We start from the raw sequence: 144,179 nt of genomic DNA, 5'->3' as shown, positions 1-144,179 counted from the left end.
AATCAAATAGATTCAAGCCAAAGTTTTGAGATAATTAGCCATAAAATGCTATAATCCAATAGTAATCAAAGGCTGTAGTTAAATGGTAAGAAAAAAAAGGGCCATCTCAAAGCATTGTGCTGAAGTGGAAAGAAGGAGCCTTAACATTTTGCATTTCATAGAAAGGGAACAGAGAACCAAAAGGTTGGAGACATTGGTTCAGAGATATTTGGCTGATTCACCAAATCCCAGTCTCCTGGCTCACAGCCTGCTGCTCTCATTTTCCTCCCTTCACCCAAAGCAGCCAAGCCATCTCTCTAGGGCCCAGCAGGGGAGTACAAGGAGGGTGTTTTCAGAATGCTGCACACCATGGTCATCGTCTCTCCCATCCTCGCACTTTCTGGATGCTCTATTCATGGGGAAGCCTAATCCTGAGGAATGAAGTGGCTGTCTATGGACTGAGACCTCTGAAACTGTGAGGCCTGAAACAAACTTTTCCTCCTCTAAGTTTGTTCTTGATGGGTCTTTTGGTCACAGCAGTGAGAAAGCTGAGTAAAACAAGCATCTAACACAGGGTCTAATTCATAAGTGGTACATAAAAAAATATCCGTTGAATAAATGATTGACTGAGCATTTGCAAATAAGTTCTCAATAGCCTTCAGACTATCTATTACCCTATTAATCCAGATCATTAGGCTTCCACAAAAAAAAATCACATCACTTAGTCTTTGACATGAAATGCAAGGATGATGGTGATGACTGCTTGAGTTCCTTTTCTAGGTCCACATACTGATCTCAATGCTTTGCTCATGCTCAGTCATTTGATCTTCTGTACAACCCTATAAAATGAGTACCATTATTAAACTCATTCTACAGATCAGTAAAATGAGGCACAAAGAACTTGAAGAAGGTATTCCCTAAGCCCCAAACAATGCACTGTCCCTGACCCATTCAGCTTCCATGTTCAGTTCTAAGATGGGGACAGCCCAGGCTCCTTGTTGCCCCCATAACCTCTACTCCACCCTTCCCACATCACCTATTGTATGTAGTGATATCTTCTTTTTCAGATACAAGCCAGAAAGGTTTTGTTCTTTTCCCCCCTGTGGGTGATTATCTGAGAATAAAGTCTTTATGTAAGTAAACGCTGCCTTGCAGGATATGAAAGACATAACTTTCAGACAGCCAGAGAACCCAGGAGGCTGCTTGTAATCACTAGATTTCATTGTCTCCAGAAGTAATTATGGACTTCAGCCACCAATCACCATCTCAACTGGTCTACACACTTTACCTGCTTCCCAAAATTATAATGGCAAAGATTAAGGAAGATAAAGATTAAGGAAGGTGGGGGAAGACAACTGTCATTTTGCTTCCCTGCTGGGGGCTTCTTGTCAGAGCATAGAGCAAGTGCGATTGCCCTGGGGAATCACTGCTATAGTCTAATCACAACCCTCTGAATCATAAGACATGACTCAGGACACATGACTGAGAGGGACCTTACAGTCTCCACCAAGGTCCTTTTGGTGACATATAACAGAAGCCCTCTTCAACTCATCCAAAGCAGAAGAAAGTGTAGGAATACTTATGGCCCCAAGAAAAGAAGTGCAAGCCAGCAGGCTGCTCAAGTAAGATTCATGCCTGAAACTGAAACTCATCCCCTCTCCTCTTATTTGCCCAAATTTCAGTGGTGAACACACAGATAACAGAAAATCTGCAAGGTATATGCATAGATGCCCCACAGAGCCCACACTGCCCCACCATGCCCTCTACTCCCTCACTATCTGCACTACAACCACTACCACTCTTCAAGAAGGAGAGGACTCCAGTAATCTATTGCTGTGTAATTACTACAGCAAATGTTAATGGCTTAAACACCAATCCTTTTATAATGTTTTGTGTTTTGGAAGGGTCAGGAATCTAGGCAGGACTCAGATGGGTGATCCTTCTGTGTCATGTGGCTTCAATAGAGGTCACTGGTAGAACTCAGTTGCTGATGGATATATGCAGGGGCCTAAGACAACTTCACTCACTTGTCTAGAGCCTTGAGGGGTTCAGGTGAAAGGCTAGGCACAGCTTGGACTGTCTGCTGAGCATTTAGACATGGCCTCCCCAGCATGGCCATCTGAGGGTGGGCCACACTTCTAACATGGAAGCTCAGCACACCCATAAACCCGGGAGGAAGCTACAAGATTTCTTTTATTTAGCTTCAGAAGTCTCTAAACAATACTTTTATCCCATTGTATTAGTGAAACAAGTCACTAAAGCCAGCTCAGATTCAAGGGGAGGAGTATCGATTGATTTGTGGCCCTCTTTAATCTATCACAGACAGGTTGCTAGACAAGCGTCCGCACTACTTAAATATTTACTGCTTGCTTAGATCCAAGGGAGAGATAAATGAGAAATGGAAACAAACATCTAATTGAATGATTCAGGGTACACAGAGGACACAGCTTCAGAACAGGCAGCTGTGGGACTCTTCTCTGGGTGACTCAGGAAATCTGGCTCCCTGTTCATTTCACAGGTGAGAGCTACAGAAAGTGACGAAAAAAAAAGGGTTATAAAGGAAAATTGTTAAAATCTGTAAAAGGAGGATAGGATTAGCATATTGTGTACTTACTTCAAAGGGTTGTGAGGACTGAATAGATCTTATATATATAAATGCTTAGAACAGTGCTAGGCACATAGTAATTGCCTTATAGAAAGTCTTCTCTTTCTCCTGATCCTTCTTCATCATCATGCCTCATGGACCACAATGCCTAACCTTAGCTAGGCATCAAACGTTAACTCCTCAGAGGCTGATTTTCAGGACTATGAAGGGAAGGAGAAGTGTGGTTTACAACCACTTGACTCCATTTTTAGCAAAGTACCAACAGTAATTCATTCAGGATTCTCAAGGTGAATAACTTCCATTTCAGTGTGTTATCCAATAAAAACAATAATGTCAGATGCTTGTCTACATGAGTTCACAGTAATGATCATATTAAATAAAGAGTTGATGATTAAGGTGACCATTTTGTGACACTGACTATTTTCCCTGCAATTTCCAGAGTCCTAAGGAGAGTTGGTACAAGTCCCTCTAGCAAGAACATTGGCTTCCTCTCCACTAGCCATCAACTGCTGGGGTTAACCTGATGTCAAACCTTACCCTCTAGGTAAATTGGAAGAAGTTTCTACTTCTTAAGAAATGAGATTCTAGCTGGCCACAAAGACACACAACTATAATTCCAGCAGGTTAGGAGGCTGAAGCAGGAGGATCAAGAGTTCACAGCAAACCTCAGAAACTTAGCAAGGACCTAAGCAACTGAGAGAAACCCTGTCTCTAGATAAAATACAGAAAAAGGGCTGGGGATATGGCTCAGTGGTTATGCAACCCTGGGTTCAATCCCTGGTACAAAAAAAAAAAAAAAGAAAGAAAGAAAAGTGAAATTCTAGATTCCGTCATTAGGTTTTCAAGACCCCACAAACTCCCAGATGTCCTGGCATCATTCTTCATTTCTACACAGAAAGGCCACTGGTTTGAAAAGCATGCAATACTTACCTATGACTCAGGGGGTGCCATTCTGGCAGGACACCTGGAGCTGGTTCTAATACCCTGCTGGGATGGTGCCTGAAGACTGGATACAACAATGACTTCCAGTAAGTGGGATGCAGATGTTGGAACAGCCTTGACAGAGTGTTGAGGACGGAATTGAAAGGTTCAGAAAAGTGGGAATGGTAGAACAGACAAACCATGTGAGACCCGAAAACCTATCAAATGAACATAACCCAGGAGGGTCCAGAGAGCACTCCCTTCATGAAGATAATAAAAAGCACTTTGCTGAGAGGGGCCCTGAAATATTTGAGAAGCTTTCAGTTAGCTATCATCTGCAGATAAGTGTTGGAAATGAGAGAATCTGTCATGGAGCTAGGCTCCACAGAATAAGTGAAACTAATAGGATTCCAGAATGGCAGGTGGTAGTGATTATTTGTCGAAGGCAAGATGGATGCAGCTATCCTATGGATCAACAATACTTGCAATGGTAAATGGCCTGCCCTGAACAGCAGGGATCCACAGCCGTCACAGTGTTACAAGGAAGGAAATTGATGCAGAACAGACCACAGCATTACTGGACTTGTACAACCAACAAGATGAAAGAGTTGAAGAGTAGAAGCCTACTACTAAAGCTTCACTAAGAGGAAACTGTGGTTGCTCACTTCCTCTACAAACCTGAGTCAGTACAGAGACCTAGAACCCATTGGACTTGATTTAAGGGAAGGTGAGGCCTGCTTAAAGAAGGAGCCTATAACCACATTGTAAATATAGTGAGTATTCTTGTTAACCCTTCCCCCAAAGGTACGTGTGTCCATTTCTAGGGTATCCATATACTGGAAAAAGAGAAACGTCCAGATCTGCCCTTCCTGAATGTCGTCACGTTGCTTGCACTCTTTGGATGGGGGAGGAGGGTTGTGTATAGAGGCTAGATGATAAACGGGATTCTGTTTGTAGTGTATGATCTGGGTAGACATTCTTAATAGCTGGTAGATATTCTTCATATTGATTCCCTGACCCATGAAGTAAGAGCCACTATAATAAGAAGAGTTCAGTGGATATCACCTAGCCAAGATAATAAACCAGAAGCAATGTCACATCCCAGGTGGCACTGCAGAACTCAGAGCCATCATCAAAGACCCAAAGCATGTAGGGGTGGCAATCTCCATCAAGTCATCTTTCCTGTCCTCTTCAAAACTCAGATGGATCTTGGCAGAGGACAGCGGACTACCATAAATTTAAGTAAATGATGACCCAAATTTCAGCAGCTGTGTCAGATATAGTATCTTCACTAGAACAGATCATCACAGCCTCTGGCACTTGGTATATGGCCATTGATCAAGCAAGCCCATTCTTTTCAGTAAGAAAGATCAGTAAGGGAGATCAAAGATCATTTTTCACACAGGAAGGAGAGTAGTATGCATTCACTGTTACTTGTCTCAGGGCTATCTTTCACAATACGGTCTGCAGAGGCTGTTATTGTCTTGACATTCTACAGAGATCCCATTTATCCACCATATAAACAATACCAGTGCCAATTAAATGTAGGGAGCAAGAAATAAACACTCGAGATGCCCTAGTAAGAACCATATATGCTATGGGGTAGGAAAAAACTCCCACAAAAATTAAGAAACCTACCACATAGGTGAAGTATTTAGCGTGAAATAACCTGGGGTCTACTGGCTAAATCTACCTAAGGTGAAGGACAAGTTGTAGTCCACTTTAACACCTGACACTAATAAAAATATATAGTGTTTAGCAGCTTTCTTTGGGTTTTAGAGGCAAAAAAAATAGGGCACTTGGAAATAGGGCTCCAACTCATTCATCAAGTATTTTAAAAGTTGCCGGTTTAGATTGAGTTCTAGAGAAGAAGAGGACAAATCAACAGCATAGCAAAGTCTCCCTGGCTACATAGGCCACGGGACTCAATGGACCCAAGGGCTAAAGATATCCATAAGAGGTTAAGATGGCGTCTGCAGTCTGACAAGACCCAGTAGGAGAATCTGGGGTCTTGGAGTAATGCCTTCCTTCGACAACAAGAGAAATATTTGAAGAAAAAGAAAAAGAAAAATTCCTGGAGAGCTACTGGGAACTTGAGTATATGACCAGGAGTAGCCATAATGATCCACCAAATCATATGGTGATCTGGGTACAGCACAATCTATTGCTATTGACACTGTACATTCAGAAACAGGCTCAAGCATGTTCTAAAGGTAAAAATACTTTATATGAAGAGTTGAGCCAGACTCTCATGGTGCTCAATCTTTGTTGTATTGATATCTCTTCCTTTATTTGCACCAATGGAAGAAGATTTTCAGGCCCAGTTCACAGATGGCTCTGTTCAGTATATGGGTACCAGCTCCAAATGGGCTACTTCTGCCTTAAACCCCCATGCAGTAGTGGCCCTGAATGACAGCAGTGAAAGGAAGTCTTCTCAATGGACAAACCTTGGAATAAAATATTTGATGGTTGGAATGAAGGTCAATGAATATGCGTGTGCTTTAGGCAAAGGAAAATGGCTTGACTGGTTGGTCAGGATCCAGAACGGAGCAAGAGAAAAAGATTAGAGAAAAGGGACGTGTTAAACCATAAAGCATACAAATATTTGCATTTCATAATAATCCCCATAGAGAATACTACTGCTGAGGAGACAGTCTGTGTTGACAGGGATAGAAGTTCTCTGTGGGCCTGCTGTGGTTTGGATGTGGTTTGTCTCCCAAAGTTCTTGTGCTGGAAGCCCGGGTTCCAGTATGATGGTGTTAAGTGGTGGAAACCTTAAAAGGTGCAGCCTAACTAGAAGGTAATTAGGTCATGGATTAATAAATTAGTTAATGAATTAATTCTGGAAATAGCAGATTGTTACAAGTCAGCCTGACTCCTCCCCTGAATTCCTCTCACTTCCTATCTCATCGCGCGATCTTCTGCATGTGCTCCCATCATTGTGACACCATCATCCATGAGGCTTTCACCAGAGCCAAGCAGACACTGGTGCCATGCTCTTGTATCTCCAGAACTATAAGCTTTTATAAATATCTTTTAATAAGATACTTACCAGTACCAGGTATTTTGTTATAGCAACACAAAACAGACTAAGACATAGCCCAACAAGATGGCTTTCCTCACCAAGGCTGATCTACCCATTTTGTTATTAAAATCCAAACAATAAGAAAAGAAAGAAGAAATTCTACTCCAGAAGGAGTAATTAATCCTGATTACCAGAGAGAACGATGGGAACATGGAGAATAATACTACCATACAACAGGAACATGGAGTATTCTGAAACCTAGATTTCCTGGGCCATCTCTTGCTTTGGTTAACTGTGATATTGTGAATGGACAATTGTGAAAAACATGGCTGGAAAGGGTAAATCAGATAAGGGCTTGATCTCTCAGAGATGAACATCTGGGTCATTCCACCAGACCAGCAACCTATACTACCTGAAGGCTGATTGAAAGTGAGAGACTTCTAGAACAGATCATAGCAGACAGAAGTGATAGATATTGATTATAACCTCTTAGATAATTGCAGCATCAGAGACCATACTTTTCTCTCCACCCCAATTCTTACACCAGCTGCTGTCACGGTAACTGGTTCCACCTAAGCATCAACCAAATTCATGCAGGAACAACCTGGTAGTGCCTTGTCTTGAGCCACAAACTTTTCCTATCTTTTCATGCTTCAGGACTTCTTCAATGCTGCTGGAACATGCAAAGGAATCTACTCAGCATTCATGCATGTTTATCCTAGAAGCACAGGAAGTTAATGTACATGGGGCCATCTTTGCCCAATGCTGAAGGAAGACTCATAGATAAATGCTTCTTTCTTTTACCCCAAGAAGCCACTTCTAAGATGAATTTCTCAAGGCTCCTCAGAAGTGCTTACAGGATTGAGCAACAATCACCAGTAGCCAATTTGTTGCTGTATCTTTGTCTTTGTATTGGCTTCCGTTCCATGATGTGTTAAAGCCAACTCATACTGACCCATGAGATCCCATTGTGCACAACTCTTAACTCCATGTTGGTGATGTCATATTGAAATTTGCCATAGTAGGAAAATTTAGACCATGAAAAGTAGTAAACATCACAAATCAGAGTTACTGGTTTTTCCAGAGAACTACTGATAAACATTTACCAATACAGCACTGCTTGATTCTTTTCTTCTTCACTATCTGTTTCTTACACCTGTTTTCTCCAATTCTAATACCAAATAAACTACCTATACATAGCCTTTGTCTCAGACTCTGCTTCCATGAGAGTTCAGGGTAAGACAAACATCCACTCATAGTGTTGCTATTAGGTTTAAACCAGATCATATTATAATAACATGACAATGGCCAAGACTGAACAGCCTAGATTTAGAAAAATATATTCACCTCAGATGGCTTCATTTTTCTTACTGTCTTTTAAGGGCCATGAGATCAAAACACTTAGAATTTTGCCTGCCAGGTAACCTCAGGCATGTTAGGATGATGGAAAAAGGGACTTCCTCCTGTCTTGGTGCCTGGACAGGATAAGGTTGAGAGAAAATGTCCCACTGGTATTCTGCAGAGGCAGGCTAGGGTTGCAGCATCTCTGATCTGTTTCCCCTCCTTGGTCTTCTCTCATTTTGTGAAACCTGAATGCCAGCTTCAGCAAGGAGTAGCACAAAAAACCTGAGCTAATTCCTTGGTAGTGGTAGAAAGATAATTTAAAGCAAGACATGTTGCTGGCTTTGAAATCCCTTCTGACCTTTCCACCAAGTGGGCACATGCCTCAGGAAAATGATTAGGGGTATGTAGTGTGGTGGTGGTGCCAAAATGGTAGCCACTAACTACATGTGGACGTTTAAATATAAAGCTAACTAAAATGAAATAAAATCTTAAATTCAGTTCCGAAGTGAACTAGCCACATTTCAAGTGCTCAACAGTCACATGTGGCTAGTGGCTACCATATTAGTCCACATACGTGTAGAATACTTCTATCTTCACACAAAGCTCTTTTGAACTGTTCTTGGAATCCCAGGCCCGGAGTGGCATAGAACAACCACAGCTGGCTGGGAAAAGGAATTCTCTACTTTCTACACCTAGAAAGTTGTTTCCATCCTCTGAGCTCCCTTTCACACTGAAGCCAGGAAGAACAGCACTAACCCTTGGAACCACCAGCGACACCTAGTGGCAGGAAAAAAAAGCAATTTAAAGATCCCTCTGAAACAAAAGACCCCAGCTGTTTCTGGTGGTCTGTCCTCTGAGCACATGTAGCCAGGATTTCCCCACTATACTTCAGAGCTGTAACAGTTGACCAGCTCCTGTGCAGCAGGGATTATGTTAAGTTTATCACATATATTTTCTCACCTAACCAGAACAACTTTAGGAGGCGGATGCTATGGATAAGGACCCCCATTTCAGAGATGAAGAAACTGAGGCTCAGGGAGACTAGTCTAAGCTCATATGTGATGAGATTGCACAAAAAGGGGGCCCTTGTGGTGCAAAATGGGATTTCACAGCTATGTAACTTAAATATTAAAGGAATATGACCTCATTCTTACCCACAAAAGTTAAGAATGGTGAAACTGGATAGAGGGTACACAAATACAGAGCCCAGGAGGGAAGCCTGGGTGCTTTAACTTGCTTTCTCCTTTCCTTCATCTTTTTGGGGGCTGCTTTCCTGTCAAACTTTATTATCCTCAGCAGTAAATCAGACTTCCTTCTTTACAGATTCCTAACCTCAAAGGAATATATCCAAAGACTGTACTTCAGCAAGATTGCACAGTATAGAAAACAAATTCCATTAAATTTGAAATAATGAACTTTTGCACCAAGTTATATTATACCCCATTTAAGATAGTCAAAGAATGTCAATTCTGGGATTATTGGCAACCATTTTAGAGCCTTTTTTTTAAGTGTTAAGCTAAGGAACAAAATTATAGTATTACCTGCAAAGGTTTTTCAAGGTCTCCAATTGCCAATATTTTTTTACAACACAGGCACTGACTTCTGCTTCATGTCAAGTGTGCTTTCTCAAGATTCTACCACCTGTCAATCATTCTGAGTCCTTAATTAGGACTCTTCCAAGGAGACTCTGACATCCCAGGGAGAGTGATGCTTCCACATAGCTCCTCACCCTCTTTCCCAGATCAGAAATCCATGTCAGCAGACACGGTCAAAAGAGGCACATTTCTTGGGGAGATGTTTTAAAGGACAGATTGTTAAAGTGAGGGAGGGTATAGAGTGTGCTGTGGGAGTACTGAGTTGTCAGAAGCCAGGGCAGCAGAAACTCCTGCACCTGTCAAATGGCTTCCAGAGCCCCATTCCAGCCAATGGCAGCTAAATGTTGTTCTGATGATTTTCTGGAGCTAAAAGGTTGTAGGTATTGCCTTCTGAAAAGTATGTACTCATCAAAAACAGAGCTGGATGGCACCAAAAGGGCTTCTAGACACCAGCTGTGTCCACAGCTGCTCAGCCTCCCATCCTCCCTGATGAACCAGCCTTCTTGTGAATTGTTCTGCACCCCCTCTGATCCAGAAAAGCCAAGGAGCGCCAAGGGGAGCCCCATGAGTAGAAGTCATGGGGAGCTGGGGCTAGCCGGAGGAGAACTGGGAAGCCAGATCCCGAGAGGTCAGTTTGCAGTTGGAAGAAAATGGTGTTCGGACCCAGAAGACAGGTGCTAGGGTCTTGGTGGGGGTGCTCAGCCTGCTTTCTTATTTGAATGACACCTTGTTTCTGGAGACACACTGGCTACTAGAAAAGTCAAGGCAGTCCCCAGAACTGTGTGGTCCTCACCCCCATCAAGTCTTTTAGGAATCCTAAATCAAACAACTCCCTTTCTCTCTCCATATATGGGGACTAGGTGGATGTGACCCCTTGGGCCCTGCTGCTCCAGTTCCACAATTCAGCTTCCTGCTGTGTCTCTGCCCCACCCCCACCCCTGCCACGCTGTGTGCTCCTGACACTCAGGCGCTACCAAGGCAGGATGGGAGGGAGAGCAGCCTTCCTGTCTTGGCGTCGCTGTGGCGACCTCTTTGCCACTTCCTCTGCTCTAAAGTCTTTAGACTCTACTCCAAACAGGTTTCTTTTTCCCTTAATCTTAGATGTTGCAGTCTCAAACTAGGGTCCTCAAAAATGAGGGTGACCATATCATTACACTTCTGGGAGTGAGGGAGAACTGTTAATAAGTATGTGGGGACAACAGGCATAAACTAGGACTGTCTCAGACAAGCTAGACCTATGTCCACCCTTTCAAAAAAGCTCAGACACTCTGAGCATTGAGGTTTATAAACACTTCTATGGGAAAGCCAGCTTCTCTGGAATGGGCAGGAGCTATGTGAAGGGTGCCATCCTTGGAAATGCACTTGGTCTACTCTCCTGGGCTTTGCTCAGGGTCTAGAAACTTGTCTTCATAATGAAGGTGGACGGGAGCAGCAGTGGGAAGGGGGCAGAGTTTAGCAGGGGACAGCTCTCAATGCAACAATGACTACTTTGTGAATCACTAATCCAGTTTAAGAAAAGCCCTGCTGCTCCTGAAACACCCACAGTTTGTCTCCAGCTCCCACCATAGCAGAAGGATCCAGGACAGAACTACCCAGGCACTTGCTGGAGCCTCTCCACATACTCTCCAAAACAAGGTCAACCCACCAAACCAAGATAAGACAGCTTACACATTTTCCTTAACATGGAAAATACAAAGTCAATAGCATTGTTCTTAAACCTTTACAAAGCAAAATATCAAAATGGAATTTCTGAAATGGTTTTAATTTATATAAAAACTCATTTCTAGTCATCTGAGCAAAGACCAGAAAGGAAAAAGAAAAAATGAAATATTCAGTTTATAGGAATAGTGAGGTGGTAAAGATGGCTTGCTATATTTCTTCTTTTCCTATTATAGTAGCTACAACCTTAAGAATAACTCAACTGAATGGAGCTTTAACACTAGGCATTTCAAAGGAGCAGAATTCCACTTATGCCGTGGGCGAAGGCCTTGCAGCAAGTGCTCAGGGCTCCTCTTAGGCCAAGGCTCCACCATGGAAGCAGCATTTTTCCAATCGTACCAAGAGCCAGAAGGTAGGATTGAGTCTCGGAATGACCTATTGACAGTTGTAAATATATCATGACCACAATATCCCCTAGTATGTGACCAGATGCAGATCCCACCCAACTCCTGCCACCAGAGCTGTTCCCATCCTGACCATCACACCCAGAGGAGTCCTGAGTTCTCATTGACTCCTTCCTCCTAGGACCCTGGCAGAACACCTGCTTCCTCCTGTATCAGGAGACTTCTTTAATCAATCAAAATCATCTCTGACTTAATTCTACTGATCATGACAAATACATTTCTTGATCAAGCTGCGTTTTTTGAGTCAATCTCAAAACACTGGCTTTGGTTTTACTTGGGGGCAAAAAAATAGCAGCTGAAAACCCTGTGACCTTTTCCACATAGGACATTCTGGGCTGGGAGAGGGTATGTGCACTTCCACAGACTTTGTGGATTTTAGGCTTTTAAAAATACAGATAACAAATAATAGCAAACATGTTTAAGTGCTTATCATGTATCAGGGCTCATACTAGGCAATTCTGTATGTGGCATATTTAATCTCTCCCTAGACATCCATGCCATGCCCCCAACCCTTCCACCTGCCTTCTCCTCCAGTCCTCACACAGGTACCAACTGCTAAGCTCCGGAAGAGAAAGAACAATCATTATTTCCACATTGCGGATGAGGAAAGAGGACCTTAGATTTAAAAACTCGCCCAGTGTCTCATTAAATGACAAGACAGGATTAGAAACCAGGCCTTTGAACTTCAAAGCCTACTCTCTGAACCACAATGCTCTACTGCCTCAAGTGAAATAAAAGAACTGTAGTTGGTCTATGGGGAGTTTAAAGTTTTCTTTGTTGGTTGTTTGTTTTAATTTTCTGATTCTCTAGATCTGCAAGGAACCAAGAGAATATGTTGCACATCTCCTTTCTTTAAAAAAGGAATTAGTCATCCCTGGGCCCCTGAATGAATCGAAGATCAAAGAGAATAAGGCATTATGATTGGCCAGGCCAGGTTATGGGTGCAGCCTGGGGCAGGCCCTTTGCTTACCTCATCAACTCAAAGAGAACATGAGAAAGACTGTTCTGGAAAGCTCAAAGCCATCACTGTCTGAATCTATGACTTTGGCAAGTCCCAGACTCTCCATGAACACACCAACTTGTCATTACCCAGGGAAGGAAAATAGTTACCTATCACAACCCCTGAGGGACTGCTTACCTCAGAAAAATAAAACTTGAGTCTATAAATAAAACCGGTCATCTCCAGCAGACAGGCTAAGCTTTCATTTGTCTTGACATATTGAATATCAACAAGAGTGGAGAAGAAGAGAGAGGGCCACTGCCACCTCCTCTGACTTAGCATACTACTGAGTGACTAGGAGTTACCAGGAGATGACATGAGTGACCAGACACAAGCCTAACTGGATTAGTGAATAACAAGGCACATTCTCATCCTTGATGGAGGAGCCACACTCTGTGCCTAGACCTTCCTATGGTTATCCTTTAGTGTAACAGTAATAGCTAATTACAGTGGAGCATGTACCATGACCAGATGCTGTCATGTAGAACACTACATGCACCGTCTCATTTAACATCTACAATCACAAGAAGCAAATACCATTACTATTAGCATCCCCATTTCACAGATGAGAACATGCAAGACTATTAAAGTTGGGCTGAAAATTCTGAGTTTTCTGTTTTCAATACCTCTTTGTGTCCCTGGAAGACTGGCATCTGTGATTAAATCAACAAGGCCTTTTTCTCACTGTGGTTCCAGTTCAGTTAAGTCAATGGAAGGCACTGTCAGGAGAATAGAAGTTGAGGCGTTTGTCCTCTCCACCTTCCCAGCTGGACCTGTGGTGCCAGTGGCTGATCCTTCCTCCTCTATTCACAGCTCCAGTCCAGTGGGCCCCTCCCACCTCACTGCTCTCTCCGGGTTCAGGTAACTGTTTCTGCCCCATCCCTTCCTGAGAAAGGTGACTATAGCTCCCCCTGCTGTTCAACCCTGGGAACTTCACCACCCCACAGTAGCTTCCTTCACCTTCCCACAACTTTTCCCACATTGCTTCCTTAAACTCTCTTCAGTTAAATTATTTGACTATACCCTCTCCTTCCTGCCAGGATCCTTGATGAGACAGGAATATAATTTCTTGCTCAAGTTATCACAGTTTGGATTAGGAATCTTGGCAGTGTGACTCCAGAACCCACATTTTAGATCATCAACTACATTGGTTAAGGTATCAAATGTCAGGGAAAAAGCGTCTGTCTCCTAATTTCAAACTCTCTGTCCTCTCTCAGGTGCGGCTATTTAGGTAAATACAACACTTTCTCTTCAGACAGACAAGAACACCCCCAATTCCTGGCGTAATCAGGGGTACTATGAGATTGACCTGTCCAGAGGCAGAAGAGTTTAGCATGGGAGATACTGTCTCCAGCCTGGGCTAGGCCCATTCTCTGGCTTGCCACCCAGAAGTTAGCTGTACACAGTCACCCTTATGATGGGATCTAGATAAGATCACTGCCCACTGCCTGCTCCACACCTGTGCTGACCTCCCCTATTCGCAGCCTGCAGAAGTCCAGAGCACCCCCATAGCAGGTTCCCATTGTTTCCCCAGCTCCGATCCATTTCAACTGAAATATCTCAATGCCTCAACACTCTGCCCCACATCCTAGTGAGTGTCCTGGGTCCCCTTAACCCAAACACAAAACTTAGCCCTGAGCTTGACTTCCACACTTTCTCACAGTTATGTGTATATTTAATAGATTTTAGGGAAGAAGAGGTGAGGTTTCTACTGCAACAATACATATAACTTCAATTAAACATTAAACATCCTTAAGACCTTTGGACGCTCTGGCACTATGGATTTGTTCCTAGATGCTTCTCTACACACAAAACCCAATTTCATCCTGATTGCTCTGTATCTTCTCATCTTCTCATCTTTTCAAGAATAAAAAGGAGCATTGGCTTCTTATTCTCTAGCAGGACAGTTTGTTTATTTCTTTGTTGCCTTAGTTCATGCACCTTCTTAAACACAGAGCAGTTTTTTATTGCATTTCCTTTAGGAAATCTCCCTCCATAAGAAAAATTCTGGGAGTAGCTGCTGAATCAGTTGTCACAATGTCACACATCCAGGTAGATGATCACCTCTATAATGCAATTAGAAGCCCTTTTCCTTGACCTGTATATAGACTAGGAATCTGGGGCTGGGGGGAGAGAATGCTTGTGATTGGACTGAAAGCAGAGATGGAGAAATGTGAATTATCCAAAGGTGCAAGCACCACTGAACCTGGTAAAGAGCAAAGAACAGGGCTCAGCCTGATGATCGATGTTGGGACCTATCTTTTCTACTAACTAGCTGTGGGACTCAGGGTAGCAAGGTAATTGTTATGGTTTGGATGTGAGGTGTCCCCCAAAAGCTCACATGTGAGACAATACAAGAAGGTTCAGAGGAGAAATGATTGGGTTTTAAGAGTCTTAACCCGATCAGTGATTTAATCCCCTGATAGGGATTAACTGAGTGGTAACTGAAGTGGTAGGGTGTGGCTGGAGGAGGTAGGATTTAGGGTGCAGCTTTGGGGTATATATTTGTATCTAGAGAGTAGAGTCTCTCTCTCTCTATGCTTCCTGATCACCAGGATGTGAGCTGTTTCTCTTTCCAGCCATGATGTTCAGCCTCACCTGAGCCCTGGGTGAGTGGAGCCAGCCTTCTATGGACTAAGACCTCTGAAACCGTGAGCCCTCAAGTAAACTTTTCCTCCTTACTGTTGTTCTGGTCAGATCCTTTAGTCACAGCAGACAAAAAGCTAAATAAAACATTCATCTTCCTGAACTTTCATTTGTGCATCAACTGAATGGTTCTCAGAACATCAGTATCACTTGGGAGCTTGTTACAAATGCAGATTCAGGCCTCACTCAAACCTATTAAATGAGAAATTCTAGGGTGACACTTTTCTCTCTGTGCTTAAGAAGCTCTTAGGTGCCGCAGTCTGGCTGGGCACAAAATAACCGAGCCGCCACAAAGTCTTGTAGGTTCAAACAGCAACTCTTTATTCCCGAACTCTCACCGGCACTCTACACACACTTCCCGGGAAATACAACTCCAAAGTAGCAGGCGCCCCCGAGGCAGCAGGATCTGCCCTAATCCCGGAGCAGGGTCACCTTTCAACCATTCCCTCTAGCAAAATGCCAGGCGTCATTCCGACTAAACTGTGGCTCTCAACACTTAGGTAGTTCTGATGCATGCTCAAGTTTGAGACTTATTCTCTTTAATCAACTTTCTGCTGTCTGCCCCTACAGAGAGAGCAGATGTAAAAGTATTTTATAGACCAAGCATACATGGTTCTGGATGCTCTTAGCATATCCTGGGAAGTTTCAAAAATACTGGTGTAGGGCTTCCAACTGAGACCGATGAAAGCAGAACTTCCAGGTCAGGGCTTGGACAGGTTAGCTCTACAAGCTCCTCAGGTAGGTCGCTGGGCCATGCTAAACTGCAGGTGACTACCATATGTGAATTACCATCATTGTGACATTTTCCTCCCCACTCTATAAACAACTACCACTGCCTTTCCTTCTCATCAGGAAAAGGAATGGGGAGAGAAGAGACCACTCATGTTTAAAGTGTTGAAATATTTGGATGCTGATCAATGAATACATCTGAGGCATGTTACCTTACTGTGCAGCATGGGATGTTTTTTATATGATAAGGGTAAAGAAACATGCAGATGTCTAAAGTCATTTGAGTCAATCACAGACTGCTTGATTCCAAATACATATGAAGGATAAAAAGTTCCACTGAATGATCCATATTAAAACAAACAAGTATCCTTAAACGTCATACAAAGATGAGCCTCTACTTTTCTGCCATTAGATCCATGTCAAAAGTCCCTTGATGTGCATCTACCACTCGTCCCCTCTCAGTGAAGGCCAATAAGATGTGTGTTTGAGAACTATATCAAATTTTGCACTGTCTTGCTTTCTTCTCTCTTCTCATTTCTGCCTTTTCTGTCTCTTTCTCTAACCAGTTATGAAACTAAGGCTAGGGATGTCATCTCTCTGAACTTTCGTTTTTTCATTGACTACATTAGTAATTCTCAAAGCGTGGTCCCTGGATTAGCAGCATCAGCATCACCCAAGAGCATGTTAGAAATTCAGATTCTCAAGCCCCACCCAGACCCCAGGTTCAGAAACCTGAGGGGCAGGGTTCAGCAATCTGTGTTTTCAGCAGCATTCCAGGTGATTTTAGTGCACACTAAGTTCCAGAACTGGTTCTCAAATATTGTTGTGAAGTATTCTCTCACATAGTTTCTCATATGGTATATTTTGATGGCAAATTTTCTCTTCCAGGTGCCTGAAGCCTTCAGACTCTCTTTACTCCCTTTCCCTAAAACATAAAAAGTTTTAAGAGTTTTCCTCCTTATGTTCCCTCTGTCCTGAATGCTCTTCCCATGTTCACAAATTTCAACTGACCTCATTGTATAAAGTTGGTGCCTCCTGACAGTCTTTACCCCAGCATGCTGTGTATTGCCTTTATAACACTAATTACCATCTATTATCATTTTATTTGTATTTTTGTCTTTGTTCTCCCTAAAATGTAAGTGTATAAAACAGGGACCATATCTATTTCCTGATGCATCCTCAGAACTTAACAGTGTGCCCAGCATGGCCAGAATCATCCACTAGAACTTTCTGTGCTGATGGAAATATTCTATATCCACTTTGTCCAATATGGTAGCTGCTAGCCATATGTGGTGCCTATTTGGGCTCTAAAAACGAGGCTAGTATGACTAAGAAACTAAATTTTAAATTTTGATTTAATTTTAAGTCATTTAAATTTAAATAGCTATGTGTGGCTATTTCCTACTGTACTGAACACCACAGCTCTAGACACTTAAAACAAAATAAAAGTATATTGAACAAATGAATGAATCCCTTATCAAAAGCACTAGGGTGTGATTTTTGAAATCTGTCCCTGATTGGCAAATAATACTTTCATGACCCTCATTCATACAGAGTCATGAAAGTATTGCCTGATACTTAGACTTTTTTACTCTAAGTAGAAACTGGCCTCTTTTTTTTTTTCAGTGAAATGATTTTCAAGTTATAACTAGCACTATGGTAGAAATTTTTAGCTGGAAGATGGGAAGGAAAAAGTAGAAATAAAAACTTACTAACTTGGCCTTGGAGGTAAAATTGAGTTATTCCTTTTACAGGAGGTTTGGGATGAAGGGACCACAGAATGATCTACTTCTCTTCCTGGTGGACTTTGCTTGTAGCCCAGGCAAGGTTGCCAATAAACTCTGAAGCCGCTGGGAATGGAAAGAACTTGCTCTCTGCTTTGGCAGAGAAAATATGGTGAAGAAAACAGAAGAACACAGTCAAAGTTCTTAGATTACAAGTCATCTTGGAAATTAACTAACTCTCTGAACCTCAACTTCTTAATCTATAGTTGGAGATCACAGTACCCAGTTCTCATGGCTAAATATGTCAATACTTTGAATGCAGAATGTTTTCGTTTCCTTCTTTTATGTCTAAAAACTTAATAAGTCCCAGGAGAAATTTGTCCTAGAAAAATTTATTTCTCTCTCTAAAATATCCCCACCTCTGAAGTAGGGATATGGCTCAGTGGTAGAGTGCTTGCCCAGCATGTGTGAGGCCTTAGATTCAATTCCCCACACTGAAAATTTCTTTAATTTAAAATATCCTATCCCTAAACTTTTGGATACAAGTCAACCTTCACTTCACTTAACTTTATCTTAATCCTACCCTGCCTGTTCCTCTGTCTTCAAGACTTTTAGGGACATAACTTTACACTTTGGGGAATAGTTATTATTTTTGTTCGCATTAGATGATTTGACATACTGTAAACCCTTTTATCAGATGTGCTATAATATATTCCCAGCCCAAACTTCCTTTTCTTTAAAATAAAAGATGGGCTAAAAATGAGAATCAAGGATCCTTCCAGCTCTAAAATTGCTATCTCCTCTGGTTAAGGAGTTTCTAACAAGGAAGCATGTGGCCTAAATGTGTCATATTCGTTATTAGAAATATCATAGTACAAAATTGGATTCTCATGTCCCAAAATATTCTTCCAGTTTACCAGATCACAATTTCTCCCCTTGCTTTGTATCCCCAACTGAGTGGTCCTGCATTCTCTCCCTCTTTCTCCTCTACCCCCTACTAACAACTGTCTTAACCTGGATTCTCCCAAAACTAGAAACCAAAACAAAGCTTCAAACATAGTAGTTCATTTGAAAATGTGATTCTAGGGAACAGCAGTATAGGACGGATGCATGAACCGCGCAGGAGGTCATCTAGATCACCAAGGATGCAGGACTGGGGATGTGGCTCAGTGTTCAAGCACTTGCAAGTCATGCCTAAGGTCTTGAGTTCAGTCCTCAGCACTACAAAAAAATAAATAAATAAAACCATTGATTAAAGACTTAAAAGTCAAGAGTAGAATGTTTTATCTCCTAAGCAAAATGAACAAAAAAAAAAGAAAAGAGGGAATCTTGAGAAAATAGAAGAGAAATCAGTAGAATAAAAGTAGGCGACCAAGAGAAAAGGAGAAGGGGAGGGAAAGGAGAAGAACAGGGGAATGAAGTTGACCAAATTATGCTATGTGCAGTTTGGATATATCACAATTCACTCCAAAGTTCATCAAGGCTTTGTTTTCAAGTTAGCCACTGTTGCAGGTGGCTGGATCCCACAGGATTTCTGAGAAACTTATAAATTGCAACTCAAAACTGTCTAAGAAAGGAAAAACCCTCATCCCCGGAGGTGAAGGATGTCCTCACAGATGTCAATTTCATCATAATTCTTAGTTGTGCCTACCTGAGAACTGATCTGGTCCCCCTGTGTGGTGCCAGAACACTCCAGCATCAGAGGTTAGAGGGCCACAGCACAAGGCCAATGTCTGTCAGGATGCTCCTGTGCACAGCTGATTGACACTGCACAGACCTGCTTACCACAGTATTGTCATGAGAAGAGGACTTGAAGAGGTGCACAGTAGGTGAATCCATTTCCTGTATTTGTGCCCTTCTGTAAATTCAATCTATCCCAGAATCCCTTTCAAGATGTCATAATTGCTGAAAAGACTTAATTCAAGAGGGTTAGTGGATCAAGTTCCAGTTGCTGCTATTGCAGATGATCCTAAGACCACAATAATATTCTTCATCTCCCTCCTCAACAGCCCATTTTAGGCTTCTTTAACCCTTGAGGAGTATCTTGATTTGTCTAGGTTGCTTGCATGGAGGGTAACCATAAATATCGGAATTTTAGCAGTATCTGCCAAAGAGAGCCTTCTAAAAACACTTCCAAACAGATACTCTGGCTTTTACAACATTCCCTGTGTTGATAATTGACTAACCCAACTCTGTCGTTGTCTTTTTTCAAAGTCCAAACACACCAGCCCACTCAATCCTAATCACCATTCCTCCCATACTACTTAAGGACCACTGATATCAGCTTTTAGTCAGTTTTTTCTGCTGTGACTAAGATTTTTCTGACCTGACCAGAACAATTGTAGAGGAGGAAAAATTTATTTGGGGGCTCACAGTTTCAGAGGTCTCAGTCCATAGACAGCCAGCTCCATTCCTCGGGACTCAAGATGAGGCAGAACATCGTGGCTAAAGAGTGTGGCAGAGGGAAGCAGCTCACATGATGATCAGGCAGCAGAGAGAGAGAGACTCCACTGGCCAGATACAAAGTATATACCCCAAAGGTATGTCCCCCAATGCCCACTTTCTCCAACCACACCCTATCCACCTTCAGTTACCACTCAGTTAATCCCATCAGTGGACTGATTCACTTATGGGTTAAGGTTCTCAGAATCCAATCTTTTCTCCTCTAAACCTTTGTGCATTGTCTCACACATGAGCTTTTAGGGGATACCTCACATCCAAACCATAACAATCACACACGCCAATGCTTTGTCTTTTGCCTGCCTCCCATCCCAATCCATCACGTCTTACTGAGACACTGCTGGACACATATCACCACTCCACCTACTACCAACAATGGAGTTCCTGTTATGGCTGACCATTGATCTTGCTACAAAATTCCAATTATGGTAGCCTTGGTTCCTCTAAAAACAGAGCCTACGATGAAGTCTTTCATGCAGAGAGCATTGAAACAGGGAAGGAGACAAAGTCAATAGAAAGATAAATTTTCAAGGTGACACCACAAGGGACAAACAGTGCTTGATCTTAAAGAATATCCTGAGGAGCTTCCTGAAATGTATCTGAGAAGCGGCTGCATAAGCAACCAGTGGTGGAAGCATTTATCTGTCAGTTTTAATCCCCATTGGTTAAGGACCACCATGGGTTGCATAAATGTGCAAGTGAAGTCATAGTAGCCCATACCATAGCAAACTGGTGGAAGTCTTCGCAGAACTGATAGCTACTGCAGTGACCAGAATCGAAGAGGATTTGGAGTGGTGGAAGGTGCCCAATACACTCCTTCCAGGATGTCCCTAGGTTCCAGTTTGCCTAGGGTCATTCCAGATAATAGCACGTCCCCTGTTTTCCCCTTTTGCTCTCAATTGCATCCTAGTTTAGACCATACGAATATTGTTATTTAGGGCTCTTTCTCTCTACCCTGCCATATCCTCCCTCTCCCACATACACAAATACTTTGAGAAGCACAAAAAATTATTTATGATCGAATTGGTTTTTTCATAGTTGTTTTTCATCTTCATTGTTATATTTTCCAGATTTTCTACTGCTTTCTGCAGAAATGTCTCTGGATTCAATGTATGTCTTCATTCAGGCAAAGAAACCACCTCTTACTAAGCCTTAATCCAAGATCCTGTGCCACCCACATTTTATTTCATTATACTTAATTTAATTAAGTATTTCATTCTGCAAGTACAGTCTTGACAATAATTCTCTGGGATAGAAAAGAAAACACCTCAAGCAATACAGTTTACCAGGAACTGTATATGGAAGCCCTGTGGATCTAGAAATCAATGAACACAGGATATTCTCAGCTTTTAAAATGTGGCCATGATAATAGTACAGGCTGTCTTGTGATGTTACATAAATATCATATCAACTACACCCTTCTTGTTTTTATTTAAGAACCAAACAAAAAGTACTGTGAAATTATTTTAAATCACTGTGATAAACCTGAATTAACTGCTAAGTAATTGCAAACTACTACTTTACTGAATGTCAAAAGTTAACTACAAATTTAATCCAGAAACCATTGGATTGACTGTTGCACACTGACTGTTGAAGCAGAGTGTATATGGCCACAGGTATTCAATTCCCAATGTGACTCAGTAGGCAGCATTCTGCTCTGTGACTCCTCTCCTTAGACCATTTGGGAGATGAATTATCTGCCCCCAAATCAAGGTTCAATATGCTACAACAAAAATTAAATCCCTTTAAAATTGAATCAAAATCAAGGTTAAAGACCAATGCTATCTAATTCCTGTAGCTTGTAAAAAAAAAAAAAAAAAAAAAAAAAAAAAGCCCACAAATCATTTAGAACAGATCTTGTTCCTTGTTTCTTCTGTCAAGGATAATTGTTTATTACAAATGAGATGTCTGCCATCAGTAGAGTTGTCAGTGACCTAGAGCAACTACCTCATTGGGTCTGGGGTTAAAGGAAGAGAGCTTATTAAGCGGTAGGTAGAGCAGTTTGGTAAACAAGAGTTTGGTAAGCATTCGTGATTTTATTATCACTAATCAAAATAAATTTGATTTTCACTAAGATTTCTGGAATTCACATTTTATTTATATGACATAAAACTAGACCATTCAACAATTCCCCGAAACTAATTTAAAAGGCCCTCAATCATTTATAGTGGGAAATAAATAAGATTGAATTCTTACATTTGCAATTTTTACCAGCTGCCTTTGATTGACTTGAGACCCAACCTTGAAGGGACACGTGCCCCAGAGTGTGGTTTTTCTCTGCAAAGATTCCATCAAGCAGTTTGCCAAATGCTTGCTACATGCTATTTCAATCTAATACACTCTATGAATAAGAATTTATTTTTATACCCAAAGACAAATTTTTAGAATAAATTCCCCTGGGATTTATCAAGTGCTTTATCTAATTTCACCTCCTATTACATGCAAGAAATTTGAAAGAGTGTGGTCTAGTGGAGATGCTTACGAAGATTTTGGTCAAAAGGACCGCACGGTTTCATTAACTTGTGTTTTAAAGACACAATTTTTCTGAAAATACATGAAATTAAAATAATAAAACATTATTTAGGAAGACATAAATCCAATTAAGTCAGATTGGACCCACTTTTATTTGCAAACTCTTCCAACCTAAAAGGGACAAAGAGGATTTGGATCAAGAGAGGCTCATGGAAGAAACAGGACATAAAAAGCTACATCTCCTCTTTTTAACAAGGACAGAAGAAAGCAATGGACAAAACGGTGAACATCTGCCTACTTAACTTCAGCCAGACGAAATCAGATGCAGAAAATATGTGCGCATTAAAATAATAAATGACACAAAAATACAAATTAGATGCAAGAGAATTCAACCAAGCAAGTCTTTAATCAATTTAGGTCACTACAGTAAGTATCCTTTTTTTCCAATATTTCTCACAATGTTACATATTACCTACCCTTGGGTTATTCAGTCTTACTGTCTAATTATAAAAGTTTACAATGTTTGCTTGGAGGGCAAAGCAAAAAGAGAAAAGTATTCTCTGATCCCTCAGGGCACAAGAATATATCATTTGCCCATGGATGGTCTGTTCACAGAGACTTCTCGTTTCAACTGTTATCATACAGAAGCGTCTTGAAGGAAGTGGTCAGCCGTGGCTCATCAAATGCCAAACAAATCTTGTTAGTGATGAAATCGTTTGCTCATTCAAATACAACTGCAGGATTTCCATCAGCTCTTTTTCTTTTATTTATTCCTTTTGAAACAACCATGGGAAATCATAGCTACAGGGAGGTAACAAAATAGTGTATAAATTGTAATACCTATTCTCTGTGAAATTAAAAGTGTCTACAAACAACATATCATAAATACCTAGGGGGAAAAAAAGATTAGAAAAATACAGACCAAACTGTTAACAATGGTTATTTCTGGAGCTGGGACTGAAGTGATAATTATTCCTTCTTAAGCTTTTCCTCAATTCCACAGTTATCACTGAGGATCTCCAGAATCCAGCCCTGTGTTGCTATTGCAGCTGAGAAAAAATTGCTTTATTTTTCATATACTAAGGAAGATGAGCTACTTGATGGTTGTCCAGGACAACTGCCCTCATCCTAGGCCCCAGAAACCACTCAGCGCTGGGACATGGGGTCTGTATGGCTCAAGAGATTCTCCAACCTGCACCTCCAAACATTGACATCATCCTCATATGGAACGACCTTGAGAGAGAAGCTTTTTGAAATTTTTTTCAAGAAAAATGAGATACTGTTTCTCATGTGAAAAAAATAAGAAACTCTTATATTAGTCTTTGTAAATCAAGAGAATCACTCAGATCCTAGACAGTAACTCATACCTAGGACTCAACCAGAGATGTTCAATATAAGTTTCATTAAATTTAAAGCCATTCTTTGACACCTGCTATTGCAAGTCTCAGAATAAGCATACACACAAGCATGACTTCTGTAGAAAGTTAAAGCTGTCTATACAATTTTTGGCATATTTGTGGTTTATCTTTCTGAGGTCTGAATATGCAGAGAGAACACAGGGTCAGTTCCACCAAAAGTCAGGTTACTGGACTCCATAATACCTGAAAGACCTCAGAAGGCCCATGACCCTGGTTAGCTTTGACCATTGTCTTTTTCCCTCATCTTGACATCCAACCAATAACCAAGTCCCATTCTTCACTGCTCCTCCTGAACACCTCCAGAATCCACTCTTCCCTACACATTCACTCCTACCCCTTGGTCCAGACCAACATTCATCTCTCATTTGCATCACCTTGCCCACCCTGGCCTTGACTGGTGCCCCTAACTCTACACTTTAACCTTCCCAATCCAGTCTTCCCATGACTTCAAGCCTGAGCATACCACTTCTCAGCACGTTACCCTTCGTGATTTCTAACTACCTTTAAACTAAAGTCCTGATTCCTTGACAGGACCTAGAAAACCCATCAGGATCTGCCTCATATTCCATACCATACATCCCCCCACCACCACCCCAATCTTCATTTCCCTGGCAGACCTGGGCTCTGCCATGCTCAGCTGTTTGACTTCTTGTTGCTGAATTTTCCATGATCTCTCCCTGTGTTTCTCATGGTTAGAATTTACATCCCATAGTCCCCTTTGCCTGACTAACCCCTACTAATCCTTTGGGCCTCAGGTTTGATGTTACCTGCTCAAGAGAAACCTCCCTAATGTTCTTGGCAGGGTTGGATACTCCTTTTCTGAATCCCATAGTGACCCTGGGATGAAACTGTCCATTTACTCTCTCTATAACTTCTTCATGCCCACAGACTGTCTTGTTACTCTTATTCTCTCAACACTTCACACAAAGGCAGGCGTTTGATGAATACTGATTTGGGAAGAAACAATATTAATCAAGTACTCTTGGTTTCTCAGGTTACTAAATTTAGACTATCTAGACTTCAACCCTTGACATGGACATTTGGGATTTTTCTTTTATCTCTCTTCTCTATTCACTATTCTCTCTTCTTTCCTCCTCCTCCTCCTCCTCTTTATTCTCATTCTCTCTCTCTCTCTCTCTCTCTCTCTCTCTCTCTCTCTCTCTCTCTCTCTCTCTCCCCACCTCCCCTCCCTTCCCCTTTTTTTTTTTTTTTTTTTTTTTGCAGTTCTGGGGTTAGGACCCAGGCATCATGCATGATAGGCAAACACTCTACCACTGAGCAATACTCTCCAATCTTAGATCTTTGGGATTTTATTAGTTCAATCATAAAACTATTTGGAATTCTCCCTCCTTTCCTTTTTCTCTTACCTAAAGAAAAAAAATAAGGGGGGAATAATTATTGAAGGTTTTGTATCAAAACTTCTTCTTGGAATACTGTTCTTACACTTTCCTGAGATTATATTTTAGTCATTCCAGTCATGAAGAAGTCTGAAACTGCACAAATGCTGTGGCCATACTGTGAGACATAAAATAGAAGAAACACTTCAAAGGCTTTTGGTTTCCTTCTTTATCCAACTGCTAATTAGGGAGAAAATATTGAGATGTACAGGGTACTGGTCATTAAAAAAAAAACCCTCAATTTTTTGACCCAATACCCAGTTTATTCTTTTGAGACCAGAACAGATGGCCTCTCCACCTTCCAGGTAATAAAGTAACCCAGTGGGCACCTCCCTTGTCATTTGCTTGCACTATTTTTCTACCCATGAACTTTGAGAAGAAAGACAAGATAGTACTTCTTCCCAACAGACAATTCTTCTGTTTCTACTCCTCTCCATTCCTCCATCTTCTCACACAAAAGGTTACACCTTTCAGCAACAACTGTCTTTTATCTCAGGTCTGGAGACTGCAGTCTTAGGTGTGGTGAGAATTCGCACTCTGTGTTACAAACTATTAGTGATTATTGTTGTATTGCTGCTCCTTTTGCTTTTTAAGAAGGGAGAGTAGGATCTTTGCTTTCCTGTGGAAAATTTGAGAGTTTGCACCAATATTTGTGCTTTTAAGAAAACTAGAACAAGCGAAGAGACGATTTCTTTCTTTGTACTTTTGCTGCCATTTCGTAGGGGACATTTCTCCCCTCCTCTTTGCTCCTCCATCCCTCCCACCTCCCTTCTTTTCTTTCTTTCTTTCTCTCTTTATCCTCTATGCTCATAATAAAAATTTGGGTTAATTAATAGGGATTTACATAGACCTATTGCTTCAAATATCATACTCCCAGTGAATTTATGTAACATCAGCTTACAAAACAAATGGTGATTTTGATGTTGTTCTTCTCTGCATGTAGAAATCAAGCATCAGGATTAGATTTCCAGCCATTTTGATGGCTGAAGTTTATAATTATCAGAGCAATGTATTTAGATGTCTATTCTTAGTCCATCCACATCTTACCAGTCTAATAGCTACTTCAAAAAGGAGGTGTGTGTCTTATAGGGATGCCAAATGTTCAAATATGGAACCTTTATGAAGTTAATAAAATTGCTTTGTTTTCAAATTATTTCCTATTCCTTGAAGTTTATATTCAGTTATTTGAAGTCTGTGTAATTAAGGAAGTTATTAACTGAGCTTAAGCTCATTTAAAGTAACCACACACTTTTCATCTTCTCATTCATCTTGGACTTCAATTTCTTCCCAACCATACTCAATTCCACCCAGTTGTAAGGTAATTTTCTTTGATGGAAGGGATGGAAGCAAAAATAGATTTGTGTAGCTCTATGGCCCCTTTCCCTGCTAATTAATTTCCTCATTTGCATTCTTCTCTTTGCTTATCATTTTTCTATTCAGAACTTCAGCCTCCTCTAGGACAGTCTCATGTTTCTGTGCCATATTTATATCTGCTTTGTATTTTCATTTTTCTTCCATCTTCTTTTCCTCATATGTCTTTTCTTGTCACCTAAATCTCACATACCCGAAGAAGGACAGACCCTTTCTTCAATTGTAATCCTGCCTCTTCAGGAGTCTCTGTGCTCAAAACAAAGCCTGTCTTACCAAAAGGCCATACAACTTGAAGCTCAAGCTAAGTAATATATCTTGTTCCCAAAAACTGTTTTTGTTTTCATTTTTGGAAGCTAGTAGGAGCATTGATTATTCACATCCACAGAAATCAGGATGTCTGGATGCTTGGATTCTTGTCCCCCAAGTTATGAATGTGATTCCAAATAAGATGTCTTGTTTGAATTTCCACAAGAAGGAGATATTTGGAAGCACAGAGACAGGAAGCACTAGGCATTCAGAGTGCATTATATTGTTCCATATTGCTTTCATCTCCATAACATTTTAAATTTTAAGTTGAAGCCTTTAAAAATATATATATATGAGGGCTGGGTATGTAACTCAGTGGTTGGTCCAGCACCTGTCTAGCATGCACAAGTTCTTGGGTTCAATCCTCACAGCACACAAAAATAAAATAATGAGATGAAAAACCAATTTGGGTTGACTATACCACAAGACAACGCACAATGCCCTTAACTTTTTTCTAAAACTTTGCTTTAATTTTTCCTCACGTTTTTTTTTTTTTACCCACAAAAGAGATGCAGGTACTTTAAGAGTGTATTTCTGGAAAACTACATTTGAGCTGCAGCCAAGACGAAGGCATTGCTAAGGGACTCCGTTACCCTGGGATACTAATTAACTCCAAATATTGCATATAAATTAAGCCAGCAGCTACTGAAAGAAACAGCTTACAGAAGAGAAAAAAAAATTAAAGATGTTTAAAAGACTAATATTGTCTTTGACTATAGAAAAAGACATCAGGGGTAAGGAAGAATCACTTTTCTCTTCACCCCAGCCTTCTATTCTTTTTCTAGTAGCTTCCATCTTTTCTCTTGACATTGGTTTTCCTTTCACCACTACGGCAGGTGTTACATATTGGATAGCATGACTAAGAAAAGGTCTCTTGCCACAGGGCCCTTCTTTCTCTTGTCTCTCTTTCTTATGGTAAAAATGATTAATGTGAGCTCTGCCTCTTAAAATTTTAAGTGCACAACACAGTATTGTTAACTATAGGCACTATGTTGCAGGTCTCTAGAAGCTATTTATTTTGCACAATTTAAACTTTATACCACTTGACTAACACCTCCCCATTTTTCCCTCCCCCAGTTCCTGGCTACCGCTGTTCTACCTCTGCTTCTATGAGTTTGAATATTTTAGACATTTCATATAATTAGAATCATGCAGTATTTACCCTGTGACTAGCTTATTTCACCTAGCATGCTGTTCTCTAAGTTCATCCACATTATTAATAGTTTTCCTTCCTTTAAGACTAAATCATAGTCAATTTATATCTATACCACCTTTCATTTATCCAAATGTTTAAACCAGTTGGTACATAAATCTACTATAAGTCAGCTCTTATTTTAATAGATGGGTGTCCCAAAAAAGGCTGCAGAGACACTTCTGCTTCTGCCTACACTCGCATGAATGTCATCCTCATGGAAAAACAAAACTAGGTGTCTATTATTGTGACTTCATTATACTAGAGTTTGAACTTTACAACAAGTTAACGCTACAGATTGAGTAAGTAGTCCCAGACATTAGTGACCATCAGTGTCACCCATGTGTTGTTGCTAAATTAAGTAAAACTATTACATATTTGCTATAAACAAGAATACAGACAGCAATGCCCCCCATGCCTACTTACTTAACCTGAGGAACACTTATAATAAGAGGCTGCTTTCAGAAAAAGAGAACATCCTTTCTGCAATATCAGGATGGCTCTGCTCATGAAATTACAAATCACTTTTAAGTGTCATGGTTCTGAATGATATTTTTTAAAATCCAACCTTTAGCCACCCTGTCAATGGCTAACTTCTATTTGTTTCTACAAAACTTTTCATTTCTATCAGTTTCACACATTGGTTTACCTCTCTGGACAAAAAGTTGAAATTACTGAATGAAGCCTTCTTGTGAACCATTTATCATTCAAGAATGGATTCTAGGAAATTTTTTGCTATTAGTTCCTTAGTGATGATACTTAAATTTATATGGAAGGAAAGAACTTGTGTGAAAGAGAAATTAGTAAGGCATCATTCATCATTCATTCAACAAAGACAGAAGCACAAATGCTCCTTCACCAAGCAGCTATTTCCTTACACTCTTGGTTTTAAAGAAGGATTCTGCAATGTTACTGTTCCCTCTGAAGTATGTGAAAAGGGCACATGTCACATGGTTTTAAGTCCAAGAAAGTTCTCATGCTGATTCTTCCTGGATATAACTTTGGATAACTGGTTCACATCTCTGCTTCAGTTCCATCTTTGGTCAAATGAAAACAGTAGCTATGTGGAATGCCTGTAACTAGCTTGACATAGTAGAACAGGCTCATTGAATACAACCAAGTTCTCCATAGTAATATTATTGTTACTAACCTTTATCCTTCCATGGAAATGAGTCAATCTCTACCCCCAAAATTCAACTAACTACAAGTCCCAAATGCCCAGATTCAAATAGGGTAATTTTAATATCCTATTTTGGTATAGGGCAGGGAATCATATTCCAAAGGAAATGAAAAATGATCTGAACAGTTATTTTATCATTCCCATGATGAGATGTCCTGAGAGAAGCTGGTTTCCCATGAGTTCCACTGTGTACAAGGGATCTGGGTGCTGAGCCTGCTTCTACCACAGAATGTATGTTTTTATAATAAAGCCAAAAAAGTACCAATGGTGGTCCACTCTCTCCATAGCCAATACCACAGATGTGGAAAATAAATACTCTGAATTATTCATAGTAGTAGTCATGCAAGCACAAAGCCAAATGGGCAGAGATTTCTTCCTCATTTCTTTTTGGCAAAGTCAAATAGTACACAAAAAGAATATCTCATAATGATAAACATGTAAGACGTTCTTGGACTTAATGACACTATTCTACATGTACTCCTAATGGGCTGAGATCTTTCTTATTCATTCTCAGCTGACGCTGGTTTTGATACAAATGCAGGATGTACCATAGCCCCCAAGCCTACAATCTCAGGTAGGTAGAGTGTGATTATGAGAAGTTATTTTTTGTTAAGATTTCAATTTCAAAGTCGAGCATGCCTTGGTGGCTACAATCATCACACTTAATGCAAGTAATCCAAGTCAAGGAAAAGACAGTGGAAAAATACAAAATATTTACCCTACCTAATCCAGCTATTTCTACTGAACAACATTATGCTGTGTATTTATAAATTGTAGCCCATTGTTACAGGAAGTTCACTACAGAATAACCAAACACTGTGTGTTACATTTAGTTTACAGCATGCCTTTTCTGCTCAGTGCAAGAAAAATCTACTACCCAACAGGTCTAGAACTGACGGCCTGATAGCAGCAATGCAATAGAAGTTGTTGTTTTTCCTTCTTCTTTCTTCTTCTTCTTCTTCTTTTCCCCCAAAATAAAAACAAAATTACAACATCATTGAATGTCCCAATTAAACCCAAGTCCAATTCAAAATTCATCTTCGGAACTGTCAGCTAAGAGCATTACTCGATCTTGCATGCTGTTGAATTCTCTCTGCTAGAGAAAGAAAACAGAAACACATTAAACTCTTTCTGCCACAGAACAAAGCTGAGAAACAGGCCCACTTTAAAAGACACACTAACCAATGAAGCGAGGCAGCAGCTGCAGCAGCTAATCCAAACCACTGGGCACGTCAACACCATTCGTGCACCATTAAACCCTATGTGCTTTATTAAGGAAATTAGATAAGCAAAGAATGTTCTGAAACTGATTAGGTTTTGCTCTCGTTGGTTCCATACCTTTCTTTTATGCCTTTTGAAGCCATTTCTCCTTTGGCGATTCATAACCTTAATGCTGTAGAGTGCCCCCAAGATGAACAAGGCTCCAGCTATCCCCACTCCTACAGGAACCAGCATCCCAGACATGTAGCCAGCCTGCATAGAAAAGGAAACACACATTAGGATGCTGAACAGACCACAGCCCTGGGTTCCTCATTTCTGCTGATGGCAGCAGGATTTTATAGGCTTTGAGTTCTCTGCTCTGTTATCAAATAAGACAGAATCTAAGGGAAAAAAAAGTGCTTTCTAAAGAGAAGGCAACAGAGAGAGGTATGACTATTTTGGGATATTTCAAATACTTAGAAGTGAAGTACTGAAATCAGTCGGCCAGATCTAGTGGCCCCTCCAGCCACGTGCTTATGCACATTTGTCAACATCAATGACAGAAATATAATTTGTATTAAAGATGGATAAAGGGAGCTTCTGAGAATGCCAGGACTATTAAAATGCTATAAATTGGAAACAGCCTGAGTGGAGCTTCAAGGAGGTTGGAGTCCTCTGGAATACTGTGTTCCTTGGAGGGTAAAAGAAGAGCCTTGGCAGCAACGATATTCTTTCTCTCTCTCTCTCTCCCTCCCTCCCTCCCTCCCTCCCTTCTGCATTACAGCAAGAAAGGAAAGCTCAAAGTGCTTGTAAGTGAGCAGAATGTGAGAGTGGCTGGAAACAACAGGGAAGAAAAGAGCCTGCAGAGATAGGAGGGGTGTGAGATGTTACAGAAAAGGCAAAAAGGGACGAGGAGAAAGCATGTACATAAGATGGATGGATTCACTTCTATGAATGGGATAATCTGCTCAGTGGACAAGACTGATGCCAAGGGTGGGGGGAGAATTCTGAGTGTTCCCAGCCCCAGAGAAAGGCAGTGGCAGAAGGGGCACAAAGATCCCTACCAACAGCCTTGACACCTCCAAAAGATCCTGGAGGTATCAAACCTATGCATGTCCCAAGACCATCAAGAGTTACTCTAGACACTTTGGTTCTAAAAGAGCAGAGAGATCCCCATATATCCCTGGGCTCGAGTAAATAGCTCAGGATCCACCCACGCTCAGGGAAAGCCCATCATAATACATAGGACCCCTGCATGATGGCAAATAAAACGCCCACGGGCTACGGGTATGTACTAACCTAGAGAGCCTTCAGGGGAAAACCCAGATGTGGGGTTGTCTCCCTAGAAACTTATCTAAACAAAATATATAAATTTTTTAGCAGGGCACAGTGGAATATGCCTATAATCCCAACAGCTCCAGAGGCTAAGGCAAGAGATCTGGAGCTCAAAGCCAGCATCAGCAACTCAGCAAGGCATTAAATAACTCAGTGAGACCCTGTCTCTAAATAAAACACAATATAGGGCTGGGGATGAGGCTCAGTGATTGAGTGCCCCTGAGTTCAACCCATGGTACCCCCCCCAAAAAATTTTTTTTTAAACTAAAATAAGTACTTTAGGTAAGTCTTATGTGGAGGAGGGGGATCTATTCAATTATCTGACTATTTCTTTAATTTTTAATATAGCACAAACTATTTTTATTATCTTTCAGTATAAGCAAAAAACAGAGAGATGCACAGAATAAAATTTTCCTAAAGGACTGGTCTGTGCCATTGGGGCCCTTTCCTAACATTTCTAGCTACGAATCCAAGGTAGAAAAGCACCTCCTTGTGCTCAGCCAACTCCCTCACTGGTTCTGCCTTTCAAAGTCTTGAGTTAGGACAAAATATGGAAATTTTTCCATTAATTTGAGAACAATAGCATTTTTTCATCAGCATACTAAGTATCTTTCCTCAAGAAACAAAGCCCAGTCAGTTTTTCAACAAATTAATATGCTTTGTAGAAGCCCAAACTTTTTCCAAAATTCTTCCAGATCTGCTTAAGGCTTATTTAAAACACTCTGTAATTTTCCATGTAGGAAAACACTGGACAAAAGAAAAATTGGGGTGCTCTCACCAGAAATGTGAGAAACCCAGTCGACTAGACTTTTCAGAGCTATGAACAATATTCGGCCTTTTGGAAGGTCAACTTGAGCAACCCCTGCATGGGTCTCCACCAGCTATGGAACTTAACCCCACTCCACCAACCTGAACACTCCAAAACACACCACTCCTTATTCTTATTGACACATTTGGACTTCTTATTTCTAGAGTTTTAAATCATGCAGATTCCACAGGAATTCACTGAATCTCTCTTTTTTGTACTCCTTCCTTTCTTTTTCTTTTTTTTTTTTTTTTCTTTTCCGGTAACATCTGCCTTGCTTTCAAATGACAAGAAAATTACAAGATGGAAGCAAAGCAATCCATTGTCTTCAAATATAATTCTAATGTTTTTTGAAAACTGAGTAATAAGAGGAAGCAAGCTCTTCTTTTAGAATTGCCTCTTATTTCTTTAAAAAATGAAAATTAATAAGATGGCATATACACATGTTTTAAGTTATAAATTGTGACTAATACCTTCTGTTTGTTCAAAATTATTGGATGTGTATGTGACTCCAGAAATGACACCCTGAGAGGGATGCAATTCCACTGAAGGATTATTTCAACCAAGAAGGCATCACCTGAATCTAATCACAAGGAAACAGCCAACAAACCTAAAATGAAGAATATTCTATTATTTTTTTTAAAAAAAAGGACTGTTCTTTTAAAATACCAGAATCATGAAAGACAAAATATGTCTACAAAATGTTTCAGATGAAAGAAAACTAAAGAAACATGACAATGAAATATGTTATATAATCCAAGACTAAATCTTGTACTAGAGGAGAAAAAATGCTTTCATACAGGTATTTAGGATCTATTGAAAAAACTGAAATGTAGATGTCAGATGACATAAGAGTACTATATCACTGATACAGGGAATGAAGCTAATAACTGTGCTAAGATTGACTAACAAAATATTTCTATTCTTAGGAACTGAGGTATTTAATAGTAAATAGATCATGATATAAGTAACTTGTCCTTAAATGGTTCACAAAAAGGGTGTGGGTGCCACAGGTGACAAATCAAATGGGGAAAATATCAACAATAGGTGCACCTAAATAAACGGTGGTAGGGATGTTCTTTGTACTATTCTTCCTCTTATAGCTTGCCCACAAATTTTAAATTATTTCCAAATAAAGTTTAAAATTTTTTTAAGTAGATTATAGTCAAAATATGACTAGAAATACTTGTTTTTATTTATTTGGCTTTGGGATTTGGGGTTTCTATTTGAAGTTTATGAGAAAAGCATCCTCCCTTCTTAGGCAAATAGATTTGTTGGGGAATTTCCATTGTCAAGAAAGCTCTAAGAAAACCAGATGACACATGGTACTGTGTCTAGCCTGCTAGATTGGGACAGTGCCCTTAGGATTTGGATGCAACTGTGGTTCTCCAACTTGAGCATGCAGTAGCGTCACCTGTCAGACTTGCTAAAACACAGATTGTTGGGCCCTATTCCCAGGATTTCTGACGCAGAGGGTCTAGGGTGGGTCTGAGAATTTGCTTATCTAACAAGCTCCCACAGGATGCTGATGCCACTGGTCCAGACCACACGGGAGAATCACTGCTCTGAAGTCTCATCTGGGCCGTTCATCTTCTGAATGCCTTTCTAAAGCTAGAAGAAACAGAACTGTCTTGGTGACAGTCATCCACAACAGAGCTGATATTTATTACACAATTAAAACAGATACTGCAACTTCAGTTTGGAAAATGCCATTTATATGTTGAAAAGATACATCAATAGGTAGCCAAGGTAAGATTTGTCTAACAAACATCATTAACTTGGATATTTAACCCAAAAGGTTAAGGTTACTGAGTGTTATTGTCCCTCAATGTCCACTTTTCTTCTTCTATCCCTATAAGGTTTCCAATTTGGGACTTGGTACAAAATAAAGACACTGTTCCTTGGCTTCCATGAAGCTTGGTATGGCCAGGTGATAAACTTCACCAAGAAGATATGTTCATGGCTTGGGAAAATTCCAAGACATGTTCTTTTAAAAGGGAGCTGAATTCCATCTAGAGACAAGATGTTGCTGAAGGAAATAAAGACATTGGAAGGGTTGGCCTCAATTCCCGTGCAAATTTTTTAGCCTGATACACAAATAAATGTCAACCACTTCTTTCTATTATCAAGGGACATTTTTGGTGGTATTGTGGGAACTGGATTAGGGTTTCCCTCTTGACACCAGAAGCACTGGGGCTAGTGTTTTGTTTTGGTTTAGATAGCCTTGTATAGAAGTAACTCTTCTAAAGAGAACAATGCTTATTTGTACATTCTAGAATGTTCCAGATCCACTAAAAAAAAAAAAAGACTGATGTTCTGGTGAATTTAGACTCATTGAATTCTGGCCCTCAATGCTCATACCCTAATTTGTAACCATAGGGCTCTATTTTCCTGAAATGCTGAAAAATACAGCATTTACTTCACTGTCAGTGTTTCCTACTGAGACTGGTTACATCAACTGTGGCTCATTCTCACTGTGCAATAAAGCACATCTGTCACTAATGATGTAGTCAGAAATACTTGATTGCATGGGATATATACAATGAACTCATTGCAAGTTAAAACTATAAAGATTATGTATATGTATGTACAGCATGTTGTAAAAAGAACACACACACAAATGCATTTAAAAATGTCTGGAGGAATATAGCAAAATGTTAATAAATAATGATCATCTTAAAGTAGTATTCTCTTTTATTTTCCTTCTTGCTTTTTTACTTCTCTTAAAATTTCTAAAATAAGCATGTTATTTTTTAAATATTTTTGGATGTTGATGGAACTTTATTTTATTCATTTATTTATATGTGGTGCTGAGAATCGAACCCAGTGCCTCACACATGCTAGGCAAGCACTCTACCACTGAGCCACAACCCCAGTCCCATAAGCATGTTATTTTAATGTAAAAACTTTGTAATATAAATTTTTAAAGGGAGGAAGACCCTTTATCCACCATCCTTTAAGAATGACAGAGAGCCTTAATTTGTCCTTTTAAGAGGAAGAAGTAAGTTGGGTTCAGTGGTACCCACCTGTAATCCCAGCAGCTCAGGAGGATGAGGTAGGAGATCAAGAGTTCAAAGCCAGCCTCAGCAAAATCGAGGCATTAAGTAACTCAGTGAGACCTTATATCTAATAAAATACAAAACAAGGCTGGGGATATGGCTTAGTGGTCGAGTACGCCTGAGTTCAATCCCCGGTTCAAAAAAAAAGTAGTAGTATTGTTAACCTCCCTTTTTTCTTTTTATTTCTAGCTAGAATATATACATAGCCAAATTAGAACTGCCACCCAAGAACATAAGGTGACCTTGGGAATGAAGGTCAGAAACAGTGGAGCATCAGACAGCAGCAGCTTGAGTCCCTGTCGCTATGTCAATCCAAATTAACCTTTGATTATTATCTCCAGATTAATAAATAAGAAACAAACATCTATCTTGGCTAAGCTGTTGTCCTTGGGGGTTGTCCTCACTCATAGCTGATCTAAGTCCTAACTAATATTGAAAGACTAAACAACAACAAAAGGGGCAATTCAGAACTTTTGAAAACACCACCCTTTCTAGAGCCCAGTTAACTAATAGAGAATCTATACTGGAACAATTGATAAAGCTTAACCAAGAGGGTGTCCTGGCTTGGCTGAAGAGCCAAGTTAAATACGTAGTTTAGAATTCAGTTCTAAGGGATTCTGAGACTTTCATTAAAGAGACAATAGTTATGCCCTCAAATTCTGAAGATGATGACTAACAAGACTTTTATAGATGGTAGATGAAGAAGGGAGGAAGGAGATGCATACATTGTATATACATATGAATGGACACATCAGATGAGCAATGAATATTTCAAGTATGGAGGACAGAGGGATATGGGGAAGATCAGAATGAGTCCATCCAAAAAAGAAATAAAAAGACAAAGACATAGACATTAAATATGATCACCATTGTTGGAGGCTTAAGTTTTCTTCTTCCAATTTTTTTAAATTAAGACATAATAAATAAATGCTAGAGAAGAAATTGAAGAGGGCTGGAGAAACTTCAAAATAAGCCAGAAAACAAGGGGCCATATATCAGATTGTTTCTCTTGATGGAAAGGGTCAACAAGAAAGTGCCAGTCTTTTGAGTCAAGATAAGAATAAAGGGTTCATAGGAAGAAACAATAGAAACTTTCTCTAAAGTTGCACAGATTTTTAAAGGTAGTGTTAAATACACACATACACACACACACACACACACACGCAGGTATTAAATTTTGCAATATCAAATTTCATATGGGTCACATACCAAAATTAATTTCTTGGTTGTTTGTTTTGTTTTTGTTTTTGTTTGGTTGGTCCCTACCCCCGCCGCCATACTCAGGAATTGAATCTAGAGGTACTTAACACTAAGCCACATCCCCAGCCCTTTTTAAATTTTATTTTTATTTTTTTATTTTGAGACAGGGTCTCACTAACTCACTTAGAGCCTCGCTAAGTTGCTGAGACTGGCTATGAGCTTGCAATCCCCCTGCCTCATCTTCCTGAGTCACTGGATTACAGGCATACACCACTGCGCCCAGCCAAATTAATTTCTTAAGACAATTTTTTGTCCTTTTTTATAGCTCAGAGGGATATTTTCTATAGAAAAAAAAATGGTATTTGGATTCCTAGCCTGTTTACTAGTCTTTGAATCATATTTCCCCCTGAACAATAATAAGAAGTGCTACCAATATAAATATATCCAATTCTACACTTTTGAATTTTTCTTCACCCAAATCATGCTCAGTCTGTACAACTGGGATCCATTACAAATACCAAACTGGTCCCCCTGACCTCAGCAGCCTTAAAGTTTTCAACATCATTTTTAACATAAACAAACACGTAACAGTCTCAGCTATGTATATGTAAATTATACTGAAAAACAGAAACATAATAGTGAGAATTAACCTAGTTATATCATTTTAATCGCAACTGAATATTTTTTCTCCTTTAACATTGAGTATAGCAAAATAAATAGTATAATTTAAATATGGGAAAATGATCCAAATATATGAAATGCCACAAATGAAAATATATTGAGACTAGAGAACTGGAGGTAACTCAATATCTGATATTGTAAAGATTTCCATTTAACCAAAACCCCCAGTTAAGTCTGAGCTAGGCTATGATAATAGAATCTGACAGAGGCTACACCAAGGAATTCAAGACTCTATCAATATTTTTATGAGCAATTCCAGTTTAAAATTAAGAAGTAATCAAAAGTGAAAACTTAGCATTGAAAATCAAAAGAAAATGAAAATATGAACCTGGAAGGAAGTTAATATTGTCAATCTCCATGTCAGCAGAATTGATACAAGATAGGAAAATATTTTTCCATAGTTGGCCATCCAGACAGGTCAGCTTATTAACACTTGATGAGGAGCAGCACTATAATAAACTACACACACAGTGTAGATTCTTGTCACGTCACACTGGGACAGTAAAGGCCAAACCGAATTGGATTACACTGCTGAAACTCCCTAGAAGAAACTCTACCTGGATATGTCAAGAATATTTTTCAGCTGAACATACAAACTAAGGTATATTCTTATCCCTTATAAAGCCACCTTCAAAGACTAAGGTGTCTCCTGGGTTCTACAGGAAGGAAACTGAAGGAAGGGTCTTTCCTGCTGGGCACCTGGAGGAGGCCTTGTATCTCTGGAATCAAATAAGGAAGCTCTCAGATCTTTTGTTTCACAAAACCTTGTGCCCTTCAAGATAAGTCCAAAGAAAGAAGAGATTTTTCTTACCTTATCTTTTAGTTTCTCCATCCAGCTTCTCACTAGGAAAAAAATAAGAGAATAAAATGTTACTAACTGTCTTTTACTTAGATTTCATAGTATTCAGTTAATTGGACACACTGAAGGGATTTGGGGTCTAAAATACAATATGTCAACAATAGTAACATAATGACAATAATGGTCTTATTTTTATGCCTACTTATTCAGAAATACAGCAGAGAAAACAACCCTTCAGTCATTACTAAGTGAACAATGATTTTTGCTTGCTAAATAGTTTTTCTAATATTAATGACTACTTTGAGTTTGGGGATGTCTGGAGAAAGAGAAAGGAAGTCACCTTTACAGTATCACATTCACTTTTTTCTCTGACAATTTTCCTTTAGCCTTATTTCTTATCTTTCTTTGTTTTTAAGCTCTACGATAATGTGGCACTTGGATCAATGTCAGAGAACAGAAGATATGGGGCAACCAGGGTGGCCTGGCTGTGGCTCCAAAGAGTCAAAACTGCAGTTGCAGTTGAAGATGCAAGAATCTGATCAAAGGCAAGAACAAGAAGTATTTCTGAAACACATGCAGCTTGTGAACTGTACCATGCTATAGCAACATAACCACTATGACTAAGAAGAAGAATAATCAAGTAATATTTATAAAAGCCAACTGGAAAGGGCTGCATCAACTATGAAATTATTCATAGATCATAATTACGATATGGATCATAATTACAAAATATGCCAAGAGTAGAAAGAAGCACCGATAAAAATAAAGACGTGTTGAAACAGCCATGTTAAGGGTGGTTTGAGGTGGAAACCTTTTAAACTTAATTGCCTTCAATATTAAAATAATGTTCCAACACTGAATAAATATTCATTTTTTGAAATATTTTTATTAGTGAGGATTCATTTTTAAAGCATCAAAAAAAGAGGAAAAAGACAAACACATCTTCATTTTTACCTTTATTATCAAGAAAGAGAATTTAGTTTAAAATTTTTTCAGATTTCCTTGAACTTTCTTTCATCTCTGGGACCTTTCCTTATAGAACCAGATAGTAAATACCTTAGGTTTTATGTGCATATCATCTGTCACAACTACTCAGTTCTGTTGCTGTAGTATGAAAGCAGACATAGATGTTATATAAATAAATGGGTCTGGCTATGTTCCAGTAAACTTTATTTATAGATAATGAAATTCAAATTTCATGTAATTTTTATCTGTCATGAACATTTTTCTTTGGTTTTTCTCAACCATATTAAAATGTAAAAAGCTCTCTTTGCTCACCAACCATATAAAACAGTAGACAAGCTAGAGTTGCCCATGGATCATCATTTGCTGGCCCTGGCATAGATATACTCAACTGAAGAATCTGGCAACTCTATTTACAATGTGACTCCAGTAATAACACATCTGACACTACTTACGGCAGCTGACTCGTGTATATGGCTTTGTACCTTACAAAGCACGTCACGTATATCGCATCATTTGACCAGCAAACCGACAAGCATGAGAATCAGATAAGACTATGCTCAGGGAAAAGAAACTGAGGCTGAGAGAAGCTAAGAGATTCATCCACAGTTTTTCATTGCTGTGATTAAATACCTGACAAGAACAACTGAAAAGAGGAAAAATTTATTTCAACTCCTGGAATCAGAGGTCTCATTCTATATGCGGCAGACTCCATTGCTCTGGGCCCAAGGTGAGGCAGAACATCATGGGGGAAGGGCGTAGCAGAGAGAGCTGTCTTCTCAAGGCAGCAAGGAAGTAGAGAGAGAGAGGTGGGAAGGGGCCACAAGGAAGATGCACCCTCCTAGGGCACGCCCCCAGGGACCTACCTCCTCCAGCCATACCCACCTGCCTACAGTTACCCCAGTCAGACCATTCAAATTGATCAGGTTACAGCTTTCAATCTAATAATTTTACCTCTGAATAGTCCTGTATTAACACACGAGCTCTTGGGGGACACCTCATACCAAATCATAACAGTTACCCAGTGAATAGTCACTGAAATTCAAGCCTGACTTAACAATCCAAGAGCAAGACTTCTCTACTACCCATTTCTTTGGGTGCTAACATCACTCTTGCCCTCTCTCAGTTTGAAAATGTGGACGAACCTTTGGCTCTTCCCCTTCCCCCAGTTCTTGGCTTCAATCTCTCTGGTAAAGGTCCTTGTCAAGACCTCTCAGCCTTTTCCTTCCCTCACAACTCCACAGGTCACAACTGGGATTCAGACAAAGAGGATGGTGATCAATCAGGATAAGATCAGGGTCATGGGAAGGACAGAGGAGCAAGTCCCTGGAACTCGAGAATGAGTTCAGGGGTTAGTGATTCCTAGAGTGGGTCCATGAAGAAATGAAGCCCACCACTGATTCACTGAATGACTTTGGAGGAACCAGTGAACCTGTAGACCCTTAGCTTCCTCATATACGAAATGAAGATGGCAACAGATGTCTTGAAATATTGTTGTGAAAATCAAAAATAACGTGCAAACTTTAGTACAGAACTTGACACAGAATGATGGGAAAACAAAAATAAGAATTCTAGGGCAGGAAGGAAAGAAGAAAGACATATTAGTATTATGTTAATATACCTCAGTTATGCCCAAGACATATTTAAATTAAAACAAGAGAATATTTCCAATTCATTCAGCCATTCAACAAATACTTGTTATGCACAATGTGTTCGACCAGGCACTGTGTTGTATACTGGGTCAGTAGAAATTAAGGGACCTAATTCCAGGGAGGAAAGGGTTAGGCCATCAAGTCAGTGATGAGAGTGGATGACAAGAAGAAACAAAGGAACTGAAAGAGTGAGGGATAGAGCAAGAAAGACAACTATTGGGATTCAAGGCAGAACCCCAACTTCAAGAAAGATGTTTGGGATCAGGGAGTAGGGTGGTTATTATAAAGGGAAGGTGAGAGCAGGCTTGCTGGTGTGAGCATGTGCTGATGTGGAGGAGCCAAGCTGGGGCAGGCTGACTCACTACAGGGATAGAGTAGGACAAGGGTGCCCAGAGAAGAGCAAAAGAGGCACAGATAACTGGGCTCATCAAAACAGGCCTGCCCTGGAAACTGCCCATATTCAGCTTCTTAGAGTCAATTTCATGGAGTCTTGCTTTGGATGATTCTCTAAGGAAGTAATTCTCCACTGGGGACAAGAAGGCACATCAGAACAGGAAGTTCCTAGGTGTCCAGGTAATTTGAAAGAGGATGTTCAATGGATCTAATTCTGTAATTTGTAATAGAGAAAAGAAAACCAGGCAAAATCTTCTTGGCTGGTGAGAGGGGTAAAGCACAGAGGATAATGAGCAAGTATTTTCATAGGTATGGATCTAAAAAGATTGAGAAGCACAATTCTTAGAGTATGATTAGAGAAATGACTAATTCGAGATTAAAGATTGGTTGTATTTCCCCAACTAAGAATGTGAGGCCCCTGGGACCATGCCTTGCCCTTCTCAGGTATCTTCCAGGGTCCTCAGCATGGTATGGATACTCAAGTGCTTAATAAACATTTTTTCTTCTTTCAACAATATTAATCGCTTTTAAGTGAGTTCACAATATTTGTGTAATCATGATATCTTTCATAAGGATTCTGTAAACTGTCTCCAGCAAAATGTGCAAGGCAGAATAAAAATTAAGCTTAAAAAATGATCATTTTAAACTTAAGGAATATAAATTGATGAAGGAGTGCAAAGGCAAGGAGAGAGAAAGTTGGGGAAAAAAAGAAGAGAAAATCAGAAAGAAAAATGTTCAATTAAAAGACAATTATTTATAAAGAGGAGAACCAACAACCGTGTTTTTTTTTTTAAAAAAAAAAAAAGAGTAAAAAACATCACATGGGTGAAAAGAGTATAAATTGAAATAGCTTTTTAGAGATGTGAAAGTAAGGGGAAGATTTGCAATCAATATCATAAAAGACTTTTACAAAGTTTATATGTTTTATTTAAAGCTCCTGTTATAAAAGAAATGTATCTCAAACAATCAATCATGGGTATGCACAAAAATTTTGTTTAAATGATATTCACTGCAAGTTTTATAGTAGGAAAGAGAATATAAACAAATGATATCAATATCCAACAACAGAGGATTAGTTTAAAACACTCAAGGGGAAACAAAACCTTAGGCTATGAAATAGTCTAAGAGTGAAATAGTATATGAAAATAAAATTATTTTGAAGTTGATCATGGGGTTGGGAATGTAGCTCACTGACAGAGGGCTTATCTAGCATGTGGGAGACTTTGGGCTCAATCCCTAGCACAGAAAAAAAAAAAATGAAGAAGCTGATCAGGAATACTATAGATGTGATTCCCAAAAAATCAATTTCTATGACAAAACAAGAAAAGAAAACAAAATCATTTCAAAATAATTAAGAGCCCAAGTTTGTAGATAAAACTATGTGGGTTGGGGTGTGGCTCAGTGGTAGAGTATGTGCTTAGTACATGCACACACACACAAAAAAAAAGTTATGTGTATGATTAGAATGATGCACTTCAAACTATTAACTGAATTAAATAACAGTAGTAGAATTATGAGTGATTTTTCTTTCATCCCTTATATTTTTAGGATGTGCCAAATTACATATGATTTCTTATTATTTTTAAATTAAGAGGAACACATTTCTTTAAAACTCACAAAATTCTGTAAAATTCTGCAAACTGAAGTTAGTAGTAGATTGCTGATAGAGAGGAACACGAGAAATTGAGCCCTTTCCACTTGGCTAATTTCTTAGCCCGCAGCTATAGATTCTAATCCCACTGGTTCTGGCTTATTTTCTTTCTTGAAATTCTATCTAATGCAAATTCAAAAAGACCAATATAATGAGGTCTCTGGCCTTCTTCAAGTAGGGAGAGTTACACTGAAAAAAAGGTAGGCACCGATAAAGGTTACACTCAACAAGTCCAAAGCTAATATCACGCTCAGTGGTGAAGTGAAGGCTTTTCCTCTAAGATTAAGCAAGAGTAAGACGAGGGTGCCCACACTTGCCCTTTCTATTCTACATAGTACTGGAAGTCCTAGCCAGAATAATTAGGCAAAAAAAAAAAAAGAAATTAAAAATATGCATCTTGGAAAGAAATAAGTCAAATGGGAAAATAATAAGTTTAAAATACATTATCCTATCTATAGAAAATCCCAAAAATTCCACACCAAAAAAAAATCCTTAGAACTTATAAATGGATTCAGTAAAGTTACAAGATAAAAAAAAAAAATCAACATTTTAAAATCCATAGCATTGGGCTGGGGATGTGGCTCAAGCGGTAGCGCGCTCGCCTGGCATGCGTGCGGCCCGGGTTCGATCCTCAGCACCACATACAAACAAAGATGTTGTGTCCGCCGAAAACTGAAAAATAAATATTAAAAATTCTCTCTCTCTCTCTCTCTCTCTCTCTCTCTCTCTCTCTCTCTCTTTAAAAAAAAAAATCCATAGCATTGCTACATGGTAACAAAAAAACTACCTGAAAAAGAAATCAGAAGAACAATCCCATTTACAATAGCTATAAAAAAATTAAAAATACTTAGGAATAAATTTAACCTAGGAGGTAAAAGTTCTGTTTACTGAAAGAAATGAGAGAAGACACAAATAAATGGAAAGATATCCTGTATTAGTAGGTTGGAAGAATTTTAATATTGCTATAATGTTCAGACAGCCCAAAGTAATCCATAGATTCACTGCAATCACTATCAAAATTCCAATAACAATGTTCACAGACATAGAAAAAGAATCATAAAAGAATACAAAGACCCTGAATAACTAAAGCAATCTCGAGCAAAAATAACAAACCCAGAGGGATCACACTATCTGACTTCAAAATATACTACATTCATAGTGATCAGAACAGCATAGTAGTGACATTAAAACAGACCCATGGGACAACAGGATAAACAAGAGAGCACATAAAACAGTCCACACATATTTGGTCAACTGATTTTCAACAAAAGTGCCAAGAACACACAATGGGAGTAAGGATAGTCTCTTCAAAAAAAATGGCATTGGGAAAACAGTATATCCCCATGTAGAAAAATGAAATTAGACTCTCCTCTAACACTATATAAAAATTCAAAATGGGTTAAAGACTTAAACTTAATCATTTGACCCAGTTATCCCACTCCTTGGTTTATACCCAAAGGACTTAAAAATCAGCATACTGTAGCGATGCAGCCACATCTATGTTTATAGCAGCTCAATTCACAATAGCCAAGCTATGGAACCAATCTAGGTGCCCTTCAACAGATGAATGGACAAAGAATATGTGGTATATATACACAATGGACGATTACTCAGCTATAAAGAAGAATGAAATTATGGCACTTGCCAGTAAATGGATGGAAGTGGAAAGTATCAAGCTAAGTGAAATAAGCCAGTCCCCAAAAACCAAAGGCCAAATGTTCTCTCTGATACATGGATGCTAACCCACAACAAGGGAGGGTAGGAAGAGGAAGAATAGAAAGAAGTTTATTGGTTTAGACAAAGGGAAATGAAGGGAAAGGAGTGCGGATGGGAGTAGGAAAAATAGTAAAATGAATCAGACACAGATTTCCTATCCTCATATATGAATACACAACCAGTGTAATTCCACATCATGTACAACCACAAGAACGGGATCCTAAGTGGAATGGGTTTTACTCCATGTATGTTTTATGTGTCAAAATAAACTCTACTGTTATTTATATCTAAAAACATTAAATAATAAAAAAAATTTAAAGACTTAAATTGTAAAACTACTGGAATTAAAAACAAAGGGGGAAAGCTTAATGACATTGTGCTGGGCAATGAAAGATTTTTTAAAATATGACTCCAAAAAGCATAAGTAACAAAAGCAAAAACAGACCAATGAGATTATACCAAACCCAAAAGTTTCTGTACAACCACAGAAACAGCTAACAGAGTAAAAAAGACAATCTAGAGAAAGGGAGAAAACATTTGTAAAACATTTATCTAGTAAAGGGTAAATATCTAAAACATATAAGGAGCTCTACTCAAGAGCAAGAACATAAATAACCCAACCTAAAAATGGACAAAAGACCTGAATAGACATTTCTCAAAAGAAAACATACATAGGCCAACAGGTATATGGAAAAAAAATGTTCAACATCACTAATTTCATTAGTCCATTACGATACCAGTTTGTATAACAAAATGTCTGAGGCTGGTAGCTTATGTAGAGTAGAGAAGGGGGAAGCAGGGAGAGAAGGGAAGAGAGGGAGGACGTACTGGGGACTAAAATGAAACAAACTGTATTCAATGCATGTGTGATTATGTCAAAATGAACCCCACTATTATATGTAGCTTTAATGCTCCAGTTACAAAAGGGAAAAAAAAAAAAGAGGTTTATGTTGGTTCACAGTTCTGATCCCCGGTCAAGGGCATGTGTCTGGTGATGGCCTTCTTGCTTGCAGAGTCTTGAGGTTGTACAGGATGTCACATGTCAAGAAACACACAGCAAAAGACAAGGAATACACACGTATGTGACTCTTCTGATCTCTCTGTTCTTGTAAAGATACCAGTATGGGATCATCATGGAGACTCCACCCCAGTGACAGTGTTAGTCCTATTTACCGGCCAAAGGCCCCATCTCCAGACACCATCATGGGATTAAGTTTCCCCCTTTTGAAAACCTCACAATGGGGATTAAATTTCACCCCATGAACCCTTGTGGGACACACTCAAACCCTTCCAAACCATAGCATTCATCATCAGAGTAATACAAATTAAAACCATATGAGATATCACCTCACACCTATTAGGATGGCAGTCATGAACAAGACCCAGGATAAAAAGTGTTGGTGAAGACGTGGAGAAAAGGGAATCCTTGCACACTGTTGGTGGGGATATAAATCAATATGGCCACTGTGGAAAACAGTAGGGAGCATCCCCAAAGACTAAATATAGAACCACCACATGATCCAGCAGTTCCACTACTGGGTACATATCCAAGGGAAATAAAATCAGAACATCCAAGAGACACCAGCACTGCCCTGCTCATCACAGCATTCCTCACAGTAGCGAACACATGGAATTCACCTGCATCTCCCATGGAGGAATGGATAAAAAAAAAATGTGGTAAATATTCACAAAGGAAACCCATTCCACCTTAAAATAAAAGGAGGGGAAGAGGAAGAGGGGGAGGGAAGGAGGAAGAGGAGGGAAGGAGGGGGAGGAGGGGAGAGGAGGAAGACGAGGGGGAGGAGGGAGAGGAAGAGGAAGGGGAGGAGGGGGAGGAAGGGGAGGAAGGGGGAGGGGGAGGAAGGGGAGGAAGGGGGAGGAGGAAGAGGAGGGAGAAGAAGGGGGGAGGAGGAAGAAGAGGGGGAGGAGGAATTCCAGCTATTTGCAACAACATAAGAACCTGGCAGACATTATTTTGAGAAATAAGCCAGGCACAGAGAAAGAAATAAAGCATGACCTCACTTATACGTGGAATCTGAAAAAAACTGAACTCACAGATGCAGAGAGGAGCAAGTGGTTACCAGAGGCTGGAGAGGGGCGTGGCCAGAGTTAGGTGACATAGTGGTCTAAGGATATAAAATACCAGCTAGATAAAAGGAGAGAAAGCCCAAGAGATTTGTTATACAAGTATCCCAAACTGCTTATTAATAATATTTTTAATTTTCCTTTACTTTCAATAACAGAGTTTTATGGACTCTACTTATCCCAAACATGCATAAATTCCTTTTCACAAAAGGGGCAAGGGATAAGAGCCAGAGGAGATTCAGGATTTTTCTGAGCTAATAATTAAGATTTGTTGAGCACTTCACAAAATTTTTGCAAGTATTATTATACCCATTTGACAAAGAAAATGAAGCTGAAGTGCTGAAATCACCCAGCTAAAAAGTAGCTGGGCTAGAATAGGAAGTCAGTTGGGGGCACTGGCTAACCTGTTACTCTGACTTTTCATTATTTTCTCCCTCCTATCCCCTCTCTGTCTCTGGGTGTGTGTCATCTTCTGCCTATGTCTCCTGTCTTCTGTTTCTGTACAGTATCTTGCAAATTGTGTCTTTCTTTCTCTTCCTCCCTTTTTCTCAGGCTGTATGTGAGTGTCTATCTTGTTAGTTGGCTCTGTTGTTTCTCTCTCTCTCTCTCTCTCTCTCTCTCTCTCTGTGTGTGTGTGTGTGTGTGTGTGTGTGTGTGTGTGTGTGTGTGTCTTATATGTCTATCTCAATCAAAGAGAATAAACAGGATTTTTGAGGTCCATTTTAGCCCACAAATTTTTCTGACTCAGTCCTACTTGCCAGGGTTGCAGCACCAAGATCAGCACTGGGCACCAACCCATTGAATGGCAGAAATCCTTGGGGAGACTCAAAACTCAGGATGAACAACACTGAAGATACTGAGCATGGGGTCAGAGACATAGTGCTGCTGTCAACAAGAAGACAGTGCAAAAACAGGAACAGATTCCGAGGGAGATGATCGTAAGGTTTATTTCAAATATGTGGAGTTTAAAGAACCTGCACTATATAAGTGTGTTTGTTGGTGGCTTAGATGTGGATATGAAGAAACATAGGCTGAAGACTAAGGTTTAAGTTTCCATCAATCTCCCTAGTATGCAAAGTGTATATTAGCTAGGATTCTCCAGAGAAGCAAAACCAACAGGTTACACACAAACAAAGAGGGATGGAAAGTTGTGAGGGATTGGCTTACCTGATTCTGAAGGCAGAGACATCCCAAGATCTGTCATCTGCAAGCTGGAGACCCAGGAGAACCAATGGTTTAAATCCAGTCTTGTCCAAAGACCTAAGAACCAGGAGGTTCCATGGTATAGTTCAGTCTGAAAACCCCTACAGGTTTGGGTCCCAGGAAAAGCTTGCAGTCTGCTGGGCAGGAGAAATTCCCCCTTACTCAGCACTTTTGTGCTATCTGGGCTTTCAACAGATTGTATCAGAGCCACCTATTTTAGGGAGAGCAATCTGATTCACCCAGTTTATGATTTGAATATCAATCTTATCCAAAAACACCCTAACAGAAAGTCCCAGAATAATGCTTAATCAAATGTCTGAGTACTCTGTGGCCCAGTCAAGCTGACACATAAAATTAATCATCCATCACACAGTGAGACTGCAGACGGTCAAGGTCATGATCCTAAGGAATCTCTACATGTAAAGGCTAAGCAGAAGAGAAAGGGCCAGATGAGACCAGGAAGAAATAGAGAGATGCAGAACCCTGTATGTTTACATGAAATAACCCAGCAGAGTTCATTTCAAGTATTTATGAAGATGTTTTCATATCTCATTGATGAAATGAAATACAAGTAGGTTACAGGGAGCAGAAGCAGACATCTTTGAGGGTGCCATTACTCTGGCAACCCCATCAGGCAAACACACCAGCTTTCCTCACTCCCGAAGGGCATCCTCATTCTCAAGAGAATCTTCAGTCATACCGAGTCCCAGAAATAATCCACTCAATGGTGCCCCCTTTATTGGTTTTCCCAAATAATCCCTTGCAGCCAAACTCTGTCTCAGGAACTCCTTTTAGGGAGAACTTAAACCAAGACAATAGTCTAATTCTGCCAACATATAGGCAGGCTGGCCTATAGTGAATTTCATTCATTTGTGCATTAATACAAACTATTAAAGTGAAAAGAAGAACAGAGTTAAGGAAAGCAGGCATGCTGGCCAAGTTCAAGGTAGTGGCCATCTCCATGTATCTAAATTAATTCCAACTGAAAATCTTCAGGCTACTCATATTTTTTTTCTTTTTTTAATTAATTTTTTATTTGTTTTAATAAAATTATTAAATTTAATAAAATAATTTTATTAAAACAAATTATTTACTTGTTTTAATAAAATTATTTGTCATTCTACATGACAGTAGAATGTATTTATGCACTTTGATATATCATACATAGATAGCTACTCGTATTTTTTAAATATATCCTTTCCATGTAGCATTGCGTAAGATATACTTCATAGTTAGGTTCATTTAGCTCACGTTCAATTTTGCAAGGGTTATAAATATAGTCTTTTTAATCAAATTTTCAACATCACATCTTTCAATAATGTAGGAAACTTGATTTTTATCTTGGTCCATGGAAAGATGTATATTCTGCCTAAATAAAAAATGAAGTATCAGAAGTACTTCTTTGTTCAAAGCATATGTAACTAAATTCCAATTAGAGCTATTTCTACAGTGTCAAGAAATAAATGAAGACCAGCTCTTTTTCTTCCTTGTTATTTAACCGTAAGTGACCTTTTTAATGCAAGAAACAAATAAAGCTTTTTCCAACTTACATAACACACCAAAGAATAAAACTACCCAGTTTTAAGAGTACATGCATGTTTTTTAGAGAACATTGAGTTTATATAGCTGTGAGTTGTTCTCTAATGATGCTAAATATACCTGCTTTAAAAATCACACCAAACCCCTTTCTATAATCATTTGCTCTTCACATAATTACAGAACAGCAAAATGCCGATGAATAGAACGACCTATTTCTTTGCATAGGGCTAAGTGAGCACTAATTGTGCATCCAAGAAGCAATTAATTCTGAAGGCCCTGAACTGATATTTACAGGAAAGGTTGCAAAGAGCCCAGATACCCTAATCTCTGCTTTCAAGTAATATTAGGAATGTCTGTCTTTATTGCAAGCTGAAGAATGACACTGGGCACCTACAAGAAACAGGCAGAGAAAATGTCTTACAAGCAAAAGCATGTCCTGCCAGTATCACTTATTAATGCTACTGGTACTGACAAACTATAAGGCATATTGTCACAACTCTTATGATGAGAAGGCTGCCATAAACTTCATATGGAAATAACATGATACACAAATGAAAGAGGAAGTATCCCTTGGTGTGTCTTCCTATCTCTTCCCAAAAGAGAATCATACAACATTGCTTATTGCTTACTCTGTTTACCAGAGGATTCTGTCTTTTGGAGGAGGATGGGTGCTGGGAATTTAACCCAGTGGTGCTTTACCACTAAGCTACATCCCCAACCTTTTATGTATTCATTCATTCATTCATTCATTCATTTTTACTGCGAGACAGAGTCTTGTAAATTGCTGAGGCTAGCCTCAAACTTACAATCCTCCTGCCTCAGTCTTTAGCATCACTGAGATTATAGATATATGCCATCACATGCAACTTGCCTAAGATATTCTGAAAGCTCTACTGAGCATTGGGGTTTCAAATCTTTTCACCACGGAACAGAAGAGGGATATTCAAGAACCTGAAATTCTCCTTCTCAGGAGATCTCACTTCACATTTGCACTACCTGATCTTCAGTCCATTAGAAAAAAGAGAAAATACTCAGGCTTACATGTTTTTATTTATTCATTTATTTATTTGAATTGACATATAATAACTGTATATTGTTATGGTTTGGATGTAAGGTGTCCCCCAAAAGCTCCCATGTGAGACAAACACCCCATATCCATATTCAGATGAGGATTTAGCAACCATAAAGTCCATCAGCCCTACTGATAGTCCCTCTCATTCTCAATTTTATGTAAACTGATCAACCACTTTAGCTTCAAGACAGGGGCCCCAAACCCTTCTTCCCTATCTGGATTTTGGGGTTCCCACTGATAAAAGCCAGGGCTTATCACAGGACTGAGGTAAAGAAAAGACAGGCTAGTGACTCTATTTTTTTAATCATATATTTCTTATTCTAATTTGTTACATATGACAGCAGAATGCATCACAACTCGTATTATACATATAGAGCACAATTTTTCATATCTCTGGTTATACACAAAGTAGAGTCACACTATTCATGTCTTCATACATGTAATTAGGGTAATGATATCCATCTCATTCCACCATCCTTCCTACCCACATGGCCCCTTCCATTTCCCTCCCTCCCCTCTGCTCTACCTAGAGTTCATCTAATCCTTCCATGCTCCTCCCCACTAACCACATTATGAATCAGCATCCTTATATAAAAGAAAACATTTGGCACTTGGTTTTTTTGTTTGGCTAACTTCACTTAGCATTATATTCTCCAACTCCACTCATTTACCTACAAATACCATGATATTATGCTCTTTTAATGCTGTATAGAATTACATTGTGTATATATACCACATTTTCTCTATCCATTCATCAACTGAAGGACATCTAGGTTGGTTCCACAATTTAGCTATTGTGAATTGTGCGGCTATAAACATTGATATGGCTGTGTCCCTGTAGTATACTGTTTGTAAGTCCTTTGGATATAGACCAAGGAGGGGGATAGCTGGGTGGTTCTCCAAGGAATCTCCATACCACTTTCCATATTGGCAGCACCATTTTTCAGTCCCACCAACAATGTATGAGTGTGCCTTTTTCCCCACATTCTCGCCAATACTTATTGTTTGTATTCTCAATAACTGCCTTTCTGACTGGAGTGAGATGAACTTAGAGTAGTTTTGATTTGTATTTCTCTAATTGCTAGAGATGTTGAACACTTTTTCATATATTTGTTGATTGATTGTATATCCTCTTCTGAGAATGTCTGTTCAGTTCCTTGGCCTATTTATTGATTGGGTTATTTGATTTTTTGGTGTTAAGATTTTTTAGTTCTTCATATATCCTAGAGATTAGTGCTCTATCTGATGTGCCTGTGGTAAAAATGTGCTCCCAAAATGTAGACTCTCTATTTACCTTACTGATGTTTCTTTTGCTGAGAAGAGGCTTTTTAGTTTAAACCCATCCCATTTATTGACAAATCCTCTAAAAGGGAAATAAGGAAACTACCCCATTTACCATAGCCTCAAAAAAAATAATAAAATACTTGGGAATCAACTTAATGAAAGAGGTGAAAGACCTCTACAATGAAAACTACAGAACGCTAAAGAAAGAAATTAAAGAAGACCTTAGAAGATAGAAACTTCTCCCTTGTTCTTGGATAGGCAGAATAAATATTGTCCAAAGGTGACCTTGTTTTTGCCGGTGGCCCTTATTCAGAGTTTCTGACATTATTCTACTTAATCACATGAAGTTCCCACTTCCCTTGTGCTCTGACACAGTCAACAGATGAAATCAATTAGAAGTGGAGCACTGAATGAGTACTAAAGTGGTTTTCAAGGCAGCTTTGGAGTTTGTTTTCCAAAGTTCCACTTACCTGTTCAAAAGTCTTCACTCCCAAAATAATGGGCAAATATCAAGCTTACCCTTAAGAGAAATTAAAGTAAATCTTTGGCTAAGAACACCTGAGCATTGATGATTAGAGGGTAGAAAGTTTCAGTTACAAAAGACAAATAAGTTCTAAAGAACTTCCATTACAGCAGAGTGCTTCTAGCTAACAATATTAAACATTTAAAATTCATTAAAAAGTATATTTTTAGGTGTATGACTGCCATAAGCCAATTAATATGGCATTAACATACCTATACGATTACCATTGTGTATGCATGTGTGTTGAGAAGATTTAAGTTCTGTTCATTAAGAAAGCAGATCTTATATTCTTACCACAAAACATAATCATAATATTAAAGGGGATGGGAGAGAATTTTAGGAGGAGATGGATTTGTTTATATGATAGTCATTATGGCTTCATAGAGTTGTTTACATTAAATGTTTACAGATTTTTAATATGTCAAAAAAAAAAAAACAAACACCTGAGCATTACAGTCAATATACTTGTTATGGTGTGGATATAGAAAGGTCCCCCTGAAAAATCTCATATTTTGGAAACATGATCCTCATTACAAAAAGGTTCACAGGTTGGGCTTTCAAGCAATAATGAGATCTGTAACATCAGTGGATTAATCCATTTGGTGGATTAATAATTTGAATGGAGTACTGGGTGGTAACTGGAGACAGGTCAGGCACAGCTAGAGGAAGTAGCTCACTGCAGGTGTGTCCTAGGGGATTATATCTTGTCTCTGGCTCCTTGCATGTCCTTTCTTCTTTCTGTCTCTCTCCCCCTCTCTCCTCCCCAGCTTCCATGAGCTGAGCAGCTTTTCTCCACCATGCTCTTCCGCCATGATGTTCTGCCTCACTTCAGGCCCAGATTAATGGAGTTGGCCAGCCACAGACTGCACCTCTGAAACCATGAGCCCAAAATAAACTTTTCCTCTTCTAAGTTGTTCTGATCAGGTATTTAGGTCACCATGGTAAAAAGTTAACAAAATACTCAAGGGAAGAACTACTTCTGCCATCTAAACGGATTACCTGAAAGTTTGCTTGAGTGCTTGACCCTGAGGGAAAAGCCTGCCAGACTACTACAGAGAACAGGTGAATAATCCCACATTTTAATTCCTTAAACAAGTTTTCACATGTTCCCCAGCAGTAGCTGTTTTGATACTGGGGAGTAGAGACAATTTCAATTTCCTTATTTCTTGGTCACTTCAAGCATACTTCCACTTTGCCAGGTTCTTGAGAAGCCACCCTCCTGTTTCTTACGTTTATTTAGTTTCCCTTGTGCGGTAACATTTATTTTCTTGAGTGATCTGTAATTTTTCCTGAGAACTTATATTTTCAATGGAGGTGGGGTTTTTGCTTAGATATCTTGTAACACTCTGAATTACACAAGGGTCACTTCAAACCGAACAGTTACTAATTTGCTTGTGCTGAACCCACCAGGACTTTCACTGTCTGGAACAGGATCACATGCTCATTTCTGAGCAGGGAATTCTTGCATCATGAAGGAAAGCCTAGGGCTTCAGTGTCTCTTTTTCACTCCCACTCAGAAGGTATTTCCATTGATATTTCCATTCTCTTACGGTATTTCCATTGATATTTCTCTGGTTTTGTGCGTGTTGGGTGTTACTTTTCTAGACCCCCTTTCACTGAGGAGCAGTTTTTCCAGAATGCCTTCTTCATGCACGGGTTTCAGTTCCTGACTCTTGCCCTCCACCAGCCCAAGGCCATGTCTCTTGAGCCCATGTTGGTGTTAAACTTCACCCCTCATCCCAACATCTGTATTGGGTCCATTGTGCCCTCTCCCAGACACCATGCATCAGCTCAAGAGGCTACTGCCTGGGCTTCATGTTGCCTCTCTGGCAATAACAGACTTCCTTTCAAGATCATTTGTATATTTGAAAATTTTGTAATCATTTTCCAGCATTTCTCCATGTTTGTAGTGGGAGGTAGAAATGCATACTCAGTCCACCACTCTGCTGGAACTATAAACCCAAGTTAAACTTCTAACCAGCTATTTTTTATTTACTGAGGTAAAATTCATATAATATGAAGTTGACCATTTTAAAGTGTACAATCAATGACATTTAGCACATTCAAAACATTATGCAACCATTACTAACTAGTTCCAAAATATTTTTATCAAACCAAAAGGAAACACCATACCCACCAGCAATCACTCTCCACTCTCACCTTTCCCTAGTGCCTGGAAATCACTAACTTGCTTTCTGTCTCTATGGATGTATCTATCCTGAAAAGTCATATAAATGAAATTATAAAACATGTAACCTTTTATGTCTGGCTTCCTTCACTTAGCATAATATTTTCATGGTTCACCCACCTTGTTGCATTTAAACAAATGTCCAATGAGTATATAAAAACATGCTGAACATCATCTATTATTAGAGAAATGCAAATCAAACCAAAGTGACATACCATTTCACACCCACTAGGAGGGTCATTTTTTAAAAGAACAGAAAAACTACAAAGTGAGGATGTAGAGAAATTAGAACACTCATATGTGGCTGGTGGAAATGTAAATGAATACAACCACGGTGGAAAATAATTTGGCAGCTCCTCAAAAGTTCAACATAAAACTGGGCTGGGGGGCTGGGGATGTGGCTCAAGCGGTAGCGCGCTCGCCTGGCATGCGTGCGGCCCGGGTTCGATCCTCAGCACCACATACAAACAAAGATGTTGTGTCCGCCAAAAACTAAAAAATAAATATTAAAATTCTCTCTCTCTCTCTCTCTCTCTCTCTCTCTCTCCAAAAAAAAAAAAAAAAAAAAAACTATCATAACGTAGCAATTCTACTGTTAGGCATGTTCCCAAAAGAACTGAACAGGTCCTCAAATACTTATACCAAATATTTATATCAGTATTATTCACAGTAGCCAAAAGGAAGAAATAACCCAAATTTCCATCCATTGATGAAGAGAAAGATAGACATAGACATACAGCAGAGCACTAATCAGCCATAAAAAGAAATGAGCCACCAATTATGCCACAACATAGATGAACCTTGAAAATATTATCCTAAGTGAAAGAGTGCTAAGTGACATTAGATAGGATGAAGAATTACGTGGGCCCTCCTGGAAGCTGCATAGGTGTCACTGGGTGGGAAAGAGTAGACTCATATTCCATTTGCACACTCATATTCCAATTGCAAATGGAAAACTGAATTCCATACTCAACTGGTCATGCCTCACTCTCCACATCCCACCCACCTGCTGTGCTCCCTGTACAGCTAATCCCACTGCTCAACATCACAGCCAAGTCAGCCTGCTAGATGGCTGGAGAATGCAAGTGCTCTGATAAAGTGTTTCCTTTTCTGGAGCAATTGTAAAAAGTCAACTGCTAGTCAAAAATTAAAAAGAGGAACCAGAAGCCAAGTTATACATACATTCCTCTCTTTTTTTTTTCCAATTTGTTTTTTGTGATAAAACATACAAAACATAAAAGTTACCATCATAACAGCTTTAAAAAGTGTATGGTTCAGTGGAATTAACACATTCATAATGTTGTTAACCATGCCACCTTCCATCTCCAGAACTCTTTCCCATTTTGTAAAATGGAAACTCTTTACTCACTAAACAGCAACTCTCCATTCTCCCTTCTCCCATCCCTGGGAAAACACCATTCTGTTCTCTGCCGCAATGATTTTGACTACTCCAAGTATCTCATATTAGTGGAATCATACAGTGTTTCTCTTTTCATGACTGCCTTATTTCACTTAGCATAATATCTTCAAGACATATCCATGTTGTAGCGTATGTCAGTATCTCCTCCCCTTTTTAAAGTTGAATAATATTTTACTGTATGTATATACTCCATTTTGCTTATTCATTCATCCATCGATGGACACTGGGTTTGCTGCCACAAATTAATATATTGTGAATAATACCACCAGAAAGCACTAGCATCAAATATCTCTTCATGACCTGACTTTCAAATCTTTAGGGCATATACCCAGAAATGGAACTAGGTTTCATATCTGATATGTTTCCACTCAATTAGAAGAAAAATTCAACAATGCAACCAACGCTTACTGAGCCTCTAATAGGTTATCAGGTACTGTGCTAGAAAATATCTATAAAGCCTTAAATATTTATGAATTAAAATGAATACTACAGTTATGTTTGAAAGGAAGGAAGAGAAATTGAATTGTATTTTTTTCCAGCAGACATAATTAAATCCCAAAACTCTAAGCATCGATTAGACACTAGAAATAAAATCTGATTATCCCACAGACCTATTTTCATACAAACATTTTTATGAATTGCCCAACTGTGCATGTGGCCCTGAGGTAGCCGCCAACCGAAACAGATTTGTTTTTACCCAGTAACAAACAAACCTTGAACCTATTTATAAGTTTCCTGTGAAGAAGCAGCCAGAGATTTTTCATTTAGCTGGCAATATAACAACCTACATTATTGATGATAAGCTCATTTTCTTCTTAATGTAGAAGGCTAAAGGCCATTAGCACTGTAGTCGGGAGCCACTCTGGAAATACTTGCCCTTAAGTCCTGAGCAAGAGATACTGAACCATTATTGCACCCCTGCAATAACTTGGGCTTTACCTCCACTCGGATAGTGAGGTATGGCTCCAGGAGTAGGTGTCACCAGGTGGGGTTGAGTTACACTCATCACTTGTTCCTTTGTAATCCTATCCCTTGCCTCATTTGAATGGCTTCTCCCCAATAAAACCAGGTTCAAGGCATGTTCTTGCCTGTTTTGCCTCCTTTGTGGGAGCTGGGTCAGAGGAGATGTCACAGAACCCAAATAAAAAGGTATTTCTCTGTCTCTGTGCCAGCCCAGTTCACCTGGAGTGACCCTGACTGGTTTAGCTGTGTGTCAGGACACACTGTATCAAGTTACAAATGTACACTAAGAGAACCTAACCAAAAAGCCACTTCCTCCATGGTTCAACATTACAGAGAAATATTTTTCCAAGATTTGTGTGAGATTTTATGTTTATACAGGGGTATTTGAGGTAGACGTCAACAAACCACAGCTCCTACAAACATTTCAACTCTAAGAAAGAGGTTTGCAAAAGTTTAATGCAAATTATGACAGACTTATACACTGAAATGCAGGACTCACTCATTCACAGAGGGAGAGGAAAAACAAAAAACTACCTCCAATAGAAATCAGACAAAAATAACAAAGAGCCCCTGCTGTTGTTTTCTCCTACCTGGAGCTTCCTAACTAGGCTTCATCATTTTTCACCTTAGTACCATGTAGTGTCATGTTTATATTTAAAGGCAATCTGATCACATCACTTTCTGCTTAAAATCCCTTCAAAAGCTTCCCATTGGCCTTAGAGAAAGGTCTCAACTACTTCACTTGATTTGCAAGGAAGTCCCTGCATGCTTGCAGTTCTTAAAATGAGCTATGTCGGAGCTGGGGCTGTAGCTCAGTGGTAGAGGGCTTGCTTTGCACGAGTGAGGCACTGGGTTCAATCCTCAGCACCACATAAAAATAAGTAAAGATAATGTGTCCATCTACAACTAAAAAAAATTTTTTTAAAAAAATGAGCTATGTCTTACCTCTAAACCTTCACACTAATTCTATCTTCTGTCACCCACCCCTGTTCTCCCAACTCACTCCTACTTCTCCCCACCCACCTCCTAGATCCATCACTGTGTCTGTGCAATATCCACACCATGCTTCCCTGGGACTGTACCAGGCAGTGACTGAGCATGGCAGGGCACTGTGCAAGCCCATTCCCTTGACTGAAGAACTCAATCAACCCAGACAAGATGTTCTCAGAACTGAACTGTCGTCTGAGACTTTTCCAACTGTGTGAGAAATGGGCAAGTTGTCAGAAGCAAAATGGACTCATTCATGTCAACGGTGACAAAAAACAAAAAACCCACCAGGAGGATAAGTTGAGGAGGTTGTAAAGGAAGGGTTCTTGCGTATGATTGCCTGTTAGTAACAATCACAACAGAGACTGCCAGAGCCACAGGCTTGCACAAAGACCACCACAATCTTATGCAAGGACACAAGGACACCTTCCCAGAAACTATCCATTGGTCCCTGGACTGAGGTCACTCTTGTTATCTGTGGCCAAAGATTATTGTTTCAAAATAGCTGATGTAATCCTCCTTGGTTTTGTCTTGCTTCTCAGAGGAACGAATCTAATACAATCCCTTTTAATTAAAGACAGAGGGAAGCTTATTGACCTGATTATTCTGAAGATGCGTATAACATACCACATTTAGGTTACCAACATTCACCATCTGATTTCAGAAAAGGGCTTTGCAGTGTATTTTGCTGTGGTGGTGGTGGTCATGGCTGTTGTTGGGGGGTTGTTTGTTGTTTGTTTGTTTGTTTTTGAGACGGAGTCCTCAGTACATTTGCCCAGACCAGTCTCAAACTCATGAGGGATCCTTCTCACCTCAGCCTTCCAAGTAGCTGGGACGGCATATGTGCACCACCATGGCTTTTTAGAGAATTTTTTTTAAATCGTTCCCATTAACTCTTTGTTAACTAAAGGAAGGTCCAAAAATGGTTAAGGCCAAGGATTAGGCTCCCTGAACATATAACAATGGTTTGTAAAACTGAAAGAAGAGACGGAGACTCCAGCCAGCACAAAAACTGTTTAAGCAACATGATCTGAAGGATGCACAATCACCCTATCAGAATATCCTACTTCTCACTCCTTAGAGCCCCTCGGACTCATTGCCACCACAGCTTATGAAGTGAACATGTAAGAACCTGTCCTATACAACAGAGAAGGAGCAAAATACCAGGTGGCTAGGTGCAGCAGCCCTGCAGAGATGACACTGAGAGAATGGGGACTGTGACAAGCACAATTTAAGGCGGGGAGAGGGAAAAAGACTCTTTACAGCACAGAGCATTTCCCCTCCCCACCCTCCACTCTCCCCACAAGGGATTTCAGGTATAATAACAACATTTTCAAAAATTTTAAAGTAAGACTACAATCAAAATGGGGAATAAGAACAGCAATAATAGAAGTGTAAATAAGTACAGAAGAATCATATAAGAAATAAGCACCCACAGCAAAGTTTCTAAAGCTCACCAGAGTCAATAGGGCTAATGGGGAAAAATGTGCTCTTGTACCCCAAGTTGAAACTTGGAACACATTTTCCCACCAGGACCTCCTCTGGCACATTGGTTAGATTGCACAGAACCTTTTGTAGAAATTCTACTTAGGGTACTTTTTGAGCTAAATCAGTTGCTACGGGCTGCCCCAGAAACCTCACCATGATATATAACATAGTATCTAAGGGGTAATATCTTCTGTGTTTCAGATCAGTTTGGAGGGAAAAAAATATATTCAGAAATATAAAACCATTCTTGTTTTTTTCTAAAGTAAAAAGTAAATATGGTGAGGCTGGGGCAGGGGCTCAGTGGTAGCACACTTGCCTAGATGTGTGAGGCACTGGGCTCCATTCTCAGCACCACATATAAATAAATAAATAATAAAGGTCTATCAACAACTAAAAAGATTTTTAAAAAGAAGAAAGAATGAATGCCATGCCCAGCACTGGAATAACTTTTTCCACTCATTTGTTATAAAAGAAAGAAAGAAACATGGTAGTATGGGTTGGATTGTGTCCCCCAAAAGATACATTGATGTCCTGACCACCCGCACCTCAGAATGGGACTTAGTTGGAATTAGGGTGGTTTCAGTTGAATTAAAATGAAGTCATCCTGGGGTAGGATGGGTTCTTGATCCAATATGACTGATGTCCACATAAGAACAGAAAGACACAGAGAATACCACGTAAAACACAGACACACAGGGAAAAAACAGACATGTCGCGAGAAAGGTAGAGATAGGTGCCAGCCATCTACAAGGAGTACCAAGGACTGCCAGAAACAGCCAGAAGTTAAGAAAAAAAATCATGGAATATACACTTCCTCAGGGCCATAAGAGAACCAACTCTGCTGATTCCTTGACTTTTACTTTGGGCCACGAGAACTGTGAAGGAATAAATTTCTGATTTTAAGCCACCTAGGACTGGGGATGTGGCTCAGTGGTAAAGCACTTGTCTAGCCACCTAGCTTGTGATATTTGGTTATGGAAGCCCATGGAAGGTAATACAAAAAGCACAGGGCCCCTTACCATGGGACCCAGACTTCCTGCCTCTGTTAAAACCAAGTGCCTGGTTTATAAATTGCATGGCAATGTGCCAGGTTTCACAGGGCTTGACTCCATGCCAGAGATGGATGGACACCTTTGCTACCACATCCCTGGTCGCAGAAATCAACCTGCTGATGCACTGTAATGACCTGAGCCACCTCAATGTTCCTGTGGAACAATTTGTATGCTGAGATGGTCTAGTCCAATTCTGGCCTCATGTATTACATTTAAATTGCACTTTTCTTCCAAGAACACTTATGAAAATTGTCTCATTAATTCTCTCTCCTCCTTCGTGTAGCAAGAAATGGACAAGTACTATTAGCTCAATTTTGAAGATGAAGACATGAATCCTAAGATGCCAGGACTATGAAGAACATATCAAGAGTTTGTCTCCAAAGAGGCCCAAACCTGTAGCTTAGCAAGATCACTTTAGCAACTCAGTAAAAATAGATGCAAAGGCCTAGCTCAGTAGCTCCAGGGTAGAACCAAAGAGTCTACATTTTTAACAAAGTCCCACAAGGAATTTTTTTTATAAACTGAATAGCACATTCACAAACTGGCATTTGAGAACCACAGGATGGTTTAGTCTTTCTCAAGTTTGAGAAATACATAGACAGACCCTTTATACAAGCTACAAAGTCTTATGGCCCTCTACTACTAACAAATTATTTTTATTACAATGTTACCTAAATAAATACTACCCTAAGCCTAGATTTTTTTAAAACCACCAATCCTGATAGCTCTTTTATATGACAATAAAACAATTGCATAAATTAAGTAGAAGCCAAATAAACTTCAAATTTATTACAGGACACTGTCACTATGTGGCTCCTGTGCTGATGGCTGCAGAACTGGTCTCTGACAGTGTAGAGCCTCAGACCACAGGTGCTGGAGAAGACCCCACTCCTCTCTCCAAGAATCACAGCTAGGCCTGCCTCCACACTGCCTGCCTCGATGGCATGGCCTTCACTGCATAGGAATGCCATCATTAACACAATGTAAATGCAAGTTTGCTCATCACAAGGCACGCTCAGCTATAAAGAGCCAGCCAAATGATCTAAAATAAGCTTATCCTGATGTGTTCACATTTTCATCCAAATGTGAGCACAAGATCTAAAATTTCTCACAGTAAACTTGTGTATCCCCTTTTCATAAACATTGATCTCATCCATCTGCCTTATTTCAGACAGAGACAGAATTCAGCGGGTGTGGGTTTTAATTTCTTGTAATGGTTAACACAAATAATGCTACATAGAGTACTGTGTAGCAGACATACTGTCCTACACTCTTCACCTGGATGAACCTGTTTACCCTTCATATCAACCACATAAGGTAGATCTAACCGTTGCTTCCATCATATAGATCACAGCAATGGGGCAAGAGAGGTCAAGCAACTTACCCAAGATCACAGAACTTGTAAGGGGCAGATGTGGCCCTTGAACCTAGGAAGACTGACTCCAGAGCTTGTGCTCTTGACTACGTATAGTTTGGGGGTGGGGAGTTGTATGCATTAAGATTAATGGTCATGTCTGAGTTCCCTCTACTCCAGCAAGTAGGAATCTGAGGCAAAGGATCCAGGCTGCCATTAGCTGCAATGATTAGGACCTTGGGTGAACAGTGGAAGGTGGCACTACATACAAATAGGGAGAAAGATCCCTGGGGACTCACCAAGGACCCAAGTAAAAAAGCCAGGGGACACACCCAATCAGGCGTCCATCCAGAAAAGCTAAATAAAATGAAGAATCTAGATAGATGTCCAGAGAAGAAAACAAGGAATCTAGATGTGTGAGCAGGTCTGAAGCAGAGTGAGGCAGAACTTAGAAATATTCTCTAGGCAGAAAAGGAAAATTCCTGCAGGTTTCAGTCTGACAAGGAGGAAGCTATTAAAGTTACCAGTTTAGCTCCAGTAGAATCCTGCAAAAATGAACTCCAGTCAGCTGACTGTGAACTTGCCTGTGTTGCCCAAGAGGACCCCTCCCAAGAGAGATAAAGGTGACAGTAGGCTCTCTGCAGAGTTATAGTCACAAAAGCTCGTAACAGAAAAAAAACAAGGCTCTCTTCTCAAAGATAATTGCCACTTTCATCTTGTCATCTCCCAGGCATATAGTGAACTTTACTAACTTACATGTTCTTCTTCCATTCTAAAAATATGAAGGCATCAAGCTGCATCAAGTTGATCCAGACTCAATCACAGATGAAGCAGGAAGATTAAATGGCTGTGTTGCTTTGATGAATGGCATGTTTTTTTTTTTTTTTTAAAAAAAAAAAAAACCTATTTGGACATAATTATCAAGAGGCTGACAAAAATTAAAACTGGGTTTGTGTGGTGATAGGAGACAGTCCTGTAATACTAACCAGTATGGCTTCTTTTGCCCTTCAAATCACTGGATGTTCACCTTGGCAGTCAGCACTTAATGCCTGTCTGCTTCTGGAGAGAGCTGGGCACTTTTTCTAATAGAAAGGCAATTTTTTTTTAAGAGAACAACAACAAAATAACAACATCAATGAAGAAGAGAGAAAAACATTCAAATGCAGCTTGAAAATGCTTTGTGCCCATATCTAAACCTTTGATTTCATAAATAAGAAAATCAACCCACTGAACTTTTTGATCAAAATAGCATTAAGCCTCACTGATGAGAGGGAAAGAAACTTAAGCAAAATCAAAGAAAAACTGTGCTACAGAGAATATATGATCTTTCACTGCTGCAAGATATGCTTGCTTCTGAATTATGAAAAATGTCATAATCAGAGATACTAAGTTTCCTATTGTTTTATAAGAACCTCTCTCCTCCTATCAGTAGTAGTTTCACAGATGCTAGTTTGGGCACCAAAGGCAGGCAGCATAAAACTTAGGTTACAAAGTAGAAGCAAAGAGACAGACCCAGAAGAATCAGATGTTTTGAACCTGATTGGTCTACATTAAGTTCTCTGTGGTGATTCAAGTCAATCATTGGGTAAACTTCCTCAGTGACCAGGCCCTTGCTGGAAAACAGATACAGAGATGAGGAAGACCCAGTTCTTGCCTTCAAGACAAAGACCTGGTGAGAATTAATAAAAGACAAGTGGTGAAGCACTCATGATGACAAAGGTGGCCGTCACAAAATAAAATTAACGAAGACATTAATTAAGAAGAACTTTTACCGGGGCTGGGGTTGTGGCTCAGCTGTAAAGCTCTCATTTAGCACATGTGAAGCCCTGGGTTCAATCCTCAGCACCACATAAAAATAAATAAATAAAGTTATTGTGTCCAACTACAACTAAAAAAAAAAAAAACAAACACTTGGGCAGAGATATTAATAACCTAGAGGGTGCTGGAGAGTAAGCTCTCCTTTCTAACATTACAGGCATGTCCACCGAGGCTCAGAAAAAGAGCAAGTCTTCTTTAATAAGTCTCAAGTGTTGGATCCTGATCCCAAATGCTATTTTGTTCCTCCTATGATTCAAAGTTCCTACAGCTCACAGCACGAATGATCTATCCAGAAGCATTTTGGTAAGAGGTAAAGGACTTTCCTCCATCTAGGTTCTCATATAGAGAATTGAAACAATGGAGTCAAGCCTGGATTTCTAGTAATTTGTCTACTGTGCACCACTCAGGTCCATAATGTGACTGTTATGATTTGGATAAGAGGTGTTGCCCAAAAGCTTCTAGGCCAAGCAGAAATGTTCAAAGGTGAAATGAGTGGCTTGTGAGACCTGTAACCTAGTCAATCAGTCCTAGTTTGAATGGACTGACAGGTGGTAACTGTAGGCAGAGGCAGCATGGCTGAAGGAGTGAGTCTCTGGAGGAGTGTCCTGGAAAGGTACATCTTCCCTGCTTCTGCCCCTCCCTCCCCCCTCCCCCCCCCTCCCCATCCTGGCTGCCATGAGCTGAGCAGCCTTCCTCCACCATGCCCTTCTACCACGGTGTTCTGCCTCACTGTGCTTTTATATTTTGTGTTAAAAACATATCATACTTACTATCTTAACCATTTTTAAATGTACCATTCAATAATATTGAACATATTCATATTATTATGTAGCAAAAGATCTCAGGAACTTTTTTATCTTATTATTGAATATCACTAAACAAATCCCCAATTCCTCCTACCCTTAGTTGCTGGCCAGCATCTTTCCTTATTTGCAAGGAGTGGAGTGTCTGCCATTAAGCTCCTCCACATCCTAATGATACCAATCTTATGTGACATTATGTCACAAATAGGAATGAAAAGAAATGAAAGATATGGCAGGTAATTTTTAAACTAAAATATTCCTTAATTGTTATTCTTTTTGCACTTCAAAGTCAGACATCATTTCTTTCAGGAATGCAACTCTCTGATCAGACACCCAAATGACATCTAAAAATCGATTTGGGGAAGGGGGTTATTGAATATGTATTTAGTCCTATGTTCCTGCCAGTGACCACCAGCAATGTAATATCTGTGACAACTTTGTAGATAAAAATGTAGATTGAAGAGAAGGACTGAAGGATGATGGTGAAACTGACCAAGTCAATTTCTAGGTCCAGTTGATGATTTCAGAAAATATCAAATTCTTCAAACAATATCTCCTCAGGAAACAAATTCATATACTCTCAGCAACTTCAAGATGCCTGGGATGGGCCAGGCCAGAAAATCTTGACAAATGTCACAAATCTTTGACCTAAGAGCCACTCTGAGAAAGGGGTTGCACTCATTCTAATGTCCACACATCATAGCACGCCACTGGCCAAGCCAAGACTCCTGAATGTCCCACTTATTCAACTTCCAGCCCAGCTAAAACTACAACAGCGATGGTTCTGTCAAAGAAAACAAGTACTTGATACAGCTACAAAATAAGCAATGTGCTCATACACAGAAACTTCACAGAGTAGAGACCACTCTTCAGCCTCTCTGGAACTTTTGATAAAATGGGTCATCATTTGTGACACTAAACCATCCTTGTCCTTTTCAGTCCAGGGAATGATCTCTGGATTTAACTTCTAAGTCCTCAAGCTCAGAGGTCTTTATGAACTCCCTCTCTTGGCTGCAGGTTCCTCCAGGCTCCATTCTGGGTCTCTAAACTTCACTGTACTTCAGAGGTACAAGGTGACAGTGGCCTACTGCTTCCGCCAACTGAATTTCATATAGCACTCTTTAAAAGATATTTTAGGCTTGCTTATCTAGTCAACAGCTCAAAATTAAACACTCAAAAGAAAGAGAGATAATTTTAGCATATTCTAAGCCTGGATGTTGGGAACAATTTTAACCTCACTATTCTGTTCCAGGCTACCACAAAGTTCTGATAAATTACCCAAAGGTCCTCTGCTTCCTGAACCTCCCCGATTCCCTGCCTTAATTGCTCTGACCTTACTCCAATACCTGATCCTCCCTTACCTGGATTAATCCAGGATTGGTAACCTCTCTCTAGCCCAGAATCCAAGGCTCCTCTTCTTCATCTGGAACCACCTGAAATTTTTCACCTTCCCAGATACAAACCCCAAGCTCCAGTGAAACCAGGGACTGTGCCCACTGCACTCCCACAGCTGTTCTTCTCATTTTCCTCCACCACTCCTTTACTCATTATTTTACCACCTGACATGTACTGCATGCTAAGCATTTCACATTTGTCTTGTGCAGTCTTGCCATCAACTCATTTACAACTGTCTTGCTGTCACTGTTTTACATGGAGGAAGCTGAAATAGTGTGGGTTTCATGGGGCATTTCTGCAGATACTTGATCTAAACTGTCTCTTGCCTTCAGAGCACTGTTTCAAAGCATGTTCAGCTCTGTTTGTTTGCCTCTCAGGTATATTCCCTCAGCCAACCACACCCGCCATCTTGAAACTCTCCTTTCTATTGGCTCCTGTGACACCAGACTTCCCTCACCTCCCTGGCTTTTCCTCCTCAGCCTTCTTTGGGGATCTGGCCTACTCTACTTCACCTCAGAATTATTAAAGTTCATCAGGGTCCAGTTCCAGGTCTTATCCTTCTCCCTCTAAACCTCCCCAGATATTATCATTTATTTCCCCAGCATTGGTTACCATTCCATGCCAATGACCACAAAACCAACAGCTCCAATCCTGCCTTTCCCCTAAGCTCCAGACATGTCTCTCCTTCAGCGTCTCTCAGCTACCTCAAACTCAACACACCTTTAGTTGAATTCAGGATCCCTCCCTCACCCCACCCCTATTTTTACCCAACTCAAGTTCTAGCCTTTCTTTCCCCATCTCAAAAAACACCACCAATCCCCAGCTGCATCAGCCAGAAACCTCAAAGTCACCTCTAACACTTCCCTTCTCTCCCTTCCAGATCCAATTAGCCACCCAGACTTTTTGATTCTACCTCTTAAATTCCTCTTGAATCCATCAACTTTTCTCCCTGTCCCAGTAAATGCCATCTTCCCTATTGTCCACAGTCTACTGAGAAAAGCTCCTTTCCCCTGGCTTCCCTGCATCTGTTCACTCAATTTCCACTCTTTATATAGCATCTTTACAAAACAGCTTTCAGCCAGAATGATCCTTGAAAACTCAAATAGCACATCAGAACATGTGCTATTCGGGCTAGGGATGTGGCCCAGTGGTAGAGCACTTCCCCAGCACAACCTTAACACTTTCTTCCACACCACACACACACATAAAAAAGGAGGGGGGAGGGACTGTATGCTATCTTATCCTATTCCACAGCATCAACCCAGATGCTATTCCATGGTATTCCACTACTCATGACAGAAAGTTCCAGATCCATAACTTGCACAGCCAAGTGTTGCAAAGTGTGGTCCCTATTGATTTCACAGTCTCCATGTCACTTCCTGTTGGCTCCAAATATCATGGCCTTCTTTGAAGTCCTCAAATGCTTCTTTCTTCCCCCAGTCTTTACAAATTTGTTCCTTTTGCCTGGAATCCTCCCTCCTCAGCTCAGGCTGCCTCTTCCCTCCACATCTCAGTTCACAAACACATGCCCAAGGGAAGCTATCTCTGATCCTCATCAGGACAGGATCCCTGCTATAAGATCTCTGGCCACCTACTCTTTTCCTTTCTGTACTTATCAGAACTACAATTTAAAGACTGGTGAATGCTTCATTAATGTCTGTTCCCTTCTCTCCCACTAAAATGTAGCATCCCAGTCACTATGTCTCGGAGCATGCAATATTGTCTCTAGCACTGTGTGATTCTCACCCAAGTTTCTGTAACTTTTGTTAATGAAAAATATTTACATGTGCTGTAGATTGCATCAATCCCATCTCCATCCTGTTGTGATAGCCATGCATGTGTCTTTATGTCATGTTTTTCATTTCTCTATACTATATAGTGTTTATAAAATGTTATCATATGCTGAATTTTAAGCTCTGGAGAGCCAAAAAGAATTTGCTTCTTTAAGTAGAGTTAGTATGTTGAGAAACAAAGCCATAGTATTGTCACTACCTTTCAAAAACCTATGCAGGCTTTATGCCACTATTCCCCCTTTACAGGCAAGCAAACCAAGATACAGAAAAGCAAAATAACTTGCACAACAAATGGGGAAGCCATAAATCAAACCCTGATATGTCGAACTCAGAACTCCAGGTGAGATAAGAGCTTAGAAATGAAAACAAAGCCAGTCTGTGGCTCCATCCTGATATGGAGGATGGAACCAAGCAAGTTTGCTATATAATGACCACATACCCCTCCATTTCACTTCTCCATGGTGATTGGGAGCATGTAGATGGTATGGCATTACCAAAACCACTTTCCATTTCTCTCAATTCCTATGTTGGCACACTGAATGAGAAATGCTTTGAAACCATATTGAAATACACAATAAAGAGCTAGACACCTGCAAGTTTATATCTTTATGATTTCCTGACTACATAACACCCAAGGACTTTCTTTTTCCTAAAGCAAGTATATGGAAACGTGACTTGCTGGTAAAACTAATAATGCCTGTCGTCTTCCATAGAATGTGTATGTGATGATTTGAACACAAAACACTGCACTGAAAATTTAGATACAAAATAGAATTTTTCATGCTATACCACTTAAGTCCTTTAATTTTGTAAGGTTTTGGTCCAAGGCAACCAAATATGTTCATTATTTCTACTTGTCCTGGATCAGACATGGAGTCACACTTTGCCTTGGACCAGGACAATAAAAGCATAGAACATGCTGCCCCTGCTAAGAAGAGAGAGTGATATAAGCCTTCATGACTTCACTCTAAGTGGTAACAGAGCTGTCATGAGTCCTGAGGAATGTTCAAGCCATGTGGTAATGCCTACTTTCATAGTCTTCACCCGAGACAGCAAAATAAAGCACTAAGAAAAAATATTTCCAATTCAATCCTGTATGGGGCCACATTTCCTCCTGTGCATTGGTTCTGATAGAGAAAGCCACAAGATATGCCCCAGGCCACAAAGAGGTATGTATCCTCTCCCTTCTGCTTGTATCAAAACAGCATTTCAATCATTCCTTTATCAAACAGTTTTAAAGATTTATGAAGTACATAAAAGTGTGCTAAATTCATGGGAGAAGATGAAATAAAATAAACAGGGCTCTTTTCTGGGTTTCAGAATCTTATAATCTTAAAAGGATCATGTATGCAAATAACTTTAATATGAAGCAACATAATCACCTCATATTTTAATTAACTAGTAGCAGAACATCTCTAAAAGGTCATGTTAATGAGGAACATTCTTTATAACACTGCTCAAAACTTGGTCCATAGATCAGCAGCATCAGGCATCATCTGGAAACTTGTTAAATGCAAAATTTCAGTCACCACTCCTCACCTACTGACTTAGAATCTGCGTTTTAATCAGATCCCAAATGATTCAAATGCTCAATAAAGTTTAGAGAAGCACTGCTCTACATTATTTGGTACTCAGTCACTGCCCATCAGTAACAAACTTGATGCAAGCTGACTTCAAAATAGGAACTCAGATTTTTATAAAAATAAATGCTTAATATGCTGTTTTTAAAGTGAGTCTCTGAGGGATTTGTTTTAGGATTTAATGTGCAAAATATAATTCAAAAGCTCAACAAATACATGGACCTGCATTTTAATATCCTGTAAGTACTCAGACCCTTGCCTGAAATGCTAAAGGATTTTAAAATACAGTGCTATTCATAGAGGTGAGAATATTTTCATTTAAAGCTTAATACGTATTAAGTTGACCTTGCAGAAGCTACTGGAGGAGATGGAAACTTTTGTTCAGAATTTAACTTGATGATAAAAAAAAAAAAAAACTTGTAGAGTGAATGTCACCAGAAGGAACTAAGATGGGATTCCTCCCAGCCTAAGAGCTGCTGAGTCATAGAATAATGAAATGTGAGCACAGAAAAGACCTTAGAGGTTATTTTCTCAGTTCTGCTTCACTCCCAAGAAAATCATTCCACAGTACTTTGTATCTGGGGTATCTTTTGCCAATGAGCTCCAAATGATTCACATTTATCAATCAACCAATCAAGCAACCTATGGATATTATTTGGGCTTCTGATAGCTGCAAATGTTGTGATATATTTGTTTCTTTACAAACCTTGTAGTTTAATGAAATGAAATAAAATTCCCAGGAAATAAAGTAGTATTAGTAATGTCCCAAGAGAAACTTTAGGAGAAAGAAAACCTTGAGATGAGGTGGTCAGGGAAGGCTGAGAGTTTGGCTGTCCCACAGCTTCCTTTATTCTAAGGAAAATGAGGCGCAAGGAGGTAGGTGCTTTTGCCATTATCATGATGTGAGTCTCTGGCTAAACTAGAATCAGAAAGCAGGCTCCTGCGTGACTGCTTCTACCATGCCACACGGCCCCCTGTCAGTGCCAGCTTTCTAGACTTAGGCTCAAAAGCAAATTCTGCCAGTTGTCCACTGAAACCCATCCTCCCCTTCTTCTCAGCAGAACCAGGTTCTGGTCATATGTTGCCCACCTGAATTAGTTTGCTTTTCATTTGTAGTTTGGTGTGCAAATCAAGTTGTCACCAGTAAAACTGAAGTGATTAGTGACCTCAGGGCCATGCCTTAAGAGAAGGGGTATGTCTCCTTCACTCCCTTTCCCCTTACAACAATCTGCACCCCTGACATCAACAATGCACCAGTGAAGAGCAGAACAATGTAAGAAGGACCCTGTATCCCTGAATGTTCAATGGAGCAGAGCCACCTACCAACCTGGAATGCTTACCTTAGACGTCTACATGAAAAAGAAACAAACTTGTCAAGGGTCTCAAACCAATAGTGTGTATGACCGATATAATATAAGCAAAGTGGGGTTAAATGAAATTCTCTGAGAGATGTAATAAGAAGGCTCATGCATTCCTACTTTATAAGAAGTATCACTCTGCATTGACTCCTTTACCTACCTCAATGCCTTGTACGTATGAGTGGAAACAGACCTTTATTGGGCACTTAGGTGCCAATTTGTTAAGCAACTTACATACACATTAAATTATTTAATCCTCACAAGAATTCTATGAACTATTATCTTAATTTGCAGATGAAAAAAAATGAAGCTTAGAAGGATAAATTGATTATATCATATAATTAGTGTTGAGTAGAATTCAAACCTAGGTCTGATGGCTCTAATGCCAGTGGTCTTTTATAAAATGCATATTCCAATGTGTGTGTGTGTGTGTGTTGAACAGGGATCAAGTGAATGAAGCAAGTGTGGTGGTTAGATGTGATGACCAGCACCCTGACCAGAGACAAAAAAACTAGGACTCTCACAGGTTATATAACAACTCTGGGAAGCTATTTAGCTTCTCAGGGCCTATGTGTCTTCCAGAGTAAAATGTATTACCTGAACCAGATGATTTTAAAAGGCACAGCTCTAACAGTCTGCAGCAAAGGTACAAAGACCCAGCTGTACTCACTCTCTGCCACTTTTTCAACCACTCTTTTACCCTCAAATCAGCCAAAGGGAAGACCTTGTTAGGGAAATCAGGATTGTTCTGTATTGAAGGAAGAGCATAGTACAGAAGTTCAAACACAACATAAAACAACCATCGTATATCCCCAAATTCAAAAGCATTGAGTTCCAGAGTGACAGGCTAATTACCATTTTTCCTGTTCTAATCTAATCCTTTATTTTGCTTCAATAAAATAAGACAGAATGAAGAGGTAGAAAAGTCAGCTCTTTTTTACTATCATTCTTCATTGAAGGCTTGCTAATATTAAAGCAGTCAAATTTTTAAAGTAAGTACACCAATACTACATCATAGGTCACAGTAAGGAAAGAAGGGTGTTAGGAAGTGTCTTAGGGACACAAGAAAGAGGAGGCTGATTCCTACAGCAGAAATCTTCCAATGCTGAGTAATGATGAACAAAGATAGAGTAGAGAGTTGAACATATGATCTGTCTTAGAGACACAAAGAACCTGTAGGGTGAAAGATTCATCATAAGAGCCACATTAACACAGGTCAAGGCTGAGCATCTCCAAAACCAGTAGAAAACTGTGTGAAGTTTTTAAACGGCTTTCTGGTGTTTTGTGTCTCCCAAGGTACATATAAACCTAAAGTCACACTCTTACTGGATATGCCAAATGCCAGATGCTAGGCCACTTTGCCAAACGCTTTGCCCAACCCTAGACAGTGGTACCACTGTAGAAAGGGGGCAAAACGTCAGAAGAGCCCGGGAAAGGATAAATCTCATCACACAATGAGCTCTAATTTTAAAATTAACGCTTACGACCAGGCTTTTGCATTAAGTATGCATTCCCATGGTCTAGGGAATGTAGATTCAAAATGCCTATTCGGCAGCTGCCTACAGATACGGTTCCAAATGGACTATTGGAAATAGCTCAAGTAATGCTTTACACTAATCATCTCAAAAGAACCCTATAAATACCAATTTGCATCACATCACTCACCAAAAAATATACCACTGAAAACCCTCTGAAGCAATAACTCTCTGCATAGGGCATTTATGGGGAATTAATGAACAACTGGAGTCCATGGACTTTGACCAAAGCCAGCAATTATTAAAGCACAGGAAAAATTTTTTACTCTGGTTCATTTTTCCAAAGGTAGCATCCTTTGATGTGTACAGAATATAAAACTCTAGAGGCAGCATCATATGTGAGCTCCCTGGTATTTCTGAACAGACTGGTGGACTCTCTTGTGACTATAGCTCCAGATTCCAAGCAATTGAAAAGCTAAGTAATAGGATCTGTCAGGGGGATGTTTACAGAGGTAAGCCATGTTGTCAACACAGAGAAAATAAAGTGAGATTCAGACAAAACGAAAAATAAACCCACCCTCAAACCTGCAAAAAAAGGAAAAATGCTTTCAATGTCTTCATATTAAATCAACTGAAGTATAGTTGATTTTAATCAATATTGAATTTGGTTCTTAACTTCCACTTTTCCCCAGCTATAGTTTATTCTCTCTCTCTCATTTGCTTGCCTAAATGGAAAAAAAGTGAGTAATTTATCTCTAGACGCTCCTAAACAGGATAGTAAAAGCAGCATTAATGAGTCAACTTTGCTGTTGTTTCCTCTTAACTCTTTGTCACAAGTGGAGAATAGCTTGCTCTTCACTTTGTGCCCCACTGCACTAACACGTCTCTTTAATGCCATAGAAACTTGTGGAAGGCAATCTGTTCCCAATTCTAATATACAATTTGACGACCATCAGCAAAAACTGTTTAAGATCCAGTATGTGTATCAAGATTTTGAAAAGCTCTTGAACCCTTTATCACTAATAGTTTTCCAAAACTAGTTGGGATCCCTGGACGCTGCAGCATCTGTGAGTCCTAGATCTAGATATTGCTGATAAACTAGGAATCTATGACATTGATCTTGCAGATTATCACTACAGAACTGTGCTCACTGAATCTCTGTTGAGATATGTAAAACTAAGACAACCACAAAAAGTATTTCTAAGTCAGTATTATTTACAAAATACCTCTAGCTGGAAAAGGCCACTACTCTTCAGAGGCAATCAAAACCAGAGGGAAAGGGTATCTCTGAGATGCTTGGATTGGCATAGGGCTTTTCACACAGTAGGTAGCGACTGCACATATGGAACATGTTTTCACAGTTCCCAAACTGCCTCTGTGTGTTTCTCTAATGTTCACAAACTATAATGAACTTAGTATCTGTTGGAGGCACCCACTCTGTCACTCATCTCTCTGGGTCTCCCCAGCGAGGATCACTGATGCAGCCTTGGTCTACCTTAGTTCTCAAGTTAATGGTGACAGAGGCAGCCTGTAATAATAGTCCCTGCCTGAGCCCCCTGGTTCAGTTCAGTAAGGCTTAGAATTAAATCACATCCCAGATTCTATGTTGGGCTACCACCCCATGAGGCTCCTTCCTACCTAGCCTGTCCAGAGCCTGCTTAGGGAAGAGTCCACCCCATCATTCTAACCCTTGAACCCAAGGCCTGTGATGGTTCAGTCCAGAGGAGCCAGATTCTACTCAATTGCGCCCTCTAGGACCAGAGACTTGAACCTCAGTTCTCTGGTCAGTTCTTGAAAGTCTACCTGGTTTATGCCAGTTCCTCCTCCAGGGTGTGACTATGGAACCCCACCCACCAGAATCCAAATCCCATACCTATAACTGATGTCATGGGTTCTAGAGGGAGGATTTTTAAAGATAAAGATGGGAAAGATGATTTACATGCTCTCTTACAATAACATTTTATTAAATATCAGTAGGCGGGATGTGGTCCTTTCCAAATAAGCAGGAAATTTGATTATCTGCATCCCAAGAAAGGCTTGCCAGGCCAGGCACATAATTTTTTCACATTCTGCTTTGATTTAATGAGGTGGAGCAGGATACAGTTTCAGGGCTTTTGCCAGGAACATTCTGGTACTGTCATCCATCACAACTTCTCTAGCTCACATCTACCCTGATCAATAAGAAGGCAAAATCAATGCCCATGTCAAGCTGCTCCTTTAACTCTCAATCACACACACTGACAGAGGCAAGCAGTTGCACAAATACTAAAACTAACAAACAGAAACTTTCCACTTGGCTGCAATTTGATCTGATTTTTTATTTATATTTTTCTTGGGCAATTTTAAAAATTAGTTTGTAATCTCTTCTTTTATATCAAATAGAAGTAATAGTACAAAGAACTAGCTTGAAAATAGCCAGATTTGCAACAAAAAAAAAAAAGAAAGAGAGAGAGAGAGAACCAACCTAAAAGTGATATAGATAATGCAAACACTTTTATCTAAGAATTAGCTATACTTCATAGGAACAATAGGTGGATCCAACACCCCAAGTATTGGCATTAAAATTTTGCCACCACAAGATTATCATATTAAAAAATTGCCACTTACAATATTTATAAATTCGTTAACTTTCCCCAAAATGTTAGTTTAATTATTACCCATCCCTTTTTACCCAGTTTAGCAATATTATCCTAAACATGCAAATTTAGCCAAACTTGAAATAGAAACACCTAGAAAGCATGAGCAGACAGTAGTTGTTAAAGCATTTCTAATGCATGATTCACCCCTGGTTCTCAACCACTGGATTCGCTACAGGTCTGGAAGCAGAGAATGACTTTCAGTTGAAGAAGAAAACAACATTACCAAGGACTAAGGATGTTCTTAAAACACACACACAACTATTTATACAAATGGATGCTGTTCTATTTCAATACAAAAGTCTATGACTATTCTAATAATATTGATAATACTCAAAACTTTTTGAAAAACTCCTTTCCTGCAATTACCACCAGAATGTGTAAATTTTTTTTTTGAAATTCATTCATTAGATTACATAAAAACTCATAAGAATTTATCAAATTATTTTTAGTACCTGCCATGTATGTGATATTTTTCTGGATGTCATTAATTTCTTGAAAGATTCAAAAATAATTCTGAGCAAAATCAGATAAATGATACCATTGAGGAAGCAGGGTAATGATATTTGGGATAAAAATAGTGTTTCACAAAACATACATTCTTAGCTAGAAGACAATTCATTCATCATGCATCAAATATAGCCCCTCCATGTTTTCAGCATTTCTTCAGAGTAAGTCCAGCTGACATTGAACACTGTAGGATGATTCCTAGTAAACAATACCATTGATTTAAGAAAATCCACCTGCAAGTGTTGCCCCTTTGTGTGATTACAGCCTTTCTATTCCCAAGAACCCCAACCCTCCAGGAGGCACTTCAAATCATCCATGTAGGTTAAGCCCACCAGATATCACCATTTATTGTCTTCCCCAGAGACCATCACTTTTTTTTTTCCAGTTTCCTTTGAAAAATTGTTCTCTGTGGTTCTATATATCATTGTAAACAAGAGACAGCACTGAGCTCCTCTTGCTCACATTTTCCTAATTTACTCTTTTTTATAAGGTTAATTTTAATTTACACATTATAGTTACGCATACTTATGGGGCATAATGTGATGTTCTAACACATGAATATGTTGCATAATGATCAGGTGAATTAGGATCCATCACCTCAAATATTTATCATTTCTTTGTGGTATTCATTTGAGAACATTCAAAATCCTCTCTTGTAGCAATAATTTATTGTTAACTGTAGTTATCTTACTGTGGTATAGAACATCCTAATGTACTTTTTAATGTAGGATACAAATGCCAGTTCTGTGTACAGACATGAATGACTAGTGATCCATTTAGGGAGCAATTTGGATCCATGTTATCCCCACTCCCTTATATCATGCCCTCCAATAATCCCCTCCTCTTGAGAGTGGACAGGAACAGTGATTTCCCTCTAGCCAACAGAATATGGCAAAGATGATGAAATATCACTTCCATGACTATGTTGCATTAGACTGTAATGTCGGCCTTGCCAAAGACTCTCTTGCTCTCTTCAATGAATCAAGCAGCTATGTTGTGAGCTGCCTTATGCTAGGGCCCACATGGCAAGGAACTGAGGGCAGCCTCCAGCCAACAGGAACCTGACACCCTTAGTCCCACTGCCTGGCAAGAAACTGATTCTGCCAATGACTATGTGAGGTTGGAGGCAGATCCTCTCCACTCAAGTCCTGGGATGAGCCTCAGGATGAACCTCAAAGCTAAGATCCTGAAGGAGAGGACAAGGGTAAATTATATCCTTAATATGACTTCATTTCCAGAGGCTTTTCTTGTCATGTTATCAGTCTGCTTGCTCATTTACTTTCCATAAAATGATTACTATTTATTGGAAACTCCCAGTACAATTTTACAACTCTGTACATTAAGTAGTCAGTCCCAGTAATGGTATCTCTGCATGGTATCTCATACATGTTTATACAGGTATAAACATGTCACATCACAGATATATTCACATTCACGCACACTGCACGTTCACACACCAGTTTAGAAAGCCAAGCCAATTGTAAACAGTTACTAAGCGAGTAAGAGAGACTCCAGAATAGATAAATCCACAGAATGCAATCCAGTGGCTTCCAGAGTTGGTACAGGGAAGGATGGGGAGTGACTTCCTAACAGGTATGGGTTTCCTTTGTGATGATGCGAACATCTTAGAACTAGATAAAGTGGCCGTAACAAAACACTGTGCATATATTAAATGCCACTGATTGAACATTTTCAATTGGCTAAATTTTTTTGTCACGTAAACTTTATCTGTATAAAAAAATTAATATAAAAGAGTAAACAGGGAGAAGTAGGCACCATGAAGACATGAAGGCTCTGAAGAGTTCAGAGTAATATTTCTAAACTATAAGGGAACCATAAAGGAAGTTGAGTCTGGCAACATTTTCATGAGGAAAATCAAAGACAATCATATACTAGTACATACTACTTCCAAGACCTATGTTTCAAGAAGGTCACTGATTATAAAATTCACCATCAATATGAGATTTATATTATGTTACATTATAGTTACATTAAAATCACACACTGACTGCAAGGCGTATCCATGGTTTTAGAAACATTAAAATACAAAAATTCCTTGTATTTGAATCCAAGGAAAACACTATCACAAATAAAATAAGCACGGCTACTAAGAATGTAGCAGGTACATTTTACTTGATTCAACTTACAGTGTGGCTGATACAAAATGGAAGAAATATAATGTGAACTAGGGGGAAATGAGTAGAAAAAAAAAAAAAGACTGGGAACTAAAGACTATTTGTTTCCTGTGGGTAGAAGGATTGTGAGTGAATTTTCCCACCTTCTTCAGACACCCTTGAACCCTGGCAGGATGGGGTTTCCTCTCCTCTCACCGGCTTAGTGCTTTCCCATCTTCCCTGGGAAGGAAGAGGCTCTTCTAGCCTCAGATATCAACACTGTGCTGTGAGAGGTGAACACTACAGCAATGGAGAGGTTTACCTGTCTAGGTAGACACTTTTGCCCTGAAACCTTCATTCACTTATTCAACAAAACTTTACTGCGGCTCTGTTACATAGCAAGGCCTTGTTTTAAACCCCCAAAGAGACAACCGCGAATACACAAAGTCTCTGCACTCGTGGAGCTTCTGATCCAGAGGGGAAGAAAAGAGCTGCTCAATTAAGAAATGAAAAACAGGACTTAGTGACTACTTCATAAGACCACGGGGTGAAGCTGGAGCCCCCATGGTTAAGTGGTACCAGAGGAGGAGGAGAAAGAGATCAAGAAAGAGGAACTGAAGGCAAATGGTAGCCAAATGCCTGGACCATTCCCTGGCCTCTGAGTGACTTTGTGGTCTGTTCCACATAAGACCTACCCAGCTGTCCTAGGTATAATGCCAGGATTATACATCTTATACATTTTGTTGTTGTTGTTGTTTTGAGTATATACTGCTTCATAGCCAGAATAAATAAATAAACAAAATTGGGGAAATTGACTAATAATAGCTGCACTATTTATTCCCTTTAGCCAAAAGCAAGTGTTTTTAGGAGGAAACCAGTCATTGTGGGCAAAAACTAATCACCTTATGAAAAATATATAATATTTTAAAATTCCAAGGAAAGCTGAAATTTCACTTCAAGAAAAAGAGGCAGAAAGAATAAGTAACAGAGTTTCACATTTTTCTTTGGACAGTGCTAGCTTTTTCTGAATATTAATGGGTGATATGCTAGCAAAACATCATTCAAGTGTCCCAAATGTTTTGGTTTTTTTTTTTCTATTCAGATGATAGTAGATGTGACATAGGAAGCAAGAACATGAGGCAAGCAGATACTGAAAAATGATCTTATAAAAGCTTTTAGTTCTTTTTAATATTCACATTCCTGAAAATGGCTGTCTTCAAATGGATTATAAGTCAACTTTCCACATTTGAAAATGATGGAGTGGATTATCAGTAAATCCCTCCGCCCCCCCACCACACCCCACAAAAAAGCTTTAGCTGCTAATGTCTTTGCATTAAAGGAAGCATCAATGTTTGCACTTTAAACTATCCATATTGACTACTTCTCACTGACTAGAGAAATTGCTTACACTTGAGGCATACTGTAGTCATGAAAGATGCTTCTCTCCACTTCTTGAAACACCACAGCACCATACCTGTCACAAGTAGATAGAATCAGACTTGTGGTGCTCAGCTGAAACGAAGTCATTTTGCTGGCCTTAATGAAGCCTGTCTGACAATGAATCCATCTGGGAGTAAGCCTAATGATTTGTTATTGAGGGACAAAGAAATGGATTGTAGGTTTCAGAGAACTAAGAAAAGAGACAGGGACAAGTTATGTTGAGCAATCTACCCTTGTTTCTCAGCCAGCAAGCAAAAGTGTTACAAGGGAAGTGTTCCAACTCTTAAATTTGAAGCAATATAGTCAAAATAAAGTTATCAACTTTCACATCTTAAAGAGAATCCTAAAGATCTAGTCCAAAGATTCCCCTGGGCATCAGTTCAGAACACACTTGAAGATATCAAAGACTCACCTGGAAGATAAACACTCCAGTTGAAACCCAAGTTTCTTTCTTCCACAATTACTGACATTTCCACTGTTGTGAGAAATATTGCAATAATCCTGTTTATCCATGCATGACTGCAGCATATATTTGCCCATTTATTTTACAGTCCTTTACAACTATTTACTGAGCCCCTAAAATGTGCTATAAATGATGAGAAGTCATAGGGAACACAAAGGTAAGTAAGGCATGAATTCCCTGTCTTCCCGTAGCTCACGAGCTTATAACAAAGAAAGACATTGAAAATTACAACACTGCAAGGAAAGGACTGTAGAAATGTAAACAGAGAAGTAATCAACTCATAAAAATTCTCCCAAATTAGATGACCTTTGCATCAGGTGTATAAGCATGAGCAGGTGTTCCACACAGACAGGCAAGGGAGAAGGGGGAAAGGCAATTCCAGACAGAGGCCTAGACGGGCAAATCTTGGCCACAAAGAACACTCGGGACAGGAAATGCATTCCACAGTCCATGCTTGGGTGGGAAGAGTACCATATGACAGAGACACAAAGTGCACAGACAGCAGGAGAGGAGAGAGCAGAAAGTAAGATGTACAGGAAGGTGGATTTGAAGCCAAAATATGCACAGCTTCAAAGCCATACGAAGGAAATTCATTTTGTCCTATAAATAAATGAGGTGGTGGGGCTGGAGATGTGGCTCAAGTGGTAGCGCGCTCGCCTGCCATGTGTGAGGCACTGGGTTCGATCCTCAGCCCCACATAAAAATAAAATAAAGATATTGTGTCCACCTAAAACTAAAAAATAAATATAAATAAATAAATGAGGTGGTCAACACAAGTTTTAATTTAAAGGGGGGCCACCCTGTCCTATTGGAATTGATGTCTCGCAGCACCTCTTCACACTATGAATACTGATTGCGTCAAGTTTCTGCTCCTCAACAGACATAATCAGATTTCTGTTTCAGAAAGATATCTCTAAAGACAGTATGGAGAATAAACTAAAAGTGGAAGAGACTACAAGAAAGAAGCCCAGTAAAGAAGCTCTTGCAATATCTAGGCAAGATCGAGGCTAGCCTAGGGCAGGAAGGAGAGCAAAGAAGGGCAAGTTCAGTAGTCTCAGGGGAGACAGAATGCGTGGGACTTAGCTGCTGACTGGATATGGAAATTCAGTGAAACCGAGAGGAATTAGATATGACACCCAGATTTCTAACTTAGACAATGAGTGTTACCAAACGGCTTAGTGCTCTTATCAGCTCAAAGAGGAGGAAAAAATTAATAGGATCTAGAACACAGGCGGAACGGTTGACTTAGACAGGTATGTTAGGTTACCTATCTGTAAGCCAAAAAGGAAAGCGAACCCAGAAACACAGGAGCTAAGTGCAGAGAAAATTAAAGGGGTTTCTACATGCTGGACACAGATCATCCCAGTGCTCCTTTATGTAAACGAAAACCACTAAAGGCTTCAAGGGATTCAGCAAGTTACTTAACACCACAGGGTAGTTAGCCGCAAAGTCAGAGAGGTCAAGAAGTTTTCCCTAGGGTTCCTCCATGTTACAATGCTTCTTTTTGCAAATTAGAGCAGCACCTAACACTTCCAATTTTCTGAGCACAGACGTGGAAGGAGAAATATGTACATGAATTAACAGACACTGCGTAGTTAAGCCATTTGGTATTCTGAATATCTAGCTCTTGGCAATTTATTTTGTAACCTGGTACATGTAAATATTTATTTTCTTTATTCCAAGGAAAATAGCTGGAAAGATCATACTAACCTTGAGGCCATGGTTTTTATAGTGAAATAAATAAATGATCTTTCCATGACATAAATAGGGGCAAAAATAGAACTCAAGAGTTAAGTTTTAAAATAAAATGATAACAGTCATAATAACATAAGGAATTTATTTTTGGAATGTCTTAACTGAATAAAAAGAAACAAGAAAAGTTGTTACTGAGTCATCAGAACATCTTTCTGCTATCTATACAATACATTTTTTTTAAAGAGAGAGAGAGAGAGAGAATTTTAATATTTATTTTTTTTATTTTCGGCAGACACAACATCTTTGTATGTGGTGCTGAGGATCGAACCCGGGCTGCACGCATGCCAAGCGAGCGCGCTACCGCTTGAGCCACATCCCCAGCCCCCAATACATATTTTTTGATCTCCTAAAAGAGAGGCATTCAGATGTTCTAACTTGGTTTACTCGTCCAAAATAATCAATATTTGGGACTCTTTAATAAATTGAATTTAGGGTTTCAAAAGATAATAAATGATTCACTGGAGATACAGAAAACACTGAACAGAATAACTTCATGTCTCTAAACATATATTTCTTTATTATCTGCTTAAAATATCCAAGTTCTAAAGCAATGGCCAGTCCTTTCCTGCTAGCCAGGTCACCTGGCTTTCAGTTGTGTTTCAGGATGACTTTGAGTCCCTGATGGAACCTGAAGTGTTTTTTGTTTTGTTTTAATCTGAACACCTCAGTAATGAGTGAATATAAAAACAAAGGAAAGACGGGCTGCTTCCAACATTCAATTTTATCAAAAAGTCTTTGTCAAAGTATTTCACATATAAAAGACCGCAAGCAGTTTTCATTATCTCAAGAAAGACAGTAATATAAATCATGATTAGTTTTTTTTAGCTACTTCCAACTATCTAAGTAACATCAAGAGGAGGGTATTCGTTATGCAACTCCAATAGTGCTGATGACAAAGGAGATCAATTGTACCCCGACAAGTAGCAGTGAGAACTTAAGTGAACTGAAGGAATCCTGACCCCATAATTCCAATTGTGCCTTGATACATGACGAGGGCACCGTCTCAAACACCATTTTATCTAAGTGATCATCCCTGACCCCTCGAATCTGTCAGGTCCCTTGTCATCTTCTATTTCAACTAGTACATTCCCTAGGTGTATACCAATCTCTCTGTAATTACTTCTCTTTGGGGTATTACCTCTTTCATTGCCTGTTTCCCCACCAGAGAGGAAACTCCAAAGACACACTCTCTCTACTGGTCATTACTATAAACCCAAAGCCTGGCAAGTGCCTCAAACACCGTTAGGTGGCTGGTAAGTATTTGTTGAATGAATCATTTGAAGAATGAACAGATGGATGAAATAGGATGGTTTTCCAGAATTGGCTTTTTTTTTTCCTGAAAAGACTTGTCTATTCTTATAACTATGTTGTTTACTTGTTTGTGAAGTAAATAATAGTAAGAAGGATTTGAGCCTGAGGAGGGGAAGAAATCTAGAGGACCAATGGGTCATTTTAAGCTCCTGGTGTTCCTTCCTTTTTCCTCTACCAGAGCTTTCCGGGGGTTTTAGTTGGCTGCAGCGACACCTACTGCTGAGCTGGAGGAAGTGCCACCTTTTCACTTGCTGGTTGCAGATGCGACCTGAAACAAGACCCCAGGGTGCTCAGAAGTCACCTGGTCACTACCCATGATTCTTACAGCTATCTCCATTTTACAGAGAGAATACTTCAGTGTTCATTTCATTAGAATATTCCACAGCAAGTTAGGGACAGAGCCTTAAATAACAACTCCTGGATACAGTGCCCCGACTTGGAGCCTTGCTGAATGATGATAGGGGATAACGATCACATCAACTTGCCTCGCTAGAGGAATGCACTAGTCAGTAATGCAGCCCCTTTTTATCAGAATATCACCACTATGACTAAATTTGACTTTGTGATATTCCCACCTCTTTGGGAACTCACCCCATAAAAATGTGGCAACTGCAAATTAAACAAATAGTGAGAAGAAAAAAAAATGAAAAAAGAACAAGAAACCTAGAATAGTGTAAGAAAACATCTTTTGCCATTTTGCTAAAATAATACAACACTGTTTGTTTGCTAGTACCCCTCATTCACTTGAGTAGTCATTCTGCTCAGTGGCAGGGCATTTGCCTGGCATGTGTGAGGCCCTGGGTTCCATTCCCAGAAAGAAGGAGTCAGGGAAAGGGAGCAGCAGAGGCAGAGGGAAAAGGAAAGAGAAGGAGAAGGAGAAGTCGTCACCCTGCATTAGCCACATCACTGAAGCCAATTAAAGCCAATTTTCTGGTCATGCTATAGAGTGTAAAAGTTCCTAAAGGCAACATTGATTGTGATTACAAACACACCCCAAGCTACTGTTGTCTGTCAGGTTGTTCTGTCATTAATACCCATTCTGGTATGTTAACATTCATGTTTAATACCTTGGAATTCTGAAGTGGTTATTGTCCTAACAAGCAATCCACTGATACTTCCTCCCAGCTCTCACTGCTTTATCAGAAGAAATGGGCTCATTTACTTCATCAGAAAAAGAAAGAAAGAAAGAAAATCTTTCCAAAGCTGCAATCTATCTTTAAACAGACTTTTGGTTCAATTTTTGTTTAGAAGACATAATGATGTGATTATTACTAGCTCAATGGAATTTTCTGTTTCAGTTGATCAAAGACAAAAGATGTTAAAAACGAAGAAAACAACCTGGAAGCCCCAATCTCCTGTTTCTGCTTGCTGGCCATGACCTTGGAGCAAGTTATAAACCACCTTGAGCCTCATTTTCCTCAGCAGCAAAATGGGAACACTAAATACTCTTTCCTTATCTCAATATTAGGCTTATTGGGGAAACAAAGAAAGTAATGTGAGTTAAACACTTAGTGAACTACAAAAGTATCAGACAAATTTTAAAAAGTATTATTTCAAAATCAAGCCATTAAGGGGGAGATTATAGTTGCATTTCTGTTGATAAATCAATAAGCACAATATTTAAAAGGTTAAGTTCAAGACACAGCCATAGAAATGCAGAGTTGAAGAATGCAGAGAAACTGGACCTGACTGTGATTTAAACTTTTGCTTCAGATGAAACAGCTGTGGGGGTAATGTGGGGGAACAACCTACATCTCCCAACTGGCATGTCATGCTCACTTCAGACACTATGATCCACCCCAGTGAGAGAGGGCTTCCACCCTACTCAGTGTGGGTTTTCTCTGTTCTGGAATATGGTCGTATGCCATTTCTGCACACTTCAAACTGCTCAGAGGTGTAGTTTGAAATCTTGAAATAAAATCTTCAAGGAAAGATCAATAAATCACAGATTATTTCAACTGGAGAGGAAAAAAACTTTGGAAAATCCATAGTAGCATGGCTACAGATGTCATTCAATTCCACTAAAGACCAAAGCGTGAAGGAAAGCAGTAGTGTGCTAGTATATACTTAGCAAACAGCTCTCCTGTGGAAAGGTGTAATAGTGTGTGTGTATGCATACCTGCACATGCATTCTTGTGTTTGTTATACATATTACTGATAAAAGATATTGTAACATACAATGTGCAAGCAACAACAATGTGCGATACTCTTTACTGCAAATTCCATAAAGCCAATTGATTTTCACAGAATGCTCTCATTGGTCTCTGATAAATTTCCTATCTATAACTAATACTGCTGCAATTCGTCTGTAATTTGAAAAGCAGAGTTGTATCCCTATCACTATCTCTTCCAATAAATTTACTAATATTAAATCTCACATGTGATCCACTAAAATATTCTTTATTCTGATACAAAGCATGCTTATTAAACTGAAGACCCTCCCAGTCTCACTACTAGACATAACACAATTTTTGTTGTTTAATTGGCATTAAGATTTTCTCCATCACCTTGAGTATATACAACCAATCAAACAGTAAATTAAGCCCTGATTTGTAGTAGTTACCCATTTCTGTTGTGTTAATATTCCCACCATGACTAATTTCCAGCTATCAAAATATATTAAAATAATTATGAAGTAAAGAGTTTTGAGAGTGTTTGTATTTTTAATATAGTTTATTTAGTTTGTAAATTAATATAATTTGACTTTTAATAATGGCTGTATTTAACAACAGGCTTTTAAAATTGGCTCTTGCAATTCTATTATGTGCTGGCTTCAGCACAGTACTAGAAAGAACTCGCAAAACTATAAGAGGGATTTGGGTTCATATATTAAGAGCAGTATTTTCACGATTTAATAAACATGGGTTGAAATCTTGGCTCTGACATTAACTGAATATGTGATCTCAAGCTTCAATTCCATTTGTAAAATGGAGAAAATATCAGTCTCCATATCTCAGCATTACTGTGAGGCTAAAACCAGGTTTTCCACGTTATCATCATAGTCAATACCTGGTACATATTAAACACACAAGAGGAAATATATATTTTAAAGTTTGTGTTATCATTTTCATTGTTGTTGAAAATTTTATTCCTTATTAAGCAGTATAATGAGTTTCCAGGGCATCAGTTCAAAACCTCTCCTCCTAACTTTATGGAAATGGAAGAGATACCCAAAGCCTGGAAGACATTGAAAGAAGTCAAGGGTTGAGTAGCCTCCTAGGTCTTAGAGTCATTATCATGAGTTTTTCCCAAATCACCTGATATCTATTTTGATTTAAAGCCATTCAACCATCCTGTTCATTCCTATTAGTTCATTGACCATTTTCACTTCAAACAAGAACTCTAATTTATACCTGTTTTTAAAACCAGAAGAAAAAAATCCAGAATTGACTTACTACAGCAGCAGATCCCAAACTTGCTTAAGACGGTCATCCATATCTTAGAGAAAATCAGCTGATCTACTCAAACACGCCGAATTGTACATTTTACAGTAGTGAATGTTATGATATACAAACTCTAGCTCAGTAAGACAGTTTCCTTTTAAAAGAAGGAAAAAAAGATTACAATGCTTTGGAAAATGGAAGAGGGACAAAAGTGGACTTGGGGGCCCAAACCTGGAGGGGCTGAGATGGAGGAGGGTTGACAAATGGGACTCTGGACATTTGAAAGCTGGTCCTCATAAGACCAACAAAGAAAGGACAAAGGCCACCACCTGTTAAGAGTGGACCTGTTGAGTTAGGAGTGTAACTCAGTGGTAGAGCACTTACCTAGCATGTACAAGGTCCCAGGTTCAATCCTCAGAACCCTGATATCATAAAAAAATAAATAAAAGAAAGAAAGAAATGGAGTAGACCTGGCAAAGGAAACTTGAAGCAGTTCTTGGGTACCCACAGTTATTTGGGAGCAAGTAGCTGCTGACTGCCTGCTGACTTGCTGTCCTGCCAGAAGTCCCATTGTTGAACTCAGGATTGGGCCACTGGACCCTCGGAACAAGGGCCCCTGAACTTTATTTACCCCAATTCCCCACCCTCTGTCCAAAACCAGCAGCAGTGATGTCTGTCCACGTTATCATGCTTGGTCCCCTCAGAATATCCTACTGGCCTCTGCATACCACAGCCAATGACCCAAACTAGTCTTAAGCCCAGTGAGGGGCCACAGACACCTGGATGTAATGTTCATTTTTGGCCATGCAGGGCCAAGGGAGGCTGAAAAAAAACAGTGAAGGCCCCTGATTTGAATATTCTAAAGAGTGAGAACTGATACAGCCACATCTCAGATAAAGTGAGAAATTAAACAGGTCAAAGGCAAGAGTGAATGCAATGGCCTCCAAGAATACTCTGTATGGGTAAATGCTGTTTTCCTAATTTACAGAAAGGGAAATGAGGCTCAGAGACGTTCAACTACATTCAGAAGTTCCCAGAGCTAACAAGTGATATAACCAGGATTCGAATCCATGCTTTCTTGACTCCGCTGCTCCCGTCTGCACTGCCTCCTCCTGAAACTCAAATTTCTCCCAAAACCACATTAGTACTTAAAATTCCACCTGTTACTTCCCTATCAGGCCCATCTGTAGTTGTATTATCAGAACAGAAACTACCAGTCAGGAGTCATGAATCCACTTGGAGGTAATGAGTAGAGACTGTACTCCTCTTTTAGGTTTCTGATTCTTGCTTTGCATTCCAGAGTGGTTTATCCAGCTTTTTCACTGCTGTGACTAAAAGTTCTGACCAGAACAATTTTAAGGGAGGGAAAGTTTATTTGGGAGCTCACAGTTTCAGAGGCTCAACCCATAGACAGCAGACTCCATCCCTCAGGATTCGAGGTAAGGTTGAACACCATGGCAGAAGAGTATGGCAAAGAGAAGCAGCTCATATGATGATCAGAAAGGAGAGAGAGAGAGAGAGAGAGAGAGAGAGAGAGAGAGAGCTCTCCACTTGACAAATTCAAATATGTACCCCAAAGCCACAACCCCAATGCCCCACCTCCTCCAGCCACACCCTACCTGCCTTCAGTTACCACTCAATCCCATCCAGGGATTAATTCACTGAGTGGGTTAAGGCTCTCATAACCCAATCATTTCTTATCTGAACCTTCTTGCATTGTTTCACACATGAGCTTTTGGGGGACACCTCACATCCAAACCATAACACAGAGGAATGGCTACATAAAACCATGGCTACATTCCCTCCTGCCCTAGGCTAAAATGGATATCACCTCCTACAGTTCACCTGCCAATTCTACCTTGATTACATCTTTAGTTCCCCTCATGTTCTTGATCTTCAGAAATTAAAGCCATGATCAGGGCAAAGCAAGAAGGAGCTGCATGGGAGCCGCACTGGTCCGTGGCTGGTGTTTTTATCACAGTTGCATGTGGCCACTGGGAACAACATGGGCCCTGCACCAGTTTAGTGATCTTATCTTCCAAAGAATTGCTCATATCCCCACATGCCAAAAATTAGGGCACCTCACTTCTGCTTCTATGTTCACCCTCATCTAATGCATTCTCTCTGGTCTCAACCCATAAGACCATGTGCTATTACTGAGATGCAGCCACTGCCACAAAAATGTCTGTCTCAAAGTCAGACACTGGAACAAAGACACCCTTCAACAGGGATTTTTATCTCCTCTAACAGCTTCCTGTAATTATTCTACATGTTCAAACAACAAAATATAAAATTCATTAGCGGGGTAGGGGACGAACCTAAAGAGGCTAAAATGTAAAAAGTAGTCAACAGCCTTCTCTATGGCTTGAAGAAGTAATATCAGAAAAGTGAAAGTTCTGCTAGCTGTCTTGATGGCTCTGTATACATTGTCCGGCAGCCACACCTAGAGGTTGGAGCTGGGCTGCGTGCCGAGCCCTGTCCTCCGAAGGCTGGACTGCAGCCTCGAGCGCCTCGGTGGCCTGTTCGCCGCTGCACCTTCGGGCAGAGCCTGCTCTGGGGTCGTTCTGCACCCCCCTGCCAGGGGACCCGTGCTCTGGAGGAGGGGGACGGAGAGCCGCGGCGGCAGCCACTTGGGCCCCAGGGGTCGGGCACCGGGCTGAAGAGCGCAGAGGCCAGGGTGGCTCTGCTACGGTCGCAGACAAGCGCAGCGCCCGTCAGCGCGGCCCAGAGACGGAGGCGACGGCGGCAGGGTTTCATTTCTAGAAATCTGGACTGGAAACAGAAGCAGCAGTTTGTATAATCCCAAGAACTTGCTTATGCCAGGAAGCTGTAAGGGCAACATGAATATCATTGAGGAGATCTAACATGGTGGCAGGCGCAGAGAGATCAAGTCTCCGACATCTTCAACTGCGCAGGCATAGGGAACCGTAAACTGTCTAAATGCTGTTTGCTCAGGATCACTAGGCAATGCTGAGCTGACGTGGATCTGGGGTGTACAGGCTGGGCCCCTCAGAACACACACACAGAGCCCGAATCGGAGGCAATTAAGCTTCGGTTCACCTGCTTCGTGTGACTCAGCACTAATGATCCCACTGAAATAATTGGTCGGCCCTTAGGAACTTACAGAGGTAAAAGCCAACCGAGCCTTCATAGGCAGTGGCCACAGGTCTGAAACGGGGATTGGGAGAGACAGTCAGGACCCACCCGATGCATTGGTCACCCGGCAAAGGGAATGAACGGTCACCATTTGCATGGGAAACCACCATGGCAGAGAAATGGCGTCACGGGCGGAGGAGATAACTGCATTGAAACCAGCGCGACAGGTGTGTAATCCCCTAGTCATCTCTCTCCACACAGCGGGGAAACCTTAAGGGCCACTCCCAGCTCTCCTGTGAACGCAATAACCAGACCGAGGGAATCAGGAGTGGCGTGGGACTCGCGGCGCGGAACTCCCGGCTACCGCTCCCACCAGTGCTGACAACTGAGGTCTCTTGCACCAGCTACCGGGGGCGTGGCTACAGGAGGGCAAGCAAATTCGCTGGGGGATCTCAGCCCCAAGCTCTACAAACTTAGGGTCTGAGGGAGGCAAACATGGAGAGTGAGCCCAGGAGTTCATGAAAACAGGGCTCCCAGGAGCAGCAGACCTGGCATGTAGCCAGTATTGTGGTGAGCGCCACAGGTGAGCACGGCCTGGCTTGAGGAAACACAAGACAAGGCCCTAAACACTCAGGATTGGAGACCCGCCCAGTCTAGGAGAAAGAGCTGCTGCACAGTGAATGGTTCCCACCTATTGAGAGGAGAAGCTTGGCCCAGTGGGCACAGCTCCACCTACTGGAAGAGAAGTTAATAGAACTCTAGGACTGCATTTATTTTTATTATTATTATCATTTTTTTTCTTTTTCTTTTTTTTATTCTTTTTCTTTCATTTTCAATTTTTATTTGTTGTTGTTCTTTAACTTTTTTCAATGTTTCTAATTTTTTTAATTTTTTTTATTTTATTATTATTATTTTTTTTTAATTTTAATTTTCATTTTTTTATTATCATTATTATTTTTGTTAAAATTTTTTTTCTCGTCTTTTCTTTCTTTCTTTATTATCTAATCTTTGTTATTTTTGTTTCTTTTGTCTTTTCATTTCTTTTCAATTTTCTTATTCCCCCTTCCTTGAATTCTACCTGCCTACTCTCATTCTTTTAGTGACTTCTTCCCTTCCCTTCTAATATCTTTCCTCCCAAGCATCAAATAAATCTATAAGAGTAAACAGAAACTCAGCAGTCAAACAGAACAAGAAGTAACATGAGCAGCATAAAAAAGCAAGGAAGAAAAGGAGTACAAACAATGAAGGACAGCCTAAATATTCAGGAGGACCTAGAGTCAGCAGAAAAATGGTCATATAAAGAACTCAAGGAATACCTTAGACAAATGGAATGGAACCTTAAAGAAGACACGAGACAGCAAATCCAAACAGTGAAAGAACACTTTGAAAATGAATTACATAAACAGATAAAAGAAGAAGTTAAGCATCTTTATCAGGAGATAGAGATTATAAAAAAAAAAACCAAACAATAATTCTAGAAATGAAAGAAATGATAAACCAAATTAAAAACTCAATTGAGAGTATCACCAACAGAGTGGAGCAAGTAGAAGCCAGAACATCAGATAATGAAGACAAAATATATCATCTTGAAAAGAGCCTAGCCAACTCAGAAAGGCTGGTTAAAAACCACGAGAAAAACATCCAAGAGATATGGGATAACATAAAAAAAACAAACCTACGAGTCATCGGGATAGAAGAAGGTACAGAGATTCAAACCAAGGGAATGAGTAGCCTGCTGAATGAAATAATTACAGAAAACTTTCCAGAAATAAAAAAGGAAACGGATATACAAATTGTAGATGCATACAGGACACCGAGCACACAAAATCATAGTAGACCAATGCCAAGACACATTGTTATGAAGATATCCAATATACAGAACAAAGAGAAAATATTAAAAGCTACAAGAGAAAGGAGGCAGATTACATTCAGGGGTAAACCAATAAGGTTAACAACGGATTTTTCATCACAGACGCTGAAACCGAGAAGATCCTGGAACAACGTATTTCAAACACTGAAAGACAATGGATGCCAACCAAGAATTCTGTATCCAGCAAAATTAAGCTTCAGGTACGACAACAAAATAAAAATCTTTCATGATAAACAAAAGCTAAAAGAATTTGCAGCCAGAAAACCAGCATTGCAAAGCATCTTGAGCAAAACACTACACGAGGAAGAAATGAAAAACAATAACCAAAACCATCAGTGGGAAGTGCCTCTATAAAGACAGAGGGCGGGGGGAAAGCTAACCATGGAGAAACAAACTAAATTAAAAAAAAAAAAGAAGATAAATAATCAAACATGGCTGGAAGTACAAACCATATAACAATAGTAACTCTAAACGTTAATGGCTTAAACCCGCCAATAAAGCGACATAGGCTGGAAACATGGATTAAAAAAACAAATCCAACAATATGCTGCCTCCAGGAGACACATCTGATTGGAAAAGACATACACAGGCTGAAAGTGAAAGGTTGGGAAAAAATATACCACGCACACGGTCCTTGTAAGCAAGCAGGGGTGGCCATCCTCATATCGAATAAAATTGACTTCAAGACTAAATTAATCAAAAGGGATAAGGAAGGACATTATATACTGTTAAAAGGAACCATTCACCAACAAGACATAACAATTATCAATATTTATGCACCAAATAATGGTGCTGTGACGTTCATAAAACAAATTCTCCTCAAGTTCAAGAATCAAATAGACCACAACACAATAATTATGGGTGACTTCAACACACCTCTCTCACAATTGGACAGATCCTCCAAACAAAAGCTGAATAAAGAAACTATAGAACTCAATATCACAATCAACAACCTAGACTTAACTGACATATATAGAATATATCAACCATCATCAAGTGGATATACTTTTTTCTCAGCAGCACATGGATCCTTCTCAAAAATAGACCATATATTATGCCATAGGGCAACCCTCAGTAAATATACAGGGGTGGAGATAATACCATGCATTTTATCTGATCATAATGGAATGAAACTGGAAATCAATGATAAAAAAAGGAAGGAAAAATCCTACATCACATGGAAAATGAACAATATGTTACTGAATGATCAATGGGTTACAGATGACATAAAGGAGGAAATCAAAAAATTCTTAGAGATAAATGAAAATACAGACACAACATATCGGAATCTATGGGACACAATGAAAGCAGTTTTAAGAGGGAAATTCATCGCTTGGAGGTCATTCCTCAAAAAAAGGAAAAAACCAACAAATAAATGAGCTCACACTTCATCTCAAAGCCCTAGAAAAGGAAGAGCAAAACAACAGCAAATGTAGCAGAAGGCAAGAAATAATTAAAATCAGAGCGGAAATCAACGAAATTGAAACAAAAGAAACCATTGAAAAAATTAACAAAACTAAAAGTTGGTTCTTTGAAAAAATAAATAAGATTGACAGACCCTTAGCCATGCTAACGAAGAGAAGAAGAGAGAGAACTCAAATTACTAACATACGGGATGAAAAAGGCAATATCAAAACAGACGCTACAGAAATACAGAAAACAATTAGAAATTATTTTGAAAACCTATATTCCAATAAAATAGAAGATAGTGAAGACATCGATAAATTCCTTAAGTCATATGATTTGCCCAGACTGAGTCAGGAGGATACTCACAACTTAAACAGACCAATAACAATAGATGAAATAGAAGAAGCAATCAAAAGACTTCCAACCAAGAAAAGCCCAGGACCGGATGGGTATACAGCGGAGTTTTACAAAACCTTTAAGGAAGAATTAATACCAATACTTTTCAAGTTATTTCAGGAAATAGAAAAAGAAGGAGCTCTGCCAAATTCATTCTATGAGGCCAACATTACCCTGATTCCGAAACCAGACAAAGACACCTCAAAGAAAGAAAACTACAGACCAATATCTCTGATGAACCTAGATGCAAAAATCCTCAATAAAATTCTGGCGAATCGGATACAAAGGCACATCAAAAAAATTGTGCACCATGATCAAGTAGGATTCATCCCTGGGATGCAAGGATGGTTCAATATACGGAAATCAATAAATGTTATTCACCACATCAATAGACTTAAAAATAAGAACCATATGATCATCTCAATAGATGCAGAAAAAGCATTCGACAAAGTACAGCATCCCTTTATGTTCAAAACATTAGAAAAACTAGGGATAACAGGAACTTACCTCGACATTGTAAAAGCTATCTATGCTAAGCCTCAGGCTAGCATCATTCTCAATGGAGAAAAATTGAAGGCATTCCCCCTAAAATCTGGAACAAGACAGAGATGCCCTCTATCACCACTTCTATTCAATATAGTTCTCGAAACACTGGCCAGAGCAATTAGACAGACGAAAGAAATTAAAGGCATAAAAATAGGAAAGGAAGAACTTAAATTATCACTATTTGCAGATGACATGATTCTATACCTAGAAGACCCAAAAGGGTCTACAAAAAAACTACTAGAACTAATAAATGAATTCAGCAAAGTGGCAGGATATAAAATCAACACACATAAATCAAAGGCATTTCTGTATATCAGCGACAAAACTTCTGAAACGGAAATGAGGAAAAACACTCCATTCGCAATATCCTCAAAAAAAATAAAATACTTGGGAATCAACCTAACAAAAGAGGTGAAAGATTTATACAATGAAAACTACAAAACCCTAAAAAGAGAAGTAGAAGAAGATCTTAGAAGATGGAAAAATATACCCTGTTCATGGATAGGCAGAACTAACATCATCAAAATGGCGATATTACCAAAAGTTCTCTATAGGTTTAATACAATGCCAATCAAAATCCCAACGGCATTTCTTGTAGAAATGGATAAAGCAATCATGAAATTCATATGGAAAAATAAAAGACCCAGAATAGCAAAAGCAATTCTAAGCAGGAAGTGCGAATCAGGCAGTATAGCGATACCAGACTTAAAACTATATTACAGAGCAATAGTAACAAAAACAGCATGGTACTGGTACCAAAACAGGAGGGTGGACCAATGGTACAGAATAGAGGACACAGAGACTAATCCACAAAGCTACAACTATCTTATATTTGATAAAGGAGCTAAAAGCATGCAATGGAGGGAGGATAGCATCTTCAACAAATGGTGCTGGGAAAACTGGAAATCCATATGCAACAAAATGAAACTGAATCCCCTCCTCTCACCATGCACAAAAGTTAACTCAAAGTGGATCAAGGAGCTAGATATCAAATCAGAGACTCTGCGTCTGATAGAAGAAAAAGTTGGCGCCGATCTACATATTGTAGGGTCGGGCTCCAAATTCCTTAATAGGACACCCATAGCACAAAAGTTGATAACAAGAATCAACAAATGGGACTTACTTAAACTGAAAAGTTTTCTCTCAGCAAGAGAAACAATAAAAGAGGTAAATAGGGAGCCTACATCATGGGAACAAATTTTTACTCCTCACACTTCAGATAGAGCCCTAATATCCAGAGTATACGAAGAACTCAAAAAATTAAACAATAAGAAAACAAATAACCCAATCAACAAATGGGCCAAAGACCTGAACAGACACTTCTCAGAGGAGGACATACAATCAATCAACAAGTACATGAAAAAATGCTCACCATCTCTAGCAGTCAGAGAAATGCAAATCAAAACCACCCTAAGATACCATCTCACTCCAGTAAGATTGGCAGCCATTATGAAGTCAAACAACAACAAGTGCTGGAGAGGATGTGGGGAAAAGGGTACTCTTGTACATTGCTGGTGGGACTGCAAACTGGTGCGGCCAATCTGGAAAGCAGTATGGAGATTCCTGGGAAAGCTGGGAATGGAACCACCATTTGACCCAGCTATTGCCCTTCTTGGACTATTCCCTGAAGACCTTAAAAGAGCGTACTACAGGGATACTGCTACATCGATGTTCATAGCAGCACAATTCACAATTGCTAGACTGTGGAACCAACCCAGATGCCCTTCAATAGATGAATGGATTAAAAAAATGTGGCATTTATACACCATGGAGTATTACGCAGCACTAAAAAATGACAAAATCATAGAATTTGCAGGGAAATGGATGGCACTAGAGCATATTATGCTTAGTGAAGCTAGCCAATCCCTAAATAACAAATACCAAATGTCTTCTTTGATATAATGAGAGCAACTAAGAACAGAGCAGGGAGGAAGAGCAGGAAGAAAAGATTAACATTAAACAGATACATGAGGTGGGAGGGAAAGGGAGAGAAAAGGGAAATTGCATGGTAATGGAGGGAGTCCCTCATTGTTATACAAAATTACATATAAGAGGTTGTGAGGGGAATGGGAAAATAAACAAGGAGAGAAATGAATTACAGTGGATGGGGTAGAGAGAGAAGATGGGAGGGGAGGGAGGGGGGATAGTAGAAAAAAAAAAGAAAAGTGACAAACATTCATCAATTATTTGTGTCATCTCAAAGTCAGACAATTAGCATAAATCTCCTCACACTGAACTAGGCACACTGGGGGAAAAAGAAGGAAATGCAAAGATTTTTAAATAGAGCTTATTTTTTTTTCTTTTTTTTTTATTGGTTGTTCAAAACATTACAAAGCTCTTGACATATCATATTTCATACATTTGATTCAAGTGGGTTTTGAACTCCCAATTTTACCGCAAATACAGATTGCAGAATCACATCGGTTACACATCCACATTTTTACATAATGCCCTATTAGTAACTGTTGTATTCTGCTACCTTTCCTATCCTCTACTATCTCCCCTCCCCTCCCCTCCCATCTTCTCTCTCTACCCCATCTACTGTAATTCATTTCTCTCCTTGTTTATTTTCCCATTCCCCTCACAACCTAAAAATCTTATTATTGTCAGATTTTTAAATAGAGCTTATGACAGAGTCACATCCCAAGAAAACCACCAAAAATGGAAAATATCATGAGTTGAAAATCCACTGAATTCGCCTAACCGGCAAAACAACCTAGCACAATGACACAGCACACTGCAGAGTTTCCCTCATGATCCTGAGGCTGACTAGTAGCTGCGGCCACTGCCACTGGCCAGCATCAGAAGGGAGTAAGGTACCTCCTATCAGTAGCCCGGAAAAAGATCAAACTTCAGAATTCCAAGTATGTTTCTACTGAATAAGCATTGTCCTCACACCACTGGAAAGTCAAAAAATCTTAAGCAGTCAGAAGTCAGGAACCATGTGTGGTTTGGCCATTACATTCCCAAGAACGTGCTAAGTTTTCAATTTTACTTTTGGAAGTAGATTCTTTTTTCTTAAGTAAAATCTCCCTGGGAACTCCCACTATATAAAATCTGCTTGAGGAAGTACTGGGTAAAGGAATGGAGACCCAGCAGCTTGCCCTGCTCCTATCCAACAATGGCTCTTTGCCCCTCTCTGCCTGGTAAAATCTACCTAACCTTTAAGGTCTTGTATGGGCTTCTGCTTCACCCTGTACTTATATCTCTTGTACATTACACTTGTAACAGCTGTAACATTACAGGAGTAGATAGGGTCCTACAGGATGTGCAATAACTGCCCTTTTTCAAGTTAGGGAAACTGAGGCTCAGAGAATTTTAAAACTGACTAAGGGTCAATGGCAGTAAAGCAAAGGTTTGAGTTCAGGACTTTCTGACTCCAGATTCTGGGCTCTCAGGTACCATCCTACATGTTGTTTCTAATGCTTTTCCTCAGTTGAAATTACCTTAGTTTTCTTCAGTTGAAATTACCAATTCACCCTTGGGTACTCTCAGAACATAGTTTTTTCAAGGCATATATCACGTCCTGCTTCATATTATAGATTTTTTTTCCCCATGACTCATAAGCTCCTGGAGAGTAGGTTCTGTGCTCTGTTCATCACTCGTGATCTAACAATAATTTATAAATAGCTGAGTTTTTCCCAGTTTCCTGGGGTTGGTCTTCCTTGAGAAAGCACACCTGGGTGCAGACCCCAGAAAATGCTAAGGGCTCACACACAAGCTTTCAGGTAAGCCATATTTACCACCCCACCACCTGCCTCCACCACCTGCCTTTCCACAGTCCAGGTGGGATAGAGTGACTAATTCTCACTCACAGAATTTAAGGAGAAGAAAAATGAATCCACTCCAAGCTGAAGGCGTCTGGGCAGCCTTCCCCAAGTCCTCTCTGTCTCCTACTTCCTGGCTGAATGCAGAGGAAGTAGCCAGATTGCAGAGACCCAAAAAGATGGTAGAGATACTTGGTGGAAGGATAAGTCAGGGACAGTAGATCACAAAGAGGGCAAGAAATAAATCTATTAAGCCACAAAGACTTAGGAATTATTTGTTATAGCAACTAGCCCTGCCCTGACAGATACATTCTGACTTATTCAAAGTATATTACTCAACTTTTTTAGTTAGTAAGCTATTCTTTCACAATATAAATGCTTCCAAACAAATTCAGACCATAATATATTCTTACTTTAGCATGTAAGAAAAAATTGAACTTTGGAATAAAGAAAAGAGATTACTGAATATCCTTTCAATAGAGTGCTGGAGAATTATCTAATTCCATTAGGACTCTGCAACTGTCATTGTTTTTGAACTATGTGACAGCTCTTCAAGTTGCAGATAACTGATAGCAGAACACTAATTCTCTGGACAAGCAAATTCAATATCCAGTGGAAGGACAGTCCTTGCCCTTTGGGAAATAAGTTAGCCTTGCCTCCATCTATAAATTCATTTCAACCATTCTTGACTCCACATAAATTTATGTCTCTTTGATGTCTCCTCTGAACCAGCTGGGGTCAACTGGTTCCTTCATTAATTAATGAGTTGGAAAAAATCTTTAACACATGTTCATGTTATATTGGTATGAGAGTCATGATTGTTATCGTCTTTTAAAATTCATCTTTTAACAGTATGAATTATTGATGGTCCCTCGAAAAGTCATTAAATCAAGATCTTAAAGAATGAGCATTTTGATACAGTGAGAGAGATTAAGAGTGAATCCTCTTCAGATCCCAGGCAGTCCTGGGTAAGTACGACGAAGGTTCTGAAGAATGAAGCCAGTGGCACATATCTGTAATTCCAGCGACTCAGGGGACTGAGATAGAATGATCACGAGTTTGAAGCCAATCTCAGCAACTCAGTGAGACCCTGTCTCAAAATAAAAAGGCTTCGGATGTAGCTCAGTGGTAAGTTCCCCTGAGTTCAATCCCCAGTACAAAATAAAATAAAGAATGCAAAGGGACAAGGATAATGGAGGAAAAGAACAAAGGAAAGATGGCATGGTTCCACTGAAAACAGACTTTCCAGAATCAGAATTTTTCCTGTGGTTTTCCCCTTCTCCATTTTATTAGTGGATAACCTCCTCTGTGGTTTCCATGGCTCAGCCCTGAGCAGTCAGACTCTGCACCTAACTCTGTGCATGGCCCATCTGCTGCCCATGTGGCAGGGCTCAGAATCCCAAGGCTTGGTCCTGTGGGATGCACAATACTTTATCAGGCTGGGGGTAAACAAACACAGGTGGTAGTTCACCCAGTGCCCAGGGCTGATTTCTCATCAAACCTTCTGCAATTGTAAGTTGCTGACATTACTTCTGTGTTTACCCCCAAGGATTCATCAAATCCATCCTGTTCCAAATAGTTGCTAACCCTCTTTCAAGAAAAGCAGCTTGAAAATTCAAATCCCATTACTTCAGAAAGATTTCTGCCCTGTGGGAAAACTTAAGAGATGGAAGGTATAAATCAAAATCTCCTTGGTTTTAAGCACTCTTGCATTTTAAGTTTCTTCCCTTGGTCTTGATAATCTGTACATTTGTAAGCTATTTTTAAAGATTTTTCACATGAACCAAACTGGTACCCTTTGTTGATCACAGATCTATATTTTGTGCTAACAACAATAACAACAAAAAAAGCAGATGGGCTCTGAGTTGGAAAAGCTGAATCCTGTGGTTATTAATTTTCAAATGCTGAAATGAAATGAACAAGTTCATTGGCTGACTTCAACCTCACCAGATCACTGAGCTTGGCTCTAAGGCTTTAGCATCCTTTCTTGTGGTGTTAATTGGAAATAGAGGAAATTACTTAGTTCCTCTAAGATCTGAATTGCATAAGTGAAGTGCATTCTTTCTCTGATCCAGGCTAAGTAAACCAAATATTATTTGGGAAACTAAAGATTCTTAATACAGTGGACCCACAACATTTCATTAATCACCTTAATTAGCATCATATAATCTCAAATGACAGGTAAGGACACTGTTTCAACTACTTTCTCAATTGTGTCTTTTAACACAATGGAAAGCTTTTTAACATCTTTGTTTGTTTACTTGTATTTTCAGAGAGAATAATTTGTACTTAGTTTTTTTTTCCTTTTCTGAAAATCGTCCCACTTCTCCTAATATTTTTTCTTGTTTAATTGCCAGAAGAGCCTACTAGATGTTTTCACATTTCAATAATTCCCCCAACTGATCTTACAAGTGCATCCTGATGACAAAGAAATTAGTTCACAGCACTCTCCGTAGGTGTAATGTACCATATTAATGTTTTTATTAACTGTAGCTGATGAAGAGAATATTTTCTGGCTTAATTCCAAGACTCCTGTTGTAGCTCTCCAAAGAAAAAGCAACTGCTGATTTTCACATAAAAATTGCATTTTTCCAATTCTCTAGTTCAACATAATTTAATTATGAAAATACAGATAAGGGCTTCAGCTTCTAGAAAACATCAAATATGTTATTTCATATAGACCATTAAAAGAAATAAAATCAGGATGCATGTTTTGGAGAAGAGATATTTGGATTTAAATTTCCAGAGAGATTTTGCTGATAAGCAAGTCCAAATTTATTTTTAGGAAAACTCTGATAAAAAAAAAAAAAAACAATAACTAAAAATAAAAACTAAAAAAAAAAAAAAGAACCAATATCTAGAGACTGGAGCTGTAGCTCAGTGGCAGAGTACTTGCCTACATGTGTGAGGCACTGGGTTCGATCCTTAGCACCACAAAAAAATAAACAAATAAAATAAAGGTATGCTGTCCATCTATAACAACAAAACATTTTTTTTAAGAACCAATGACTAGAAACTCCTACAAGATATGAAGATACAAAAAGAGAAAATTTCTCAAACCAGGACCCTAAAGCACTTCTGCTGTGGCTGGAAGTGAGATACAAAAATTCAACAAGGTTCTCTGAATTAGAGAAGCAATGAGCCAGTGCTAGAGAAAACCAGCTTTAATAAATGCCTCCCTTCCGTTGAGGTGATGCTATGTCTGTTTCCATTCTTTGATAGGAAAGATCAAAGGCCTTGTCTCTACAAAGTCACCTAATTAACCTTCTGGGATTTTTTTAACCAATTTGTCCCTCTGAGAATGAAATCTTCTGATTTTTTCATCTTGGACTCAGGCTAAGATAATGAAAGTAGCTGGCTCTACATTCCCAAAATCTGATCATTTCTACAGTATAGAATCTCTCAAAGTTCAGTCTGAAAAAAAAAAAAAAAATCTAAAATGTTAGATTATATTCTGGAAAAATCTAACCTCAAAATGCTCTCTAAGTTGTGCTCCATTTGTGCACAACATGTCAAAATGCATTTTGCTGTCATGTATAACTAATCACAACAAATAAAAAATGTTATCCAAGCTTTATGACTTGAAGCATGTTATAATTAGTGGTTGTAGATGTTAAAAGCACTGTGAGTTGAGTGCTGTAGAGAAAACCAGAGAAAGTTAAAAGCAGGTAAGGTTCTACTGACACAGGACACTTAGGCTCTGTATAAGATCAGTAATAAGATCATGAAAAATCCTGAATACCTGATCATTTGCCATTTTTTCACAAATCAAACTGGTGTCATCTATGACACCATATCACTCCCCAAGTGGCCATTCAGGAAAGATGCAGTGAAGCATCTCTCCAACCAACCCCCCCACACACACTGTTAAGAAAATAAACCCAAAGTCATTGGATTTTAGATGTTTCAGGCCCAGAATAGCCACCAGTTGGAAGAGAACCCCTTCTTAACCAATCATCAGCACTAAGTGCTGGGTACTAGGTGCTGTGATGTTCCCAAAAATACAAGGAGCAAAACGAAATAGTACAGTGAATGGAAGTTAAACAATACTGACAATCACTTCTGGAGGACTCAGTGTGATTTAGGGGTTCCAGGGAAGGCCTCAGCCCCAGATCCAGATGTAGATAGATGAAAAAGGAAAAAGGGCATTCCAAGAAAGAAGAGTTCATGAGAGGGGAAAATGTGGAGCTTGGAATGTCCAGCACAGGTTCTGTTGATAATGACCATGGCCCAATAAAGGCAGAGGTCTGACAACAACTGAGAGAAACAAGGCAGGAAAATATGGAGATCTTGGCATATATCAGTAGTATATAAAAGAGAGCAAGATGTTTTAAGAAATACTCTGATCTTTGAACTGCTAAATCCCCAAGTTACCTGATCTATATCTCTGATTCCTTGCTTGAACATTGAATCTCTCCTTTGCTTTCGATGTAGTGTTTTACTTTGTACCCTCCAATCCTTTGAATTTCAAGAAGAGCTCTGGCATGCTTGAGCCAGCTGACCATTGTTTCAGAGGCTCATAAAGAACCTGCTGCTATAGTACTGTTAATGTGAACCATCAGAGTCAGGAGTCTCTCTGGTCCAAAGGGCATTATTTTAATAACCAAGCCCCATTTCCTTCAGGATCCACACCTGAGGAAGCTGGTTGAATGCTTTGGTTATACCACATCATTCAGGCCAGTCATTGTGGCCGCCACCACACCACAGTAGCACTCAACTATTTTGTGGATTGTCCCCATTCGCATTTGAGACTTTGAATTAACTTTGGGTTCATTTTCTCAAAAGAAAACTTAAGGGGGAGAAGAGGGAACTGGTGGTATTCCACAGCTGACGTGGGCAAAGGGAAGAGCGTCTGTGTTAATGATCTGAGTTCTGCCTCTGATTTTAGGAATCAATGAATTCCAAGTTCTGTCTGCCTGAGATTCTTAGTGAGAAAGTCCTACCAAAGAGTTATGAAAAATCAAGTGTCAGAGGCTGGGGTTGTGGCTCAGCGGTAGAGTGTTCGCCTAGCATGTGCAAGGTGCTGGGTTCCGTCCTCAGCACCACATAAAAATAAATAAATAAAATAAAGGTATTGTGTCCAACTATAACAAAAAAAAAAAAAAACAAGTGTCAGGGATCTGGGGTTGTAGCTCAGTGGTACAGCACTTGCCTTGCACATGTGAGGCAATGGGTTCAATCCTCAGCACCACATAATAGAATAAATAAATAAAGTTATTAATTCCAACTACAACTAAAAATATTTTTTTTTAAAAAATCAAGTATCAGCCTTCAAAAAGAAAAATTCAGCACAACTCACAAAATTATCCATGCCATCAATTCTTTCCTCTTTCCAAATACCTTAACATGTTCTGTGTTGAAGGAAAACTGTAGTTTGATTATAACCAATATCCTGAAGTGGTCATCAGAAGTCTTGTGAACATTAAAATGCAAGAGAGGAATAGAGGGCATTAAGTCTGTGTATATTTGCCTTGGTTTTCTTTGGGCTTGGCCTGCTCGCTCACACACACTTGCACATACACTTCCCCTCCCCCGCTTTCTCTCCCCCCCCCCTCTTTCTCTCTGACTTTCAGTTCTAACAAACCTCTCTGTTTGTAGTTCTCAGTACACATCTGTGAGCACAGTTGGGAATAAGCAGCAGGAAGGCCATTCATTTTGTGTATCTACCCTATTTATAACCTACCTCATGCTAAAGAGAAGACTTAGAGCTTTGAACAAAAATAGCTACAACACAACAGGATAAAAATAAAGAAATGGAAAACTTATAAAATAGTGTGTTTAAACCCTGAGTTTGTTGAATCTTTTACCACAGACATATTGATGGATTTTCTCCCCTAGAAATCCCAACTACTACTAATCTACAAGTAACCCACAGTTTAGATGGAAAGATTTATGAAGAAATATTATCTTGGATTTAAAAGGCACCCTTCTCTACAGACCTGGTTTCCCTTGTATGTTCATCCTCATGAAGCTGTGAGAGGCAATGATAATTATGTCTACTTTCAACTCTGGCACCAGCGTATCTTGCCTAATGTGAAAAAAAGACTTCTGCACCCGAGTCTTCTGCTTCTCCCATTAGAAAAAAAAAAATTCAATTCTTTCCAAAGCAAGAGTAAAAGGTGGTTGGGGATGTGGCTCAAGTGGTAGCGTGCTCGTCTGGCATGTGTGAGACACTGGGTTCGATCCTCAGCACCACATAAAAATAAAGATATTGTGTCCACCTAAAAAAAACTAAAAAATAAATATATTTTTTAAAAAAGAAAGAAAGAGTAAAAGGCATTGCCCTCTAATCCAGAAATCTAGATGAGCACCATCTCAATGTCAGGAAGGACAACCAGGCATCTGGCAAATGCCTACCCAAGGAAACTAATATTCTCATCCCCCACACAAGTGCTTGGGTACAAACCTCCACAGTTCACATTGAGGGGTCTATAATGTGTTCTGAGAAAATTAAAGCCTGAATATTGACTTAAGTTTGATATTTATGTGACTGGAATTTTTAAAGACATGCTTATCAAATGATCATTAAAAGCAATATAAGTCTTTAGTATTAGGGATTCCATTCATAGTATACACAAACACTTCTAAATTTTCTTTCCCAATCCCCTACATGAACAGAAGCTACCTCCCCCATCAAGCAGATAATCAGTATATTTCCTCTAAACAATTATCCTGCAAGGGTAGAAGCCAGCTATCAGTATCTTTTACAGCTCTTCAGGTGAGTCCAACATGCAGCCAAGACTGACAACCACTGGTTTGGAAGCTTTGGCCAGTGAGCCACTTCTCCTTGTGCCAGTAAAACGAGACTAAGGTTCCTTTCCTCCCTCTATTCCACATACATATTTAATTAAGTTAGTCCTGGCAGCCTCCTGAACAACCTTTGAAGTCCCAGTTCAACACATCTAAAATTATGCCCCCAAAGCCTCATATGTTTGGGGTGGGGGGGGCGCCTTTGGGAAGTGATTAGGTCATGAGGGATCTGATCTCATCCGTGGATTACTCCACTGATGGCTGAATGGACTACTGGGAGGCGAAGCCTCATAAGAGGAAATAGGGATTTATCTTCTCCCCAGGCCCTCGGTGCCCTCTCTTCAGTTGCTCAGCTGCCATGGCCATCCACCACGATGGTCTGTCTCTCCTCAGACCCAAAGCAGTGGAGCTGGCTGACCACGGACTAAATCCTCTGATATTGTGAGCCAAAATAAATTTTTTCTCCTGTAGGTTGTTCTTGTCAGGTATTTTGGTAACAGCAACAAGAAGCTGACTAACACAATATCATACATCAAAATACACTGGCATGTGCTGCAGTGAGGAGTTGTTTCAAACCTCACACTTCCCACTCTCTTTTGGAAAGCCTCTTTTCCTTGCTGCTGCAGCTCATGTTGCACTACGTTAAAGTATTCAGTCTTAACTACATGTTCAATGTTTTGAACTAATAAGATGGAGAAGAATGAGAAGGAGAATGCTGGCATATTCTAGGGTAAGACTCTGATTTCTACAGTCATGTCCACAATTTGGGTGCAGTTCATTCCACCTTGCTAATAATTCAAAACACTTTTGTCTTATGTTCTTCTCTCTTTCTGCTTGCTAAATTCTCAGGTAACGAAGCTGATGAATTAATTGCTTGTAGAGTATAACAAATGATAATACCTTAATGAGTTATCCTACCCAGAAAGCAGTTCTGTATTTCTCTAAGACTATATTATTGCAATCCAAAGACATATTATTGCAATCCAAACTAAGGCTCTAATATTGGAACGTAGGTATCATGTTAGCACAGGAAAGGTGATATAAATTAGGGGATCAGGCAATGCACCCCTAAAGTCACACCTCACAGATGGCTTTCCCACTGCAAACCCAGCTTCTAAGGGATGACTGACCTCCTTGCTGTGAAATTGCTCAGCCACTAACTTCACATCTATGGAACTACTCCCTGCTCCATGGAAATTGATGACATATGGCAGTATGTCACCCTTTTACTATTTCCCTAACATACAGCACTTTGTAGGTACTTGTATTAATCAGTTTTGCATTGCTGTGAGCAAAATACCTGATATAAACAACCTAGAAGAGGAAAGGTTTATTTTGGCTCACAGTTTTAGAAATTCAGTTGATGATCAGCTGGCTACAATGCAAAAACATCACAGCAGAAGGGCATGGTAGAGGAAAGCTACTCAGCTCATGGCATCTGGGAAGCAAAAGAGAGAGAGAGAGAGAGAAAGGATCTGGGGAAAAGACAAACCCTTCCAGGGCTTGTCCCCAATGATCTATTTCTTCCAACTAGGTCCCACCCACCCTCAGTAGTCCATGTTGCTGCCAATGGACTAATCCATCAAAATAAGAACCTTTGTGATCCAATCACTACCCAAAAGCTCCACCTCTGTACACATGAGACTTGGGGAAAATTCCAGATCAAAAACCGAGACAGTGCTTAAGGAATGTCTGGTAAAAATAAATAAATTAAAAAGGTACACAAATACTCTTCACCCTTCTGTTTGTCCATAAATGTCCCTAGATAATTAACTGAATATTTATCATCATATAAGACTTACAGAAAAAAAAATCCATTTCCTTAATCAAGTACCCATTCCAATGTGACAAGTAGGCTTTCTAAAAAAAGTGAAGACAGCTATAAATCTGCACTTAGCTGATGGCTTTTGGAAGTCTTATCTCTCTAGAACACCAACAAACTCTAAAGTAACCTAAAATTGTCTCTTTTTGAGAAAAACAATGAAATAATGTCACCATCAAGCTCCCATTCAGAACTAAACTCAAAACCTATTTAAAACACAGGTAATAGTTTAAATAAAGATTGTTTACAGGAGAGAGGAGACATGGACAAGTATCTACTACAAGAGAAGAAAACACACAGAACTCACTGATGGAGGTGATGACTGACACCCACCCCATCCATTCCATCAATGGTGGTTGGGAAATGGGCATGTGTCCTGATCCCCATCAGTTAGGGGAAAGACAAATTCTACTGGAAAATCCTTAGAAAGACTGTCTCTCCTTTAAGCAAGAAACACAGTGAAAAGGCAGTTGTCTTCTATCTGGGGACAATGTCTTGTTGGTGTGAAACTGAGCTCTCTGCCTCCAAAGCAAGTGTATGTCACATTGTGGAAAACAGACGTTCAGAGAATTCTAGACTGTGAATCTACTGCTTACTGCTTTGCTTTAGAAAGCCATCTACATTTTCCACGCTTGTTACTTAACAGGAAGTGAGACTATAATCTATTCAAAGAGTTTGCATTATATTTTTAGTCAATCCCAACTACCCAACTCAATCTGTTCACTTAAAAATATATATGTGTGTTTAACATTTGCTTTGGTATATCATTCATGTTGTAAAAAATGGATATGGTGATCTATAAATAAAATAATCCACTTAAAAATAGACTGAAGCAGACAGCCTTAAAATATTATTATAATAATTTAGGATTACTTTTTTAAAAGGGCCTCAGTGTTTGCATTTTTACTGATCCATTTTTAAAGTAGATTTAATTTTACAATATTCACAAAAGTATGCACCTTATTAAATAACTTACTGAAATCTGTATTAGTTTCCATTTGCTGCTGTAACAAACCATAAACTTAGTGACTTAAAACACCAAAAATTTATTATCTCACAGTTCTGAAATTCCAAAGTCTGAAATAGGTTTCCCAGTTGTAAAACTAATGTTGGCAGCACTGCATTCTTTCTAAGGAATCTAGAAGAAAATCTGTTTCCTTCCCTTTTCCAGATTCTAGAGGCTCCCAGCTTTCCTTGGCTCCTGGCCCCATCACTCCAACATTTGCTTTTGTCATCACATCTCCTTCCGTGACTCTGACTCTCCTTCCTCCCTCTTATGAGGACTTGGAGATTACACTGGACCCACTCAGATAATCCAGGATCTTCTTCCCATCCCTGTCTCAAGAACTTTAACTTTATCACATCAGCACACTCCTTTTGCCACATACGGTAACATATTCACAGATTCCAGAGAGCACGACATAGACATCCTAGGAAAGCCATTATTCTAGTACCACAAAATCCACCACAAATAGGGACCTGACCTGAAAGTATTTAGGAAACTGGATCAATTACTACTAACCCAGAAGTTGGTACTGGCTTTGAGTTAGGAGGAAAAACCCTTGCCTCTCCAAGAAAAAGTTGGTGGGACTAAAAAAAAATCTCAAGCCTTAGATACTCCTCAAAGCACAATCTTCTCCAGTGGGAAAAAGACCAGGTTGAAAGATTTGGTTCTTGTTTTGGTTTCCACAAAACCCAGAAGGCTAAAAACAGGGTGGGAGAACGAGTTTATTGGGAAAAGAAGAGTAAAAAGTAAGAGATACCTAGGGAAATAGTAAATTATTATAATAAGGAGGGGGAAAGCCTTACCACCTGCAGGAATCACTTTTAAAAGCATATCAAACCACCAATTGGAATCACTAATTTATGAAATGTTAGCTGTGTATAGGGGTTGGAATCCAGAAGCAGGACAGGAGACAACAGAGTGATTTGTCCTGAGCTTTATGCTTACCACATCTTAAAATTTAACTGCTATTAGGTAAAAATTTGAATAACTCAAGTGTTCATCAATAGGTAAATAGATAAACAAAATGTGGTCTATCCATACAACTAAATAACACCCAGCTATGACAAGGAACAAATTACTGATCCATACAACACAGCTAAATCTCAAAGTCACTGTGCTAAGTGAAAGAAGCCAGACACAAAAATCTATATACCATATGATACCATTTATATAAAATTCTAGAAAATGCAAACTAATATATAGTGTCAAAAGTAGACTTGGGGCTGAGGGCTAAAGAAGGTGCTGCAGAGGGCATGAGGAATCACTGGGATGAGATGACGGGAATGTTCTGCATGTGATTATGAAATGGATGTGTGGCTGACAACTGTCAAAACTCATTGACTTGTACCCTTTAGATGGGTGCAGCTTATGGTTTGCAGTATATACCTTGATGATTCCTTAAAAATCGGACTCCTATTCAGTAATAAATTTGTGTTGAAGATCATTATAAGGCCATAACCCATAATCATTGCAACTTCAGACTGAAGCCTCTCCACATTTTTCTTCTTCACAGTTCCTACAATTACTTACATTTATTCATGGACAGCAAGCCAACTTCTTAAGTGAGGAAACTAATTTTCTTGACCACAACCAATGGTAGGTGCCATATGAACTCCCTCCTTCTGTAGGAAAGTAACCTCTCTCACTCTCTTCCCTAGCAAAGCACTAGAGTCCTGAATATTCAACCTATCCATGTTACAGTATACATGATAGAGTCACTTTATGTATAGATTTTTGTCTTTGTTTTTAACCTGCATTGTAAAAAGTTATCTTTGTATTTTGTATTTTTTCCCATTCATATAAAACCTGTCAGAGTAGGACAGGAGTGTTTCAAACCAAATATTTGTTCACTTGTTCACAGACCTATGTTCATATTATTTTGTGTTTATTTTATAATATTTTGGTACCACAACATTTTCATACCTCTATAAATTTTTAACAGTTTTATTTGACATATTTTAGAGTCAATATGTATTGCCCAATATATGCTGCATTTATTCAGAAAACAGTTCAGCAGATATTGTATGCACAACAATAATACCTTCTGCCTGTCCACTGGACACTAACCCTTCTGTATCCTCTCTCCTTGCAAAGTCTCAGACCCACATTCAAATTTTCACTGAAGTAGCCCCCAAAACAATCATATGATTCTTCAACTTAATGTCTGCCAGGCTGAAGATATAAACAGGCCCAGCTGTTTAAAAACTAAGAAGGGGATTTCTTTAAAGAGGTCGCTTCACATAGGGTCAAGAGAGTGGGCCTTACAAAGCACTGTGGCACACGCCTATAATCCCAGTGACTTGGGAGACTTAGGCAGGAGGATTGTAAGTTCAAGGGCAGCCTCAACAACTTAGCAAGGCCCTAGCAAATTAGCAAAACCCTGCCTCTAAATTAAAAAAAAAAAAAAATTAAGGGCTGGGGATGTAGCTCAGTGGTAAAACATCTCTGGGTTCAATCCCCAGTGCCAAAAAGAAGATGGGGGAGGAAGGAGACTGACTCTCTCATTCAGAGGTTAATAGTGTCTACTCCTGACAAAAAAAAAAAAAAGAATAGACTGGGGAGCTTCCCTGTCGCAGGAAGGGAGTGACAGGCAGAGATGCAGTCTGCATTCTCAGAGTGTCTTGTGGAAAACATGAACCATGCCCTGGAGAGAGTAAGCACAGGGATATCTGGACTCTCAGCTGGTGAGAGGAGACTGTGTTGGACAATAAACAGAAAAGCTGTGGGACAACCCCAATGCTCACATACTGGCAGAGAAAGAATGTCCCCTGAGGAACAAATTCTGAAAGGACAGAAGGTGACAAAACACATTTGCTTTCTGACTCCCATGCATTTGTGCTCTTGCTCAACATTGGTTGCGCGCTTTTCCTCCCTGCTTGCAAGTCTTCCTAAAATTCTTGCAGCTGAGAAGGAAAAAATGGGATTCCTTCCCAAAATCAGATAACTGTTCTCATCAGGGGCAGTTGGAATCTGCTATTTATAAACATAAATTTCTTAAAGAAATAACTGATTTTTCCCCCCAAATGAACTACTCATAAACAGAAAAATAATTTTGCTCCATGACAGATGCCAAAGATAGAAAGTTGTCACCTTAGAACAGTAAAGGGGGAAGAAGGAAGGAGAGGGAAATACATGACTCTTACCCAGGCCTTGATTCTGCTGTTCCCACTCAATGGCATCGGGCACCTGGTAGGTGGCTCCCTCCAGTGGGTCCATGTTTCCCTGCTCTAAGCCGGGTTCCTGGGATGTGATGCCAGGGAGAGTGAAACTCGGCACCTCAGAGTCGCCATCAAAGCTCTCATCCAGGGAGTCTGCATCTTTATCCTCCTCATCCTCTTCCTCATCTTCCTCTTCTTCCTCTTCATCTTCTTCATCCTCTTCATCCTCATCTTCTTCTCCCTCTGGGCAAAATAGAAATCAAAGGGAAACACGAAAACATACAATGAGCACGTTCTCAAAACACACAGATCTTTTCAGCTGATCAAAACACTACCCAAAACTCACACTGAGTCTTTGAATACCAATTTTTATTGCCAGTTAGATGATGTGAGCTTTGCAGGATTATGCACCCACCATATACCTTTTATTTTATTTCACTGTAGTACTGGGGATTGAACTGCTTGGTGCATGCTAGGCTAGTGCTCTACCACTGAGCTATATCCCCAACCCCATATATCACACATTTTTTAAAAACCATATTATGTCAAATAAATATCATGTATCATGCTTACTGAGAGTCAAAGTTCAGGTACTATTAGTTGTTATTGAAGTAATTTATATTTACAGGGGTAAGAAACATCCCATTTCTGTGTTCCAGAGGTCATGTAAGGTGTATGTTAGAAATTAACATAAAGTGTAACCGATGTGATACTGCAATCTGTATACGGGGTAAAAATGGGAGTTCATAACCCACTTGAATCAAATGTATGAAATATGATATGTCAAGAGCTTTGTAATGTTTTGAACAACCAATAATAAAAAAAAAATAAAAAAAGAAAAGAAGTTAACATAGAAATACCAACAGAACTTAAAAAAACAGTTGTTCCCATCCCTTCAGCTCTCATAATATTAAAGAGGTGAATTCATTATTTTGGCATTTCCTTCTATTCTTTCACATCAGAGAACATATCTCACAACAATGTAAAGTGAGAGAGGCACCAAGATCCGCTCTTGGGTCCTATTCTCCCTGAGGAGGAGTGACCCAAGAAACCAGAAACAACTGCATCCACATTCTCAATCCCACTCTACAGGAAACTGGGAAACAGGATATGTACCAAGGACAGTCAGAAAAGCAATATGTGGAAAAAATTGTCATTATCACCATCATCAGAGTTAACATCTATAATTTGTCATTTTCAGTGCTTCAAGTGAAATGGGTTTAAGGAATATAAGATCACAAGTTTGTATTGTTTTACCTATTTCAATTTTCTAGGAATACCATGGATGCATCCCAAAGCTCAGAGAGTTCACTGAAGGCCTTTCTTTCCATCTCTCCCATTAGGGGTCCACACAGTGGTTACTCAACAGGGAACAGGGAGCAGAAACAACCAAAGCAACTCAAGAATTCTGATACTTTCTTTTGTTCCCAAACAACCTTCTTCACACATACCCATCATCCTGTATCATTTAGAGGTTTTGTGACTTTTAAAAAATATTAGCTCCTGACAGGGGTTTAGACTAGAGGTAGAGTGCTTGCCTAGCATGTGCAAGGCTTTGAGTTTAATCCCCAGAAATGCAAAAAAGAAAAAAGTAATAACTCTTGTCTTTTTTTATTCTTATAGGGCCTTTAATGTTGTAGGATTTAATAACTGTCACTATTCCAAAAATTAAACACATTTTTACTGTGCACCTAATGGGTGCTATTCCAGGAACGATGAATAAAGCAATAACGTTTCTAAGTTCACAGAGCTGATATGCCACTCGGAGAGACATACAGCAAACAAGTAGATATAAATAAACTGTCAAGAAAAAAGAAAATGCCAGGTGCTCTTATTTTTAGATAGACAGATTAAGGAAAACTGTTCTGAAAAAGTAAAATTTGAACAGAGACCATACCAAAATAATAAATTCTCTTGTTTAATTGAGGTCAATGTCTACAAGGAAAGTATTCACAGCAGATGAACAGCAAGAACAAAAGTCTTGTGGCAAATATGCACAGCAAGGAAGACTGGACTGGGGACAGGGACAGACAGAATATGGAAATGCAATAAGAGGGAATACGTATGGACCAGATCTAAATTATACATTTTAAAAATGACTCTGGCTACAAGGTGGAGAATTATCCATATCAGAGCAAGAGACAGAGCAGTAAGACCCATTAGGAGGAGGTTAGGAGGTTAGTGTGAGCTACCATCTCCTGCTTAACACTTAGAGAGCAGGTGATGGTTCTCGCACTAGGGTACAGTCCAGGAAGGGATTCCAAGTGGTCAGACCTAGAATGTAATTTGAAGGTGGAGCCCTGCTGATAATTATAATGTGAAGTGCACATTTCTGAAAATGGAAATTAAAGGATAATAAGAAAGATCAAGAATTTTTATTTGAGATAGATTGTGTAATGGCCATGCCTATGATATCCACATGGAATGCTGGAAGTCTTTGAGAAGGTCACAGCTAAAGATAAAGTTTGGAAGTCAACAAGTCACATACAATATCTCAAGTCTTGAGACTGGTTGAAATCATCAAGAGGGCAAGTGTGGACAGAAAGGGCAGTAGTCCTGCCCAAGCTCTGGGCAATCTACCATTTAGAGGTTAGCCAGTCAAGGGGGATTCCGCAAAGGAGTCAAAGAAGTGACGACAAACATAGGAGAAAAACCAAGAAGAGTGTCATGTGCAGTAAGGTAAAAGAATAAAGCATTTCCAAGGGGCTGAATAAGACTGCAAATGTCCCTCTGGCTTTGCCATCAGAAGGGTAATAGTGACTCAACAAAGGTTTCCCCCATGGAAGGATTGGGACAAAAGCTAGGTTGGAGTGGTTCAAAAGAAAACTAGAAACAAAACTGTCAACAGACCAAATATAGAAAATTATTTCCAGAAATTTGGCTGAAAAAGAACAGGAATATTAGGATATACCTGGAGGGAGATATGGAATAAAGGGTAAGTTTCTTTAAAAAATAGAAGACACTAGAACTTGATTGTAAGTTGATGGATATGATCCAGTAGAGAAGGGTAATGATGATGCAAGGAAGAGAGGAGAAGAAGCCAGAGCCATATCCTGGTAGATATGGTATCATATAGCAGTGACATCCAGACTGTGGAGCCACATGAACTTATTATGGCTATAATTTTGGACAAGTTTCTGAATTTGGCTGCACCTCAGCTTCTTCATGTGTAACAATGGTATTATTCCTATCATTATCATCCCAGGGCTGTTCTAAGGATTTCATTAGATAATATATAAAGTACTTAAAACGAAGCCTAGCATGTAGTGGTCACTATGTAAGGTTAGCTTCTTTACTCTAACAGGGCACGGGATCCAGGGCACAGGTTGGCACAGATACATCCACCACCACTACAGGAGGAAGGGCAGAGAAAGCAGGCACAGGTGCAGGCAGTGGGTAGATTTGGTGGTAGGAATATGTCCAAGTAATCTTCATATTTCTCATGTTCTCAAACAAGAAACTGGATAGGAAAAGAGAAATGTCAAGTGGTTTGCGGTGAAAGGAGAAAGCGCGAAATAGCATCTTGCAGAATGGGCAAGCAAATTCTCAGGGGAAAAGTGGTGAGCCCTATGAGATGTGTCATCATAAATTTAAAGTGAGACCCATTAAGACAGTTGTGTTTTTCCCCAGCCACAATCAGCTGCTTGGGTGTAGACATGGGTGGAGAGTTGAGTAGGCAGAGAGATTTAACCAGCAGCTGGTTTTACCGGAATGGAAAGAGGATAAGAAGGATGCTGATTCTGGAAGAAGTGGTAACTATAAACATAGACCATGGACTTCAACTAAAAAGAAGCTGAGGAGGAGACTGCATAGAGAAAAAGTGATGGGGCAAGAGGATTATAGAGAAAACCATGAGGGATCATCCAAATTATTTGAGGACTCTGCTGATCTTCCTCCCACAGATGAGAATTCACCATAAGCTGAAAAGATCACTTCTTTAATTTTTGAAGCATTATAAAGTCACTCTTAGTTTCCTTTCCTTCCCACAAAGCTAAGAAATCAGAAATGATAGAATAACTGTGACAATTGATAATGATCCTCAAGGTTCACTATTCCCTGACGACTATCACCTGCCAAGAACAACTTCAACTTGGACTTCAACATCTTCAGTTAATTCTTCCTCTTTAAAGTATAGAACTATAAAGAACAAAAGGGACTTTATCCTTAACACAACTTTTTTGTTCCAGAGAGAGGGTTGCATCTAAACATACCTAGGCCAACAAGAAGGTCTCTACGTTCAGGATGTAATTTGGAGGACATTGCTGGGCTCAACATGCCTCCTACACCCTCCTGCACTCACCCACCATGGTACAGCCTTCCTTCCTTCCCTGCCCCAAAATGCCCAACAAGAGATAGCTTCCAGTGAGTCCGACAAACCCAGGTGCACTCTCTCCAGTGATAGCTTACTGAGTAACACACAGCTGATACCACTAGACAGTAAGGAAGAACTGATTTACATGGGAGATGAGAAAGGAAAGCCTTTGCCTGGTACTATCAAGCTCATCCTTTTGCATGAAGCAACTCAGAAGATTAACTATTTGTACTTAAAATATCGGTAAAAATAACAGAGCACACACAAAGATAGCTGTAAAAAAGGAAGTGTCAGGAAAAGTAAATAAAAAGGAAGTGTCAGTAACCATGTCGAAAAATAGGAAGATGAGCCTTATAGGAATAAGATTGCTGTTTTAGTCTACCTTTATTTTTTTTCTGCCAGAAAATATTCTTTTTGACAATCACTTTGTAGCCATTAAACATCTTTAGTCATATATTACCTTGCTTCAAATACCAATGGAACACTGACTACTATTACAGACCCAAAACAAAAGAGGTATTCTCGCCTTTTCTAATACTAGGAAAATAGTGTCTTTTATAGCAGCTTGACCCAAGAAAAGTGGGAAATTATTGAGTAAAGGAAGGATAGTCTTATTCTCTGTGGTATTACCAACAACTAGTAAATTGCCTGGCAGTCGCCAGTATTCAAGAAGCATTTGTTGAGTGAATAAATAAATGGATAAATAAATGAATTAACAATAAGATAGATGCAGTTTTTGTAAAACCCAGCTCTCAGGAAACACAGAGTAACAATTAACAAACAAGCAGTAACACATTACTTTGTAGTTCATGCGACAAAAATGTAAGACCAACAGGTGTAAAACAAACCAGAGTGCTATGTGTTCATCTTCTGTTCACTGGAACTGAAGAGAAAGGCAGATCTTCCAACGAGTACACCCAAGAGAAACAACATCATAAACACCTCTGAACACAAAGGGCAATGCTATGCCATAAATATTCAGCAAACAAAATTGTGCCAAAAACAGTAACAAGATCCCTGATCTAAAATTCTAAAATTGAAGGAAGAGATCATTCAAATGACACTGGAAGGTCATAAAGGTTATAGATTAAGTCTTTCTGAATTTCAAAATTTAAAAAAAATAAACCCCCATTTTATTTTTGTTTATCTTAATTTCAAATAAGCACTTGAGTAAAGGTAAACATACACATGTGTGTGTATGCACACACACACACACACACACACACACAAATTATTCCCTACAAAGATGGCACAAGAAAAAATATTGAATGTCTACAAAGAAACATGAAAAACAGATACATCGATACATCTCGTATACCAACATCAGTTAACAAGGTTCAAAGACTTAAAGTTGTATTTGTCCTGAGAGTTCCTAAAAATGACTGCACCCTGAGAAGGGCAAGTTCAGAGAGTTTAGTGGGTGAAGTTCCTTCAGGTCATGTCACCTGGAATGGGAAGCACATCCTCAGAACTGACATGTCTTTTTCCTAGGTTGATTGGATGCTCTTTACTGCGTAACACCATACAGTGGAACTGGCATCGTTCAGAGGGCATGATGGCATCTGGGTAACCATCTCTCTGGGTGGGCAAAATCCTCCCACCAAACTGCACTGTTCTCGCACCCAAACACATGACATATGCTGCCCAAGTTCCCTTTTCACTCCTGTTGAACCAGCATCCCCTCAAAAACTCAGGGGGTCCCATTGAATTCAGGATGAACAGTCAGCACTGGCCAAGCTTCATTGCTACAGAGCCAATGGATTTTTCCTGTAGCATCCTCACCAAGATCAAGACACTTGTCTTGATCTTGGTGAGGATGCTACAGGAAAAATCCATTCAACACTGATGCTCTTGCTAGTATGTCCACTGTCAAGAATTCTGATACCTATGGGCTTGGGTTGTGGCTCAGTGGTAGAGCACTCGCCTGGTGTGTGTGAGGCCTTGGGTTCGATCCTCAGCACCACATAAAAATAAATAAATAAAAACAAAGGTATTGTGTCCATCTGCAACTAAAAAATAAATATTAGGAAAAAAAAAGAATTCTGATACCTAGCCAGGTGCAGAGGCACACATCTGTAATCCCAGCACTTCTGGAGGCTGAAGCAGGAGGATCACAAGTTGAAAGCCAGCCTCAGCGACTCAGAGAGACTCTAAGCAACTTAGTGAGACCCTGTGTCAAAATAAAAAATAAAAAGGGCCAAGGTATGGCTGAGAGGTAGAGCACCCCTAGATGAAAGCCACACTACTAAAAAAAAAAAAAAAAAAAAAAATTCTGACACCTTACTTAATAGTGAAACACCTAACTTAGGTATCAGAATGCTCAGACAGTAGACAGCTCAGCATGAAACAGAGACTAGAACATGGCTCCATTCCAGATTGTTGTGCTTGCTGTGAACTGAAACAGTTAAAAATGAAAGGATAAAACATTAAACAGCAATGTCAGGTTCAAGTGCCATGTGGCTAAGAGAGGCTTGGCGATATTGAGAGGAATAACCAGAGCTCAAACAGAGAAATGTCCTGCTGCAAGTGACAGGAAGAAAAATGTGTCTAGACTGTACGCTAAGCCAATTTCATCTGCCTGGCCTCTCTCTGACAGAATCTCTTTAAAAGCTGCATCATAACTCACAACAATGCTTTGTGAGTACTTACTGGGGCTTTTCTTCTGAAGAGCTCAAAAGCTTTGCAGGCATTATCCTTCAAATGTACATTGTTAGCTAAACAGGGAACAAGTTTATGAGCTTTGTTTTACTCACAGCCTACTTAGCTGGTCAAATAACTACCTTGTGTGCTCAAATAATACATAGTAAATCTTAACATGAGTTTGTTTAAACCCAAGATTTTTGCTTCTCTAGGTCAAACCCATTTTCTTTCTTTCTTTCTTTCTTTCTTTCCTCCTTCTTCTTCTTCTTCTTCTTCTTCTTCTTCTTCTTCTTCTTCTTCTTCTTCTCTCTCTCTTTTTTTTTCTCTAGGTCAAACCCATTTTCTTTCTTTCTTTCTTTCTTTCTTTCTTTCTTTCTTTCTTTCTTCTTCTTCTTCTTCTTCTCTCTCTTTTTTTTTCTCTAGGTCAAACCCATTTTCTTTCTTTCTTTCTTTCTTTCTTCTTCTTCTTCTTCTTCTTCTTCTTCTTCTTCTTTTTCTCTCTCTCTCTCTCTCTCTCTCTCTCTCTCTCTCTCTCTCTCTCTCTCTTTTTTTGTACCAGGTATTGAACCCAAAGACATACATTTATTTATTTATTTATTTATTTATTTATTTATGAGATGGTCTTCCTTTTTTTTTTTCTTTTTTTTTATTGGTTGTTCAAAACATTACAAAGCTCATGACATATCATATTTCATACATTTGATTCAGGTGGGTTTTGAACTCCCAATTTTACCCCAAATACAGATTGCAGAATCACGTCGGTTACACATCTACATTTTTACATAATGCCCTATTAGTAACTGTTGTATTCTGCTACCTTTCCTATCCTCTACTATCTCCCCTCCCCTCCCCTCCCATCTTCTCTCTCTACCCCATCTACTGTAATTCATTTCTCTCCTTATTTATTTTCCCATTCCCCTCACAACCTCTTATATGTAATTTTGTATAACAATGAGGATCTCCCTCCATTACCATGCAATTTCCCTTTTCTCTCCCTTTCCCTCCCACCTCATGTATCTGTTTAATGTTAATCTTTTCTTCCTGCTCTTCCTCCCTGCTTTGTTCTTAGTTGCTCTCATTATATCAAAGAAGACATTTGGTATTTGTTTTTTAGGGATTGGCTAGCTTCACTAAGCATAATCTGCTCTAGTGCCATCCATTTCCCTGCAAATTCCATGATTTTGTCATTTTTTAGTGCTGTATAATACTCCATTGTGTATAAATGCCACATTTTTTTATCCATTCATCTATTGAAGGGCATCTGGGTTGGTTCCACAGTCTAGCGATTGTGAATTGTGCTGCTATGAACATCGATGTAGCAGTATCCCTTTAGTATGCTCTTTTAAGGTCTTCAGGGAATAGTCCGAGAAGGGCAATAGCTGGGTCAAATGGTGGTTCCATTCCCAGCTTTCCCAGGAATCTCCATACTGCTTTCCAAATTGGCCGCACCAGTTTGCAGTCCCACCAGCAATGTACAAGAGTACCCTTTTCCCCACATCCTCTCCAGCACTTGTTGTTGTTTGACTTCATAATGGCTGCCAATCTTACTGGAGTGAGATGGTATCTTAGGGTGGTTTTGATTTGCATTTCTCTGACTGCTAGTGATGGTGAGCATTTTTTCATGTACTTGTTGATTGATTGTATGTCCTCCTCTGAGAAGTGTCTGTTCAGGTCCTTGGCCCATTTGTTGATTGGGTTATTTGTTTTCTTATTGTTTAATTTTTTGAGTTCTTTGTATACTCTGGATATTAGGGCTCTATCTGAAGTGTGAGGAGTAAAAATTTGTTCCCATGATGTAGGCTCCCTATTTACCTCTCTTATTGTTTCTCTTGCTGAGAGAACTTAAGATCCTCCTGCCTCAGCCTCCCAAGCTGCTGAGGTTACAGGCTGCACCAGTGCTTCTGGCACAGGTCCAATTTCTTCATTCCACGTAAACATTTCTGCCTAAGACTAACAAAAAACAAGTTTTAATTTCATTAAGAATAGGTTGCTACAAAATCTATTTTTGGTTTCATAGGCAGGACCTACCTATGGCGTTCAGTTTTCTAACTGCATTTTTATAATGGCTTAGACATTTTTAGATCTCCAGAAAGTAGACAAATAGACAGCATTTCCAGGCTGTTCAAATGTGTCAAAGGCAGAAAGAATGCTTAAAATGTGTCATCCTGACAATGGGAGGAGTAAGATCTAGAATGGTGACACGTGTTTCCCAGGATGCTCCACCTATCCTTGGCTTACAGAACAGCATCTCACCTGTATTCGCACCTTCTTAGAGTGGCAATGATCATTTGAAATGCCCGCCGTTTGCCCATTTATTTATTCATTAGTTTTATGAGTCAAATCTCTCTTTTCAGACCTTTTTCTTCCCTTTCCTACGTTTAAAACTGAACCTAAGGTAAACAATGCATGTGGAAGAATACCCTGAAAAGAAACAGTAGCTTTCTTGGACACAGACTGAGCATGTGCTCGCCTCCCGCTCTCCCTCTGAAGGGCTTGACCCTCACACGTGCTGGTGGTATTTTTCTAAAAGACCTTGTGCTGGCCCGTGGGAACCCCTATCGTTTTTCTTTCTTTCTTTCTTTCTTTTTAACTCAGTCATCAAACTGAATGCAAAACTTAAAAGCTAGAGGGGAAAAATTAACCCGTTCTGAGGATATGAAGCAATTCTCCAGCAGATGGCTCTCCAGGACCAGAAGGTGCTGAAGAACCACAGAAATTTCAGAACACAAAATGCAATAGTTTACAACGTTAGGCAGTCTCAGAACTTACAGAATTCCATACTTTCAAAATCTGAAATGTTCCTGCCAAGTGTATTTACATTTTTATTATGCAATGTTAGAAAAATTCAAGAGAATACATATTTATATGTACATATGAATTCTGAAGCTTAATAAGCTTTATATTAATAAATATTAATATAAATAGCATATACATATGCACTCAACAATATTTATACTATTAAGATTCATAATATAATGAACCCTGGAGAACTCAACATTCCATTTAAGAACTAGAATGCAATTAACATTGCTGCATCTCTGTATGTTCCTTTCTTAACTTCCTTCTTCCCTTAAATGCCATTTGAAATTACTGAATATGTTGGGACTCTTCAATTGTAATTCTACTACTGCATTTCTTTATTCTTTTTTTCACCTATTACTCTTAAATTTTTCCCATGCATATTTAAAACTAAATTTAATCACTATCTTACCAGTCATTAAAAATGTTTTTAGAATACTTGAATTTGGATTATTTTAAGTAGTCCAGGATGGCCTTGAATTTGTAATCCTCATGCCTCAGCCTCCCAAGTTGCTGAGATCATAGGTGTGCACCATCACACCCAGCTTAATTTTTTATTGGCATATAAAATATAAATTAAAAGTTAACAAGTCACAAGTGTATAGCTTAATTAACTACTACAAAGTGAACAGATGAATACATCCACCATCCAGATTTTAAAAGAAACATCCCATTGTCCCAGAAGCCCCCTTCCTACTTCCCTTGCTTTTCCAAATGTAACCATTATCCTGACTTCTAATGCCATAGATTAGATTTCCCAGTGTTTGAAATTTACATAAATGGAACCATACAGTATATGTTTCTTCATGTCTAGCTTCTTTCACTATGAGAGTCACCCACATTGTTTCATGCAGCAATCATTCATTCATTCCCGAATGGCATAGAGTATTTCATTGTATTAACATACCACTACTTTATCTATCCATTCTACTGGTGATGGATGTTGAGAGTATTTCCAAGTTTTCACTTTTTCCAATAATGTTGCTGTGCATCCTTTGAGGATTTGTTTTGGCATTTCTGATTATTTATTTCTCTGGGGTGGTACATGTTGTGTTTCCTGTGTCCATGAGTTCCTGTTTTGTTTCAGTTCTGGAAAAACGTTCAGTCTTTAGCACAACACATCTTCTCTCTCTTCTGTCCTTTGTTCCTTCTCACACTGGGACCTTGATGAGGCACACAGGTGAGTTCTCACTCTGTTCTCCACATAGCTTAGCTTTCCTTTCATATCGAACTTGTCTCTATGCTGCATTCTCCATAATGTCTTCAAATTGATCCTCCAGTTCATTAATTCTCTTTTTTTGCTGTATTTAACTCATCATTTAAGTTTTTGTTTTCAGCAGTTATGTTTATATTTCTAAATGTCTTATTTGTTTATTATTTAAAATCTTCTGGGTCATTTTTTAAAATCTCTTATTACTTGTTCATGTTTATGATTTCATTTTTTGTTTCTTGAGACCTCTTTCATGAGGTTATTTTATATTCTATGTCTGGTAATTTTAGTATCTAAGGTCCTCGGTAAAAAAGGCCAACGGATCATTTGTCATTTCGCTGACTCTCAGTTGTGGGGGTTTGTTTCCTTATTAATTTGTTGACTTTTTATTACAAATTTCACAGTTACTTGATTTTAATCTGTGGAAAACCTATGGATCTTCATTGGGCATGCTTTTTTCTGGAGATTTTATATTTTTCCTCCCCAAAACCAAGCTAACAAGTACATCTACGCATTAATACATCTTTTCTCACTACTTGTAATTTCATCTATGCATTAATGCGTCTTTTACCCAAGATCTGGTTATTTGCTATGTTACAGTCCATCAGAATATTCTGTCTGAAGTTGAAATTCAAATTATGTACCTTTTTGTTGTTGTTGTTGTTTCCTTTTTGTTTCCTTTTGGTTTTTTGATGGTGCTAAGGATTGAACCCAGTCCTTGTACATGCTAGGCAAGAACTCTATCATTGAGCACTTCCCCAGCCCTCAGATAATGTACTTTTCAAAAGTACCTCTATTATATTCATTTGAAGTAAGTCCAACAAGTTGAGTAAGAGTTTTATTTGCTTTTCAAATTTTCCAATTTCAAATATTCATAAGAGCAACTATAACCAGGGGCCTTTTAAAATTAGATAAAATCTCAAATGATATTATTCATTAAATATAACCTTCTTCAAACATTTATGTTAGTTTCTTCAGTTCTCCCTTAAATATTTATCACCATAATTTTTAAATTTCCCATATAAATCTATACCATTTTCTGAAAATTTTTTCTAAAGTTCAAACTTCCCAGTAACTGTAACATAAAATGTAATAATTTAAAATGTCCTCAAATCTAACCTTTAACAATATTGAAAACATACATTAATGACAAAATAAAATGGTTTGAGGCAAGAGCATCCATCTGCTTCAAATATCAGTTGTAAAATGTACTAGATTCAGATAGATATTAGAATATTTTCTTATTTCATTTAACATTACCTTCTTTTATATGAGTATTTTCCTCTTGATAATGTCATCTCTCTATCTGGGTAACAAGCTAAGAGTCACAGTCCACACAACTACACTCACATTTCCTGCTCACTACCTAATCCCCTTGACCTCATATAATTGCATGTTATCCATTATCTTCTATAAATCCTTCCCCTAATTAAACTGAGTTATCCTAATAGATAGAGTCCTCCAGCAATAATAAGCTAAAGTCTAACTCCTGCTCATTAAACAATTCACTTTCGATTCAGATAACGGCTGCTGAAATATTTCCCTCTGGAAAATGAGACTAGGGCAATACTATTCTATCTCTCAAGGGTGCTATACAGAGAAACTAAGAGCTATATTAATATTGCATCTATAAATTCTGAGATATCTGAAATAAAACCCTTCTTTTCAGCAATTTTGTAGCCCTAAAGGAATATCTGCTTTAAGCAAACATACAAAGCTTGTATATAAAAACCCACATACCCTCAAAAGATAAATTATAGATTGGTTAGGTTGATTATTGATTTTGCAAAAATACGTATAAAAGTAGATTTTCCTTTCATGTAACTCGTGACTTGACTTAACCAAACTGAGGTTTAATTTTTGGAAATATATGCTTTTTTTATCATGCCTGTATGCCTTTAGCTCCTTGAAAGCAGAGATTTGGTCTTATTCATCTTTGGACCCAACCCCTCATGACCAAGCATGTGCCTTGCCTGAAATAACCACTCGATACATTGATTATACAAAAATAAACTCAACAGTATTTTAATTATCTTCCTCTCCAAAATAAGCGTTAATGTCTTTATAGGGCTCAAATACAATTTTATTAATTTAAATTACATAAATGTTTCAAATGAGTATATCAACTTTTAAAGGAAAAAAAAAAAAAACCACCTACATGTTTTTGTCATAGTGGCCTAATGACTTCAGGGGGAATGTCCCTTGTACAAAATTTGATTCTATAACTTTTATTTTTCTTTTTAATTTGTTGTTGTTGTTGTTTTGTTTTGTGTGGTTTTTTTCCGCTAAGGATCCAACCCAGGGCAAGCACTAGGCATGCCAGACAAACACTCTACTGAGCTATATACTCCAGCCCTTTTTTATATTAAGACAAGGTCTAAATTGCCTAGGCTGGCCTGGAATGTATGATCCTCCTGCCCTTCAGCACCCTGAGTCACTGAGATCAGCATGCCCAGATCCTCACTCCCATGACACTTTCAGAGAAAGATCTCCCTTAACCTACTTTTCCTTCTTTCCCTCCCTCCCACTCTAGCTTCCCAAGGTGGGTGGGTCTAAAGCATACTTAAGTTTACTGAGTTCCTCTTACCTAACTGAGTGCAGATGTCAGTATGGATTTCTATGAGAAATAAATGAAATAATATAGAGGCCAGGCATGGTGATGCAAATCTGGAATCCTAGTGGCTCAGGAGGCTGAGGCAGGACTATCACACGTTCAAAGCCAGCTCAGCAACTCAGTGAGGTCCTAAGTAACTCAGCAAGACCCTGTCTCTAAATAAAATATTAAAAGGGCCAGGGATGTGGCTCAGTGGTTGAAAACCCCTGGCTTCAATCCCCAGGGAAGGAAGGAAGGAAGGAAGGAAGGAAGGAAGGAAAGAAGGAAGGAAGGAAGGGTTAATTTAGAACCCTTCAATATTTCCCAAGAAATCGAAGCAAAGTGTTATGGAATTACTAGTAGATTGTGATTGAGAACAGCTGCTTCATTCACATAAAAAGTACTCAATTTCAGGCCCACAAAAGCACTAAATTTAACAACAAGCAAGCCAAGGCAAGCAGGAGGCACATCAGTTAAACGAGACTCTGGTTGTAAAACCAGGCACTTAACCATGGATCATCATTTATCCAACACCTCGCATCAACAGGCCAAGGTGCACATGACTAAGAAGAAAGATCCAATCCTGTTCTTCAGCAAGTTGTAGAGAATTCAGTTAAGAGGTTACAAATTGATGGTCAATGTCTGTGAAGGATGGTTCATTTGGGGTATGCAGAGTAATAAAAACAAAATAGAATAGGTAAACTCTGGAACTGATTCACAATACTTTTAAAAATATCAAAATATTCTACATGAAAATCAGAAGGCTCAGCTTACCTTGGAAAGACTCAGAGGCCTGGAATCACTGAGCTCAGATTCTCCTCCTGGCAACAATACAAACAGAACCTGTCTGGCTCAGAAGGGGCATGAGCTCTCTCTCGGGCAGTACTCCCTACTGTCTTCTGCACCTTCCTCCTTGCTTGCTAACATTATCTACCCAGCCTCTGGCCCATGGTTGCATGGAGAGGATGTATTTCATTAACACAATCAATACCTAGTAGCACATGATAAATGATGTATAATATTAAGGAAATGGAGTCAGCAATCATAAAACCAAGTCACATTATCTATTTACTCCATGTCAAAAACTGCTAAGATGGGAGAAATGGAAGAACTTTGGATAGGGCAAAGAGAGGAAAGGAGAGGGTATGGGGTAGGAAAGATGGTGAAATAAGATGGACATCATTACCCTAGATACATGTATGAAGACAAGAAAGGTGTGACTCTACTTTGTGTACAACCAGGGAAATGAAAAATTGTGCTCCATTTGTGTGCCATGAACTGAAATGCATGCTGCTGTCATGTATAACAAATTGGAACTAATTAATTAATTTTTTTAAAAACTGTGCTAAGAACAATATATGCAAGATCTCATTAAATCCTCACAATAAGCCAAGAGATAGAAACATCAATCAATCTGCTTTATAGATGGAAAAAAATAAGGTCTAAAGATGCTAAATGATTGAGTCAATATTCACTTGAGACCAAAAGCAGAGTTATTTCCCACTCATACTGCATGATGGGTGGCCTGAGAGCTTCATAGAGAAGTTTGAGCTGGACTGTTTCTTTCTCCTTCTGGTTCCCCTAATATTAACTCATTGGCCTTTGTTTATGGAACATCATAGCTCTGAGTATTATCTGCTATAGAACACGACAGAATGACCCATTATTATAGATATATTTCTTGTGTGGTGAGAACAGTGTTATACTGATTAGAAATAAATCAGGCTTCTAACAGGGAAATGTTATGGAATTACTAGTAGATTGTGATTGAGAACACAGGAACTTCCTCTGAAGGGTGGGATTTATGTGGTGTTAATCATGGCAGTCAGCAGATGCTCACTTGCCTAGGGTTTAAAGGTGTGTCCAATCCGGAAAGAGGACAGACAGTATGTACAGAGGGATGGGCATTTGCTACTTGGTGGTGGACACTGGGAGAAATTTACATCTTGGTCTTCCTTTTCTATGTGATGAGGAGAAAATAAGAAATTACCTTCCATACAGGAATTGAGCCAAGAGCTAAGATGCCAGAAAACCTGGCAAGTTGCCTGAAAAATTGGCCCAGTGCTTTGGGACTAGAGTTCAAAAAAAAAAAAACATTCTCAGAGAGAGCACAGAACAGATCAGGACCCAGGAGCCTAGTAGCTTGTTAGCTAGCTCCAAGATCAGAGAGAAATTTGTTCCTGGTGAATATCGTCAAACACAGTGCAACTGATACCTCCTTGCCTTATTTTATACATTTTTAGACATATAATTGTACTCCAAAGCAATGAAATTCTCATGTTTTCACCAGTAAAAGAATATTTACATATGTTTATCCTTATATTGAAAACAATCATGCCTTGAAAAATGCTTATTTTTCTTCAAACATAAAATACCTTCAAAATCTCTGCAATCCATTTTATACTTCTATATTTGCTTCAACAACTGCACAAAAATCACCACATGCAGAAAGCCCTGCTTCGAACTGTCCCCACAGGGACTCTCAACCCTTGAGTATGAGCCTAGATTAGTCATTTGGAACTAATGCTTTTGCCTGGGATCTGAACAACCCTCTCCAGAGAAACAGTATGGTTTCTTATACATCAGAGCTCTGTTGACCTGAGGCTGAGCACCTGGTTGCCTCTTTTACACTGAAAAGCAGTTGTTCCTGTTATTAAATGCTATTCTTCAAGAATAACTCATTGAGGAAAAAAAAAGAATAATTCATTGGGCTGGGGTTGTAGCTCAGTGGTAGAGCAATTGCCTAGTATGCGAGGCACTGGGTTCGATCCCCAGCACCACATGAAAATAAATAAAACAAACAAAGGTATTGTGTCTGCACAACTAAAAAATTTTTTAAAAAATAATTCATTTAGCCAGGTGCAGTGGCGCACACCTGTAATCCCAGCAGCTTCAGAGGCTGAGAAAGAAGGATCACGAGTTCAAAGCCAGCCTCAGGCTGGGAGGTGGCCCAATGATGGAGTGCCCCTGAGTTCATCCCTGGTACCACACCTTAAAAAGAATAATATAAGCAACCAGATAAATTAGAAAAAACTTGCTTGATTATATGTCTATAAAATAATCCATCACTAGTGTGGTATAAGTGTTATCTATTCACCATCTTTTAGAATTTTTTATTTTTGTCACCATTTATTCTTCTATAAATATCAATAAGTGATGAATATGTATCTATAGATAAAGATACACACACATACAAATTTACCTATAGAAACACCCCTGACAAATACTTACACACACGTGCACAAGCAGATACATCTACTCCGTGTTTCTCTAAGCTGGAGCTCAAGTCTCTCTCCCAGCTCTAAATGTCCTCTTTATGTGCTTTTTCATAATACTTTCGCCTTCCACCTTGCATTTTTATTTATGTATCTATCTTACCTCTTCTAAAACCTGTAATTCCTAAAGCCAAGATCCAATCCTAATTATTCTTGGCATTATTCTAACCACCAAATATTTGGTAAGTGCACCCATGAATGAATAAATAAAAACATAGAATATATGCAAAGCTAAATCCTTTTGTCATCGTGAGCCATTATGTATAATTTTATGAGGGTTTAAGGGTGACTTTACTGAGTAGTACTGAGCTGGGCTAGAAAGGCACAAAGGAAAAAAAAAAGGGGGAACCAACTCTACAGCAATGTTAACTTAATTTTGATGCTACCAATAATTGAATTCCCTATGCTAAGAAAGGTTACCAGAAAAAAATCAGTGAATGTCAGTTGTCTTGCTTCGAGAGCAGAATTTGTGAACACAGCTTTATGGCAATACATCACAATCTTGATTTTAAATATTTTTGAAACACTGCTGGCCCTGTGAATATTTTTAACAAATGTGATGAGCACCCTGAGTGCTAAGGAATCAACTGAACTAACTAACCTACAGAGCACACAGGTGCTTAAAGATGAAGCTCCGTCATAAATGCGAAAGAAAGCACAACAATGTCAGGACAAGACAATCAAGTGTCATCGCACAAATCAGTCAATAACCAAAATCACCAGCAATTTTCTGTTTCATAATTGGTCATATGTGTCACTTGAAAGTCATGCATAGATGAAAAGAAGAAAAAAATATCTCATCCCTTCCTAACATATTGGACAATAAGTATTAAGTGTTTTGTGTTTCCATGTTAACAGTTATCAACTTTTAAAATTTAATCCCCATTATACCCACCAAAACAGACATCTGGAGGTGGGGTATGTCAGAATATATATCAACATTAAAATCAAAGAATATATTCCACTATATTCTTTCCATATTTTCTCCACTTGTATATCATTTAAGGGGTTCTGTAATTGAAACAGAAGTAAACCAGAAGGCTGGGGATTATAGCTCAGTTGGTTCAGTGTTTGCTTCACATGCCCAAGGCCCTGAGTTCAATCCCCAGCACCAAAAATAAATAAATAAATAAATCGGAAAGCAAAGCTTTTTCAAGAACAAAGTCAAAACTTGGGCCCATTCTCAACATAATTAAACACTCTTAAACTCACACAACAGAATCAAAAGGAACAAGGAACAGTGCAAGTTTATCACACAGTACATGGATTTCAACATTGAATACACATCGCAGCCACCAAAGTAAATCTCATAAACTTGGCTTTATAAATCGGGCCTCAAGGGGATGGGGTTGTGGCTCAGTGGTAGAGCATTCGCCTAGCATGTGCAAGGCCCTGGGTTCGATACTCAGCACCACATAAAAATAAAATAAAATAAAGGTATTGTGTCCAACTACAACTAAAAAATAAATATTAAAATAAATAAATAAATATAGCCTCAAGATGGAATTTTGAGGGGCTGGGGATGTGGCTCAAGCGGTAGCGCACTCTCCTGGCATGCGCGCGGCACTGGGTTCGATCCTCAGCATCACATACAAATAAAGATGTTGTGTCCGCCGGAAACTAAAATAATAAATAAATATTAAAAAATTCTCTCTCTCTCTCTCTCTCTCTCTCAAAAAGATGGAATTTTGAAATACTCTTTCACTCACTCATTCTTTCCAGCTTCCCTCTAAGTTGAAAAGTCCCATGAGGACTGATAAAATAACAGAAAAATACTCTGAAAATGAATACTTATTGAGAAGACAAAAAAAAATGTGTGAATTACAGTGTGGATGAAGGGCAGATTCTCTCATAAAATTACATGGGCTCTTTAGTTTTTTCACCACTCGAGTTTTACAGAAAATATTGCAGAAACTTCTTCACTTAAAGAATGCATCTCTGTAGCTGGGCACAGTGGTACACACCTGTAATTCCAGCGGCTTGGGAGGCTGAGATAGGAGGATCACAAATTCAAAGCCAACCTCAGCAATTAGCGAGGGCTTGAGCAACTTAGGAAGACCCTGTCTCAAAATAAAAAATAAAAAGGCTGGGGATGTGGCTCAGTGGTCAAGCACCCCTGGGATCAATTTCCCAGTACCCCCCCCCAAAAAAAAAGCCTCTCCCAACTGGTTTCTTCTTAACCAATAAAAGAAAAACACGGCATATTGACTTCATTACCAATTGAAGGCCACCAGCTGCCAAAAATACTATTTCAGTCAAATGAATGAAAGCACACTTGTCAATATGACTTTCTCCTGAAATTCCTAAGTTATCAGTAGGAAGAAAGAAAGAGACAGAATGGAGATCCCCAGAAAAGGAAGGAGAGAGGTCACCTTTATTTGTTCACCAGAGCTGTTATGATTTGGATCTAGTATGTCCCCCAAAGGCTCACATCCTTTAAGACTTGGTACCCATTGCAGCAATGTCCAGAGGTAAGTTTTTTAGGAAATAACTGGATCATGAGGGCTTCAACCTCATTGGGGAGATTAAGTCATTTATTTGATGGATTCATAATCTGAACGTATATTAGTGGAGGTGAAAATTGTAGGCAGGTGGGCATGGTTGGTGAGGTAGATTTGGGGATTATATATTGTCCCTGACTCTTCTCTCTCTCTCCCTCTCCCTCACTCTCCCTCTCTTTTTCTCTCTCCTTCCTGGCTGCCATGAGCTGAACAGCTTTACTCTGCCACACCCTTCCACTATGATGTGCTTTGGAGCCAGCCAACCATGAATGTACATGCACAAACATACACATGAAGAAAGGAAAATGAATGCTACTGAAGCAGATTAAACAATGAGTGACAGAATAATGATAGTTTTCTGCCGCACCTATGTTGCCTGGATGGAAAAAGTGTCAAAAACATACTCTTTTAAAACCTAAATATAAAGACAGCCAAAACAGTTTGCTAAAGGCAAGAAAAAAAATGGTCAGAAAAGAAAAAAACAAAATTGAAGAATATATTTGATCTTATATTTACTTAAAAGGCATTTTTTAAAGTTAACTATGGCTTCTCTGATTCTAAGAATTAAATCTCTTCATATGTTAAAAAATAATTAATCTCCCAGTAAGTATGAGTCAACTAGTATCAGTCTGTAATAAATGGGACTTTTGAAACAGGGGAGGGAATGGGAGTAGTTTGGGATAATCACATGGGCCTCAACACCCAACACTTTATACTCACAGAAAGATAGTAAATAGAACCAATCAGACCAAGGAGTCATGGTTTCTGAAATACTCGCATTTCCTCTTCTCTTGTAACAGAACAATAAACAAACCAGAGACATCCTGAGAGAGTACAATCAAATTCATCTTCCTGTATATTTTTTCAGCACCATGGCGAGCACCAAGTGGTTTTCCCTTTCCAGATATTAAGACAGGGGTGAGGGGGAAGATCAAAGACTTAAGCACAAAACTGTGAAATCTCTGTTTGTACTCCTATCTTCCACACACTCTTAGAAACCTACTACCTGATGCAAATAGATCCCCATTAGATTTTTCTGAATATTGAATTGTTTGAGTTTTTTGGTTTGGAGTTTTGGGGACTATTTTGTTCTATTTTGCTTTGCTTTTTGCTGTGCTGAGATTCAAACCCAGGGATCTATGCATGCTAGGCAAGCATTCTGCCACTAACCAAATCCCTGAACCCTGATATCCTTTTTCCTATAGGATTATTGTTAAAATTTTATAGCACAGATTAATTTCCATCTTCCATGGGAGTATACAAAAAAATAAACAGAACAAATAGATAACCTCTGTTGGATTTCTAATACACAGAAAGTGAAACTTCTTTAAACAAGAGATATTGTTAAGCCCTATTCCACTTGATATTAGTATTAAAATACTTTATAGACAGTTAACAAAAAAAAAAGAAGAAAGTGTGTTCCAACTATGTTTCAAAAGTAATCTAATGCCTGGTGCACTGGTGCCCGCCTGTAATCCCAGCAGCTCGGGAGGCTAAGGCAGTAGGATGGCAAGTTCAAAGCCAGTCTTAGCAAAAGCGAAGCACTAAGCAACTCAGTGAGACTGTCTCTACATAAAAATACAAAATAGGGCTGGAGATGTGGCTCAGTGGTCCAGTGCCCCTGAGTTCAATCCCTGGTACCCAAAAGAAAAGTAATCTGAAATTTTAAATTGGCATTTTGTCCAGAGAATGACAAGAGAAGGAAATTCAACAAGAGAAGGAAATCAACTTATAGAGAGATTATGCCTAAAAGTTAGAGTATTCATTTATAAACAAATAAATAAATACATGTATAAAATTTGTCATTACCCCATTTTGAATAAAAAAAATACAGCACTGATGACATGTTTGTATTTCAAAAATGATTAATACAGACCTAGTAGAATGCATTTTCCATTGTCTTGAAAATATTTATTCATACAATGAAGTAAAATGTTTCAGGCAAGGTGAAAAATAAACCATTATCCCTTCAAAAATCAAGCTACATTTTTGCTGACAAGGTAAAAAATGTGATGAAATATGCACAAGGTGACACACACTTACAGAGGCTGTCTTCAGTGACTAATAAATGTAAAACACACCCAAACCTCTCCCACTCTACCAATTCACAGCACTCAGGTGGGTGTTCCAAAGGCAGAGCACATCTACCTTCAAAAACAGCTGGCAAACTCTTTGGAACCCTGTTATGTGTTGAATTGCACCCCCAAAAAAGATGTGTTCAAGTCCTGACCAGTAATAGCTGTGAACTGACCTTATTTGAAAACAGGGTCTTGGCAGATGTAATCAAGTTAAGATAAGGTCATTAGGGTGGACAGTAATCCAATGACTGATGTTCTTAGAAAAACTAGGGAAACTGGAACACAGACCCAGAGAGAAGATGGCTGTGGAAACAGACAGGGTTATGCTGACACAGGATATGGAACATCTGGAGCTGCCAGAAGCTAGAAGAGACAAGGGCATATCCAACCCTAGAGGTTTTGGAGGGAGCATAGCCCTGCCTATCCCTAGATTCAGGAGTATCCAGTCTTCAGACCTGCCCAAGAATAAATTTCTGTAATTTTTTAATTTTTTTTTATTGCAGGGGGGCACATTAATAGGGATTGAACTCGGGGACACTCAACCACTGATCCACATCCCCAGCCCTATTTTTAATTTTATTTAGAGACAGGGTCTCACTGAGTTGCTTAACGCCTTGCCATTGCTGAGACTGTCTTTGAAACTCTCAATCCTCCTGCCTCAGCCTCCCAAGCTGCTGGGATTACAGGTGAGCACTAACACGCCCGGCAATTTCTTTTATTTTAAACCATCCTGTTTGTGCACTTTGTTATGGCAACCCTGGGAAATTAGTCTACACTTTCAGTCATCATGTTGGAGAGATGGAAAGAAGACAGGGCAGCAAGTAGTTATAATTTTTAGACTGATTTGGACTGTTAATTTTATCTAGAGGATGAACAGGACAGTGGATTCAGAAATTTCCACAAAGGTTCTCTGTCCATGGGTGTCTGGTATCTAACAAGGGCATGTCCCCTTCCATATCCCATTGAGAAAAAATACTTCATTCGCTGAAAAAATGTTCCTGGCCCCTAGTGGGAAGGAAGACATTAAGATAACATATAAAGAGATTAATGACATAATAAAACACACATCTTAAATGAAAGACTTCTATGTCCTTTGTCAACACATCACAGAGATTAAAACTTGAAAGGCAACTAAAGATAACTTGACATAAGTAATATTTTGTTCTGGATAAAAATAAACTCTCTTCCTCTGGATATAATCCTACAGTAGATTAAAATGCTTAAGCCCCTTGGGGCTGAGGATGTGGCTCAGTGATACACTGCTTGCCTAGCTTGCATGAGGTCCTGGGTTTAATTCCAAGTACAGCAAAAAATAAATGTTTCAAGCAGTCAACACCTCAAACTGTATTTATAACCCTGGACTAAGTGAAAAAAATACCAGTGTACAGTAGGGTTATCTGTTTAAATAAGTGCACTCTCTTCAGCTTTCCAAGCATCAGATTCACCAGCATAAATTAATTGTGATAATATTAATACAGACTAATTAAACATAAATTGCACACCCTGTACACCATTTAGAGAAAATTATGTGCTCTTTCCAAATGTTAAGCCCCACAATGTAGCAGGAAGAATAACTTTTAACCAAAAATGTCTTTCAGAAGCCTTGACAAGGATCATAATTTAGATCAAAAACTGACAAAATATGTTCTCAAAAAGAAGTTGAAATGGAACTGTGTGTAGAAGAAAATAACTAAAGCCCCAGGACATCTTAGGCACATCAGGAAAATTCTAACATATTTCAATACAACTGCCATCATCTACTAAATTTAGAAAATCACTGCAGTTTCACAAGTATAGATTATTCACAAATATAATTTTTCCCTGTGATTTAATGAGCTCTGCCAACTAGAGCTGTCATCTTTAACTCAGGTTAATTTGAGGAAACCTGCTTTTTCCAGATGGCATCAAGGAGAGCAGACAGATATATGACACACTAAAATCAAAGTCAGATGGTATTTATCTTCATGTGGAGTGCAAGAGGCATTAGCCTCTGAGCCCGTTTTGGTCCATTTCTTAACTGAGTATTCTACAGTGGAATTCTCCACACTTTTCTTAAAATGTCATATTTCTCTGTGAGCACATTACCAGTATTACCCTGAAAATCTGCAACAAAGTCTCCTGCAAACCTAGCTAAGCCACCTTTCCCACAGTAGATAACACATACATATGTGTCATTACTACATCAAACATGTGGTTAATTTAGTGCCCTAGAGTTTACCTAACTAGTTTACCTATATGACAGTTCTCTGGGCATTTTACAACTCCAGCCAGGTATTGTTCACCTATCAAAATGCTGATTACAGTAATTACATCACTATGGTTTATATTTCTAATCTTGTGTGGTTGATGTGCTGTGTTCCAACTATCTTTTTCATGCTCAAAGCCAAAGTCTTGGAAAGTATAATTTGGCATGAAGTTCTCAGTCTTAGTACATCAATAGCCTGCCTATTGGAGAAATAGTAGAATTGTTGTAGTATAGGTCTGGAATGTCCCCCAGTGTCTCATGTACTGCTGGGCGTGGTGGCTTACGCCTATATCCCCAGTGTCTCAGAAAGCTGAGGCAAGAGGATTGCAAGTTTGAGGCCAGCCTAGACAACTCAGTGAGATCTGTCTCAAAATCAAAAATAAAAACAGCCAAGGATGTAGCTCAGTGGTAGAAGCATTCCTGGTTTAAATTCCCAGAGACAAAAAAGAAAAAAAAAGTTCATGAATTAAAAGTCTAGTCCCCAACTGCTGGGGCTATTGGGAGGTGTTGGAAACTTTAGGAGGTGGGGTCTAGTTGGAAGAATAGGTCACTGTGGCATGTCCTTGAAGGGTGTATCGTGTCCCTCCCTTCCCTGTCTTTTTCTCTTTCTGCTTCACAACTAACAAGAGATAAGCAGCTCTGCTCTGTCATGTGCTCCCCGCCATGATGTTCTCCCTCATCACAGGCCCATAGCAATTTGGCCAAGAGACCTCAGACTGAAATCTCTAAAACCATGAGCCATAAACATTTATTTCTCTAAGTGGATTTTCTTGGGAATATTATCACAAAGATAGAAAGCTGACTAATACAAGAATATACTTACCTATGAGGGCATAACCCAGCATCAACAGAACAATGTTGTTAAAAAACAACAGACTGAGGCTGGGGTTGTGGCTCAGTGGTAGAGCACTTGCCTGGCATGTGTGAGGCACTGGGTCCAATTCTCAGCACCACATATAAATAAATAAATAAAGGGTCCATCCATAAATAAATAACACATGATCTTTAAAAAAAAATAGACAATAAAATTTCCATCCAAGGACATTTAGTGAGGAAATTCATCTTCTCCATTTAAACCAAGTATTCTTAATCCAGCCCAAAAATTGGATTCTTCTCAGGTACTCTTTTTAAATGTTGATGCCAGATCCTATCCTATGCCAATTTAACCTGAATCACTGTGAGAGAGACTCAAGCATTGACATTTATGAAAAGCCTCCAAGGTAATTCTAATGTTCAACAGCAGTTGTAAATCACTGATGTATACCTGAGATTGTAAACTTGTTCTGCAAAGAGCTACATTATAAATGTTTTGGGCTTTCTGGGCCATTTAGTCTCTATAACAACTTCTTAATTCTGCTGCCATGATACAAAGTAGCCATAGACAACACATAAATAAATGAGCCTGACTGTGTTCTAATACAGCCTTACTTATTTATGAATGTCAAAATTTGAATTTTATATAACTTTTACATGTCACAAAATATTCTTCTTATTTTGATATTTTTTTCAATCATTTAAATATTTTTTAAACCATTCTTTGCTTACAGACCATACAAAAGCAGATAACAGGCCAGATTTGGCTAAGCCAGAGTCTACCAACTCCTGATCTGCCCTGCAGACTGAATACACTTCTACTTAATCTTTTCTCAAAAACATTTCCTCAGATGCTCACTCAATCCACCCTGAGAAAGATTCCATTCAAAACAGGGATACCTTCAGATTCAAGTTGGTCCAGGCCATATGAGGCAGCTGTATTAGTGCCACTAACGGATGGAACTGTTCTCTCAGATGATGCCTCCAAAGCAGGAAAGGTTGGAGAAATGCTGGGTGCTTCCACCATTATTCCAGGGGGTGTCACCAGAGAGCCCAAAACTAGTGCCAGATCCTCACTCGGCCCAGTGACTGTGTCTGTTAGGTCTGCCAAACACAAGAGATAGGACATGACCCACAAGATGATCATCATGCATTATGGAAAATGTAAACATGTGCTTTCACCTTTTAGGCAAGAAATGATTAACAAAACCAATATCTCACACATAGTAAGTTCAGTATTTAGACCAGCTCCCCCTACCACTTCCTATAAATCCTACTGTCCACAGCAAACACTTTATCATCCAGGATAATACATTGCCTCAAATCAAAACTTCGTTTTTAAATTTTAAATCTTTCATCTATTCTATTGCAGGATTGTGCACAATCTATTAACAAAGGCAGAAAATTTAACAGAAATGTATTAAGATACACGATTGGATGAATAAACTGATAGATTTTCATGGTGGGATGTTATCCATCCTTGAAGAAAAGAACTGCAAGAAGAAGATATTAGTCACAGAATATTAAGTAAAAACTGTGAGCCCCAAAAGTTCATCTGTACAACAATTTTCTCTTATAAACTTAAAATCAACTTTTTTTCTAAAAATTTTGCTGGATGTGGTGGTGCACACCTGTAATCCCAACAACTCAGGAAGCTGTGGCAAGAGGATCACAAGTTCAGGGCCAGCCTCAGCAATTTAGCAAGACTTTGCCTCCAAATGGAAAATAAAAATGGCTGGGTTCAATCCCCAGCACCACAAAAAAAAAAAAAAAAAAAAAAATGCTGGGGATGTAGCTTAATGGTAAAGTGCCTCAGGGTTTAATCCCCAGTACCAAAAATAAATAAATAAACAATTTCTAAGATGTTTAAATGTTTACTTATAGAAGTAAATATGGATGCAATAAAATTGGGGGTGAGGGGAGAGAGTGGGGGCAATTATGAAAACAAGATTCAGGAAGACAGTTACCAGCCAGGAGAAGAACAAGTTGAGATGCAAAGAGTCACGGGGTTCCATGTAGATTATTGTCAAAGCCTTAGTTTTTTCGTTTTGTTTTATTTGCTTGCAGGTGGTGGACGAGTAGGAAGTAGGATTAAAATTATTTATTACATTGTTAAAAATAGTGCAATAAATACTTAAAAGTAAGCCTTACTTGGACCAATAATGAGACAGAGATCCATAAATGACAATTTTAAAATAATAATCATTGGGCTAGGGACATAGCTGAGTTGAAAGAATGCTTGCCTTGCATGCATAAGGCCCTGAGTTCAATCCTCAGCACCATAAAAATAAATAAATAAATAAAATAACTGTTAAAATTTCCAAATGATTCTGATAATCAGCTAGATTTGAAAACTTCATTGCCCTTAAGAGATGAGAGCAGGGGCTGGGGTTGTGTAGCTCAGCAGTAGAGCGCTCACCTAGCACCTGTAAGGCCCTGGGTTCAGTCCTCAGCACCACATAAAAATAAATAAATAAAGGTACTATGTCCACCTACAACTAAAAAATAAATATTAAAAAAAAGAGAGAGAGAGAGAGAGCATTTGGGAGCTATACAGAAAGCACTTTGTACACATTATTTCAAATCTACCAAATAACCTATAAGTAGGCACTATTGAGAAATGAACAAAACAATTCTTACAGAAGTTAAGAAACTGGCTTGAGTCCACAAATGCTAGTGACAGTCGCACACAGGTCCTTGCTGTTTTCACCTTCCCCACCCTGGCTCCTAACAGCAGCCTTGCAGAAGAAGGAGACAGTTGTCAAGAGATCCAGCCTTCCAGGGACCCAGAGGTAAGCCACCAGGAGATTTTACTTGGAAATGAACCCTCTGTATTCTAGGTGGTGCCATATCTCTGCAAATAAAAAAGTTCACCCACCTTTCCAGGTGGGATGTATGCATATATGCTGATGATGGAGTCAGCTGCCACATTCTGTTCCTTTTCACTTACCTTCTGCAGCAGGGGTAACTTTGGGAGACCAAGGAATGGCTGTGGTTGACACTGTAGTGGCCAGAGGCTCCCATTGTCTGGACAGCTGAGTAACATCAGGTACATCAGAGGCAAGAAGGGGGGACTCCTTGCCTTCCTCAGTCTCTTCACTGTCTCTGGTCACCTGCTCTTGTGTCACCAGGGATAAAGTGGCTTCTGGTTCTTGAGTAGCTGTTGTCATCTCTTGAGTGATGATGTCTTAAAAGGGGAGAAATATTTTAAAATAGGCTAAATTCCCATACCTTAAGCTCACTATGTAATTAATAAATTAGGGGGCAGGGAGACAGATAGCTATTTCATAATTTGGAAAAACAAAGGAGAACTCAGAAATAAAAGACCAATGAATGAATGTTGTCACTGCTGCTGCTTTCAGGAATTGTGAATCAATTAAAGAAGAGATAGAGAAATTAATGTGAAAAACTATAATAAAATCCAAAACAAAGCAGGAAAATCAACAGCTGTGCTCCCTCCCAGCCACACTGGAATATTAACATAATTGTTTTTTTAAGAAACAAATTATACAGAACTAAGTTACACTAAAAAATTCTCAGAAGCATTTGTGTATATTAATTTTCACATTTGCATTTCTGAAAGGGAAAGGGAAGTCAGCCTTTTAAAATAAAGGAATAATATTACAATAACTCATGTTTACTGAGTTTCTATTATGAGCCACACACACAGTAATAAGTGAGAGGGGTGCATTGTCTTATGTTTTCCTCCCATATGTACTAAGGGGGGGTGGATATAACACTATTCTCTGGAAGCTGTAATAACATAGGTCAAAACATGGGCTAGTCAGTTTACCTAGGTCTGAATTCTCACTCAGTCACTTACTAGCTGTGATCCTAATCACATACTTAACATCTCAACCTTGAGTTTACTCAACTGTAAAGTGAGAATAACAATAGTATCTATCTCATAGAGTTGTTACAAAGATTAAATTAGATTTAATCTTTGTAAAACACAAGAATGTCAAAATGCATAGCATCTTAACAAGCAATAAAAAATGTATTTATTCAATAAATACCATCTAAATTGCCCCAATTTACAGAACAACTTAAGTTTGAAAAAGCTAAGGAAGCTACCTGCGGTTACACAGCCAGCCCTCTTAACCACTGTGTGAATTATGCCCAAGGAATGAAATGGAGTGGCCACTGCAGAATATTTGTATTTGCTTTTAGATTCAAAAAGGGAATGAAACAGAGATATAGAATGAGCCATTATCTGTCACAGGTCCACCTTCTTTACAATGTTGCATTTTCCTTAAATACATAATTAAAGACTATCTATAAGGACAAAGACTTGACATCTTCTTAGGGAGGGTCTATGCTGGAGATTTCAACTACTTAGCATCTACTTAATTTCTAATTGTCTTAATTTCTTATTGTCTCTTTCTTAAAATACTTGTTCTAAATAAATATCATATTAACAAGTTCAATAAGTTGTACATGAAAAAACAACATTATAGGTGTAGCCAAAAAAAGTTTTCATTAATGACATCATGCTATATCTCATTACCTTAATTAAAAAAAAAAAATAAACAATTTATTTGCTTTAAAACAGTGTATGCTTTTCGGTAAAAGTCCTTCCTTTCCTTGGTACCATCCAATTTGGACTATTTTTTCTTTTTAATTCTAGATATTTTTACTCTTGATAGAACTGATTATGGAATAAAGGAATTGAGTTAGCTCTTATTTGAGTTTTGAATCTGCTCTTTATACCATTGTTTAAGATTTTTCCTTCTTCTCTCTTGTTCCACTAAGACTGTGCATCTCCTGACAGCCAGGAGTCATTGCCCTTTGGTATCTCCAGCACCTAGGACAATGCTCTGTTTGCCACAAGAAAAACAATAATATAGTTTTGTCAATTTAGGTAGCATGTGTTCTCCCCATAGTCCTCAATTTTGAACACATAATGAACATTTTGGAGAACATGTAAAAAATACATCTAAAGCCTATGTTCATAGTTGTTTTCATTTTGTTTTGTTTTATTGTTTTTGATTTGGGTACTAGGGATTGCACCCAGGGGCACTCAACCACTGAGCCACATCTCCAGCCCATGTTTTCATATATTTTATTTTGAGATAGGGTCTCACTAAGTTGCTTAAGGCCTCGATAAGGTGCAGAGGCTGGCTTTGAACTCATGATCCTCCAGCCTTAGCCTCACAAGCCACTAGGATTACAGGCACTGTAGCACCATGCCTGGCTCTATGTCCATAGTTTTATGGAAGAACAAGAATGTCAAAATGCATAGCATCTTAACAAGCAACAACTGCTGAAGAAGAGAACCAGAAATAGGAATGGAACTTTCAACAGTAATAGGAATTTCTCAACATCTCCCACTCTTGCTACTTACTGTAGAGAAAAAAAAAAAAAGAATATAATACTCACTATAGAATATTTTTTAAACCTTATCTCCTGTTGAACCAGCTGAATCTGAGGACTGACTATAATCCCAAAGTACTCATCTCTTAATCATGTCCAAAACACCAAGGAATCACTGCATATCCTGAAAAAGATAATGTCTTCAGTGGTTTTGGGGCCCTAAAGTGATTGGCATTTGGATTATTTCCTTCAGAAAAAAAAAAAAAAACACTTATAATCTTCAGAAAACAGAAAAAAAAAATTCGTTATTCTATAACCACTGCTGTGCATAATAGCAACTTTCATATTCTCTAACTCTGAGACACCAAGAAAATTAAGGGAATTGACTGTTCCTCTCTCTTCAAAGAACACGGAAAAACTGTTTGATTTGGACAAGATAAGCAATCAAATCTAATGATCCCAGTCTGAATGGGTCTCTATTTATCTAGCCATTGAACTTATGCTTATTGAACACCTACAATTGGCCAAGTATAATGCTCTACTCTGGGAATAAAAAAAAGTTGCCTGTTAAAAGGTTGTAGTTAAGTGAAGTGGTTATAACCAAGGAACATATTCAATAACCAAAATAATCAGATAATTATCAAATCCATTTTACTTTTTAGCCTCTATCTACAGAAGATAATACAAGGCTGGTATATAAGAATCATGGATTCAGTTGCACAATGTATAATCTGGGACTGACTTAATGCTCCAGAAACATTTTATACATGTTACAGAGAATTAATGTTCTTGTTCGGTCATATCAAATATCTTCATGGTTATGTGAACCCAACTCTCTTAACATCACTAAAAAGTCTATTACAAGACATTTTTTGGAAGTTTCTATGAAAACTTATAGTATGCCAGTTCTTTCAGTCTTGAAAAAAAATGAATTAGAAAAATAAAATTAAATCTTCCTTTTATCACTTATCAAATGATCTATCATTTTAATTAAATCCCAATAACACTTTATAAAACATATTAAAAATTTGATATTTTCCACTAATTGAGCTACTTGGCTCAAGTAAAACATTGTACATGTTCAAAAATAATTTGAAATAGCAAATGCATTCGATGCTAAGCTTCTCCTTCCCAACACTATTATCTGACTAATTACACATAATAAAAGAAAAACATTGCCCATCAAAAACAAACATAAGGCTTGTCAGCTTGTCATATTCACAGATGAAAAGGCCAAAAAAAAGTAGGTAATGTGGAATCAAGTCAGCAGATGATCAATGTGCCCCCACCCCACTTATTTCTGGATGATTTATTTGTGGGTAAATAAAGTCAGAGGACTCATAAGGTTAAAACTATGAGATAAATACTTACCTAAAGATTTTTTGTAAGAAATATCAGAGATGCAAATACATTTACAACAATGAGTACATAAATATCTACATTATTACACTATTTAAGTATATAGTTAACATTTTCACATTTTCTTGTATATTTATACATTTCACTGTAAAATGTTAGGAAACTTTCCATCTATATCAGGGTTTCTCAATCTCAATGCTATGAACATATTGCCTTGAATGCTTCCTTATTGAGGGTGGGGGTGCTGTACTAAAGGATGTTTCTGCAACAACTTTGACCTCTATCCACTAAACGCCAGTAGCAACCCTCAGTTATAAAAACTAAAAAAGTCTCCAAACATTGCTAAATGTCCCATTGGGCAGGAAGTAGGGGTGGGGGGTGGGCAAAGTTATCCCCAGTTATAGACCCCTGGTCTATCTATAATGCAGGGGTTATAGTTTGGTGTAATCTCCACCACATTGGTTTGATTTGAATACTTTAGCTATTCATTAAAACTTTAATAATCTATTTCTAAATTGCCATTAAAAATAAAACCAGGGCTGGGGTTGTGGCTCAGCAGTAGAATGCTCACCTAGCACATGCAAGGCCCTGGGTTCTATCCTCAGCACCACAAAAAATAAAATAAAATAAAGGTATTGTGTCCAACTACAACAAAAAAATAAATATTAAAAAAAATAAAACCAAATTGAAAGATTTCCAAATTAAACAAAGTTTGTTTGTTTCTTTTTCTTTCTTTCTTTTACCTTTCAATGTATTTCCCAACAGCTGATATGCCTCAGACTCATATTCTGAGATGGACACAGTAGTCTCTGACAAAAACATGGCACTGTTTTCCTTGGTGGATTCCTCGAAACCTCCCATATTTTGGAACATGTGCACAGAGAAAACTTCGGAATCTTCCATCAGACCTATGGGAGTGAAGGAACTTTGATCCATGAAGGTGGGTGACTTCTTCTCCCCCTGCGCTATTAGCAGGGCTGTCCCCATGTCTGTTTCCTCTTCAGGCAGCCCCGGAGACACTTCTGCAGCCTCTGTCAAGGGCTGACCCTCTTCCATCCCCTCATGGCTCTCTGTCTGCAAGGGCTCCATTCTCACCTGAGTGTCTGTATTGTCTTCCAGCATTGGGGTCCGTATCTGGCTTACACTCTCCAGCTTGGTATCATCCCACTCATCACTTAAGATAGAGGCAGCTGGAAAAGCTCTGCTGACACTTTCTGTGACTTCTGGGGCTCCCAGAAGGCTATCCGTTTCTGAACCAACACTCAGGGCATACTCAGAAGTCACCAGCAAGTGCTCGGTGGCAGTAGCCTGGGTATGATCAGCTGTCTTCTGCAGGAGCTTCTCCCCATCCAGCAGAAGGCTTCCAGACTCAGCACCAGGAAAAGAAGTGGTTCTCTGATCCATGTCTGCTTCAAATTTCTCTGTTCTTGGATTGGTGGTTAGCATTTCTTTAGCATTCTTAAGGGATGAAGGTGAATCCCCGAGACTAACTCCATCCTGATTTTCAGTTGTAAACAGTTGATGGTTCACATATTTCACAAAACCTGGTGTTGCTTCTGTGGTCCCTTCTGCAATGGGCTGAATGCTGGTACTGCTAAAGGGTTCCTCCTTCTTGCCAGTATTCAGTGAAGCAGTCTCAGTGATAGGGACAGTTAACATGATCTTGGAAAGTCTGCTTTCAGGAGACATTTTCTCCAGCTGGCTGGAACCAAACACTTGGTCACCTGCTGGGACCACTGGTTCAGTGACAGTGGAAAGACCAGGGCTGTTAGGCTGCTGGAGTCCAGTTCCTGTGAGATGGGTTTCTTTGTTAAATAAGAGTACTTCATTTACTGGCACTGCTGATGGTCCTGTTGACACTACCATTTGATCTTCTTCAGAGAACACCAGTTGAGGAGTCTGTTTTGGAGTAATGGAGGTGTTTTCTAGGTCATCTGTGTTCATCCTCTCAGGCTGCCAGTCTTCTGCATGAACATGTACCAACTCCCTTCTTTCCATTTTGGGGAAGGCCAGACATTGTGTGGCAAAGTTGAGAAAAAGAAGGCTACAGAAAGCCAGAAAAATGCTCAGTACAATTGGTCTGCTCATAGTGAAAGAGAAATGTGCCTTAAATTGGTAGAGTTGACAATTCCAGTAATTGAGTCCTGCAGAAAAATAAAGCATATCAAACTGTCATATAAATATATTTTGTAAATAAGTCCCTTTAACTTAAACCATAAGTAAAATAATGCTTAACTTCACACACAGAGAAGGTATGTAAGAGAGGGCTGTTCTATTTCTTTGTACCCTTGGGACATGGATAACCCAGTTCATTTTTCCCTGCTGAATTCTGTAGCTCATTTAACTTGAAGCTCCCTAGAAAAAAAAGTACACACAGTTCAAGAATTAAGTTCATTGTTTCTCAAACACCTACTTGAAATAAACTACCCTTGAAGTCACATTTGCAATATCTTATCCTAATCCTCTAAAAATCATGTAGTCAAATGACTCAGAAAAAGCAATATGTCCAGGATGTATAAAGTAAATGTTACACATTCATTCATAGAACATTTTAAGTGTTGCCATTGTTGGATTGTTTGTGTCTCCCACCCCCAAATTAATATGGTGAAATCTAATCATCTTTGGGAAGTCCTAAGATCATGAAGGCAGCCCTGATGAATAGCCCTGGTGCCATTACAAAAGAGTCTCCAGTCACCCCCTCATCTCTTCCCCCATGTGACAACACATGAAAAGGTACCTTCAATGGGCCAGTCCCTCTACCTATACATCAAACCTGCTGGTGCTTTGATCTTGAACTTCACAGCCTCCCGAACTATGAGAAATCAGTTTGGGGCTTGGGGTTTTGTTTTGATGCTGGGAATTGAATATAAGCTCCCAGCTTATGGTATTTTGTTATAGCAGTACAAATGGGCTAAGACAAGTATGTTTTAAAACCTGTAAAATATCATCATAAAAAGCTGGATATTAGTTGCTTTCAAGAATTTAAAGAAACATTTAGATGATTTTCAATTAAAATACCCTTAAAATGCTAAATCACTTCTTGCTCTCTGAAACAACTATAAAAATTATAGCAAAAACTTCATATTTCAAAATTTGTAAGGTAGAAAAAATACAATAAATAAGCAATGTAAATAAATGTATTTTTAGAAAAAAAAATACATTTTAAAATTAGCCATCTTACTGAATAACCATTACTGCAAGATTTACTGTATTCTTTCAAATAAACTATTCATATTCTTGCTACAACTAAAACTATCTTCAAACTGCTAATTTCCCCCCAAAACATAAGG

At 39.1% G+C, this 144,179-nt stretch overlaps 1 protein-coding gene across 2 annotated transcripts; it reads right to left on the bottom strand.

Annotated features, from left to right (window-relative positions):
* Positions 1–30,501: 30,501 nt before the first annotated feature.
* On the bottom strand, positions 30,502–142,977 carry Armh4 (armadillo like helical domain containing 4). Of its 2 annotated transcripts, none has more exons than XM_027929381.2 (7): positions 141,633–142,977; positions 137,168–137,404; positions 135,118–135,321; positions 109,737–109,994; positions 38,579–38,610; positions 30,826–30,960; positions 30,502–30,583 (listed from the first exon to the last, which is right to left on the bottom strand). In XM_027929381.2, the coding sequence occupies exons 1-7, from the start codon at positions 142,975–142,977 to the stop codon at positions 30,515–30,517; spliced, it is 2,280 nt and encodes a 759-aa protein (XP_027785182.2). In that variant the 3' UTR covers positions 30,502–30,514. The 2 variants fall into 2 exon arrangements, with proteins under 2 accessions (XP_027785182.2, XP_071463372.1); XM_071607271.1 differs by having other exon boundaries at positions 30,515–30,580.
* Positions 142,978–144,179: the final 1,202 nt, after the last annotated feature.

Source organism: Marmota flaviventris, chromosome 2, assembly GCF_047511675.1.
Source record: "Marmota flaviventris isolate mMarFla1 chromosome 2, mMarFla1.hap1, whole genome shotgun sequence".
Lineage (NCBI taxonomy): Eukaryota > Metazoa > Chordata > Mammalia > Rodentia > Sciuridae > Marmota > Marmota flaviventris.
Note: the sequence above shows the minus strand (reverse complement) of the source record. Positions and strands in the feature narration are given on the sequence as shown.

What these genes read in the sequence shown, in the direction of transcription:
- Armh4 (XM_027929381.2), bottom strand. Translation starts at nt 142,977, where the DNA reads ATGAGCAGACCAATTGTACTGAGCATTTTTCTGGCTTTCTGTAGCCTT. An exon ending in AGTTACCCCTGCTGCAGAAG is followed by an intron (nt 135,322 to 137,167) that starts GTAAGTGAAAAG and finishes TGTGTTTGGCAG; the next exon opens with ACCTAACAGACACAGTCACT. An exon ending in GGACCAACTTGAATCTGAAG is followed by an intron (nt 109,995 to 135,117) that starts GTATCCCTGTTT and finishes TATTTTGCCCAG; the next exon opens with AGGGAGAAGAAGATGAGGAT.